Raw genomic sequence first — 144,179 nt, forward strand, 5'->3', positions numbered from 1 at the left:
TTTCCCCTGTTAGATTTTACTTTAAAAAAAAAGGCTTCAAAATATAATAGAAATCGGCTTACCTAGTCTTAGAGACTAGGTGCTATTACGACGCCTGTGGTGGGATTTTGGGTCGTGACATCCGACCTCAATTTGAGGTCTAAATATTAATTTTATAAAATCCCTAAATTCTACCCATTCACCCTAGGCAACGGCGCCAAATACTTTTTGCAGCCAAACGCACACGCAAGTATACGCGGTCGTCAAGTAATAAAGTGACTAAAAGTCGGATGTCCAACCTACGAGGACTTATTATCAACTATTAAATAAATTAGACTATCCTAATCATCTAAACAAGAATTAAACCTAGAAGTATTTAACTCTAAACTAATTAAAATAAAAAGAAAACAAATAGTGAACTCTGAACAAGGAAAAAGCAGATTTCTATGATATCAATGTAATGAAAACGATCTACGGTCATGGGCTATCTAACGATCCTATTGTATTCTTCAATTGAATTGACTAATTAATTTATCTGATTTATTGGTTGACGGCGTTAATATTGCTCGTAAGAATCTATCGAGTTCGTACTCACCTATTAAAGTTAACCTAAAACCTATATGTCTATAGAGTAGAATCAACAGGAATGCATTCGTAATTCCCGTATAATAACCAAGCAAGGCAATCAGGTATATGTCTATCCTAACCGTGAATCCGTTCCCTGATGTCCGGGTTCAAGAACATGCTCTACTCAATTCTATGTGCAATCTAGAATTCCCACTTTCTAGTTCAACTCTAGATTCGTAGATAGTATTTAATTGGTGATCAAGCAATCAAATAATTAAGCGCATGCTTGAATAAATAAACTAATATGATAAATCAAGAAACCAAAATCAATATTCGAATAACAATAGTCACGAAAGAACCACAACCCTAGAACGTATTGTTTAGCTCCACATAGACATGGTAGCCAAACAACAAATCATACAGAAAAACATAAAAAACTAAGTTTGGTGGAAGAAGATGAAATCCGGCCTCCACGGCAGCTCCTTGCTCTCCCTAGGTCGAATCCCCTTCAAAAAGTGTGTTCCATGACCTAAAAGAGGTGTTTTTGGCTTATATATTGCGTCCGAAAGTCGTGGGTCAAAGTTTTACTTTTCCTTTTCCTAATGAGCTTCAGGGATTGATGCTGAGTTGGATGCTTCACGTCCGCCTCAGCTTGATCTTTTCAGCATCGGATGCTGGGGTGGATGCTTCGCATCCACCCTATGTTCCCTCAACCTTGTTGCGCCCATGTGCAGATGCTAAGGTGGATGCCTTCTTTAAACTTCACTGCTAACGGTGCTCCAAATAGCCTTTTTTTCAAGGTTGGATGCGATGCATCCACCCTCTTCTCCTATAGTTGGAGTATCTTTTCTTCATATTTTTGCACTCCAAACATCCTAAATAATCACACACAACTTAATTAGTCATAAAATCAATAATTAACACATGTTGGGAATTTTTAACACCAAATAGCACCAAAAAACGGTTAAAATAAGGGTAAAGTAACATTAAAACATACAGAAATATGCCCAACATCACCACCCCATACTTAAACCTTTGTTCGTCCTCGAACAAACCATCACTATAGTAGACGAGATAAAATAAAGCTCCTATCATTCAATGCATACCACACCTATGACCATGATTGATTGCAACAATTAAACTCTAGCATATGCATTCAACACATACTTCCCTTTAACTTATTCCATATTTCAAAAATATTCAAAACAAAAGAACCATGCTCTTAACAATCCTAGCCTCAAAACCCGACTCAATGTCACAATGCACTCATGGCTTGAACACCCAACATCATAGAGAAGTCTAATAATGTAACATATCCCTCGTGAAACCATGTGCTCTCACAACAAAATCAAGGAGAGTGAGTTGAATCCACACATTCGAATCTCATGATCAAATATAATTTAAGGACCTCATATATATCAAAGAGATCTCTCACTCTGACAAAGAAGTCACATGTACGCAATTGGTACCATAGGCTTGCCCATAACATAAACCTCTACTAATGTAGGCTCGCTCGATCTAAAATCAATTAGGATTTTTTCATGGTTGTAATGTGGGCTAAGGGACGGGTAGGATATATTTAGGAATAGTGGTTCACCCTCCTAAGCACTTTGACACATCATAATCAGTTTTAGTGCATATTCTTCAATCCACTTCAATTTTACAAACAATATCACCCCAAAAATATTCTTTTTTTCTTTAAGCACTATCTTCATTTACACTCCACTAGCAAAAATAGGATATTTATTTATCTACATTTTTTTTCTTTTTTTTTTTAACTACTTGTTTTCTCTTTTGCTATTTCCACTAGTGGCGTATTCTTTTACAAAACCAAGTGCACCTTTATTTCTTTCATTGGTTTTACTCAAAAGCAATCACACACTTAGTCCCGTCTTACTTCTTTTAGCACTCATTTTACAATTAAAGTGCTTTAAGAGGTAAAAGGATCAAAATAATGTCAATTAAGAACAAAAAGGGTATAAGCTTGTAATGTGGGTGTCAAATAAAAATCTCTAGGCTCAAAAGGGTTAACTAAGGATAAATTTTATTTTTAATAAGCAATTAAGCTCAAAAATATCAAAGAAAGACTAAAATTAGTTTTTTAAAATCGAGCATCACCTAGAATTTTGCTTCAACTCACATACCGGACAAGTTCTAGACACAAGTACAATACATGGACTATACAAAAACCTCACCACACATGGCACATGACTCACTAAGGATTGTCCCATTCCGATTCTCAACTAATGCAAGTATTCACGGAGCCACAAGATATTATGCATTAAGCACAAAGTGAACAATAGTCAAGTAAAAGAGACATAGGCGTCACAAGACATGCTATCCAATATATAAAGGCATCATGCACAATTTCAAATACATAGGGAAGATATTACACATGCCAAAGCCTAAGTATGCTATTATCAAACAAGTCAAAGGCGCCTACGTTCATCATTCTTCCTCCATTTATTCTTTAAATATTAATCTACTCTAAAAATTAAAAAACAAATTGCTACCTGGTTCAAACTACATCCCATGGAAAAGAACCGAGGCACAAAGAAAAATCACGGGGGATTATTACTACCTAAAAAAAAATAAAAGACATATTTTTACATTTTTTCTATTTTTAAATTATTTTTGTTTTGACTTTAATCCCTCAAGAAAACTGTCTAAGAGATCCATCGTTGGGAAAAGTTTAATTTTTTTTTAATTTTTTTAATTTAAAATTAAGCTACTAAAATACTACACTACTACAAAATTAAAAATAAGAAGCTAAAATCAAAATAGGAATTTAATATTACACTTATAACATATTACTACTAATTATCTAAGGAAATTCCCCCACCCCACACTTAAAACAACGCAGTGTCCCCAATGAACAAATAAAGCAAAAATAACGAGGGTGGATAAGAAAATCCCAGAGTGGCTAAAGGCCGACGCAATAGCAGCTCACGGGGTACTCAGACTTCTCCCAAGGATGGTCCTTTGTATGGTACCTCACACTAGTTCCAATCATCTGGCTTGCTTTTGCGCATCTTTTGGCCTTGCTTCCTATACTCATAATCCTACAAAATAAAAATAAATACTACAAAAATAACATACTAATAATAAAATAAAATAAATAAATAAATAAACAAACAAAAGAAAAGCAGTAAAGCTGGGTTGCCTCCCAATAAGCGCCTAATTTAACATCGTGGCTCGACATGAATAACTTTGTGCCTCCATCTTGAACTTATGAATTGAGCCCCTAATTTGGCTTCAAGTTTTCTGTTATGCATTTTTGGTGGGGCTACAAAGACAACCAGGCCAAGTCACAAAATTTTCACTCTATACTTCTCGGCCTTCAGATGAGGAATGTAATTTTTGTTTTTTGGCACGACAAATTCAAGAATATAAACACTCTCATCCTCAATCTTTGACTTCCTCGTAGGCTCAGATGGCTCGATTACTATCTTACTATCTAAACACAATGTGGAAAAATAATTGAAATGAAGTCTAATGCGCCCTAACTCATGAATTGTACTACTATTTACATAACCATATACACACACACACACTCATGTCTCCCAAATTAATGTTCTACTCCCTCACATGACTCTAGAGCACTCTTCTCAATATTGGCATCCTCAAGAAAAATATGGTCTAATGATTGGTATTCTCATTTTAGCTCCTCAACTTGGTCTAGAAGATTTTTTTCAGCTTCACACAATTCATCATTAAATTGTTAGGCATTACACGCATCAACCTTTACACTCAAATCTGCATCCAAGTTATGCACAACCAAGTCAAAACTGTCAATTTCATGTGCAAGATCACCTCTCTCCTTAGACGAATCATTCACCAACGTTGTTAGAAGACAACGTTGTTCCGCATATTCCCTTAATCGAGAATATCCATCCCAATACCAACCCTTAATACCATATTCAAATTCAGATTTCCAAGAGTTCAAGTCATGACAAGCACAAAAAGACGGGCCATAAAAGTTTTCCGTCAACCAAGCGTCTTCATCAATAACCTTACCTCCATATATTTCATCCCCAGATGTCATGCTGAAAGAACTAGAAACACACTAAGAGAAAAATCAAATAGTTATAAAAATAAAAATATTTACAAAAACAAATTGTAAAAAAAAAGTAAAAGTCTAATCTAGAAAAACAGCTGCACGACCCCAAATTCCCTCCGTAGGAGGTCGTGATAGCACCTAGTCTCTAAGACTAGGTAAGCCTATCAATGCGGAATAATCATAAATATCTGAAATAAATAAACTACAATTCAAAATATTATAACTCCCAAAACCTGTTAGAAATAAGTCACAAGCTTCTAAAAATTTATTCTCAATGTTTCTATGTATCAAGGTCTAAAGAAAAATAAGGAAGCAACATAAAATGATAAAAGGGGACTCCGAAGTCTGCGGACGCTGACAGATATACCTCGAAATCTCCGTGCGTAGGTAACTCACTTACGTCTAGACTGGTAAGATGCACCTGAATCTGCACAAAAAGATGTGCATAAGTGTAGTATGAGTACACCACAGTGGTACCCAGTAAGTGCCAAGCCTAACCTCGGTAGAGTAGTGACGAGGTCAGGTCAGGCCCTACTGGAGAATAGATAATGACATGGAAAAATGTTTAAACAATTTAATAAGATAAAGTGACTATGGAAATGAATCAAATAGTATGTCACGTTTAATGACACCAAATAATTGCAAATAATATCTCGTGGAATCAAAACGAAATTCCTTTCAACTTTATGAAAATCACAATAATTAATCGAAGGCAACTATGGCCATAATTCAATATCAACAAGGGCACTACCGAGGTACCGTCTCATAGTCCCAAATCATAAATAGATTCACAATATCTCATTTTCTTATCTCACCGCGGGAGCCTTCACAATTTATTTTAAAGAAAACATTTTTTTCGAAATAGCATCCCGCGTTTTAGCCATCCTTATCACACCGCATGACTTCTAGTAGTTCCCCCTACTAGCCACGCGTATCAAGCCACCCTTATCTCAGCGCATGCGTTTCAATACCCAGACCTTATACCACCGTATGCGTATCAATATCACAATATATCACAATTTGCACCTCAAGTGCTCAAATAATGTAACTTGCCAAAGTAATTCAACAATAATATTTTTTCACAATAATGAGCTCACGGCTCATGCCAAAATAAATCGTCAATAATATTTTCCACAATAAAAAGCTCACGGCTCCATCACAATGAGTACAAAATATCTTACGAAATATTCAAGAATAAATAATTCATGAAAATAATATTTCAAATCTTTAATACGTTGTTTCAATACCAAATTTAAAATGTCAAATACTTCATATTAATAATATCTAATTTAAAGAAAATAAATTTCAAATAATGCACAGAATAAAAGAAACTGAGTTTCAACCAAACAGGTAAAATAATTAGCAGGAAAAGGTCAAGCACGTTTAAAGTATACAAATCAAATCATTGATGGAGAATATAACAAGATTTAATAAATTAATTAATATGCAACAGTGATCTTCACAATTTAAAAACATAATCTTTCACATTTAGTCTGTGTACACACTCGTCACCTCATGTACACGACTTTCATCACATTTCAATTAATACCAATCCTAGGGAAAATTTCCCCCACACAAGGTTAGACAAGTCACTTACCTCGACTTGCTCCAATTTAACCAAGTAGTATGCTTTTTCCTCGATTTTCTGATTCCGGTAGACTCGTATCTAGTCATAATTAATTCGATACAGTCAATAAAAATTATAGAATTAATTATGTAAGAAAATACTACATTTTTCAGTAAAAATCCGAAATTAACTCAAAAATGGCCCGTGGGGCCCACGTCTCGCAACTCGACAAAAGTTATAAAATCCGAAAGCCCATTCAACTACGAGTCTAACCATACCAAATTTTATCAAAATCCGACCCCAACTCGACCCTCAAAGCTTCAAATCTTATTTTCAAATCCCTAGGTTCCAACCCCCGATTTACACCTCAAAAACATATAATCTAGTCAGATTATTTGATGATAATTCAATATTATGGAGTAGAAATGATCACAAGGGACTTACCTCAAGTTTTCCCATGAAAACCTTGCTCAAAATTGCCCAACCCGAGCTTGAAATGCCCAAAAATGGCAAAAGCTCGTAACCCCTCTGTTTTTGTACTGTCCAGGGATTTTCGCATCTGCGGCAACTTAGCCACTTCTGCGTCAACCGCATGTGCGGAAAAAGTCCCGCATCTGCGCGCCTGTTTGTGCTCCTGCGCGCGTCCCTCTGCATCTGCACTCACGCATGTGCGGAATTTCCCTCGCACCTGTGACCATTGCCCCATAGTCTATTTGCGCATCTGCGCTTGCCAGGATCGCTTCTGCGAGCTCGCACCTACGATAGAATTTCCACATGTGCGAATGCAGCAGAGGGCAGAAACTTCAGTTATTTCTTCTAAGTGCGAATTTGATCCGTTAACCATACGAAACTCACCCGAGGCCCCCGGGACCTCAACCAAATATACCAACAAGTCCTAAAATATCATACGAACTTAGTCGAGCCTTCAAATTATATCCAACAACACTAAAACACGATTCACACATAGATTCAAGCCTAATGAACTTTGAAATTTCTAATTTCTACAAATGACTCCGAAACCTATCACATCACGTCTGATTTACCTCGAAATTTGCGCACAAGTCATAAATAACATAACGGAGGTACTCAAATTTTCAGAATCGGATTTCGACCCCGATATCAAAAAGTCAACTCCTCGGTCAAACTTCCCAAAAATTCAACTTTTGGTATTTCAAGCCTAATTCCACTACGAACTTCCAAATAAAATTCCGATCATGCTCCTAAGTCCAAAATCACCATCCGGAGCTGTTGGAATCATCAAAATTCTATTCCGGGGTCGTTTGCACATAATTCGACATCCAGTCACTATTTGAATTTAAAATTTTTATTTTTCATCAAAATTCTATATCTCGGGCTAGGGACCTCAGAATTTGATTCCGGGCATACGCCCAAGTCCTAATTCACGATATGGACCTACCGGAACTATCAAAACACTGATCCGAGTCTGTTTGCTCAAAATATTGACCAAAGTCAACTCAGTTGAGTTTTAAAGCTCTAATTCATACTTTAATCCATTTTTCACATAAAAACTTTTCAGAAAAATTTATGGACTATGCACGCAAGTTGAGGAATGATAAATAATGCTTTTCGAGGTCTTAGAACACATAATTAATTATTAAATTTGATGATGACATTTTGGGTCATCACATTCTCCACCTCTAAAACAAACGTTCGTCCTCAAACGGAGTTAGAAAAAAGTACCTGAGCTGGTGAATAAGTGTGGATAACGGCTGCGTATATCATGCTCGGTATCCTAAGTCTTCTCCTTGACTGGATGACCCCTCCACTGAACCTTCACGGAAGCAATGTTCTTTGACCTCAGCTTTCAAACCTGCCTATCTAAAATAGCCACTGGTTCCTCAACATAAGATAGATCCTTGTCCAACTGAACCGAACTGAAGTCCAACACATGAGATGGATCGCCGTGATATTTCCGAAGCATAGAAACATAGAATACCGGATGAAATGTAGAGAGACTAGGTGGTAGTGCAAGTCTGTAAGCCACCTCTCCATCACTTTCAAAAATCTCAGAAGGCCAAATATACCTAGGGCTCAACTTGCCCTTCTTCCCGAACCTCATCACACCCTTCATAGGCAAAACCCGGAGCAATACCCGCTCACCAACCATGAATGCAACATCACGAACCTTTCGATACGCATAACTCTTCTATCTAGATTGGGCTGTATGAAATCGATCTTGTATCAACTTAACCTTTTCCAAGGCATCCTGAACCAAGTCTGTACCCAATAGTCTAGCCTCGCCCAGTTCGAACCAACCCACTGGAGACCGGCACCGACTACCATACAAAGCCTCATACGGAGCCATCTGAATACTTGACTGGTAACTGTTGTTGTAAGAAAACTCCGCAAGTGGTAAGAACTGATCCCCAGCACCCCCAAAATCTATCACACACGCACGAAGCATATCCTCCAGTATCTGAATAGTGCGTTCAGACTGCCCGTCCGTCTGAGGGTGAAATGTTATACTCAACTCTATCCGAGTACCCAACTCACGCTGTACTGCCCTCAAAAACTGTGAGGTAAACTGTGTACCCCGGTCAGAGATGATAGATACCGGTACACCGTGAAGTCTGACAATCTCGCGAATATATAACTGAGCCAGCTGCTCTGAAGAGTAAGTAGTAATCACAGGAATGAAATGAGCTGATTTGGTTAGCCTATCCACAATCACCCAAACTGCATCAAATTTTCGCTGAGTCCGTAGGAGCCCAACATTGAAATCCACAGTGATCCGCTCCCATTTTCATTCTGGAATTTCTAACGTCTAAAGTAATCCACCGGTCACTGATGCTCATATTTCACCTGTTGTTAATTTAGACACAGAGATACGTACCCCACTATGTCTTTCTTTATCCGCCTCCAAAAATAGTGCTGTCTCAAGTCTTGATACATCTTTGCAGCACCCGGATGAATGGAGTACCGTAAACTGTGAGCCTCCTGGAGAATCAACTCACTCAAACCGTCCACATTAGGCACACATAGCCTGCCCTGCATCCGTAATACATCATCATCTCCAATAGTGACTTCCTTGGCATCACCGTAGTGTACTGTATCCTTAAGGACAAGCAGATGGGGGTCATTATACTGATGTTCCCTAATACGATCATAAAGAGAAGACTGATAAACCACGTAAGCCAAAACTTGACTCAGTTTTGAAACATCCAGTCTAACAAACTAGTTGGCCAAGGCCTGAACATCCAAAGCTAAAGGCCTCTCTGCTACCGGTAAATATGCTAAGCTGCCCAAACTCTCCGCCTTACGACTCAAGGCATCGGCCACCATATTGGCCTTGCCAAGATGATAGAGAATGGTGATATCATAATCCTTAAGCAACTCCAACCATCTCCGCTGCCGCAAATTAAGATCCTTCTATTTAAACAGATGTTGTAGACTCCGGTGATCGGTGTAGATCTCATAATGGACACCGTACAAATAATGCCGCCAAATTTTTAAGGCATGACCAATAGCTGCTAACTCCAGGTCATGTACACTATTCATTAAGTGCATAAAGTGCATAAATGTTGCTGGGGCATTGGTCAGCCCAAAAGACATCACAAGGAACTCGTAATGACTGTACCGAGTCCTGAAAGCAGTCTTCGGGATATATGGCTCCCGAATCTTCAATTGATGATAGCCTGGACATAAGTCGATCTTAGAGAATACTCTGGCACCCTGAAGCTGATCAAATAGGTCATCAATATGTGGCAATGGATACCTGTTCTTCATGGTAACCTTGTTCAGCTGGCGGTAATCAATACACATCCGCATAGAACCATCCTTCTTCTTTACAAATAAGACAGGAGCACCCCAAGGCGATACACTAGGTTGAATGAAACCGTTATCAAGCAACTCCTGTAACTGTTCTTTTAATTCTTTCAGCTCTGCTGGGGCCATACGGTATGGTGGAATAGAAATGGGCTGAGTGCCCGGTAATAAATCAATGCCAAAGTCAACATCCCTGTCGGGTGGCATACCCGGAAGATCCGCTGGAAATACATCAGGAAAATCGCTTACTACAAGAACTGACTCTACAGTAGGAGTATCAATACTAACATCTCTCACATATGCCAGATACGCATCACACCCCTTCTCAACCATTCGTTGAGCTTTCAGAAATGAAACAACCCTGCTAGGAACATGATCCGAGGTACCCCTCCACTCTAGCCGCGGTAGACCTCGCATAGCCAACGTCACCGTCTTGGCATAACAATCAAGAATAGCGTGATAGGGCGACAACCAATCCATGCCCAAAATAATATTGAAATCCACCATACTGAGCAATAATAAATCAACTCTGATCTCAAAACCACTGATAACAATTAAACACGACCGATACACACGGTCCACAATAATAAATTCACCCATGGGTGTAGATACATAAATAGAAGAACTCAAGGAATCACGTGATACGCCCAAATACGGGGCAAAATAAGATGACACATAAGAATAAGTGGATCATGGATCAAATGAGACTGACGCATCTCTATGACAAACCAGAATAATACCTGTGATAACAGAATCGGATGGAACAACATCTGTCCTAGCAGGAAGGGCAAAATATCTGGCCTGGCCTCCCCCTCTAGGGCGACCTCTACCTGCCCGACCTCCACCTCTAGCTGGATGTGCAGGTGGTGTGGCAACTGGTGTAGTAATCATGGCCTGAGAAGCCTGGGGACCTTATGGAATAGGTGGGGCCTGAGAAATCCGTGGAGGTGCACCCCTCCTAAGTATGGGGTAATCCCTCATGATATGACGAGTGTCACCACACTCAAAACAAGCCCTCGGAGGACGTGGCTGCTGGGATTGGCTCGGGCATGATCGACTAGACTGTCCGCTGAAAGCACCCCGTACAGGAGGTACAGAAGACACTGGTGGTGCATAATATGGAACCTGAGGTCTGGGAGTAGTCAGAATACCACTAGAAGCTGGAAGTGCTGAATGAATAGGACGGCTCATATAACCTCTACCATGACGGGCTGCAACTGGGGCACGGGAATTATTATATGTGCCGGAATCTTGGGGTCTCTTAGCTTCCCTCTCTTCCCTCTGCCGAGTCCGCATACCTTCCAATCCTTATTGGTATGTAATGTCCATCTCTATCTCTCGGGCCATACTATATCTGATACTAGGGTGAAGACCCTCAATAAATCTGCGAACCCGCTCTCGAACAGTAGCAACTAAGGCTGGTGCATGCCTAGCGAAATCACTGAATCGAACCGCATACTCTGACACGGTCATAGAACCCTGGCGCAACTGCTCAAACTCTGCGCGCCATGCATCCCTAAGACTCTGAGGAACATACTCCCTTAAGAACATATCCAAAAATTGTGTCCAAGTGAGTGAGGATGCCTCAGGACTATCCAACTCATATGCCCGCCACCACTGGTAGGCTGCTCCTCTAAACTGGAATGCCGTGAAAGAAATCCCACTGGAATCCACAATACCCATAGTACAAAGGGTACAGTGACATTCCTCCAGAAAACCCTGAGCATCCTCTGAAGCTAAACCGCTGAAAGTGGGAGGGTGGTACTTCTTATACCTCTCGAGCCTGAGCTGCTCCCCCTCTGAAATTGTTGTCCTAATCTTAAGCCGAACTGGGACAACTGGCTGCACTGGTATAACCTCTGGGGCATGGTCAACTTGGGACCGTGGTTCTGGAGTACGGGCGGCGGGAGTTTGTGCTCCTCCCCCGGCCTGAGATATGGTAGGGGTAAGTGGAATTAACCCTACCTGAGCTAGAGTGCCAAACTTGCTCAAAAACTGGGCAAGAGTCTCCTGAAGTGCAGGAGTAGTAATAGGCGTCTCAGGTGCCTGTTCTCCAACTGGAGCTACTGGTGGCTCTGGTGCAGCAGCTCGTGCAGGTACTCTAGCTGCACCACGTGGTCTTCCTTGGCCTCTAGCTCGGCCTCTACCCTGACCCCGGCCTCTTGCGGCTCCAACAGGAGGCGCGAGTGTCTGATCATCTGATCCAGTTGTGCGTGTCCTCACCATCTGTGAGAGAATAGAAAGACAATTGTTTAGAACTTTGAAATCAACAAAGGCGGACGATAAGGAATCAAAGAAGTGAATATTTCCTAACAGTTCCATAGCCTCTCGAAGATAAGTACAGACGTCTCCGTACCGATCCGCAAGACTCTACTAAACCTGCTTGTGACTCATAACACCTATGAACCTAGTGCTCTGATACCAACTTGTCACGACCCCAAATTCCCTCCGTAGGATGTCGTGATGGCACCTAGTCTCTAAGACTAGGTAAGCCTATTAATGCGAAATAATCATAAATATCTGAAATAAATAAACTACAATTCAAATAATTACAACTCCCAAAACCCGGTAGGAATAAGTCACAAGCTTCTAAAAAAATTTTCTCAATGTTTCTATGTATCAAGGTCTAAAGAAGCAATATAAAATGATAGAAGGGGACTCTAGAGTCTGCGGACGCTGGCAGATATACCTCGAAGTCTCCGTGCGTAGGTAACTCACTGACGTCTAGACTGGTAAGATATACCTGGATCTGCACAAAAAGATGTGCAGAAGTGTAGTATGAGTACATCACAGCGGTACCTAGTAAATGCCAAGCCTAACCTCGATAGAGTAGTGACGAGGTCAGGTCAGGCCGTACTGGAGAATAGATAATGACATGGAAAAATATTTAAATAATTTAATAAGATAAAGTGACTATGGAAATGAATCAAATAGTATGTCACGTTTAATGATACCAAATAATTGCAAATAATATCTCGTGGAATCAAAACGAAATTCCTTTCAACTTTATGAAAATCACAACAACTAATCGAAGGCAACTATGGCCATAAATCAATATCAACAAGGGCACTACCGAGGTACCGCCTCGTAGTCCCAAATCATAAATAAATTCACAACATCTCATTTCCTTATCTCATCGCGGAAAGCCTTCACAATTAAGTTTAAAGAAAATATTTTTCCCGAAATAGCATCCCGCATTTTAGCCATCCTTATCACACCGCATGATTTCTAGTAGTTCCCCCCTACTAGCCACGCGTATCAAGCCACCCTTATCTCACCGCATGTGTTTCAATACCCAGACCTTATACCACCGCATGCGTATCAATATCACAATATATCACAATTTGCACCTCAAGTGCTCAAATAATGTAACTTGCCAAAATAATTCAACAATAATATTTTTTCAAAATAAAGAGCTCACGGCTCATTCCAAAATAAATCGTCAATAATAGTTTTCCACAATAAAGAGCTCACGGCTCCATCACAATGAGTACAAAACATCTTACGAAATATTCAAGAATAAATAATTCAGGAAAATAATATTTCAAATCTTTAATACGTTGCTTCAATACCAAATTTAAAATGTCAAATACTTCATATTAATAATATTTAATTTAAAGAAAATCAATTTCAAATAATGCACAGAATAAAAGAAACCAAGTTTCAACCAAATAGGTAAAACAATTAGCAGGAAAAGGTCAAGCACATTTAAAGTATACAAATCAAATCAATGATGGAGAATATAACAAAATTTAATAAATTAATTAATATGCAATAGTGATCTTCACAATTTAAAAATATAATCCTTCACATTTAGTCCGTGTACACACTCATCACCTCGTGTACACGACTTTCATAACATTACAATTAATACCAATCCTAGGGAAAATTTCTCCCACAAAAGGTTAGACAAGTCACTTACCTCGACTTGCTCCAATTTAACCAAGTAGTATGCTTTTTCCTCGATTTTCCGATTCCGGTCAACTCGTATATAGTCATAATTAATTACAGTCAACAAAAATTATAGAATTAATTCTATAAGCAAATACTATATTTTTCAATAAAAATCCGAAATTAACGTCTCGGAACTCGACAAAAGTTACAAAATCCGAAATTCCATTCAACCACGAGACTAACCATACCAAATTTTATCGAAATCCGACCCCAACTCGACCCTCAAAGCTTCAAATCTTATATTTAAATCCCTAAGTTCCTACCCCCGATTTATACCTCAAAAACATGTAATCTAGTCGGATTATTTGATGATAATTCAATATTATGGAGTAGAAATGATCACAAGGGACTTACTTCAAGTTTTCCCGTGAAAACCTTGCTCAAAATCGCCCAACCCGAGTTTGAAATGCCCAAAAATGGAAAAAGCTCGGAACCCCTCTGTTTTTGTATTGTCTAGGGATTTTCGCTTCTGCGGCAACTTGGCCGCTTCTGCGCCAACCGCATGTGTGAAAAAAGTCCCGCATCTGCGCCTTTGCCCGCATCTGCGCGCCTATTTGCGCTCCTGCGCAGGCCGCTTCTGCATGCGTCCCTCCGCATTTGCGCTCACGTAGGTGCGGAATTTCCCTCGCACCTGTGACCATTGCCCCATAGTCCATTTGTGCATCTGCGCTTGCCAGGCTCGCTTCTGCGATCTCGCACCTGCGATATAATTTCCGCAGGTGCGAATGCAGTAGAGGGCAGAAACTTCAGCTATTTCTTCTAAGTCCGAATTTGATCTGTTAACCATCCGAAGCTCACCCGAGGCCCCCGGGACCTCAACCAAATATACCAACAAGTCCTAAAACATCATACGAACTTAGTCGAGCCTTCAAATCACATCCAACAACACTAAAACACGATTCACACATAGATTCAAGCCTAATGAACTTTGAAATTTCTAATTTCTACAAATGACTTCGGAACCTATCACATCACGTCCGATTTACCTCGAATTTTGCGCACAAGTTATAAATGACATAACGGAGGTACTCAAATTTTCAGAATCGGATTTCGACCCCGATATTAAAAAGTTAACTCCTCAGTCAAACTTCCCAAAAATTCAACTTTCGGCATTTCAAGCTTAATTCCACTACGAACTTCTAAATAAAATTTTGATCACGTTCCTAAGTCCAAAATTACCATACGGAGCTGTTGGAATCATCAAAATTCTATTCCGGGGTCGTTTGCACATAATTCGACATCCGGTCACTATTTGAACTTAAACTTTTAATTTTTCATAAAAATTCCATATCTCAGGCTAAGGACCTCAGAATTTGATTTCGGGCATACGCCCAAGTCCCAATTTACGATACGGACCTACCGGAACTGTCAAAACACTAATATGAGTCCGTTTGCTCAAAATGTTAACCAAATTCAACTAAGTTGAGTTTTAAAGCTCTAATTCATATTTTAATCCATTTTTCACATAAAAACTTTCCAGAAAATTTTACGGACTGTACACACAAGTCGAGGAATGATAAATAGTGCTTTTCGAGGTCTTAGAACATAGAATTAATTATTAAATTTAAAGATGACATTTTGGGTCATCACAACAACTAATTCTAAGTCCGTGGCAACGACGCCAAAAACTTATTGCGGCCAAACGCACATGCAAGTATACGCGGTCGTCAAGTATTAAAATGACTAAAAGTTGGATGTCGAACCCACGAAGACTTATTATCAACTAATAACTAAATTAGACTATCCTAATTATCTAAACAAGAATTATACCTAGAAGTATTTGACTCTAAACTAATTAAAATAAAAAGAAAACAAATAGTGAACTCTGAATAAGGGAAAAATAGATTTTTATGATATCAATGTAATGAAAACGATCTAGGGTCATGGGCTATCTAAAAATCCTATTGTATTCTTCAATTGAATCGACTAATTAATTTATCTGGTTTATTGGTTGGCGGAGTTAATATTGCTCATAAGAATCTATCGTGTTCTTACTCGCCTATTAAAGTTAACCTAACACCTATATGTCTATAGAGTAGAATCAACAGGAATGCATTCGTAATTCCCGTATAATAACCAAGCAAGGAAATCAGGTATATGTCTATCCTAACCGCGAATCTGTACCCCGATGTCCAAGTTCAAGAACATGCTCTACTCAATCCTATGTGTAATCTAGAATTCAATCTTTCGAGTTCAACTCTAGATTCGTAGATAGTATTTAATTGGTGATCAAGCAATCAAATAATTTAGCGCAGGATTGAATAAATAAACTAATATAATAAATCAAGAAACCAAAATCAATATTCGAATAATAATAGTCAAGAAAGAATCACAACCCTAGAACGTGAAGTTTAGCTCCACATAGATATGGTAGCCAAAAAACAAATCATACAAAGAAACATAAAAATTATTAAGTTTGGCGGAAGAAGATGAAATCCGACCTCCACAACAGCTCCTTGCTCTCCCTAGGTCGAATCCCCTTTAAAATGTGTGTTCCATGACCTAAAAGAGGTGTTTTTGGCTTATATATTGCGTCCAAAAGTCGTGGGACAAAGATTTCCTTTTCCTTTTCCTTTTCCGAATCAGCTTCAGGGATTGATGGTGAGTTGGATACTTCCCGTCCGCCTCAGCTTGATCTTTTCAGCATCGGATGCTGGGGTGGATGCTTGGCGTCTACCCTCTTTTCCCTCAACCTTGCTGCGCCCAGGTGCGGATGCTAAGGTGGATGCCTTCTTAAGACTTCACTGCTAAGGGTGCTCCAAATAGCCTTTTTTCCAAGGTTGGATGCGAGGCATCCACCCTCTTCTCCTATAGTTGGAGCATCGTTTCTTCATATTTCTGCACTTCAAACATGTCACGACCCAAAATTCATTAAAGGTCACGATGGCGCCGGACACCGCTGTTAGGCAAGCCAAAAATAAAAACTTAACTTGGTTCTCATTTTAATATTTCTGAAATCATATTTCCTTCAATTAAATAGTAAAAGATGAAATTTACAAAATAAATAATAATATTTTTTTTACAATTTCAATACAGGACAACCCATAACCACCCAAAACCCGGTGTCACAAGTACATGAGCCTCAACTAGGAATGTAAAATAAAATACAACATCTGTTCGAAATACAAATTCGGACAGGAGAAATATAAATACTTTGAAGGAGACTCTGCTGGCTGCGGACTCGTAACGTGGAATGCAGCTCACCTAAGTCCCCGCAATAACCGCGCCTCTGCGCCTACACGGCCACCAGACTTATATGCACCTGCACAAAAATGTGCAGCAAGTGTAGTATGAGTACGTAAATCAACGCGTTCCCAGTAAGTATCCCGCCTAACCTCGAAAAAGTAGTAACGAAGGGTCGACTTTGACACTTACTGTGGGCTATAAATAAAATATCAATGATGTAATTAAGCATGGATCACGTAGAACGCTTGTAAGCTCAATTATCATGAAATAAGTAAACAATCCTTTTGTTCATAAGAAATTTTCAAATTTATTTTCGTCATTTAACATTTTTGTATCTCGGGACAATGAAAGCAATATCAATTATTATCAATTCCAAAAATATAGCATGCGCAAATCATGCCGAGGTCGTATGGCCCGATCCAACATAAATATTTAAATTGTGCACTGCCGAGGGTCGAACGACGCGAACCATAGATGCAACTATTTAACCTACCGAGGCGTTCGGCCCGCTACACAAAAGAAAAGATACATATTAAACAACCAATTCAAGATTTATTAAGGGGCAAATATTCCAAAATTTCAAATTCTCATTTAACGGTCAAGTAAATGAAATTTAACCTTTTTAAAGTTCCTTTACCAAGTTTCGATATGATTTAAGCAATTTAAATTAACAAGTAGGATGCAAGCATCGCAATTATAACATGATCTGGGTCCTAGACTACCCGGACATAAACATATTAGTAGCTACGCACGGACTCTCGTCACCTCGTGCATACGTAGCCCCCACAAATAGAAGCACATATTGAATTATTTCACCTATGGGGCTATTTCCCTCTTGCAAGGTTAGAAAGGAGACTTACCTCGCTTCGAAATTCCATAACCGGCTCCAAAGCCTTTCCAACAACTCAAACCGATGCCCATCGCTCCAAAACTAGTCAATAAATGTGCAAATCCATAAATATATACTCTAATACTCATTATAATTCAATTTACAACAATTTCCAACCCTGCTCGAAAAGTCGATAAAAATCATCCTCAGGCCCATGTGCCCGGATTCGGAAAATTTTCAAAGATAAACATTACCCATAACCCCACGAACTCAAATATATAATTCATTCCGAATTCCATGTCCAATATTGTGGTCAAAATCCAAAAACATAAATTTTCTAGGCTTTCCTTCAAAATCCCAAATTTCTACGAATTTGCATGCTTGAATTCATATAAAAACCATGTATTTATCTTGAAATGGATGGGAATAACTTACCTTGGCATAGATGATGAAAACCCCCCACTTGAAGCTCTCCAAAAATCGCCCAACTAAGAGAGAATAGAAGAAAATGGGCCAAATCCCTGTTCTTAAAGAAATACACTGTCCAACGATCTCTCACACCTGCGGAACAGTAGCCGCACCTACGACGTCGCTTCTGCGACCACGCCTCCGCTTCTGTGGAACTCACCCCAAACACAAGGCCTCGCACCTGTGGAAATATTCCCGCTTCTGCGACATCGCACGTGCGAGCTTTCTTCCGCTCCTGCGCCTCACGCTTCGCTTCTGCGCTTGCGCAGATGCGGCCAAAACTCCGCACCAACAGTCCTTCCCCTAGCTGACTTGCTCCGCTTCTGCGGCCCCGCAACTACGACCAAAACCCCGCAGGTGCAGTTACACCAGGTGACAGTAGCTTCAGCATTTCATAAGGCCAAATTCGATCCGTTAACCATCCGGAATCCACCTGAGGCCCCCGGGACCTTAACCTATTATACCAACACGTCCCAAAATACATTACGAACTTAGTCAAGCCTTTAAATCACATCAAAAAATGCTAAAAATACGAATCACCCTCCAATTCAAACTTAATAAACTTTGAAACTTCAAACTTCTACAATCGATGCCGAAACCTATCAAATCACGTCCAATTGACCTCAAATTTTGCTCACAAGTCACATTCGACATTACGGACCTATTCCAACTTCTGGAATTGGAATCCGACCTCGATATCAAAAAGTCCACTTCCGGTCAACCTTTTTGAAAACCTTCAAATTTCTAACTTTCACCAAATGACCCAAAAATGACCTACGGACCTCCAAATTCGCATCCGAACGCGCTCCCATTACCAGAATCACCATACAGAGCTATTCCCAGACTCAAAAATTTCAAACGAACATCGATAACATTGAAATGCACTTCAACCCAAATTTATGAAATTCTTCCAAATTCCAACCTTCTGTAATAAGCGCCGAAATACTCCCGGATCATCCAAAACCCAATCCGGACATACGCCCAAGTCCAAAATAATCATACAAACCTGTTGGAACCTTCAAATCCCAATTCTGAGGTCGTTTACTCAAAAATCACCCTTTATTTAATTCCTCCAACTTAAAGCTTCATAAATTAGAATTTTCTTTCCAAATCAACTCTGAACTTCACGAAATTAAATTCCAACCATGCGTACATGTCATAATACCTGAAGTGAAGCTGCTCGGGGTCTCAAACCGCTGAATGACACGCTAGAGCTCAAAATGACCGGTCGGGTCGTTACATTCTCTCCCACTTAAACATACGTTCGTCTGCGAACGTGCTAAGAACTGCTCTGGAGTTGTCCAAAATCATTGTTTAATAATTCGTGCACCTACCAGTGCTACCACAACCCAGTTGAGCATATTAGCTCAATCAAACCTGAAAATCCTCCCTTGTATCTAGTCAAATAAGCCTTAGAGCCAAATTCCAACATCTGAAATCCTCTACCAGGTCTGTTTCCAATATACGAACACCGTATCCATCACTACACGATGCACCAATACATGATTGCATACTTTTACTGAATTCATATCATGCACCGTGTAACTCACATGACCATAATAATATCCTCTGACAACGATAGTCGAAATCCCACGAATCTAATGCCCACACGCACCTCACGAAGCATATAAGTCCTGTTTCAACTCTTGCAACACTGCCACAATGGAGGATATGTGTAGGAATTTATAACCAACTGCCGAGTCAACAAATCATTGAGTCTCTCCTACGGACAAGAACCATTACCTCATTATGAACCAAATAACGATATTTGCTCTTTAATATGCTTCATATAAATCCGATCGCACAGATCCCAGGTCCAATAATCTCGTCTCACCCAGTATAAGCTATTCCGGCAATAAGCCACCACAAACACTACCAAAGGTCTCATATGATGCCACCATGTGCCAACAATCCACAAACTCGAATGTGGTACATAAGGAAAACGAACTCTGGAAAGAACTTCTCAACCCATGTAACTAATTAAACAACCGAAAAGGTGTCATGAATCTTTCTCAGAAAAATGAGGGACAAAACACACAAGAATAGATATAGGGAACTGTGCTCAACATCACACTGTTGCGGCGTGCAACCCGATCCACACATGATACCATTACGGCGTGCAACCCTATCCAACCATGATACCCATTGCGGCGTTCAACCCGATCCTAACAACATCTCCGTGGCGGCGTGCCACCCGATCCGCACATAGTAATAAATGGGGAAATACCCATCAAGCCAGAAAGTTTTATACCTTACTAAATTCCCGAATATCAACCATAAGCATGCCAAGTGCATAATACAAATCTTGAGGAGACGGGTAGCGTCATACGCTATAAAACTCAAGCACAACTAAGGTGCGATATATGATCTGCATCTCGAGAGCCATCCCGCTCACATAACACCACCGCTACGCGGGACCTCAACACATTGTACAAATAATCAAGCAATATCATAATCCACACAACACAATAGAGTATTACATGAAGTAGCTGACGACAAAAATGACATCTAACGCCTGAATACTCCTCCATAAGGAATGCTATGCTGAATGAACACACCCAGGCCGTTGTAGAGTACACATCCACATTTGGACCCATCAACGGACCCCAAATCGATTCTAATCATACCATGCTTGGGAAAACACCCTCTTAAGGATCCACAATGACCTTTTTCCCATGACACATAAGAACAGCCGTCGAATCCGGAACAAACTTCCACAATTCACAACCAACTGAATAGAGCGCCTTTTAGGCCTAAACTCTCACATTAGCGATAGTACCAAATCTCCATACTTGGTTCCAATCTTTAATCAATCAAGTGACTACATGTCACAATTATACAATCTTCCCGTAGGATACGCTCCCATAACCTTCCGCACCAGGTAACAAGTCTGCACATCCATACCATCGGCCACACAAATGCTGTAAGGCAAATCAAGAAGCCGCAAATCAGTACACAAAGCCTCTTACACAGGACACCGATCTCAGGTGATGCTAAAGATATTACCAGCTAATTCTAACCATTTGAATTCTTCCCTGATAATCCGAGCTTGTGACATTCTTGTCAACACCGAACCGCAATTGTAAGGCCTCGTAAACTTTTTGTAAAAAGAAATATAATGGTTCGTGGTAACAGATTGGGCTTACGTATTTAAGGACTGTATAAATTCTTCGCGGCGAGCTTGCTCGCTGCAGCTCGGACTTTTTGGGTTGAACAATGCACTGAGGGATAAAGGAAATTTTTTGGTAGAAAAATGCATTTTTGCGGTCCATTATGTGACCGCAGAATCACTCTGCGGACCGCATAATGGCCTTAGAGTGAGGCAGGTGAGGGGCAACTTTGGATGCCATTCTGCGGTCGACTATGCGACCGTAGAACTGTTCTGATGTTCATTATGTGACCATAGAATAGGTCTGCGGGCCGCATAGTGACCGCAGACCCAGGCAGATTGTTGGTCAGCTTTGGACACCAATTATGCGGTCGATATGCGGTCCACATATCGATTATGCGATTACAAACCTTGTTCTGGAGCTTCATTTTTGGGTTTTTAAAACCGGACCCTACTTCGTTAAATACACGCTTTGGGCTAAAATCTGATATTTTAGAGTGGGAGAGAGTGCCCTAGAGTGAGAAGGTGTTCCTCAATAATTGTTCTTCAATTCTTGCTCAATTTTTGGAAGATTAAGAAGGGAAACTCACTAGGTCTTCATCCTAGAGGTAAGATTCTACACCCTAACCCTCAATTTCGAATTTTGTCTAGAAATGGGTAATTAGCAAGATAATATTTGGGCACGGGAGATGTTTATTTTACATGGATGTGTTATCAAAGGGTGTAGGAAGATTGTTGAGCTAAAAATGGTAAAGATTGGGTTATGGGAAGATGGAATCATCCATAAAAGGACCTTGAAACCTTAATGCACACCTAGTGTTTGATAAAATGCTCAAATGAGCTAAAACTATGATCATCCTCCTAATTTTGGTTCAATTTGTTATATTTCTAAAATAGATTGAAGTTGCTAAGAATTTCGGAACATTTTAGAGTTTGAGAAAGCTCCATTGAGGTATGATGGCTAAACTCTTCTTTAAGAATTGGAACCCCAATATCCTTGTAAGTTCCAAAATATTTATTACAAGTTGAGTATTCCGAATAAGTTTTATGACAAAGGTATATGTTCAATTCGTGTCTCAAATATTGTTATCATATTGTATTATAAATTGAGGACGTGTTCCAAACTATGGATTGTGTATCTACGTGTTATGATTCCAAGTCGTGATTTATGTGGGAAACTATTATACCAAATTGTGTACAGATTGTGATTGGGGTTACACCTCCATTCGCATATATTGGGGTGAGGCGGATGAGCCACTTTGTGTATGATTTTGGTATTGTTGTTGCACCACTACCCACATATGCATATTGGGGTGAGGCAGCATGGCCGCTTTGTGTAGGTATTGGTATCATTGTGTTTACACCTCCACCCGCATATATTGGGATGAGGCGGCAGGGCCACTTTGTGTGGAAATGGGTATTGTGTTTACACCTCCACCCACATATATTGGGGTGAGGCAGCGGGGCCGCTTTGTGTGGAAATGGGTATTGTGTTTACACCTCCACCCGCATATATTGGGGTGAGGCGGCGGGGCCGCTTTGTGTGGAAATGGGTATTATGTTTACACCTCCACCCGCATATATTGGGGTGAGGCGGCGGGGCCGCTTTGTGTGAAAATGGGTATGGTGCTTACACCTCCACCCGCATATATTGGGGTGAGGCGGCGAGGACGCTTTGTGTGAAAATGGTTACAAAGGTCCTCATCTTAAATTTTATAAATGTTAATGACAACTCTTGATATGCTTGCTTTGATTTAAACAACTATCTAAGCTATTCTATTGTCGCCCTGGTTCATCATATTTATATTGTATTTCCGAATTCTTTAATTGGTATTTGGTTTTCATACTAGTACTATTCGATATGTACTAATGTCCCTTTTGCTGGGGGTGCTGCATCTTTAATGGATACAGGTGATTCCACAACAGAGGATATCGACAAGTGATAGCGGTGCTCATTCTTCCCAGTTGACTTGGTGAGTCCCATCTCATTCCAGGGTTGTGCATCTTTTGTTTCGTATGTGTTATCGTATTATGAGGTATAGCCGGAGCCTTATTGCTGGCACTATCATTGTACTCTTTGGTATTTTAGAGGCTCCATAGACATAAGTGTGGGTTGTGTATTGGTTCTGGGAAAGTCAAACTATGTTGTATTACTTGTTCTATTTAAGACCTTAAAATGATGGAACTATTGGTAATGAATTGGTATTGTACACATGAACATCTTATTGTCTAATTAACGAAGATATGTATCCTATTTATTCATGGATGAGTTTGGGTAGAAGGAAATCTAATAGGCTTTCTTGGCCGGGTTCACTCGGTTGAGCGCCGGTCGCGCTCCTCGGTTTTGGGGCGTGACAGCAACCTTGTTCCTCAGCTTCCAATTCCCCATGCCGCTCACTGCACCTAACATGCCAATACGTGAGAGTACCAGAATTCCATAATAACCCCTGATCCACTAATAGGATAAACACTTCATCATATATAAACCTTTTACTTAGCTCATTTCAGAAGAACCAATGCAACACGTAACTAAATTCCCAAACCGCAGAAAATACAACCTCATGTCGTAATCTAACTGCCATAACTCTTCCGAAAATCCCTTTACACAACAAAGCCATACGAATCGAATACCTCCCAAATCAACCAAGTTGTAGTGGCGCTCAGCCCAAGTGTACAACCACAAACCACAAACCACATGTATAACTTCACGCTGGAGAAACTGGTCACTGCCATAACCGTGCCGATTCAACCATTACCAATCGAGCCACTTCTTCTAATTCACTCGGGACTTGCCCTAGAAATAATAATAGCTCCATATGAAACACCATGGACCCACATCCACACTCATCCTGAGTGACCTTATTTCCCGAGACCACGTTATCTCCAAAACCCATGAACCATCTCATACCCTCCTTATGCTCATATTCTCATCTTCAACTGGTACACTCATTCTGAAAACCCCTCTATGAATCCGAAGTTATTTTCTCCCAGTCCTCCAATGACACACCGCAGACAGAAGATAACGTAGAACACTCCAAGCCATTTTTCATAATCCACTGCAAAAGCTCAATACTTAACCATACTAACGGCTTAAAATCCTTAGGCACTGCACTTCGAACCCACTAGAACCATTTTTGAGAGTCACCTACTCTGACTTGTTGCCAATTATGATCAAACTCCAAGGCCCTGCTGACACATGAACACCCTCTCAAAGAAGCACCCGGCTGAATCACGTTCCTTGTAACTCACCTCTACACGAAGCATAAATCCTGAATCTTCCAAAGCCTGAACATGAATCGATAAGGCCAATTGTAGCATACATTCCTCAAATCCTTTGATCAAATTGCCACTGACCTATCAATATGCCGATAACCAGAAATCTCACAAGTAGACAACCATGCAATCCAATCGTAGGCGGTGGGGCTCTCCCACTTAAGCTTGAAGCTACCAGTACATGACCCTGGAACCTACCAAGATTCTTTCTCCCTTACCGATATGACCTCGCGCAATCGACCAGCCAAATTTCTCAAAATCCTTATGTTAACCATTTCATGAACGCTCTGAATCACTATCCACATTTACATATTCGACCCCTTACCGGATAGCCAGTAAAATTCTTCGTAGAAGCTTCTTCAACACCACGCAACAGTTAACCTGCTCGCCGAAAATAACCCACCTGTGGAAATTCCATGCCGACATCTTCCAACAACGCTGCACCGAGTACAATTACCATGAAACTGATAAACCATCCTGAGCCCATGCTCGTTCACCAGTTGTACAAGTCCGTTCACTCCTCATGGACATCAACTAAAGGTGCGACAATACATTCCAATCCAAAGTCATGTCGTATCCTTCTTCATATCATGCAACTCCTTTCCGTCGTATCCAACCCTTCTCCGTATAGCATCCAATATTCCAAATTAAGTTCGTAAACTTAGTCACTATCCACCATGAGTTCCAAATTACTCTAAATATTCCTCAACGCCCGTAGCTATCCTACCACAGAACCCATCTACTACTCTGCCACTCTCCCACTTTGGTCAAACCCTCTCCTCTAAGCAACTACCCGACTTCTATTTCTCACACTTGGCCTTCTATAAATTTAACCACCGCAAGACACCTCCCACATGTCCTTCCTCATCCTTCGCTGCCCAGTTGTAGCACTTGAACCAATCGATCGCTACCAACTTTAAACCTTTCCGAAGATCATCTCTCTCGAGCCATCAACACTAGAAACACTGATTCGATCCTAAACCACTGCACACCACGATTTCTGACAGTCTCTTCCTCGGCACTATTTCACACTACCCTGCCCCGAAGGCAAATTGATGAAGACTATAACACCGGCGAATTTAACACATTCAATCTAGGGCGACGACACCACATCACAGATGAAAATTCCACCATGCTCGAAATACCAAGTCTCGTTATTCCGTCAACCCAGACCTGAACATTCATAGTCCGATTGCCTTTCCTTCGCCGGAAATAAAATACTTGATCTCTGAATCATGCACTGAATAAACCTCCTTCCAAGTCATTCACTGCTTCGACGCATAGACAAGCATCCTACCATTACACAAACACGGTGTGATAGCAATGCATGAATCGTCATAACAATCAATGCCAAACCTCAAAACCTTAGGTAATACTGATACTGAGCTGAAACGACAGAACGACCTTCCGCAAGGCGACGACAATAGCCCAATCAAATACGCAGGGAGAAATATCCCGCATCACATCTACAATACCATTAAAATTCCTCGATTCCCAATTTATAACAAGCACTTCACGCTGCGTAAGGTTGAATAGGAAGGAAATGAAGGCATAAGCCTCAAAGGAATCAAATTGCACGATGAGGAATCAGGAAGGGAAGTGCTCCTAACAACCCTGTAGCCTCTCGAAGATAAGTACAGACGTCTCCGTACTGATCTGCAAGACTCTACTAGACTCGCTCATGACTCGTGAGACCTAAGTGAACCTAGTGCTCTGATACCATATTGTCACGACCCAAAATCCATTAAAGGTCGCGATGGCGCCGGACACCGCTGTCAGGCAAGCCAAAAATAAATACTTAACTTGGTTCTCATTTTAATATTTCTGAAGTCATATTTCCTTCAATTAAATAGTAAAAGTTGGAATTTACAAAATAAATAATAATATTTTTTTTTTACAATTTCAATACAGGAAAACCCATAACCACTCCAAAACCCGGTGTCACAAGTGTATGAGCCTCAACTAGGAATGTAAAATAAAATACAACATATGTCCGGAATACCAATTCGGACAGGAGAAATATAAATACTCTGAAGGAGACTCTGCTGGCTACAGACTCGTAACGTGGAATTTAGCTCACCTAAGTCCCCGCAATAACCGCACCTCTGCGCTTACACGGCCACTAGACATATATGCACCTGCACAAAAATCTGCAGCAAGTGTAGTATGAATACGTAACTCAACGCGCACCCAATAAGTATCTCGCCTAACCTCGAAGAAGTAATGACAATGGGCCGACTTCAACACTTAATATGGGCTATAAATAAAATATCAATGATATAATTAAGCATGGATCACGTAAAACAGCTGTAAGCTCAATTATCATGAAATAAGTAAACAATCCTTTTGTTCATAAGAAATTTCTAAATTTATTTTCGTCATTTAACATTTTTGTATCTAGGGCCAATGAAAGCAATATCAATTATTATCAATTCCAAAAATATATAATACGCAAATCATGTCGAGGTCGTACGGTCCGATCCAACATAAATATTTAAATTATGCACTGCCGAGGGTCGAACGACGCGAACCATAGATGCATCTATTTAACCTGCCGAGGCGTTCGGCCTGCTCCACAAAAGAGAAAATACATATTAAGCAACCAATTCATGATTTATTAAGGGGTAAATATTCCAAAATTTCAAATTCTCATTTAACGGTCAAGTAAATAAAATTTAACCTTTTTAAAGATCCTTTACCAAGTTTCGATATGATTTAAGCAATTTAAATTAACAAGTAGGATGTAAGCATCGCAATTATAACATGATCTGGGTCCTAGACTACCCGGACATAAACATATTAGTAGCTACGCACGGACTTTCATCACCTCATGCGTACGTAGCCCCCACAAATAGAAGCACATATTGAATTATTTCACCTATGGGGTTAATTCCCTCTTGCAAGGTTAGAAAGGAGACTTACCTCGCTCTGATGCCCATCTCTCCAAAACTAGTAAATAAATGTGCAAATCCATCAGTATGTACTCTAATACTCATTATAATTCAATTTACAACAATTTCCAACTCCGATCGAAAAGTCGATAAAAATCACCCTCGGGCCCACGTGCCCGGATTCGAAAACTTTTGAAGATAAACATTACCCATAACCCCACGAATGCAAATATATAATTCATTCCGAATTCCATGTCCAATATCATGGTCAAATCCAAAAACATAAATTTTTTATGTTTTCCTTCAAAATCCCAAATTTCTACGAATTTTCATGCTTGAATTCATATAAAAATCATGTATTTATCTTGAAATGGATGGGAATAACTTACCTTGGCATAGATGATGAAAATACCCTCACTTGAAGCTCTCCAAAAATCACCCAACCAAGAGAGAATAGAAGAAAATGGGCCAAATCCCCGTTCTTAAAGAAACACATTGCCCAACGATCTCTCGCACCTGCAGAACAGTAGTCGCACCTGCGGCGTCGCTTCTGCGACCACGCCTCCGCTTCTGCAAAACGCACCCCAAACACAAGGCCTCACACCTGCGGAATGATTCCTGCTTCTGCGACATCGCATATGCGAGCTTCCTTCCACTCATGCGCCTTCTTCCGCTTCTGTGCCCCACGCTTCGCTTCTGTGCTTGCACAGATGCGGCCAAAACTCCACACCTGCGGTCCTTCCCCTGGCTGAGTTGCTCCACTTCTGCGACCCCTGGGCCGCTTCTGCGGCCCCGCACCTACGGCCAAAACCCCGCAGGTGCGGTTACACCAGGTGACAGCAGCTTCAGCATTTCATAAGGCCAAATTCGATCTGTTAACCATCCGAAATCCACCCGAGCCCCCGGGACCTTAACCAATTATACCAACACATCCCAAAATACATTACGAACTTAGTCAAGCCTTTAAATCACATCAAACAATGCTAAAAATACGAATCACCCTCCAATTCAAACTTAATGAACTTTGAAACTTTAAAATTCTACAATCGATGCCGAAACCTATCAAATCACGTCCGATTGACCACAAATTTCGCACACAAGTCACATTCGACATTACAGACCTATTCCAACTTCTAGAATTGAAATCCGACCCCGATATCAAAAATTTCACTTCTGGTTAAACTTCTCGAAAATCCTTCAAATTTCTAACTTTCTCCAAATGACCTTAAAATGACCTACGGACCTCCAAATTCGCATCCGGACGCGCTCCCAATACCAGAATTACCATACGGAGCTATTCCTAGACTCGGAAATTTTAAACGAACATCGATAATATTGAAATGCACTTCAACCCAAATTTATAAAATTCTTCCAAATGTCAACCTTCCGTAAAAAGCACCGAACTACTCCCGGGTCATCCAAAACCTGATTCGTACATACGCCCAAGCCCAAAATTATCATATAAACCTGTTGGAATCTTCATATCCTAATTCCGAGGTCGTTTACTCAAAAATCACCCTTTAGTCAATTCATCCAACTTAAAGCTTCCGAAATTAGAATTTTCTTTCCAAATCAACTCCAAACTTCCCGAAATAAATTCCGACCATGCGTACAAGTCATAATACCTGAAGTGAAGCTGCTCGAGGTCTCAAACCGCTGAATGATGTGCTAAAGCTCAAAACGACTGGTCGGGTCGTTACAAAACATCCTAAATCATCAACTTAATTAGTCATAAAACCAATAATTATCACATGTTGGGAATTTGTAATACCAAATAGCACCAAAAAGCGGTTAAAACATTGGTAAAGTAACATTAAAACATACAGAAATATGCCCAACATCACATATACACTCATCGCCTCGCATATACATCGTCCCCACACATAGTTCATATATCAATTAGACCAAACCCTCAAGTCAAAGTTAAAAATGACACTTACCTCTTCCCGCAACCAAATCAAAAATCAATCACGACTTGCCTTTCGAATAAGCCTCCAAACCAACCGAATCTAGCCAATTATCCATCAAACAATCCAAAATAAGCTTAGAAACTACCCCCAGACTCACTTGGTCAAAATCCGAGATTCAGACCAAATTCGATTATCCATTCACTCCTGAACCCGGTTATGTGATTTGTTTCGAAATCCGACCTCAATTTGAGGTCTAAATCTCAATTTTACAAAATCCCTAAATTCTACCCAAAACCCCTAATTTCTACCATGAAGTTCATAGATTTGATGTTAAAATTCATGAAAAGTAGTTAAAATTGATTTAAAATTAGTTAAAGGTGCTTACCAATAAATTTGGGAAGAAAAAGCTATCAAGAAATCGCCTCTACGTAGTCTAGGGTTGAAAAATGGTATAAAATTTGCTAAGTCCCAACTTTTCCATCTTTTACCCAGATGGAAGTATCGCAATTGCGAACTCTTCCGCAATTGCGAAACACTAATCACAAAAGCGGCCAGTGCAACACTCATGCAAAACCTTCACATTTGAGAAGGACACCCCCCCTCGCAAATTGATCACGACAACTCTAGTCCTAAAAAGGATAAATGGTCGCTGCAAATATAAACTGGTCTAAAAGTCCGGAGTCGAATCCCACAGAAAACTAAGGTTTAGCTACAACTGTTTACTATCACTAGGAATACAAGCTCGATGAATTTCTAAGTTATAAATATTAAGATTCTTATGTCTAACTAATTAACTAACAAATTAAAGAAGTAAATTAAAAACTAGGGATACTAAGGGTTGGAAACAATATTAAGGAGATCTAGAGTTATGATTTTCCCAGTTGTCGGAATTTTTCCCGCTATGTCTTCTATAATTTTGCCGAATTATTCTCTACCGATCGTGAGTACTTCGGGTGTCGTAGTTCTCTCTCGAGCAACTACCACAATTTACTAGACATATTCTCTCGAGCTAAACTAGCTGGCACTCTCATTCACCATTCACTACGATCACATCAAAGTTTTGTTATTTCTAATCCCACTTTTAAACCTGCCGTATTGATCTCTCATATACCTTGGGAGTGACGTTGTTTGACAAAAACCTAAATATGCACTCTTTCTCAAGCAATACATAATAATTCGGCACAGTCAATTGATGGTCGTTCAATCAACAACAATATACACATAGTTGAACAAGTAGGGATATATAAAGGCAAAATTATATTAAAATGTAACAACAATTCATCGTCCAATAAGTTCCATCAAGCCCTAGATGAGAAAGTTTAGCTACTTATAACCATACTAACAATCATGATAATAATTGAAAGTATTAAAATACAGATTAAGGAAGAACGGAAGATAAAACTCTTGTGATTAGTTGCTTCCAAGTGTTCTCGTAGCCTTTTGCCTCTCTAATAATGTCTCTGTCACGATCCAAAATCCAACTAGTCATGATGGAACCTAACCCAACCCGCTAGGTAAGTCAGTTAATAATAAACCAGTTCAAATAAGATTTATTAAGAGAAGAAATGATAATACAACTGAACTATTATACAAAGAATTTCCAAGGACTGGTAGTACAAATCATGAGCTTCTAAGATTTAGATTTTTACAAAACTGAATTGAAATAATTACAATATCTATTGAAATGTAAATGAACAGCATCCGAATCTAATGCTACCAAGGATAAGTGATAGCCATAACTGGAACGCAGGTACATCTTCAAATCCAGCTCCCGCCGTACACAACAATATCAGCATCCAGCATCTGCACGCAAGGTGTAGAAGTGTAGTATGAGTACAACCGACCCCACGTACTCAATAAGTAACAAACCTAACCTTAGGTTGAAAGTAGTGACGAGCTGGGACAAAGGTCGGAGTCCAACACCAATTGCCAACAACAGTTCATAACAACATAATAAAAGTGCTAAAAGAAGTAACTCAGAGATATGGTGCTCAGCTCGTTCACAGTTCTGAAAAAATAGACATGTTTTTCAAGTATAATAGTAAAACCCAAATCTTTTATCGAAAACACCAAAATATGAGTAAGCTGTAAAACTGTGATTTTTCCCAAAACGTTTCAACAGGTAAATGTTTCATTATCAAATGACATGAGGAAAGTACATCTTTATGCCTACATGTCAATGTTTATGAGAAGTCATGAATGACATGATACCGTACATCATGAGGAAAATGCATCTCTATACATGTATGTCAAGTGTGCATGTCGAATGCAATACAACATAGTGAATAAACCATATGCATACTCTCAGAGTATCAATGCACTTAGTCCTCCCAGTCACTCAGCACTCGCTCTCGGCACTCACACTCGCTCAGTAGGTACCTGCACTCACCGTGGATGTGCAGACTTCGGAGGGGCAATTCCACCCAAGCGCTATAATAAGCCAATCATGGCATGAATCAATAAAGCCTGCTGCTGCGTTCAGCCCGATCCCATAAACATCCTCACAATCAGGCCCTCGGCCTCACTCAGTCATCAATCTCTCCAGTCTCTCGGGCTCACAATGTCATGAAAATCAGCCCAAAATGATGATATGATTTATCAATAAATAGCAACAGAGACTGAGATATAATGTACCAATGAATGAGTATGACTGAGTATGTAACTGTAATTTAAGCAAATAACTCAACAACAGATATGACCTCAGTATGTCCCAATAGAATAAGCATATAGCCGAAACATGGTTTATAACATAGATCACAACTCAATTACTCTAGCACGTAGAGATTTTATGGATACAAATAAAATTAGGTAACTACACAGTACCACAGAATATAACCAAGTCACAATTCACACGGTGCACGCCCACACGCCCGTCACCTAGCATGTGCGACACCTCATCACCAAACACATAACACGTATATTCAGGGGTTCATACCTTCAGCACCAAGTTTAGAAGTGTTACTTACCTCGAACAAGCTAAATCCAATACCGAGCAAGCCAAGCGATGCTCCAAAAATGCCATCCCGCGTGTATCGACCTCCGAACAACTCGAAACTGGCCAAAAGCAACTCAAGAACATCAAATCATGACTAAGGAAATAATTCCAAATGATAAAGGTCGGATCTTTAATCAAAATCCCAAAGTCAACCAAAAAGTCAAACCCGAGCCAGCATATCGGAACCCGATAAAACTCACAAAATCCGATAACCCATTAAATTACGAGTCCAACCATACTAGTTTCATCCAAATTTGACTCATAATCGATGTTCAAAACTCAAAAATTTACTCTATGAAACTTTGGACAAAACCAACTAATTTTCTCTTTAAAATTCACAATCCAATTATCAAAAACGAAGATAGATTCACGAAATATAACTAAAAACAAATAGAGAACACTTACCCCAATCCATATGGTGAAAATCGCCTAAACAATTGCCCAACTCCGAGCTCCCCAACTCAAAATATGACCAAATGAACAAACCCTCGATATTAAATATTTTTGCCTAGCTGTTCTGCCTCGTTTCATGTGTCAAACAATCTCGAAACTCTCTTTTGATAACTCCAATGGATTCTTTGTGAAATTTCAGTCAATTTAGGTTTTGAATCACTCCATTTGACCTTATAATGAAGGAGATATGTTGGTTTCAATATTTGGAAATATTGCAGAATTATAAATACGAATTCAGTGACAATTTCGTAATTAATCTGAAAAAATCTAGCAACCCAATTCTTAGTAAAATGACCATAAATTTCTCATACGATATCGAAACTTGATGATTTCAGTTGCTATGGTTCCAAAATTACGATACGGGTCTAATACTTTAATCAAAATAGAAATTGGAGCTCATTTGCTTAATGTGGTACCGTTTATGCTTGAAGAAACGACGTTGAAACATAAAAAAACGAGCGCAACACAACGCAAACCTATTCGAAACTCACCCAAGCCCCTCGGGACCCCGTTCGAACATACCAACAAGTACCATAACATAATACGGGCTTACTCGAGGCCTCAAATCATGCATAACAATATCAAAACCACGAATCGCACCTCAAATCGAACTTATGAACTTTGACTCTTTCAACTTTCAAAACTCGTGCCGAACCTTATCAAATTAACTCGGAATGAACTTAAATTTTACACACAAGTACCAAATGACATAACGAAGCTATTCCAATCCCCGAAACCACAATTCGAATTTGATCTCATCAAAGTCAACTCCCGGTCAAACTTATGAACATTCCAATCCTTCAAATTTTCAACTTTCGCCAAATAGTGCTGATACCTTCTAGAAATATTCAAATGCAAATCCGGGCATACGCCCAAGTCCAAAATCACCATCCAGACCTAACAGAACCATCAAAAATCTGATCCCAAGTCAAGTACTTAAAGGTCAAACTTGGTCAACTCTTCCAACTTAAAGCTTCCTAGTTGAGAATCATTCTTCCAAATCATTTCCGAATAACCTGAAAACCAAAACCGACAATTCACACAAGTTATAATACATCATACGATGCTACTCAAGACTTCAAATAGCTGAACGGAATGCAAATGCTCAAAACGACCGATTGGGTCATTATAGCCTCTCCCTTCAAAAACTAACTTTAAGAGGTAATTATAAGGTAGGGGCCGAAGTCTACATGTTCAAAACTAGTGAGGAATTAAAATTTACTCGGATAGCATCATTGGCACGAGGCACTGTTTGGGGCACCAATATTTCTGTGCGAGGTACTGTCTATGGCGCCAATGTTTCTGTGCGAGGCACTGTCTGGGGCACCAATGACAGTGCCCTGGACAATGCCTTGTACTGTCGATAACCATGACTTTTCATTTCCTTGCACGTCTTCTTTTATTACTCCATTTTGTAGCTTTGAGGTACCATTTCGTGCAACCTTTCTCCAATTCATGTCCAAGCATTCACACACGTGAAATAAGCTCTATTAAAATCAACAGAGAAGGGTCAAAAATGCTTGTGAACTATTGAAAAAGGTCTAAAAATACCCTTCATCCACCTATTAGGCTAAAAATACCCCTCAATCCACCTTTTTGGTTCACTTATGCCCTTTGATCGTTAGGTCAATTCTGAATTTAGAAAAATAATTATTTAAATTTCACGTGGCAACTTCTTATTGGTCAAAATTAAAACATCTAACCTATTAGAAAGACCCACCCATATCTATCTATTTTTCAGACTACCCCTCCCCAAACACTAACCTGACCCGGATAAAAAGTTCAAATAAAAAAAGACGCTCCACTTCCATCTAACTCATGGATTTGCATGTGTTCATTTTCTTGATTAATCTCATATATAGCATTATCCTCGAATAAAGGTTCATGAACAAATTAAACAAACAAGAAAATCCTAGCATGAATGAGCCAATGACTTTCTTGACAATAATGTGGGACGGAAAACTAGGGGTAGTCCAACGGTTTATGATATCTTCCAAACAATCATTTTGATATCGTTCCGTTATGTGAAAATGATTAAATTAAACTCATCTTGAATATAATGCAATTTGTATCTATCATGTAAATTAAACTGGATGCCATAACAAGGAAAAAAAACCACGTAGTAAATTTGCGTCTATATGTTCGCTGCAACTTCCATGGTGTATTTGTTCCATGGAGTTTGATAGAAGTGGGGCCTCATTTTTTAGTTGAACTTTTTGTTCGGGTCGGATTAATACAAAAAACTGGTAGATATGTTTTAATGTTGGCCAATAAGAAGTTGCCATGTGAAATTGAAATAATTATTATTTTTAATTCAACATTGATCTAACGGTCAAAGAGCATAAGTGAATCAAAAAGATGGATAGAGGGGTATTTTTAGCCCAATAGGTGGATGAAGGGTATTTTTAAACCTTTTCCAATAGTTTAGGGGTATTTTTAACCCTTTTCCGTAAGATTAATTATCGCACAAATTAGCATCCAAACAACAAGCAAGTAGGGTAAATAACGTCAAAATATATAGAATTATAACACGACATCAACACCTCACACTTAAATGTTGCTCGCCCTCGAGTCAGCCAACCAAACACTTCCTCTTCAAGGACCTCACAAGCCACGCATTCACAATACACTACACCTATGACCATGATTGATAGTAACAATTAAGCTCTAGCATATGCAGTCACAATACACTTCCCATACTTATGCCCAATTTCAAAACATCCAACACATGAACAACATGATTATAACAATCCTAGCCTTGAAACTAACTCAATGTCACGATGCACCCGAGGCTCGAATACTTAATCTAACAGAGAAGTCTAATAATGTTACATATCCTTTGTGAAACCATGTGCCCTCACAATAAAACAAAAGAGTAAGCAGTCTACACATCCAAATCGCATGATCAAATATAATTTGAGTACTCACACATATGAAGAAAAGGCACTCACACTCTTAAAGAAGTCATATGCACGCAAAGGTATCATAGGCTTGCCCATTATGTAAACCTCTACTAATGTAGGCTCGATCGATCCGAAATCAACTAGGACTTTATTATGGTTGTAATGTGGGCTAAGAGATGGATAGGATATATTTAGAGTATAGTGCCTAACTCTCCTAAGCGCTTTAACACAACACGTATTCAACTTTAAGCGCAAAATTCCTTCAGTCCACTTCAATCATCACAAGATAGCTCATTGTGATGACCCGATAGGTCATCCTAGGTTTCAGAACCTAATTCTATGTTTTGAGGCCTCAAATACCTCATTTAAGCCTTCCGCGATTTACGTGCGCAGTTCGGGTGTTCTTTTGGAGGCTTATATGTTAAAAACTGATAAAAATAAGAATTTTGCCTTAAAAACTCATTTGAGTTGACTTCGGTCAACATTTTGAGAAAACAGACCCGGATCTGTATTTTGACGGTCCTTGTGGGTCCGTATCATAATTTGAGACTTAGACATATGCCTCGAATCGAATTCGGAGGTCCCTAGCTCGAGTTATTGATTTTTGTTAAAAATTGGAAGTTTGAAAGTTTTATGATTTTTAAGAATCGACTGATGTTTAGTCTTGTTGATACCGGGTCTGTATTTTGGTTCCGGAGTCCTGTACAGGTCCACTATTATATTTATGACTTTTCTGTCAAATTTGGTGAGAAACGGAGTTGGTTTGGCGTGATTCGGACGTTCAGTTGTGAAAATAGAAGTTTTAAAGTTTTCTTGAAAATTTCATTTGATTTGGTGTCCAATTAGTAGTTCTAGGCGTTATTTTGGTATTTTGTTCGCGCGAGCGAGTTTGTTTGAGGTTTTTGGACTTGTGTGCATAATTGGTTTGGAGCACCGAGGGCTCGGGTGAGTTTCAGATAGGCTACGGGTGTTTTGAAACTTAGAAAATCTGGTTTTTTTGATCTTCAGTTGTTATCTAGTATCTTCTTCTTCGCGTTCGCGAAGGTACTCTCGCGAACGCGAAGAGTAAACTGGGGCAGGGTGATTTTCTTAATCGCGAACGCGGTAGGTGGGTCGCGAACGTGAAGCAACGAGGGTCGTACCCTTCGCGAACGCGACCAGCTTCTCGCGAACGCGAAGCTTTAGGGACCTAGTGGAGGGGTAGGTTATTCTTCTACGCGAACGCGACCATTGGCTCACGAACGCGACAAAAGACTTTCCCTAGTTTGGGACTCTTTGGACAGGACTAGTTGCTTCGATTCCACAGATGGCCTGGGCAGAGAAGCCTTCGCGAACGCGAAGAAGGACTCGCGAACGCGAAATCCACTCGGGCTGCTGCTTATCGCGAATGCGGCAGGCCCTTCGCGAACACGAAGAAGGCCTGGTGCCTATGACTTAAAACAGAACAGTAGCGGGATTTTCCCAAAATATCATAACCCTTCCATTAGAACTCGGCCTAGGAGCGATTTTAAAGAGAAAACTCAGCATCTATTCATAGGTTTGTACACTTTAACTCACTTTCTTCCATTTCTAACATCACCCATTAATTCCTAGCCCTAATCTTTGTTCTTTCATGGTAGAAAACTAGGGATTTAGGAAGAATTGGGGTTTTTTGCAAATTGGGGATTTAGACCTCAATTTGGGGTCGGATTCCGAAACTAGTTACATAATCGGACTCGGGGGTGAATGGGTAAATAGATTTTGGTCTGAACCTCGGGTTTTAACCAAGCGGGCCCGGGGTCAATTTTTGACTTTTTGGGGGAAAGTTTGGGAAATCTAAATTTATGCATTTTAATTGATTCCTTTAGTAATATTTGATATTATTAAGTCAATGGTGGTTAGATACGAGTGGGTTGGAGGCGGATTCTAGAGGAAAAGCTGTCATTGAGCATTGAGTGGCCTTTGGAGCGAGGTAAGTGTTGTGTCTAACCTTGACTTGAGGAAATTAGGAACCCTCGGATTATGTGTTATGTAAATTTCATGTGAGCGGTGTATATGCCAGGTGACGAGTGCTTATGCGCCGCCGAATTATCTGTTTCCCTATTTTTCCCGCTTTTCTTTAATTATCTCCTTCCCTGCCTTAATTGTCATATGCTCTAAATGTGTTTCCATGCCTAATTGCTACCTGTTAATCAATGTCTTTTCCAGTTTATGATATTAGATCTTTTCATAGTTTCATAATCTCCTGCTATTTGCTCAAGTTGGTTTATTTGCACTTCCTAGTTGCAAATGTCTGGACTGGTCTCGCTGTGTAGTATTACTTATGTAGATCCTCATGTTGTACCAAGTTTCCTATTTGGTTCAGGTTGGTATTTATGGATTGTAAAGGCTTTCCATGATTTGAATTGTAAATTTTACTGTGCACCTTGAGTACTTTGTATTGGTATGGTGGGATCGGGTTGTACGCCGCAATAAGTGTAATAAGGGTGGATTGATGTGGTGGAATAAGGGTAAATCTATATTATACGGTGGGATCGGGTTGCACGCCGCAACAAGTATAATAAGGGTGGATTCTTTTGGTGGAATAAGGGTGAATTATGATACCGATATTGTGATATGGTGGGATCGGGTTGCGCGCCGCAACACACACATATATATAATTATTGTTGTTAATGTTCTTAGGGAGGATTATGTGATGTACGGTGTGATCGGGTTGTGCGCTGCAACAACCTATGTATTTATATTTCCCTGAGCTGTGTTAGTTTTACGGTACTTTCTTTTGAACTTAAGGATGGGTAATTCTGAACGTCGTTGGCCAAATTTCCTGAAGTTGTAGCCATTATTTTCCATTTACTGATTTATTTCGCTCTGTATATCCCTTCGTATTTATTATATATATTGCGTACAGGTTGTAGTGTGAGTGACCCGCCTTAGTCTCGTCACTACTTCGTCGAGGTTAAGCTCGGCACTTACAGAGTACATGGAGTCGGATGTACTCATACTACACTCTGCACTTCTTGTGCAGATTTTGGCATTGGTCCTAGCTGATCGAGAGGCGTAGCAGCTCGGAAGGTTCATTGGAGACTCAAGGTAGATCTGTTGGCATTCGCAGACCTTGAAGTCCCCATCTATCTTCCCCTATTTTTACTGTTTCTTTCGTTCAACAGTTGTATTTCTTTCAGACTTTACTTGTAGTAAATCTTAGAAGTTCATGAATTGTGACTCCAGATTCGGGTTGTAGTAAATATTATAGCATTTATATTATTTCGCACTCATTTCATTACGTTTCAACTTATTTGACTGTATGTACTAAATTGAATGAAAATTGGCTTAATGATTCTCTAATGTTGGCTTGCCTAGCAAGTGAAATATTAGGTGCCATCACTGTCTCGAAGGTGGGAATTCCAGGTCATGACAAGTTGCTATCAAAGCACTAGGTTTCCTAGGTCTCACAATTCACGAGCAGGCTTAGTAGAGTCTGGAAGATCGGTACGGAGACGTCTGTGCTTATGTTCTAAAGGTTATGAAGTTTAGGAACCATTTCACTTCTATTCTTCTATGTCGTGCGATTTTATTCTATCATTGCTGATTGAACTCTTCTATTCTTGTCCTTCCGCAGATGGAAAGAACACGTGCTACGTCTTCAGCTGGACAACAGTCGGAGCCCCCAGTGGTAGCTCCTAAGAGGGGCAGAGGTCGAGGCCGCGCCAGAGGCCAAACAGGGGCAACGCTCAGCCCAGAGCTCGAGCAGCAGCACCAACAGTGGAGCCTCAGATGGAGTTTGAGGAGGAGGTTCCAGCCCAGACTGTGCCTGCTGGACCAGCTCAGGTTCCAGAGGGGTTCATCGCCACCCCAGTGCTCAGGATGCTTTGGTCCATTTGGTGGGCCTTATGGAGAGTGTGACCCAGGCTGGCACCTTTCATATGGCACCGGCCGTCTCTTAGGCAGGGGGAGGAGCACAGACTCCCGCTACTCACGCTACGGAGCAGATGGCTCCCCAGTATCAGACTCTAGTATCCCCGCCAGTTGGGATTGTTCAGCCAGTTGTTGCAGCACAGGCCGGTGATGGATCCGCCATGTCTTTTGAGGCTTTATGGAGATTATACAGGTTTACTAAGCTCTTTCCAGTTCACTTCAGTAGTGCATCTTCAGAGGATCCCCAGGAGTATCTTGACAGTTGTCATGAGGTGCTACGGAACATAGGTATAGTGGAGACCAACGGGGTCAATTTTGCTGCATTTCAGATGACAGGTTCCGCCAAGAAATGATGGAGAGATTATTTGTTGACCAGACCAGCTGGGTTGCCTGCTCTTACTTGGGACCAGTTCTCTCAGCTCTTCCCAGAGAAGTGTCACGACTAAATTTTCCCTCTGTTGGGTATCGTGATGGCACCTAGTCTAGGGACTAGGTAAGCCTAACATTTACTGAATAACAACAATAATTAAATAACATCTAACAATTTTTTAAATGGAAATCTCTATAAAATTTACAATTCCCAAAACCGGTAGTACAAGTCATAAGCTCTACAGAGTTTACTACAATTTACTAAATACAACAGTTTGAAATAAAGTAAACAGTGTGAGTACAAATCAGAAGGTAACTCTGAAGCCTGAGAACGCAACAACAGGTTTATCTTGAGTCTCCACAGCAACAGTCTGCACCACTAGCTAATGATCAACTGACTTCGAAATACCTGGATCTGCACAAAAATGTGCAGAAGTGTAGTATGAGTACACCACGGCGGTACCCAACAAGTATCAAGACAAAACTCAGTGGAGTAGTGATGCGGAACAGTCACGACACCTACTGGACTAAATAACCTGAACAAGTGTAGGTATAGGAGTAACAGAGTATGATATCTACATAAAGACTACGCGAAGCGGCAAATAATACGGTAATTGCAATAAGGAAGGAAAACAACAACTATCAGCGGAATACCATAATAATGACATAGAAGAATGAACAAAACACAGTCTAAGTCTGATAATCACAGATAAATAAAGGACAAGTAATAACTCAATAATACGACAGCTTTCACACCGGGTTTGTCAATAAATTCTATAAGGTACCAAACCTCATACTATTCACAACTCACGGATTCCAATACCTGAACCCTAACACTTGGCATCATGTGCCCTCGTTACACTTCATAACCGATAAGAGTGCTCAACTACGTGTATGCTTGTGCAAGTGTCCTAACATAGTTCATGCTAGCAAGTAAGTATAGGAAAAGAAATGGACAGCATGTAGAATGTTATCACACAACTTTCCACAAGATAAAGCTCACACAGGTAAGTGTACCACTACACAAACAATAATAATGAGAATGCCCCTAGGCCATCACAAATCAATCCTTGACACAACCCACCTTGTCTTGCCATATGTGCAATAGAAAAATAAATGGCCGCTTTGTCTCACCACACGTGCATAATAATGTTCCCACCTTATCTCACCACATGCGCAACCCACATATATATATATATATCCCACCTTGTCACACCGCATGTGCAAATATCAATAGTAACAATAGTATGGCAGAAACCTCGTGCAACCCCATAACAACAATCGCACGGCAGAAACCTCGTGCATCACAATAACAACTACCGCACGGCAGAAACCTTGTGCATCACCATAATAAGTACAACAGCAACAATGCCAATAATACAAGAGTACAACAAATAAGTCAACTCAGAAATTCCAAAATTCAAAGAAACGGAGGAACTAATCCACAAGGAGTAGCCACAATAGAGAATGCTAGTCATAATAAGAACAGCTCAATAAGAAAGGAAAACTTATGTAACAACGGTCCACGATGTACAGTCCGGCAACGAGGGAGCTAACACAAGGTGAATAATTCCAAATAAGGACAAGTCAACTAAAGTATATGATATCTAACTCCTTTTAAGGTTGGGCAATTTAAGAAAAAGATACGACGACTTATATTAAGGATAAGCAGTATAAGGATAATCATTGCCTCAATTAAGGATGAACAATTATAGAAGAGATAATTATAACTTCGAATAAAGATAAGCAGTTAGGGAAAGACAACATGGCAATAGAAGAGATTAAGAATTTCAGTTAAGGCACATATGAATCAAATAGACAACAAGAGTGGATCATAAAGAAATTAATTCCAATTAAAGCAGGTAAAAGTGAAACTGGAAATTGAGAACCTAATCATAACGAGGACAACTGCATATTCAATGAATACAAGGACCTAAGAATCCCTAAAAGGCCAATTTTCCACAAATAAGTCTGGGCACGTACTCATCACCTCCTGTACACGGACTACAATTAGCATAGAAGACTCAAATCCTAAAGGGTAGTTCCCCCAACATAAAGTTAGGCAAGATACTTACCTCAAAGAAGACAAACCGATACTCTAAAATGAACTTCTCGGGTGAAATGACCTCCGGGCGGCTCAAATCTATCCAAAATAACTTCAAAGCACAAATAAAACTCTTAAGAAACTATTCCGGATCATAAAGCCTCAATCTTTATCAAAATCTAAAAATCGACCCAAAAGTTGACCCCCGGACCCGCACCTCGGAACCTGACAACTTTCACAAAACCCGAACACCCATTCTGATACGAGTTCAACCATACTAAAATTATCAATTTCTGATGCCATTTCGTCCCTCAAATTAGGATTTTTCATTTTGGAATTTTTTTTCTTCAAAAACCTCAATTTTCCTCAACTCAAAACACAAATTAAATGATACAAACAAGGATAAAATCATGGAATATAATAAATTCTAGGCGAAGAACACTTACCCAATCGATTTGCTTGAAAAACCCAGAAGGAAGCTCCCAAAATCGAGCTCTCAAAGCCCCAAAGTGAAATGAGATCAAACCCTCGAAATTTTCCCTTTTCTACCATGTGGTCTCGCACCTGCGATGCCGCACCTATAGAAATTCCAGTGCAGGGGCAGAAATAACTTAAGTCCTCAAGTTTGCTTCTGCGAGCACAAGGCCGCACCTGAGAGTGCGCGCCTGCAGATTCTAGTTCGCATCTACGACCCTCGCCCAAGCCGCCCATACTTCTCCTGCGACGATCACTCCGTATCTGCGGATGCGCAGATGCCCTTCTCGCATCTGCGCTCACAGATCTTCTTGACCAAAAGCACACGTGCACCCTTCACTCTGCACGTGCGATCCCGCAGCTGCGGTCTCCCTACCGCAGGTGTGAAACGCCAGAAATCAGCAAAGCTTCAGCAATTGTATAAGTTCAATATTTCCTCCGCTAAGCACCCGAACACACCCGAGGCCCCGGGGACCTCAACCAAATATACCAATCAGTCCTAAAACACCATACAAACTTAGTCGAGCCCTCGAATCACACCAAATAACGCTAAAAACACAATTCACCCTCCTATTCAAACTTGATGAACTTGAAACTTCTAATTTCTACAACTAATACTGAAACCTACAAAACCATATCCGATTAACCCCAAATTTTGCACACAAGTCATATTCAATCTTACAGACCTACTCCAACTTTCGAAATCAGAATTCAACCCCGATATCAAAAAGTCCACTTCCGATCAAAATCTCCGAAAATTCGACTTTCGCCATTTCAAGCCTTAGTCAGCTACATACCTCAATTTCACCGTCCGGACACGCTCCTAAGTCTAAAAACACCTAACTAAGCTAAAGGAACCTCCGGAACTCCATTCCGGAGTCGTCTTCATACAGTTTCAACTACGGTCAAAATTATAAGACTTAAGCTTCCGTTTTAGGGACTAAGTGTCCCAAATCACTCCGAATCATCTGGTAATTGAATTCAATAATGCACACAAGTCAATACGCATAATATGAAGCTTCTCAAAGCCTTATGCCATCGAACGGGACTTAAATTCTCAAAATGACAGGCCGGGTCGTTACAAGAAGTTCCTCCCTATCACATTGAGAGAGAAGTATCATCATCAGTTTGAGCTTCTCCAGTAGGGCAGTATGACTGTTACTTGGTATGAGACCCGTTTTGTGAATTTGGCCCGCCATACTCTTCTTCTACTTCCTACCGAGAGAGAGAGAGAGGGTGAGGAGGTTTATTGAGGGACTTGCTCAGCCTATCAGGTTGCAGATGGCTAAGGAGTCTGGGAGTGATATTTCTTTTCAGGCGGCTACCATTGTTTCCAGGCGAGTCGAAATGGTTCTTGCACAGGGAGGTCAGGGGTCTGACAAGAGACCTCGTCAATCCAGTGGGTTCAGCGGTGCCTCATCAGGAGGCAGGGGTACTTTTGATAGAGGCCATCCTCCTAGACCATTTCATTCAGTACTTCAGGCATCCCACAATGCTTCAGGAAGTCGTGGTCCTTATGTGCCTCATTCTGGACAGCCAGCCTACAGTGCACCACCAGCTCCTATCAGTGCACCTCCTATTCAGAGTTGTTACCGTGGTTATCTGACCCGTTCGGGTCAGTCTCAGTTTTTGCAGCCATAGCACTAGGATGGATGTTTCGAGTGTGGTGGTTATGGGCATATCAGGAGGACCTGTCCGAGATTATTGGGCGTCACGCCACAACATCAGGGTTCTCATGCCATGCTCCCGACACCAGTTGCTGCACCGCCTGCTCAGCCAGCCAGAGGCATGGGTCATGCAGCCAGAGGTAGAGACCGTTAGAGGTAGAGGCCAGCCAGCTAGAGGTCGTCACAGGGACGTGATTCAGAGTGGTGGGGCTCAGCCCCGATGTTATGCTTTTCCAGCCAGACCTGAGGCTGAGTCATCTAACGCTGTTATCACATGTACTGTTTTAGTTTGCAGTAGAGATGCTTCAGTTCCGTTTGACCCGAGTTCTACTTATTCCTACATGTCATACTATTTTACTTCATATTTGGTTGTACCTCGTGATGCTTTGAGTGCTCCTGTTTATGTGTCCATACCTGTGGGAGATGCTATTGTTGTAGATCGTGTTTATCATTCATGTGTGGTCACTATTGGGAGTTTTGAGACTAGCGTAGATCTTCTACTTCTCGATATGGTTGATTTTGTTGTCATTTTGGGTATGGATTGGCTGTCACCTTATCATGCTATATTGGATTGTCACGCCAAGATGGTGACCTTAGCCTTGTTGAGGTTGCCTTGATTAGAGTGGAGAGGGACTTCTGGCCATTCTACTAGCAGGGTTATCTCTTATGTAAAGGCTCGGCATATGGTCGAGAAGGGGTGTCTAGCTTATTTGGCTTATGTTCGCGATTCTAGTGCGGAGGGTCCTTCCATGGATTTAGTACCAGTTGTTCATGAGTTTCCAGAGGTGTTTCCTGCAGACCTGCCGGGGAAGTCACCCGACAGGATATTGATTTTTGTATTGATTTGGCTTCGGGCACTCAGCCCATTTCTATTCCACCATACCGTATGGCCCCGTCAGATTTGAAAGAATTGAAGGAGCAATTGCAGGATTTTCCTGACAAGGGCTTCATTAGACCTAGTGTCTTGCCCTGGGGTGCAGCTGTGTTATTTGTGAAGAAGAGGGATGGATCGACGAGGATGTGCATAGATTATCGGCAGTTGAACAAAGTCACCATCAAGAACAAGTATCCATTGCTGAGGATTGATGACTTATTTGATCAGCTTCAGGGTGCCAAGGTGTTTTCAAAGATTGATTTGAGGTCTGGATACCATCAGTCGAGGATTAGGGCATCTGATGTCCCTAAGACAGATTTTCGGACTTGGTACGGGCATTATGAGTTTATGGTGATGTCCTTTAGGTTGATAAATGCCTCAGCAACATTTATAGATTCGATATTTGGACTTCTTTGTGATTGTGTTAATTGCTGATATCTTGATCTACTCCCACAGTCGAGAGGAGCACAAGCAGCATCTTCGGATTGTACTTCAGACCCTGAGGGACAGCCAGTTATATGCTAAATTTTCAAAGTGTGAGTTTTGGCTGGATTTAGTCGCTTTCTTGGGGCAAGTTGTATCAGCATAGGGCATTCAGGTAGATCCTAAGAAGATTGAGGCAGTTCAGAACTGGCCTAGACCCACTTCAGTCATGAAGATCAGGAGTTTCTTAGGTTTGGCGGGCTATTACCGTAGATCTGTGGAGGAGTTTTCATCTATAGCAGCCCCGTTGACCAGATTGACCCAGAAGGGTGCCCCGTTCAGATGGTCAGACGGGTGTGAGGCGGGCTTTCAGAAGCTCAAGACTGCTTTGACTACAACACCGATGTTGGTGTTGCCTACAGGTTCAGGATCTTATACTATATATTATGATGCATCCCGTGTTGGGCTCGGTACAGTATTAATGCAGGATGGCAGGGTGATTGAATATGCATCGCAATAGTTGAAGGTTCATGAGAAGAATTACCATGTCCAAGACTTAGAGTTGGCAGCCATTGTTCATGCGCTGAAGATTTGGAGGCACTATCTTTACGACATGTCGTGTGAGGTCTAGATGGATCATCGGAGCCTTCAGTATTTGTTCAAGCAAAAGGATATCAATTTGAGGCAGAGGAGGTGGTTGGGGTTATTGAAAGACTATGGCCAATGTGGTGGCCGACGCCTTGAGTAGAAAGGCAGCGAGTATGGGCAGACTTGCATTCATTCCAGACGATGAGAGACCGCTTGCATCAGATGTTCAAACTTGGCCAATCAGTTTGTGAGGTTGGATATTTTAGAGCCCGACCGTGTTCTAGCTTGTGCAGTTGCTCGATCTTCCTTGTTCGAGCACATCAGAGATCGACAGTGTGACGACCCTCATTTGTTGGTCCTTAGGGACACAGTGCGGCACGGTGGTGTCAAGAAGGTTACTGTTGGAGATGATGGAGTTTTGAGGATGTAGGGTCGTGTTTGTGTGCCTAATATGGATGGACTTCATGAATTGATTCTTGAGGAGGCCCACAGTTTCCAGTATTCTATTCATCCGGGCGCCGCCAAGATGTATCAGGACTTGCGGAAGCATTATTGGTGGAGGAGGATGAAGAAGGATATAGTTGTTTATGTAGCTCGGTGTCTAAATTGTCAGCAAGTAAAGTATGAGCATCAGAGACCTGGTGGTTTGCTTCAGAAGATATAGATTCCTAAGTAGAAATGGGAGCGTATCACTATGGATTTCGTTGTTGGACTCCCACAGACTTAGAGGAAGTTCGATGCAGTTTGGATCATTGTGGACAGGCTGACCAAGTTAGCTCATTTCATTCTTGTGGCAGTTACCTATTCTTCAGAGCGATTAGCTGAGATCTACATCCGCGAAATCATCTGTCTTTATGGTGTGCCCGTGTCTATCATTTTTGATCGAGGTACGCAGTTCACCTCGCACTTCGAGAGGGAAGTAGAACGTGAGTTGGACATGCGGGTTGAGTTGAGCACGTCATTTCATCCTTAGACGGACGGACAGTCTGAGCGCACTATTCAGATATTGGAGGATATACTCCATGTATGTGTTATAGACTTTGGAGGATCGTAGGATCAGTAATTGCCCCTTGCAGAGTTCGCCTACAACAACAGCTACCAGTCGAGCATTCAGATGGATTCCTTTGAGGCATTATACAGTAGGTGATTCCAGTCGCCAGTTGGGTGGTTCGAGCCGGGAGAGGCTCAGTTGTTAGGTACATATTTGGTACATGATGCCTTGGATAAGGTTAGGATTATTCAGGATCGAATTCGCACAGCTCAGTCCAGGCAAAAGAGTTATGCCGACCGTAGAGTTCGTGATGTTACATTCATGGTCGGAGAGAGAGTGTTACTCCGGGTATCACCCATGAAGGGTGTGATGAGGTTCGGAAAGAAATGCAAGGTGAGCCCTAGGTACATCGGACCCTTCGAGATTCTGGAGAGAGTGGGCGAGTTAGCTTACAGGCTCGCATTGCCACCTAGTTTAGCATCTTTTCATCTGGTATTCCATGTGTCCATGCTCCGGAGGTATCATGGTGATCCGTTCCATGTGTTAGATTTCAGCTTTGTCCAGTTGGACAAAGATCTGACTTACAAGGAGGAGTCGATGGCTATTCTAGACCCACAGGTTCGACAGTTGAGGTCTAAGAGTTATCCTTCAGTTCAAGTGCAATGGAGAGGTCAGCCCGTCGAGGCACCTACTTGGGAGTCTAAGTCAGACATGCAGAGTAGATATCTACACCTTTTCACCATCCCAGGTACTTTTCTATATCCGTTCGAGGACGAATGGTTATTTTAGAAGTGGAGAATGTGATGACCTGATAGGTCGTCTTAGGTTTCAGAACCTAATTATGTGTTTTGAGGCCTCAAATACCTCATTTTAGCCTTCCTCGATTTGCGTGCGTAGTTTGGGTGTTCTTCCGGAAGGCTTATATGTTAAAAACTGATAAAAATAAGTAGTTTGCCTTAAAAACTCATTTGAGTTGATTTGGGTCAACATTTTGAGCAAACGGAGCCGAATCCATATTTTGACAATCCCGATGGGTATGCATCGTAATTTGGGACCTAGGCGTATGCCCCGAATCGAATTCAGAGGTCCCTAGCTCGAGTTATTGATTTTGTTGAAAATTGAAAGTTTGAAAGTTTTATAATTTTTAAGAATCGACTGATGTTTGGTCTTGTTGATAGCGGGTCTGTATTTGGTTCCGGACCCCGGTACAGATCGACTATTATATTTATGACTTGTCTCTCAAATTTGGTGAGAAACGGAGTTGGTTTGGCGTGATTCGGACGTTCAGTTGTGAAAATAGAAGTTTTAAAGTTTTCTTGAAAATTTCATTTGATTTGGTTTCCGATTCATAATTCTAGGCATTATTGTGGTGTTTTATTCGTGCGAGCGAGTTCGTATGAGGTTTTTGGACTTGTGTGCACAATTGGTTTGGAGCACCGAGGGCTCGGGTGAGTTTCTGATAGGCTACAGGTGTTTTTTGTGCTTCAGCTGTTATCTGGTGTCTACTTCTTCGTATTCGCGAAGGTACTCTTGCGAACGCGAAGAGTAAACTGGGGCACGGTGATTTTCTTAATCGTGAACGCGAAGCAACGGGGGCCTTACCCTTCGCGAACGCGACCAGCTTCTCGCGAATACGAAGCTTTAGGGACTTGGGGGAGGGGTCAGTTATTCTTCTACGCGAACGCGAAGGTCGGGGGGAGGAGCCTTCGCGAACGCGAAGGAGGATTCGCGAACGCAAAAGCCACTCGGGTTGCAGCTCATCGCGAATGCGGCAGGCCCATTGCGAACGCGAAGAAGGCTTGACGCCTGTGACTTAAAACATAACAGCAGTGGGATTTTCCCAAAATTTCATAACCCTTCCATTAGAACTCGGCCTAGGAGCGATTTTGAAGAGAAAACTCAACATCAATTCATAAGTTTGTACTCTTTAACTCGTTTTCTTCCATTTCTAAAATCACTCATTAATTCCTAGCCCTAATTTTTGTTCTTTCATGGTAGAAAACTAGGGATTTAGGAAGAATTGGGGTTCTTGCAAATTGGGGATTTAGACCTCAATTTGGGGTCGGATTCTGAAACTAGTTACATAATCAGGCTGGGGGTGAATGGGTAAATGGATTTTGGTCCGGGCCTCGGGTTTTGACCAAGCGGTCCCGAGGTTGATTTTTGACTTTTTGGGGGAAAGTTTGGGAAATCTAAATTTATGCATTTTAATTGATTCCTTTAGAAATATTTAATATTATTGAGTCAATTGTGGTTAGATACGAGTGGGTTGGAGACGGATTCTAGAGGAAAAGTTGTGATTGAGCATTGAGTGGACTTTGAGGCGAGGTAAGTGTTGTGTCTAACCTTGACTTTAGGGAATTAGGAACCCTTAGATTATGTGTTATGTGAATTTTATGTGAGCGGTGTATATGCGAGGTGACGAGTGCTTATGCGCTGCCAAATTATCTGTTTCCCTGTTTTTCCCATTTTTCTTTAATTATCTCCTTTCGTGCCTTAATTGTTATATGATCTAAATGTGTTTCCATACCTAATTTCTACATGTTAATCAATGTCTTCTCATGTTTATGATATTAGATCTTTCCATAGTTTCATAATCTCCTGCTATTTGCTCAAGTTGGTTTATTTGCACTTCCTAGTTGCAAATTTGTGGACTGGTCTCGATGTGTAGTATTACTTATGTAGATCCTCATGTTGTACCAGGTTTCCTATTTGGTTCATTTTGGTATTTATGGATTGTAAAGGCTTTTCGTGATTTGAATGGTAAAATTTACTGTGCACCTTGAGCACTTGGTATTGATATGGTGGGATCGGGTTGCACACCGTAACAGGTGTAATAAGGATGGATTGATGTGGTGGAATAAGGGTGAATCTATACTGTACGGTGGGATCGGGTTGCACACCGCAATAGGTGTAATAAAGGTGGATTGTTTTGGTGGAATAAGGGTGAATTATGATACCGATATTGTGATATGGTGGGATCGGGTTGCGCGTCGCAACACACATATATATACTCATTGTTATTAATGTTATTACAAGGAAATAAGAGAGGATTATGTGATATACGGTGGGATCGGGTTGCGCGCCGCAACAACCTATGTATTTATATTTCCCTGAGTTGTGTTAGTTTTACGGTACTTTCTTTTGAACTTAAGGATGGGTAATTCTGAACGTCGCTGGCTTATTTCCTGAAGTTGTAGCCAGTATTTTCAATTTACTGCTTTATTTCGCTTTGTATATCCCTTTTTCTGTCTTTATTATATATATTGCATACAGGTTGTAGTGTGAGTGACCCGCCTTAGCCTCGTCATTACTTCGTTGAGGTTAGGCTCGGGACTTATAGAGTACATAGGGTCGGTTGTACTCATACTACACTCTGCACTTCTTGTACAGATTTTGGCATTGGTCCCAGCTAATCGAGAGGCGTAGCAGCTCGGACTGGTTCATTAGAGACTCAAGGTAGATCTGTTGGCGTTCGCAGACCTTGAAGTCCCCATCTATATTCCCCTATTTTTACTGTTTCTTTCGTTCAAACAGTTGTATTTCTTTAAAACTTTACTTGTAGTAAATCTTAGAAGTTCATAAATTGTTACTCCAGATCTGGGTTGTAGTAAATATTATAGCATTTACATTATTCCGCACTCGTTTCATTACGTTTCAACTTATTTGACTTTATGTACTGAATTGAATGAAAATTGGCTTAATGATTCTCTAACGTTGGCTTGCCTAGCAAGTGAAATGTTAGGCGTCATCACGGTCCCAAAAGTGAGAATTCCGAAGCGTGACACTCACCCCAGAATTTCTTTTCCTTCTTCTTTACACACTGCTTCAGATCACATCCACTAGCAAAAATAAGAAACCTTTATTTATTCATTTTATTCTTTTTTTTCTTTTATTTTTGTATTTTTGCCTTACAGCTAGTGGAGTTTTAATAAAATACAAGTGCACATTCCTTCATTCTATTGGTTCCACTCAAAAGCTACCCCAAGTTTCCTCATTACTTCTTTCTAGCAGTCTCTTTACAATTCAAGTGCTTTAAGAAATAAGGATCAAAATTATTCAATTAAGAAAGGGGATAAGCTTGTAATGCGGGTGCCAAAAAGAAAGGCTTATAGGCTCAAAAGGATAAACTAGGGATGATTTTATTTGTGATAAGCAACAAAACCCGCAAAGATTAAAGAAAGCCTAACATCACTTTTCAAACCGAACAACACCTAGGATTTTGCTTCAGTTCACATTCCGGACAAGTTCTAGACTCAAATGCAATAACATGGACTATACAAGGAACTCACTTCACACATGGCACATAACTCACTAAGGACGGTCCCATTCTGAATCTCAATCAAACAAGTATTCACAAAGCCAAGAGATATATTAAGCATAAAGCATAAAGTGAACACAAATCAAGCAACTGAGACATAGGAATTATAGCACATGCTATTCATTTTTACCAAGGCATCATCATATATTTAAAGCTAAGATAAGGTGAAACACATGCCAGAACCTAAGTATGCAACCATCAAACAAGTCAAAAGGTGCAAATCACATCAGTGCTTCTCTTTTATTTCCTACATACTACTCTAAAAGTAAAAAAATAAAAAAATTAAATCTACTACCCGGTTCAAGTTACATCCCAAGAAAAAGAACCGAGGCATGAAGAAGAACCACGGGGGATTATTACTACCTAAGGGAAATAAAAATACATATTTTTCTATTTTTCTATTTTCTAATTTTTTTTTGTACTTTGTTTAAACTTAAATCCCTCAAGAAAACTGTCTAGGAGATCCATCATCGGGAAAAGTCCAATTATTTTTCTACAAAAAATCATCAATTAAACAAACACAACTAAAATAGCATAGAAAGTTACCCAGACAATCTCCTCACCCCACAATTAAAATTTTGCATTGTCCCCAATGCACAACATAAATAATAAGAGGGTAAAAGAAACTCTCTGGTAGGCCAAAGGCCGAAGCACTAACAGCTCATGGGGTACTCATACTTCTCTCGGTATTTTTCTTTGTACGGGAACCCCACACTTAGTTCTAACCATCTGCTTGCTTTTGCCTCCTTCCAATGGATTTGCATTCCATGCTCCTATAAAATAAAAATGACACTACAGATATAGTACAGTAAAAATAATAAGTAAAAAATTAAAAATAAAAGAAAGAAGTAAAGTTGGGTTGCCTCCCAACAAGCGCCTGATTTAACGTCACGGCACGACGTGAACCACTTTCTGCCTCCACCTCGAGCTTATGAATTGAACCCCAAATTTTGATTCAAGCTTATGATTATGCTCCTGGGGCGTTATAAATTATTATCAGCCAAAAATTAAGTAAACTCTCATGCACCTTTTGGCTCTAGACCGAGGGGTGTCACCTTGCCTAGACGGTCTTAAAAATTTCAAAATATAAGGCTCGTCTACCTCTTCCCTTGACTCCTTTTTATGCTCATAAGGATCAATTCTCACTTCACCATCCGAATATAATGTAGAGAAGTGTTTAGAATGAGGTCTGACATGCTCAAATACCTGAACTTCAAGATTTTCAGCCTCCCCGACACAAATTATACTAGAGTCAACTAAATTTGTATCCTCGATGTCCTTGCCTGACTCTAGTATTATTTTTTCAACATTGACATCATTAAATTCTAGCTGGTTAGAGTGTTGGTATTCTACTCTGGACCCCTCCATTGGCACCTCAATTTCTGTCTCTAATGGACACTGCCCCTGGCTACTATCCATACTATTAACTTGTTGAGCATTAAAAGCTTCAACTATTTGATTCACTTGAGCCTCCAAGTTGCGAATAGTTGTCTCTTGCCTTTGTATCTGCAGTTGTGTCTCATTATTATTTCCCACAAGGTACCTTAGCATATCCTTGATCTCCTTCAGGTCATCATCCCCAGGTCCTTTGTTCCTATTCACTTCCCAAGAAAAAATAGAACCATCATAATAACGGGTTGGGAGAGGATAAGAAATATAAGCACAACCATGAAAGTGACCATTTTGACAACCACACACATCACACACATTCCACAAATAAGATTGAGTTGGTGCATATAACTCGCTTTCGGGAACGTTTTGAAAATTTTGCCACGGTGTCATGTTTCTCAAATCAACAAGTAAAATAAAATAAAATTAAAAAAAATAAAACAAAATAAAATAAAAGTTCAAACTTGAACCTAGCAATATATACAGCTATAACTACACTATTAGTTCCTCGGCAACGGCGTCAAAATTTGATCACGCTCAAATCTAGTCCTAAAAAGGATAAGCGGTCGCTATAATATAACCCGGTCTAAAAGTCCGGAGTCGAATCCCATAGAGAACTAAGGTTTAGCTACAACTGTTTACTATCACTAGGAAGACAAGTTCGAACAATTCCTAAGTTATAAATATTAAGATTATTATGTCTAACTAATTAACTAACAAATTAAAGAAGTAAATTAAAAACAAGGGATACTAAGGGTTGGAGACAAGATTAAGGAGATCTAGAGTTATGATTTTCCAATTGTCGGAATCTGTCCCGTCATGTCTTCTATAATTTCGCCGAATTATTCTCTACCGATCGTGAGTACTCCGGGTGTTGTAGTTCTCTCTCGAGAAACTACCATAATTTACTAGACATATTCTCTCGAGCTACACTAACTGGCACTAATTCACCGCTCACTACGATCACATCAAAACTTCGTTATTTCTAATCCCGCTTTTAAACCTGCCGTATTAATCGCTCATATACCTTGGGAGTGACGTTGTTTGACAAAAACATAAATATGCACTCTTTCTCAAGCAATACATAATAATTAGGCACAGTCAATTGATGGACATTCAATCAACAACAATATACACGTAGTTGAACAAATAGGGATATTCAAAGGCAAAATTATATTAAAACATAACAAAAATTTATCGTCCAATAGGTTCCATCAAACCCTAGATGAGAAAGTTTATCTACTCATAAGCATACTAATAATCATGATAATAATTGAAAGCATTAAAATACAGATTAAGGAAGAACGGAAGAGAAATCTCTTGTGATTCATTGCTTTCAAGTGTTCTCATAGCCTTTGCCTCTCCAATAATGTTTCTCCCTTCAAAAATTAACTTTAAGAGGCATTTATATGATAGGGGCCGAAGTCTACATGTTCAAAACTAGTGAGGAATTAAAATTTGCTCGTATAACATTGTCGGCGCGAGGCGCTGTCTGGGGCACCAATATTTTTGCGTGAGGCACTGTCTATGGCGCCAATGTTTCTGAGCGAGGCACTGTCTGGGGCACCAATGATAGTGCCCTCGACAATGCCTTGCACTGTCTATAGCCATGACTTTTCATTACCTTGCACGTCTTCTTTTATTGCTCCATTTTGTAGCTCTAATGTAGCATTTCGTGCAACCTTTCTCCAATTCATGTCCAAGCATTCCTACACATGAAATAAACTCTATTAAGCTCAATTATCGCACAAATTAGCATCCAAACAACAAGCAAGTAGGGTAAATAACGTCAAAATATATGGAATTATAACACGACATCACAAATGCAATCCAAGTGTGAAGCTTCTCTACGTAGCACAGTATCGCAAATGCGACTCCAGGATCGCAAAAGCGATCCCAGACCAGGTCGCAAAAGCGAACATTTGCTCGCAAATACGAACCCCAGCCCCTAGTTCCCACTTCACATTTGTGAGTCTGACATCGCAAATGCGAGGCTCGCAATTGTGATCAGGTTCTCACAAATATGAGACCTGCAACTTGACACCAGTAACAACTGTGCATCAGTTGTTCCAAATCAATCTACAATGCATCTGAAACTCACCCGAGCCCATTGGGCTCCAAACCAAACATGCACACAAGTGTAATAACATCATTGAAACTCGCTCACTACCTCAAATCACCAAAATAACATTAAATAACAAGAATCGATCATCAAAACTCAAGATTTCAACTTAAAAACTCATATTTCACAATCTTTCACATAATGCGTCGAAACGGGCTTAGGTCACCCAGGACTCCAACCAAACATGCGTACAAGTCCAAAACAAATATACGAACGTGTCAGGATCGTCAAAATACTCATCCAAGGTCGTTTACCAAAAACGTTGTCTGTGGTTAATTCGAGCCTTATTTTATGTCAAAAATCACTTTTGCCTCAAAATTTTACGTAAAAACGTTCCGCAAAACGATATGGACCACGCACGCAAATCAATCTGTATTTGAACTCGAACCTCTTTTATTATTCTCACTTAATGTTTATTACTCGCATTGGGAGTTCACTAATCTGTATTTGAACTCGAACCTCTTTTATTATTCTCTTCTCCTTTTCGATGCTCGAACCTCTTTATATTTCAATATATTAATAAATAATTAAGCATGCATGATACCCATACCCCAGGAATACTAATTTATACTTATAATATATTTATACTTAGTGCAAAAATCAAAATTCGGTTTAAAAGGTGGATTCCATTCTCCCTCGTTATTAACGGCATTACCTGGGACTGTAACGCCCGTCACTCTAAAGCATATATACCAGAAATTATATTCATAGAGAAGAAGGATAAGGGAGTTGTAATGGCAACACGAAATGCTTCATCCAAATATGACTTTGTTAAGGTCGTCGATCAGTTGCTCTGCTTGCTACTTATTCTGCAAAGTTAATTAATTTTGAAGTTTCTTTTTCTCTATTGACCTTTTTTCAGGTGAAGGTCTGGCTAGGTGATAATGACGATCATTACTATGTTCTTTCCAGATTTTTGCTCAGTCGAATGTTAATGGTCACTAAGGTCTACTGTAGTCCTTTTATTTTAATTTTTTTTTCATTTTAGTTATCTTTTGCGTTCTGCATTTCTGACTTTTCTACGTTGATATATCGTTAGTTTATTGTATCATGTTTTGCAATATTCTTTCTAAGGAAAGTAATCATCCGGAGAGTACGTTTTTCCGAGATGATATCTTGAACTTTTACCCTTCAGCGGGGAATGATACCCAATATCTGGGATAATTTTCCTGGAGACAGGCGTGTTTCTACGGGTGTTAGTGTAATTGGTTTGTCTGGAAATATACATGCACTCCTATATTTTTCCACCACGTCGTGTCATTACTTGTCGACCCGCTTCTATATTTCCTTTCTCCGAGCTATGGTTATGAAAGAAATAAGAGAGAAGAGGGTATCAACAACAACTTGTTATGTTACGGAAAAACTCACGATGTTTATATCTATCTATTATGTGCCTTATCTAGCATTAGGTTGCTCTCAACAATAAATGTCCTAACTCTACCATATATTTTGTTTAAGTTCTTTGGAACAATCACAATCACTTTAACTTTCTTTGCTTATCTATCCACCTCCAGAATCAATGCGTATCATTTTTCAATTATTCATATCATTTCATTTTATCAAGTTAATGTTAGCCAGATTAGTCAACATTTATCTCTTTCCTTGAAACAACAATATCTTATTTGTAACAAGTGGCCCGTAAACTACCAATTTGTTGTGTATTATCAACAATCTCTACATAACACGTCAAGATGATATCTCGAATACTTATATATCCCCTGACTCAGATAGACGCGTCAAGATTCTATATATGTTACGTCTCAATACAATTTCTTTCAAATTAAATAAAATTTCACGTACTGATTCTTGGATGTTCCTTATGGTAGAATAATAACATGGGACGACTTTCTCATATTTTGCATGTGTGATACATGGTCTTTCTATTTCTTAAAGTAAAGCTCCTCTAATAGTAATGCCTATTATGTGGCTTGGCCTTTCATAAGTGGAGATAGAATAAGGCATTTAATCCTTGTTTAGCTCCATTAGTTTTCAGATCTTATCTTTGGCGCATGGTAGAACAGAACAGTAGCTCTCAAGGCTCGTAGCCTAGAGGTGACGAGTTCACATCCTATCTTCGTCTTGTTTTGCCAAACTATCTTGGGGTTGACTTTTTTAACTAGTAGTAATAGTTATTAATTCCTAATTTATATTTATATTTATATATTTGTGTAGTAATATGTAGATAAATGAAGACAAATTTTGCCTCTCGACATTCACAAGGTAGGGGTAAGGTTGCGTATATACTACCCTCCATAGACTCCACTTGTGGGATTACATTTGGGTTTTTTTTGTTGTTATGAAAAAAATTTAAAAAATATTTATATATTTAAATATTTTCTTTGGTAAGTTAGTATAGTGGGATTTCTTTTTTCTTGTTGCTTGAATAAGTATTCAATAAAAATTGAAATAAAACAACTACAACATGCAATTTGGTTTTCAAATAAGATATCTCACTATGTCGAATTCAAAATTGAACAAAAGAGGTATAGAAGGCCTATAACGAAGATAATGAAATTATGTGATTGAGTCTTCCTAAAGCAAATGAATGATCCTTTTTTAGTAATCTGATTGAATGACAAGCAACAAAGGATGAAAAACATGAACGAACGCCTTACTTTTCACGTGAAAATTAAAATAATCAATAGTTTGTTATTTGGCAAATCAATTCTTGAAACATATATAATGATGTAAATAATGAGTATTCTTATATGTACACATATTGTTCTCCTGTTTACATAAGTTTTCCTAGTACCTGCTCCAAGTTGATTATCTACTTTGTTGGCCAACAAGCATGATCATAGCAATATTCTTATTTCACAGAAAATAAGATGATTACTTTAGCATGCTGCACTTATAATTAGATCATTGTGGACAGTTAAGTACCCCGTCCCTTGTTAGTCTCCATTGTCGCTTGAATTCCTGAAATGAATGGCCTTACTACATAATCCTTTTTTCCTATAACTTCATATTATGAAATCTGGAGTTGATATGCACTTGTGTATGTTTACAGATACCAAATCACGTGGCAGTTAAAATTGCCCTTGATCTGAAAAAGCTTCTTGTTGACAACAGCCTTCTTGATGTGTATGACGCTCTAACTTATATCTTCTTCTCAATTCAATGTTTTATGTACTTCATCTGTAAAACTAATTGCTTTCCGGTTCTTGAGCAGCTCTCAGGCAGATTTAGAGGCAAACTTGTTTAAGGTATCACAATTTTATGTTTCCCTTTGTTCTCCTTCAACTCATTTTTGATGTTCAAATAACATTTGTATGATTGCTTCTCTCATTCCATTTTTTTTGCTTGAGATGTGACTTTTTCCTTGGTGATTTCGGTAGCAAATACAATTTGGGCATGCCTCTCATTTTTCTAGAATGTTAGATGTGGTATTTTCGCTCTTAGTGTTGGTTATCCTCAGGAGAGTCTCTTTCATCTACCTGATAATTTGACTTTGCTGTTCGTAATGATGAACAACAAGATATAAAACTCCTGTCCTTCCCTTTAAGCTTGACTCTCTCTCTCTCTCTCTCTCTTCATGCCGGCTTATGAACAAATGTTCTAAAAACGTTTATATGATTTCATTACCCAGCCTGAAAACTTGCCAGCCAAACCATCTTCTTCACTCCTGCGAACTTTAGCTAATAATGACTCAAAGATTGAGCAGTATTGCTTCATGATTACCTCCAATGCTAGGCATTTTAGGAATTTGTTGTTAAAATTTATTTTGTTGGCATCTTTAACTTGGAAATGCAGCTAAAACCTTTAAATCACAGGAGATCTTCTGATGAGGATCAAGTTTAAGCTGAGATTGCTCAATGCCTTTAGGCATTTAATGGTCCTTTCAAGTAGTGTTGAATAATCACGTTTGACAAAAACAACCTCCATGTCTCTAATTTAAAAGCTTTTAAAGTGTCAAAAATGAGCATGATCTTGCAATCCGACAAAGGAAACATGTTATTCTGTCAGGGAACTACCTTTTAGCAAGCATCAACAAACGGCTAAGATGTCGTTTTATTGCTTCTTCCATGACAACCGTTGCGCCATGAGAAATCATTACGAAACCAATTGCCTAAAACAAAAATATTTAACAAGGACATATTATTTGCAAGAGATTTAGATTAAATTTTCACCTGTTTCTTACTCATAAGTCATAACTGTATAAACATCTCATTCTGGTTCATGCAAATTTAACAAGGACAGATCAAATGCAGAAAATATTTAGATACAATTTCTGCGTTTTCCTGCTCCTTACTACATAAATTTCTCATTCTAGTTCATGTTCAAACTTCCTTGACTTTCCTTCTGGTTTGAAGTTTTTCAAAGTTTGAGTGGTAGATCTACACTGAATTTCATTTAACCCTGTGCAGCTTATGGAGCGGAGAGGTTTTGGAGAAGAGTATATAAAGCGTTATAAAATGATGACAAGGTGAGTGATATTTGCTTTCCCACCCATTCTTTTCCTTTTATGATATCTTGTTTATGCATTTTCTTAAAGAACGGAGGGATGAGGAATGGGATGATTGAGATTGCCACATTAAATTTCGAATCACTTACACTTTTTTATGTTGCTTTTACATTCTGAGGTTTCAGCACCAGAGAGTACCTTTGCTAATTCTTGTTTATGGTACTACCTATTTGAAAAGTTTTTTAATCATATCCACCCCATTTAAATCTTCATAGATTTTACCACCAGAGAATTCCTCTTGTTATTCTTGTTTGTGGTACTGCCTGTGTTGGGAAGTCTACTATTGCTACACAACTAGCACAAAGGCTGAACTTGCCAAATGTCTTGCAGGTATCTTCCTTATAGATTTTATTCACAATTTTTTTATTTGTACGTAGAAGCATGTACCCTCTTGCTTGCTTAACTATTAATGTATTTCTTTTTCCTGACAGACAGAAATGGTGTATGAATTGCTTCGCACATCAACAGAGTATGTACTACCTCTGCAGATTTCATTTTTCAGTTTTGATACATTTCACCTGCAGTTATTTCATTGTCATGTCTGTTGAATAGTTACTCAAAGTTTTCTGAGCTTTCTGTGCCAACCGAATACTTATGCACCTTGTAAATTTATGTCAGTGCACCTTTGATGTCTCCTCCAGTATGGGCACGAGATTTCGGCTCATCTGAAGAGCTAATAACTGAATTTTGCAGAGAATGCAGAATAATATGGAAAGGTATAATTTCCGACCTTTCAGTATAAATAGTTGCTTCAAAGCATATCAAGTAATTTGATCTATATCTCACCATTTATGTAGGTTTGGCTGGCGATTTGAAAAAGGCAATGAAAGATGGTAAACCGATTATAATTGAGGTATCATAATGTGTCTTCTCTGATTGCTTATTTGTAATGCTTAGTCGTTTCTAGAAGTGCCCTTTCTGTTTCAAGATCTTTTTGAACTCTTTGATTGGGAAAGATGGATTGCAAGTAGCAAACAGTGAGTCCTTGGTATTAAAAAGTCCAAGTTCTAAGAGTTTACTTACTAAAGAAGCTCCTACAGTGCGCTGCACATCCTTAATTCCTATACCTTCAGTGCCACCGCCGCTGGAACTAAGCAGGAAGTTACTAGCTATATAAAGCTCCAGAAAAATGTGTTCGATGACCCTGGCTCTTTAAACAATGCAAGCTCTTCAAGCTGCATAGACATGAAAGTTTGAAACTAAGATCATTGGAGGCAAAGCCTTTTTAGTTATTATTCTCTCTCCTTGGCAGAATGACAGTGGATAAAGCCATAATAAGTCTCACATGTTGTAGAAAAGGCATCACAATGAGAGTTATTGATGGCAGCTTTATATAACATCAACTTATTTCAACAATATGAAGTTTACTTTTGTTTCTACCTTCAATTTTCAAACAAATTCAACATTTGATTATTATTAATAAAGTTTCCTTTTGCCGCTACCTTCAATTTTCCAGAGATGATACAACATTCAGTGATCCCTTTAACAATGGCAGGGAATACATTTAGATCCTAGAATATACCTGATGGAAGAAGAGCATAAATTACTATCACTGCCTCCTGTAGACCATGAAGACCTAAACTTTTCAAAGGTAAAAGACCATAAAGAAATACAAAGGGAAAGCAATTCCAGTATTGAACTTGGCAGTCAGAGTGACGCTAAAGATCACTATCTTGAGAATGTTAGTTCAAGAGCAGGAGCATCTTCTGAGTTAAATAAGCTGACAGATTCCCTGAAATCCATGGATATTGTCAATATAACTTCTGAAGACACAGGTACCTCTTGCTACAACTTTTCCACTTTCATTTTCAAAAAAATTTCCTCTACTCAAGTTCTTCTTGTCCTTTAAATTCTCGGCAGAATCGAAGCTTCCTCACAGACTTTCTGATGATGCTGGTGAAGCAGTTAAAGATTCAGGAGTGGATAGAACTCAAACTTCCGGTGGTCAACCAATATTTGTTCCTATAGTTCTAAGGATGGCTGACTTTGACCATAAGGTGGTCCAGATTCTTTTAGTGTTGTTAATCTTCAAGATATACAATTATGACCAAGTGAACTAGGGTATTTTACTACTAAGTTTGTGTCTGTTTCCTAATCTTTTCATACTTACTTGAAGTCAAGGAGATCGTAGTTGTTGTCTTACATTTCAAAGTATCCTCAATTCTTACAAGTACCATATTCTCTTTCTCGTTACTAATTTAATATGCAAGTAATTAAGCTCTTTATATTATCTTATATTGACATGTGTGACACAAAGGAATAGGACTGCTCCTCAATATTCTATATATTTCGCTACTTAACTTATTGAAGAAGCTTTTTTTTACCTTTAACCAATAACCAGGCATTTCTGGAGGAGTGGGTAGCTACTCGTACTTTCAGGGAGAAGCATCCTGCCCAGGTTTTTTCAAATGCTTTTAAGCTTTCATATATATCATTGCCTGCTGGTGGTACATATGCATCTGCATATTTTTTTCCCTTGTGTTTCTTGTTCTTTAGTTGTTAATTCTTTTCAGGATAAAGACAAAGTAATAACTAACTTGATGACTATTCAGGACTACTTGTGTTCCTTTACATCACAGGTATATGATGCTTGTTTTCTTTGCTTCCATTAGATAGTTTATTTGATAAAAAAGATTGAATTTTTATTCACACTTTTCAAGATGAGGAGCTGTACTATTCTTCCTCAACAGGGTTCGACTGTTGTTGACGTATCAGCTGCAACATTTCCGCAGACACTGGATTGGCTGCATAATTATCTTCTTGAGGTAATTCCCTGTTGTATTATTCTTTTCCAATGGATTATTATGTTGGATACTTCAATGGGTTACCGTTGATATCATCTGGAGAGGTTTGTATTGATTTGTCTGAAGTTTAAGAAGGTAAAAACAGATGGATATACAATGTTAGTCAAAATCATTGCGTATTTTACTCTTACACGGGCTAGCTGGTAGGAAAATATATGTTTAACAAAAAAAAGGTTTTTTCCTCCTGCTTCCAGTGTCTTGAGCAAGGTTTCTAGGGGAATCACGAGCAAACCAACCATATTCTTAATGGATAAGGTACTTATCTAACTATTATGTCTAATCTTTTTTATTTTTTCCCCTTATAACAACGGCAAGATTCTTTACGTTACATTTAGCTACCTTAATCGGAAGCTATCTCTACTATGTTATCTTCTCTATAGTGCATTCACCAAATGCAATATAACATTGTCTGTTAGTAAAATGTAAGGTATGTTAGGAGTCTAATTAGGTGCTATAGTCTAAAGTGTTTATAGCAACATCATCTTGCATATTTCTATAAGCCAGATATGGAGCCTACTTATTTATGTGTAGCAACTGGATTAAAGAAAGGCATATATATAATTTTACTCCAGACAAACCACTGAAGTATTAGAAGGACAATCATGGTCCTGCTAAGAGATTAAAGATTCAACTGATCTATGGAGTTCTACGTGTTTTTAGAGTGGCTTCATTATTTGGCATCACAGAAATCATCCTTGCTGGTCTTAGAAATGGAAAGCTCTCCTCTAAGAGTACCTGGTTACATAAAACCATGCAGCTACTGTTAGTAACCTGTATTTGCAAAATAATTCTGGAGAAGGAAAAACAATATAAAACCAGAAATGTAGAAGAAACATAAATGAATCCAAGCCCACTGAATTCAGTGTTTCCTTAAGGAACTTAATCCCCTCCTAGTAGCCGAGATTGTAGATTATTTTCTCCCAGGATAGAACGGATTACACACTGGTGTAGCGGTACTTCAATCCCCAGTGTTTCAACGAACACAAATGACGGCAGCAAATCACACATACTGTTGCTTTGTTGTAGTTAAAACAATGCAGAAGAAAGAAGGAGATTTCAGAATTTTTGTAAGGAAAATCTAAGGGAATGGCATGCTATTTATAGCCAACGGATTGGGTTTAAACGAAGAGGTGAAACTCTTCAAGATGACCATTCACGAAAAACGGCTATTACATAAATGGCTATTTATGCAAAATAAAACGGGAAAATAAAATCGGAGGGAAACTTTAAATTACCGTTACAAAAACGGCCAATTTGGATTAAATATTAATATTCAACAAATAAGTTTGGTCCAAAAAACTAATCAATCAATCAGAGCATCTGAAGCCGAAACCGAAACCGAAACCGAAGCCGAAGCGAGCGACGACGACGACGGTGCGATGCTTGCCTTCTTCTCAACTATTTAAGAGCTAGAAGAAGAGCAATTGTATATATACCCATCAAAACTCTTTTCCTCCTCCAATATGGGACGATGTCCCTTAGTCAAAGAGGGAAATTCAAATATTTTATTTTTTCCTCCATTTCCCATTCACTATATTTTAAGATTTAGCAAGCTTAAACCCAACAATCCCCCACATGAATGGGGAATGGCTATATCACGAAAATATGCATGAAAAACTGTGTGATTCACAAGCAAGGATTAATCGCATCTGGATAAGTAGGTTTCCCTTTGAACTTTCCATAGTGAACTTATGTCGGATATACTCGGTCAATCGGTAGATTTGATATCTTTGAACCGTTGAACTTTGGTGTATACCTAGACAACCATAAGTCACACAATCAACCCTTAACCGTCTTTGGTTCTCATTGTTGTGTTCGTTTCAGCCATGAACACTGCCTGATTTCATAAGTGCGTAGAGAATTGGTCTTACAGAATTCTCCTTGAAGCGGCTAACACTTCACACTTACATAGGTGATTCCTAAATGTGTCATCCTGTAGATACACTACTTGATATACCCCGTATCAAATTTAGAAACCATTAAAAAGCCTTAATGTTTTATCCTTGGTACTGAACATTGTCTCATCACGAGAATGGACCAAAAACTTTAGTTGACAATGTTGAACCGTCATTAATGACTTTGTTTGATCTCCTTGAACCTAGATCTTGGGATCTCTAGTCTTCTAGGTAGAGTTACCGCCACAAGGACTTGTCCTAGGCCATAGTCCTATTCCCCTCAATGATTTCTCAACTACCTCTCTAGTTAGGCCTTTCGTAAGTGGATCTGACACATTATCGCTTGACGTTACGTAGTCAATCGTAATAATTCCTCTAGAGAGTAATTTCCTAACGGTTTTATGTCTCCATCATATATGACGAGATTTACCGTTATACATAATGCTCCCGGCCCTTCCAATTATCGCTTGACTATCGCAATGTATACATATTGGGGCCAACGGTTTGGGCCAAAATGGAATATCTTCCAAGAAATTTCGGAGCCATTCAGCTTCTTCACCGGCTTTATCTAAGGCTATGAACTCAGCCTCCATTGTAGAGCGGGCAATACAGGTTTGTTTGGAAGACTTCCAAGATACCGCTCCTCCACCAATAGTGAATACATATCCACTTGTGGACTTAGAATCAGTTGAACCGGTGATCCAATTTGCATCACAGTATCCCTCAATCACCGCAGGATATTTACTGCAGTGCAAAGAAAAGTCCTGGGTATGTTTTAAATATCCAAAACTTGTTTCATTGCCATCCAATGAGATTGACCTGGATTACTCATGTATCAACTCAATTTACTTATAGCACAAGCTATATATGGTCGTGTACAATTCATGATATACATTAAATATTCCCAACACACGAGCATAATCCAATGTGATATGCTTTGTCCTTTGTTCTTTGCTAGTGCAATATTTACGTCCATTGGAGTCTTTGCAACTTTAAAATCTAACTGCTTGAATTTTTCAAGTACTATTTTAATGTAATGAGATTGTGACAATACCAGACCTTGATGAGTCTTACAGATCTTAATACCCAGAATAAAATCGGCAACTCCCAAGTCTTTCATATCAAACTTGCTAGTTAACATATGTTTAGTCGCATTTATCTTGGCAATGTCATTACTCATTATCAGCATATCATCCACATATAAGCAACCAATGACTATGTGATTTGGAACATTTTTAATGTATACACACTTATCACATTCATTTATCATAAAACTATTTGACAACATTGTTTGGTCAGATTTCGCATGCAATTGTTTAGGTACTTGTTTTAGTCCGTAAAGTGACTTAACAAGTCTACATACCTTCTTTTCTTTACCTGGAATCACAAACCCTTCAGGTTGTTCCATGTAGATTTCTTCCTCTAAATCTCCATTTAAGAAGGCCGTGTTAACGTCCGTTTGATGAATTTCATGACCATATACCGCAGATAATGCTACTAATGTTCATATGGACGTAATTCTTATAACTTGAGAGTATGTATCAAAATAGTCAAGACCTTCTCGTTGTCTATACCCTTCGACCACAAGTCTTGCCTTATATTTATCAATAGTGCCATCATCTTTCATTTTCCTCTTAAAAATCCATTTAGAACCCAACAGTTTATTTTCAGGAGGAAGATCAACAAATTCCCATGTATGGTTGTTCAATATGGATTCTATTTCACTATTGATTGCCTCTTTCCAAAATAAATATTTTGAAGAAGACATTGCTTCTTTAAATGTTCGAGGCTCAATTTTCAATAAGAAAGTCACAAAATATAGTCCAAATGAAGTAGACGTTCTTTGACGTTTACTACGTCTTGGATCCTCCTGATTAGATGTACTTTCTTTTGTTTCTTCCCGAGTTCGTTTAGATCCTTCACCAATCGACTCACATTCCTTTTTATACGGATATATATATTTTCGAAGAATTTAGCATTATCTGATTCTATAACCATATTATTATGAATGTCGGGATTTTCTAATTTATGAACCGGAAATCGATATGCTTTACTATTGGTTGCATATCCTATGAAACACAATCAACGGTTTTCGGTCATATCTTTACTCTTTTGGGTTTAGGAACTTGCACTTTTTCCAAACATCCCCACACTTTAAAATAATTCAAGTTGGGCTTCCTTCTTTTCCATTTTTCTTATAGAATGGATTGCGTTTTGCTATGGGGTACTCGGTTTAGTATCCGGTTAGCCGTAAGAATGCCCCCCCCCCCTCCAAGTTCTGTGGCAAACCAGAACTTATCAACAAAGCATTCATCATCTCATTTAATGATCGCTTCTTTCTTTTCGCAATCCCATTAGATTGTGGCGTGTAAGGGGCCGTTGTTTGATGAATAATTCCATATTCTAAATATATTTTTTCAAAAGGATATTCGTATTCACCACCTCTATCACTTCTTATTATTTTAATTTTCCTGTTAAGTTGCGTTTCAATTTTATTTTTGTATTTCTTGAATGCATCTATTGCTTCATATTTACTTGTAAGTAAGTAAACATAGCAATAACGTGTACAATCATTAATAAAAGTTATGAAATACTTCTTTCCATTACGATATAGTATTGACTTCATGTCTCAAATGTTTGCTCAACAATGTTTGCTCCTATTATTGTTGAGTTTCCACGACCTTTCTGTTCAGCAGCTTTGTTGTCCTCTTCGATTCTCTACTGAACAATGAGATCTTCGAGCGACGTCTCCTTGCGTTTGTGTTTCAAGTAATTTTTGAAGTCCTTCCACAAATGAGGCAATTTCTCAATCATTGCTGCAACTTAGAATGTTTCATTGATGACAAAACCTTCAATGAAAATTATATTAGTAATAATAATATAATTAATAGTTTTAACAAAAGTATTAATTCGACTTATACCTTCAGCAAGGAGATCGTGAATTATCACTTGCAATTCCTGGACTTGGGTAATAACAGACTTGCTATCTACCATTTTGTAGTCCAAAATTTTTGCGGCAACAAATTTCTTCAACCCGGCATCCTCAGTTTTGTATTTCTTTTCAAGCGCAATTCACAGTTCCTTTGACGTCTCCATATTACTATAGACGTTATACATATCGTCCTCCAGTCCGCTAAGAATATAATTCTTGCACAAAAATCAGAATGCTTCCACTCCTCAGTCACAGGGAAGCGTTCATTTTCTGGAGTTCCGTCAGGCAGAACAGGAACATCTTCCTTAATGAGCTTCTGTAGACTTAAAGTCGTCAAGTAGAAGAACATTCTGCTTCCACCGCTTGAAATCAATCCCGAAAATTTTTTCAAACTTTTCTGTCGGTGCTGGTGCCAATGCTAGTGTTGTTCGGCCTGTTGATGCATTGGCAGTCACTATAGTAACAGGCTGATTTTCGTTCTCATTCGTCATTTCTGTAAAAAGAATGACACAAACAAATGTTTAATATATGGCGAAGTTTTTATATCTTCAAACCGAATAAAACTGGAGTAGATAATCACGTAGATTTTAATCTCCAATGGAGTAGAAAATCGCTATGATTTTAATCTCCAAATAACGGATAATAAAACAGAATATACGTTAAAGTAAACAATTGGAGTAGAAAACCACACAGGTTTCCAGAACAGTATATACAACACAAATACATAATATAAATTTAAATTCCTTAAACTTGTTAGTAATCTGTATTTGCAAAATAATTCTGGAGAAGGAAAAATAATATAAACCAGAAATGTAGAAGAAACATAAATGAATCGAACCCACTAAATTTACAGTGTTTCCTTAAGGAACTTAATCCCCTCCTAATACCCGAGATTGTGGATTATTTCCTCCCAGGATAGAATGGATTACACACTGGTGTAGCGGTACTTCAAACCAAAGTGTTTCACGAACACAAATGGCAGCAGCAAATCACACTTACTGTTGCTTTGTTGTAGTTAAAACAATGCAGAAGAAAGAAGGAGATTTCAGAATTTTCATAAGAAAAATATGAGGGAATGACATGCTATTTATAGCCAACAGATTAGGTTTAAACGAAGAGGTGCAACTATTCAAGATGATCGTTCACGAAAAATGGCTATTTACGCAAAATAAAGCGGGAAAATAAGCCGAAGCAGAAGCCGAGCGACGGCTGTGCGAGACTTGCCTTCTTCTCAACTCTTTAAAAGTTAGAAGAAGAGCAATTATATATATATATATATATATATATATATATATATATAAACTCTTTTCCTCCTCCAATATAGAACAATGTCCCTTTGTCAAAGAGAAAAATTTAAATATTTCATTTTTCCCTCCATTTCTCATTCACTGTATTTTAAGCTTTAACAAGTTTAAACCTAACAGCTACCATATCTAGTGGCCTAGCTCAATGACCCTTTAATTAATGAACAATTTAAATTCGAAAAGACCTTTCCTTGAAGGGATTGATTTTATTCTAAGCCTAATCGCTATACACGACTTCTTTTTTTCTTGGTGATTTTTATATGTATAGTGCCTGACTTGACTTTTTCTAGCTTTATAGCTCATTTTTCCATCAGCAAAACTCGGGTAAGATGCATGTACGAAACAATTTATAGTAATGATATGGTTGCTAAAAATATTGGTTAGAGTGTCATGAGCTTTAGAAAACTTCTATAGTAGCTCCTATTTTATGTTTACCTTTAAATATTGATAATTTAGTATTGGAACCAACGAGCCTTAAGATATGATGGATACAAAGGATTCATATATAGTTTGATTTAAGATATGTATATGGACATATAAATGTTTCACGATTATGTTTGAGGCGATACATACGTCCTTATAATGTATTAGCTAGTCCTAAATGATCATAGGGACCAATTATTTCGTACCAAATTGGTGAACTCCTTCCTTTCCTCTTACGATTTTACAGGTTAACTCTGAGGACGACATAGAATGCCCGGACTGAGCTAACTACTTTCCCACCAAGGTAGTGAGCTCCACAGGTCATCTCGTGGTGGCTAGCTTTTATATTTTGTGTATTTATATCGTTGTAAAGTCTAAAACGGTTGTACAACTTTAGAGTTGGCTCCATGTAGCTTATGGGCAGTTGTACAATGTATAGTCTCCAGGAGACTTTGTATGTATATGTTGACACTTGGGGTTAATTATATTGTTGTTAATGTTTTTATGTATAACTGCTGTATGATGGTACGAGACTGCCATTTGAATGTATTGATGACAGAGAGTCACCTAAAACTCCATTATGTGTTTTAGCTTCTTTTTCTTGTCGAGTTGGGGTTAAGGCTTTGCGTGATGATTGTTGGGTGTCACAGCCCTCCAGTTTTGGATGGTGACAACCACTCCCGAAACTGAAACTGCACCATATAAATAGCATTTATATTATCACAAATATCATTTACATTGTCGTACAAAATTTCGGCACTTCCAACCCAGTACACACCATCCAGGGATTGCAGAACAAATTAGTAAGCAGGGTTTCATTGATCCCTCGGTAAATGGCTCCAACGCCACCAGGCTAGCTAAATGTATATCATCTGGCATATAACTTTCCCAATAATTCCTTTTTAACTTTTCATCAATTCAAACTTATCTCACTTACAAAAGTAATTTACTGCTCCTTCCCTCCTTAATTTATGTGACATCTTTTTGACTTGACACGAAATTTTAAAATTTATATTTTAAAAAAACCTTAGACTTTTGTATGACTAGAACTATTTTTAAGTATAGAAAGATGTTATTCTTTCTAGACACGCTAAAAAATAAAAAGTTACAAGAAGTAATTAATTACATGTAATAATTACTACACATTAATTAGCCGCATTTGTCAGTTGCCTAGCTATACATATAAGTTCCCGTTACTTAATTTGCCTTTCTCCGTTATATCTTTTCTGTTCTCTGTCATAACTATCGTCTTCTTTTTCCATTACGGTGAGTACACGCAATAGTCATTATTCCAACATTAATAAATAGACATCAAATGAAGATTGTCAAATCCAACTTTTTCCATTACAACTATTTTATTGAAACCTTAAAATCTTTTGACGTAAGGTAAGTACAAGAAATTTGCATTTATGGTAGAAAGGAAAAAGTTTGGAACTATAAAGAACCCGAGAACTAGGAATATATGCCGAGTTAGTACTGTTAGGGTTTTGCTTGGTGTGCATAAACATAGATCACAGACTGTTCCAAGGATGTAACATAAGAGTCGATGTTCTAGGGTTTATGAGATCCAAATATTTTCAAACGACATGTGAAAAATCACTAATATTTTAAAATATATTGAATTCTGAACTCACAGTTACATAATTATAACCTTAAAGGAGGATAGAAAGAAAAAGAAAAGAAAGAAAGAAATAGAGAGGAGACATGCTGTTTTTAAGCTTCTAGCTAATTAATTAATTAATCCGTACGTAGTAGCAGCTTCAAAAATTGAAAACACTGCACAAATCCAATCCGTAAGCCACCGCTGCTGGTTCTTGTATTTTTCCGAAACCCTTCCATGTCTTCTCTGCAAAGCACAAGGTCTTCCTTACACTGACAGTCATAATTATAGTATGAATTAATCCACTCTACACATGGACTTGCTGGAAAAGACACGTCCAATATCTCCGAATCTACACTACTCATGTTGTACGTTGTTCTACCAAAAAACACTTTTATTGTTTGCGCTAGTAATTAACTCCGTTCCGAGAGAAATTAAAGGCAAAGGCACCGGCGTATATTTATAGTAGATGAATTTAATCACTTCAATTCCCAAGTCTATTTGATTTAGAAACGACATGTTTATTATTATGACGGTTTGTCACCTACTCCTAATACAAGTACGCTTTTTGAAAGTACATCATTCTAATTTTCTAGGGAGAAAAAGGAGTCGATCACCAATCCATTACACATGATTAATATTGTTCCAAAACTATATATGAATGTTAATTAAACTAGCTAAAAAGTCCTAGCATAAGCCCCTAGAGATAGGGGCAACTTTCTTGTGGTAGTAATTGCGAATGAGCAAGTTGGGGGTGGCAACTAAAGAGGTGATCATATCGTGAATGATCTATATTATAACGAATTTTTATTCACGTAGATGATATAAATTCACATTCAAATTTGGTTCTCCAATAAGATGCTCTAGAAGTTATATACTCTTTTTATTTATGAAATAGTAGAATTATATTTGGATTTGGTACTTTTTAGTTTTAGAAGGATATATATCGATTGAAGAAAAATCACTACTAGAAATCGGGTGATTTCCGTCCAAGGCTTTCCGACCGAAATCGGTCTGAAAAAAATTCGATCGAAATCGGTCGAAAATAAGAGTATTTGGTCGCAAAAGTCAACAAAAATTCTCTGACAACAAAAAAATAAAAACTTGGTCAAATATTTGATCATACTTATATATAATGTACAAAAATTATTATTTATTATATTTTTTAAAATTTTTTGACCGAATTCAGTCAAAAATTGGTCAAATATTTAGTCATACTTGTATATAATGTACAAAAATAATTATTTATTAAATTTTTTCCAAATTTCCTACCGATTTCGGTCGAAAATTGGTCATATGTGTATATAATGTACAAAAATAATTATGTATTAAAATGTTTCCAAATTTCCAACCGAAATCAGTTAGACAGTTTGAAAAATTAATTCCCGCCCAAGACAAAAATTATATATATTTAATTAACCAACCGAAATAAGTTATAATTAAATATTTCCGACCGATTTCGGTCGGAAAAATAATTTTAAAATAATTAAAATATAAATTTATTAATATTTTTGTGTGTGTGAATAATAAATAGCTTTTAAATAAATAATATTTAATACTTATATATATATATATATATATATATATATATATATATATATATATATATATATATATATATATATATACACACACACACACACACACACACACACTATACTATACTATATATATATATATATACATACATCTTAATATAGCTAATGTTATATAGTATATATATATTATACTATACACTTAGTATATATATATTATACTATACTATATATACATCTTATATATATATCGAATATAACTTATATATTATACACTTAGTATATATATAGGGGCGGTTCAATGGTTAAGCCACTCAAGCAACTGCTTGAGGCTCCACATTTGGGGGGGCCCAAAATTTCCTGATACTGTATTAAATAGCTATATCTGTATTTGATGAATTTTAAAAAAAATATTTAGTATATAAAAAAAAGTATATCTTTCATAAATAAGGAAACTATGAGACCAATAGAGATAATTTGGGAATACGAATAGTAACTTACTTGTGAATATATGTCTTGACTCCTTTATATATTATCATTATTATCACAGGGCAACGCTACTTTTATTACTTTGATTTTTACTTAATCTTTTATATTTCTTTTAGCCTTTCTAAACTTATAAGTCCACTTTCGTCTCATAAAATATTCTGTCAAATATGATAGTAGAAAGCAATTGCGAACTCTATTTTTAAAATTATAGAAAAAAATCCATAAAAAATGGTCACATTTTAATTTTGCTAATTAGATTTAAGTTAGGTTTTAATTTAGGATTTAAATGCCTTTAAGGCCTGAACAACAAACGACATAGTATGGTTGCAAAACTACGTCGATTTACCTTTCCCATTCCCTTAAACGTCCATAATTCCCCCAATCTAAGAAGAGGGAACCCACCCCTTCTAGAAAAAACCCTAAGACACCCTAAATTCTCTCTGGCTGAAGAAGAATGGCGACCCCCTCCCTTTTACAACCAGAAAAACGCCGCCTCTTTCCTCTTCTTCTTCTTCTTTTCTCTCAAGCGGCCACCTGATTCCACCTTCCTCCTCAAATTAGCTTCACAAACAAAGAAAAAGATTTGAAAAACCAGGGGTTTTGAGAAATATCTCGTTATCTGCCGATTTGTTGGACGAATCCAGTTGGTTTTCAATGTCAAATCGAGTTCTTAAGGGGCTATTTGTTGTTGCTGTTGCCGATTGTTGAGTAGCTGAGCTCCATTCCTCATTCTAGACCTTTATTTGGTCGTCCACTACTGTTCTGCTATCATTAGAAATCAAAAGGGGTTATTTGGGCTTCAGATGTAAACTTTTGTCAGGTAAATTCTTTATAAGAATCAACGATTTTCCTCATTTCTTCTGTAATTTTCTGTCCAAAGAAACTTAATGATTATCCAGTTGTTAGAGATTTCTATTCCAATAGAAAAAATAGATAACTTGTAGTGATAGAGAACCTAAATTTTAAAATATTGGATTGAGATGAGTTTAATGGAGCTATATGGATAGCAAGGATATGTGTGGCTGGCTACTACTAGCTTGGAATTGAGAAAATTGTTATCGTTGTTGTTTGAGTGTCTGTCACCTGCACGGACACTGGTTCTATATCCATGATGATTAAAGTCGACCCCCTTGTACAGTTTTGGATGTCTGGAAATTACTATCCACCAAGTTATGAGTGTATAGTTGCAGTTCCCCTCCCTTAGGTTCACAGCCAACGAAAAGTTTTTGTTTGTAGGTAATTGAAGTTATGAGTGTATATCTAAATTTTGGATGTGCTAGTGTATACAAGAGCTAATTGAAGTTCTCCCGTAGTCCCGCTTCCGATGTTCTTTCAATTCTATTTTAAGATCATAGTTGATTGGCTTTACAAAGATTTAAGCTTTTAATTAGTTTCATAAATTGATTATAATATTATTCTAAAACCGGCACAGGTAAAAATATCAAATTAGTTTGGAATATTAGAAGAAAAGCAAAATGCCAGTTGATCAATAATTACTGAGAATGTAATCTTTGATATGATTTGTTTCCTCAGCTTGAAAGAATAAAAGAACAATTAATGTTTCAAGAACATACATGCACACACATAGTAACGCCATATATAGGAAGACATTGTCAATACAAGGATGCTATATATATACATAAGGTAATATTTTGTGTCATAGATTTACCATTTAGCTGCTGATTTTCCTTCCTTAAGTGACTTCTATTTGTTTGAAAACTCAAATTTTTATTGCAAATATAGAAATTTGGTAAAATATGACTATGAGAAGTTCTAACTTCCTTTTTATGCAAAGGAAAATGTTATTCTAAATTGACATTAGCATAAAAGGGGACTTTTATAGGGTGCATAATTCCTATTAAGTCCTTCATATAGTATTCTAGTACAAACAGTATGTCTCTCTATGTGTGTTAGCTGAAATATCCGTTTTTCCTTCATATGTGATAGTTTTTGCAACCTTTTTGCTTGTTTTTTTGTCGGTAATTTTTACTTTTGTTCTGTCCATGACTATGTGGAAAAATCAGGAAATGTAAGATATATGGTGATTATGGTAGTTTCTGGAGTGAAAACATATTAACACCATTTAAAATTTTAATCTATTTAGAGCACTTTTTTGTGGATGAAATGCAATCCCACATAACTGAGTAAATATGCGATCTTTGTTCTGTCCATGACTGCATTCTGCATGAAATGGTGCTTTTTATGAATGTTACATTGTCCCTAAAATACCCCACTCCTCAATAGCCCATCTTTTTTTATGTGTACCCCGGCCTGTTCTATTGTATTAAATGGAATCACTTTGTGCAGCCTAGTAAATGGTATTCTGAAGGTGATGTTTAATTTTATTTCAGTGATGGACTCTTAAGTATGTAAGTGGAGGCAGTACCATCCTAGAACATATGCACCAGTAAGTGAAAATATTAACGGACCGAGAAGCTTCATGTTGCGACCAAACATACTCACGCAAGTATACGCGGTCGTCGAGTAATAAAGTGACTAAAAGTCGGATGTCGAACCCACGAGGACTTATGATTAACTATTAACTAAATTAGACTATCCTAATTATCTAAACAAGAATTAAATCTAAAAATATTTTATTCCAACTAATTAAATAAGAAAAATATAAATAATAAACTTTGAACAGAGAAAGAGCAGATTTTAATGATATCAATGTAATGAAAACGACCTAGGGTTATGGTCTATCTAACAATCCTATTGTATTCTTCAATTGAATCGACCGACTAATTTATCTAGCTTATTGGTTGACAGGGTTAATATTGCTCATAAGAATCTGTCGAGTTCTTACTCGCCTATTCCAGCTAACTTAACGCCTATATGTCTATGGAGTGAGAATCAACAAGAACGCATTTATAATTCCTGTAATTCAACCAAGCAAGGCAATTAGGTATATGTCTATCCTAACCACGAATCCGTTCCCCGATGCCCGAGTTCAAGAACTTGCCCTACTCAATCCTATATGCAATATAGAATTCTCACTTTCGAGTTCAATTCTAGATTCGTAGATAATATTCAATTGGTGATCAAGCAATTAAATAATTAAGTGCAAGATTGAATAAATAAACTAATATGATAAATCAAGAAGTCAAAATCAATATCCGAATAACAATAGTCATGAAAGAACCACAACCCTAGAACGTGAAGTTTAGCTCCACATAGACATGGTAGCCAAACAACAAATCATATAAAGAAACATAAAAATTACTAAGTTTGGTGGGAGAAAGATGAAACTTGATGAATTCCGGCCTCCACAGCTTTTTCGTGGCTTTTTCTCCCTTCCCAATATGTTAGATAACCTAAAAGAGGCGTTTTTAGCTTATATATTGCGTACAAAAGTCGTGGGCCAAAGCTCTCCTATTCCTAGTCTAATTCGGCTTCAGGGATTGATGCTAAGGTGGATGCGACGCATCCACCTTGTCCTCCATTTCAATTTTTGCCTGCGAAGGTGGATGCGACGCATCCACCTTGTCCTCTATTTCTCAGCTTTGCATGCGAGGGTGGACGCGACGCATCCAGCCTTCTCTTCTACTTCCCAGTTTCGCACGCGATGGCGAACGCTATGGCCCAACTTCACTGCTAAGGTTGCATGCAGGATGATGTTTTCCTAGGTTGGATGCGACGCATCCAACCCTTCTTCCTCTGGCTAAACCACCTTTTCTTCATATTTTGCACTCCGAACACCTTAAATCGTCACACATAACTTAATTAGTCATCAAACCAATAATTACACCATGTTGGGCGTTTTAAAGATTAAATAACATCAAGAAGTGGTTAAAACATGGGCAAAGTAACATCAACACATATCGAAATATGCCAAACATCACTACCCCACACTTAAACCTTTGTTCGTCCTCGAACAAACCATCACTATAGTAAACAAAATAAAATTAAGCTCTTATCATTCAAAGCACACTACATCTATGACCATGGTTATTTGCTACAATTAGGCTCTAGACTATGCATCAACACACTTCCCTTTTCTTATGCCCTTCTTTAAACATATTCGAACAAAGACAACATGCTCACAACAATCCTAACCTCAAAAACCGACTCAATGTCACAATGCACTCATGGCTTGAACAACCAACATCATAGAGAAGTCTAATAACGTTACCTATCCCTAGTGAAATCATGTGCCCTCACAACAAAAGCAGAGAGAGTAGAATCAATCCACACATTCGAATCTCATGCTCACAAAGAAAATCGCTCACTCTCACAAAAGAAGTCACATGCATGTAGTTGGTACCATAGGCTTGCCCTTAATGTAAATCTCTACTAATGTAAGCTCGCTCGATCTAAAATCAATTAGGACTTTTTCATGGTTGTAATGTGGGCTAAGGGACGGGTAGGATATATTTAAGGAATAGTGATTCACCCTCCTAAGCACTTTAACACATCATCAAATAACTTAAGCGCGAATTCTTCAACACCCTTTCAATTTCACCAATAATATCACTTCAAACAATATTTCCTCTTTCTTTAAGCACTACTTTAATTCATACCCACTAGCAAGAACAAGACAACAATTTATTCATTTATATTTTTCTTTGCCCTTTTTTTTTTTTTTCACTTTCCGCTAGTGGTGTATTATTTTACAAAATAAGTGCACCCTTCTTTCTTTCATTGGTTCCACTCAAAAGTCACCCCACACTTAGTCCCTTCTTACTTCTTTTAGCGCTCATCTAACAATTAAAGTGCTTTAAGAGGTAAAAGGATCAAAACAATGTCAATTAAGAATAAAAAGGGTATAGGCTTGTAATGTGGGTACCAAATAAAAGGTCTACAGGCTCAAAAGGTTTAACTAGGGATAGATTTTATTTGTGATAAGCAATAAGCTCAAAAAGATCAAAGAAAGCCTAAAATCATTTTTCAAACCGAGCATCACCTAAAATTTCGCTTCAACTCACATACCGGGCAAGTTCTAGACACAAGTACACTACATGGACTACACAAAAACCTTACCACACATGGCACATGACTCATTAAGGACGGTCACATTCCGACTCTCAAACAATGCAAGTATTCACGGAGCAACGAGATATTAAGCATTAAGCGCAAAGTGAACACAAGTCAAGAAAATGAGAAATAGGCGCCACAAAACATGCTATCCATTTTAACAAGGCATCATCAATAATTTCAGAGTGAGAAGGGAAGATATTACATATGTAAAAGCCTAAATATGCCATTATCAACCAAGTCAAGGTCACCTAGGTTCATCATTCTTCCTCCTTTTATTCCCTACATTCCTACTCTACTCTAAAAAGAAAACAAAATTACCCGGTTCAAACTACATCCCATGGAAAAGAACCGAGGCACAAAGAAAAACCACAGGGGATTATTACTATCTACAAAGATACTATATATATATATATATATATATATATATATTTATTTTATTTTATTTTTTTATTTTTTTATTTTTTTATAATAATGATAAACTGATAGATAAACTGATAGTTACTCCATATAGATGAATTTACTGCTATTTTATGCCATTAATCCAGTGAATATTTTAGTACATTCATCCATACATCAAAACATGAATCACCCCCACCCCACACTTAGGACTGTGCGTTGTCCCCAACGCACACAAACAAGGTAAAGTAGGGTGAGAAGAACTCCCTCAAGTCAAGGTGGAGGGCTCATCCGCAGTCTGTGGAGGAGCGTCTGCATCCATAGCATTCCTATCATCAACAACTGGTGCGGATTCTGTATCAGGTGTTACAGCGACCTCAGTAGGCCTGTTGAGTGGAGCCTCAGTGACTATGGGAGGAACAGGAGTGGATGGTCCGGCAGTGGATGATGCAATCAGCTGGGAGATGTCTGTACCTGCACATTGAACCAGAGCTCTGAGGAGTAATGATATCTCCTTCATCATCGTGGCCTGCTCGGTCTGAACTCGGCTTAGATCCGCACGAGTCTGTCTCAACTCATCCCTGGTGGCACTCAACTCGACACGAGTCGCTATCAGCTCAGCCCTGTTCTCTTGCATATCTGCTTGCATATGCTCAAATAATTGTTGAATGGTGAGCTTAGAAGACCTTCCCTTGTTCGGCTCTAGAACATGAGTGACATCATATGGTCCTGGAGCTTTAGCCTCAATGTCGTCATTCTCCTTGTCCCATAGTACTCCCATCTCTGTTAAAAAAGCCGTTAGGGTATTAGCAAAGAACAGCCTCCACTTGTAATTCATCCTGGTTCGCTGCATTTGATCATGCATGATGGCTCCGAAGTTGAGTGGTATCCCCTCTAATAAAGCATATAATACGAGTGCGCGGTAACGAGGGACATCAGTTTTATGTTGGCATGGCAGCAGGCGGTTACAAATGAAATTTAGAGCCACACGTGCTAACGCACTCATGAATTCCTTGGCTATAGAGTGGTACTCCATACTCCCATGCTTCCATTCTGCATCCTTCCTGGTAGGGCATAGGACAGACTTAATGTGTGCATAATCTGGTGTTTTGCATATGGCGTCAAACCTGTCTGTAAGTGTGTGTGGCACCCTTAAGAAGTTATTCAGAGCTTCAGCTGACACATTAATATCTACCCCTCTTACTCGCACAATGTTTCCCCTTGCGTGACGCCAATTGGCGTAGAGCTCTCTAACAATGGTGAGGTTGGCTTTGCCGTGACCTTTCAGAATGGCTCCCCATTTTTGCACCTCTCGAATTGACTTTAGAAACTCTGAGTACTTTGTCTTAAGTGGTCCGATGTTTATCGGCTTTTCCGGAATATACTTCTTTGAAACCAGTATCTTCTTATAGGCTCGGAATGCCTTCTCATTAACAAAGTATTTCTCCCAATCAACTCGGTCTATGGGTTCACCCTCGTCTTCATCACTCATGTTGACATGTAGGTGGTCATTGTCCGAATCGGAATCGGATTCAGATTCTGTAGTAATCTTCTCCTTCCCTTTATCAGTCGGATCACTCATTTTCGAAGCTTTTCTTTGGTATGTCACAGGCTCTCTTATCTCTATTCCTTTGCTTGGTGTAATACCCTTCTTCACTGTCCTCCTGACTAATGTTTCCTCCTCCTCTTGCTCTGAATCATCACTTAACTGCCTAGGCAGCAGTTCCATTTCCTTCTCCGTCCGCTTCCTTTTTTTCTGTGGATTTGGACCGCCCGCTGCCCTTCCGGTAGGCTTTTTGGGCGGTTGCTTGTTACCATCTTTGTCTTGTTGCTTGGATGGTTTACTCACTGCTGTCATTTTACGAATCTAAGTACCTGCAATGCAAAGAATTCAACAATTAGCAGATGAAAACAGCGAAGTTCAGCTTGAAAGCAATTGCAACAGCTTGCAGACTTCAATTTATTCGTAAAGTCATGCCATTCACTACTTCATGGAATTGTAGCTCATGACTTTCAGCAAGTATGTGATAACTCTCTTCAAAAATTCAATTTCACATAGCCCCTTACTCGACCCCACACTTATTCTCAAGCATACACCAATGTTGCTCGGTTACTCAGACTTCACCGACGCCTAAATTTTCCTCAGGGACAATTCGTCGAACATGTGGTATGCAACAAGTGTGCCTAGTTCATTCTATCAGTTGAGCAATGCAACTACCCTCCCAAAGTTGGACGAGATGAAGGGAATTATAGTTTATCATCTCGCAACCATTACAACTACCAAGAACGACAGCCCTAAAAAATTTTGAAATTGCAAAACCTACTTGTTGCTACCATTGAAGGAGGGAGGAGAGACGAATTAGGAGAGAAGCCAACGGAAGAACCAAGAGGATGATGCGTACCTGTCACGTTTGAGCTTATTGCGTTTGTATGCGTTACAATTTCGATGAGAGAATTCTGTTCTGCGTTCGTAGGCGTCGCCAAAAAGAGACGAGTGGATGCGTCGCAAGAAACGTTTTTTTCGAATACGTTATCTTAAGATGTGTTAAAATATATATTACTTACCTGTGCGTGCGAGCTTTGACGCGACGCATCCCCTTGTCTTCCTTCAAAAATTTTCGGACGCGACACGGGCGCGATAGGCAGACTTCACTGCCTTGAGCAATTGGCCCGTCAAAAAAATTTTTTTTTTTTTTGCTGAGGGGGACGCGACGCATCCGCCTCGTTTTCTCATATCTGGGGAACTTTTTAGTTTTATTTTTTATTTTTTTGAATAAGATCTATGTCCTACAAAAAGAAAAAAAATTTAAAAATAAAAATAAAAATAAACTAACTAACTTGGGTGGCCTCCCAAGAAGCGCCTGATTTAACGTCGCGGCACGACGCAACATGTTCTTCATGCCTCCACTAAATCCATTGTGGTCTTATGACGTGCAATGTCACCACCCCAATAGTGTTTTACTCTTTGGCCATTTACCAAGAATGTCGTATTGGACCCCTTATCACACAATTCTATCGCACCATGAGGTTTCACACTAACCACTTCAAACGGACCCGACCATCGAGATTTAAGCTTTCCTGGAAAAAGCTTTAGCCTTGAATTAAACAGTAGAATTTCTTGACCTGGTTCAAACTCACGATGTTGGATATGCTTATCATGCCATCTTTTGGTCTTCTCTTTATACAATTTGGCATTTTCATACGCATGCAATCGAAACTCATCAAGCTCGTTGAGTTGTAGCAATCTCTTCTCACCGGCCAAGTCCATCTCCATATTTAGCTTTTTAATCGCCCAATATGCTTTGTGTTCAAGCTCGACGGGCAGATGGCAGGCCTTCCCATAAACCAACCTGTACGGAGAAGTGCCTATTGGGGTCTTGTACGCAGTGCGATATGCCCATAATGCGTCATCCAGCTTCCCGGCCCAGTCCTTTCTATTCATACTTACTGTCTTTTCCAAAATCTGCTTGACCTCTCTGTTGGAAACTTCTACTTGACCACTCGTTTGGGGATGATAGGCAGTGGAAACTTTGTGCTTGACTCCGTATTTTGCAAGAATATTATTCAGCAGTTTGTTACAAAAGTGAGTTCCCCCGTCGCTTATCAACACTCTTGGGGTCCCAAAACGTGTGAAGATGTGCTTCTTTACAAAGCCTACCACAACCTTTGCGTCGTTAGTAGGAAGAGCTATGGCCTCTACCCACTTAGAAACATAGTCGACCGCCACCAAGATGTATCTGTGTCCGTTAGAATATGGGAATGGTCCCATAAAATCAATCCCCCAAACATCAAAAAGTTCTACCGCCAGTATATTTTGCAAGGGCATCTCGTGCTTCCTCGTGATAGTTCCAGTTCTTTGGCATCTATCACAATTTTTAACGAAGGCATGTGCATCCTTAAACAATTTTGGCCAATAAAAACCTGATTGTAGCACTTTTTGGGCGGTTCTATCCCCGCCGTGATGACCTCCATATGGTGACGCATGGCAGTCATGTAGTATAGCCTTCATCTCTTCCTCAGGAACACACCTTCTCACCAACTGATCTGCACACTGCCTATATAGGAATGGCTCATCCCACACGTAGAACCTTACATCATGTAGGAATCTTCTTCTATTGTCAGCTGTCCATTCTAGTGGCGTCACCCCACTTGCGATAAAATTCACATAATCTGCATACCATGGGGCTTCACCTGAGGTGATTGCTAATATTTGCTCATCCGGAAATGTTTCTTTAATTGACCCTCCTTCAGCTACATGGTCCCGACTTTCTAATCTGGACAAATGATCGGCCACTTGATTTTCTGTCCCTTTTCGATCTCGGATCTCTAAGTCAAATTCTTGCAAGAGGAGGACCCAACGAATCAGCCTCGGCTTGGCGTCTTTCTTTTCAAATAGGTATCTGATAGCTGAATGATCTGTGTAGACGATGACTTTGGTTCCCACTAGATAGGATCTGAACTTGTCAAACGCCCACACCACTGCAAGCAACTCCTTTTCAGTCACTGTATAATTCATCTGAGCTGGATTCATAGTTTTGCTTGCATAATAAATGGAGTGAAAGATTTTATCCCTCCTTTGCCCCAACACCGCTCCAATTGCTATGTCACTTGCATCGCACATCAACTCAAATGGTTGTGCCCAATCGGGGCCAATGATAATTGGTGCAGTCACCAATCTTCCCTTCAGCTCCTCAAATGCTTTCAGACATGCATTATCAAACTTGAAGGTAACATCTTTCTCTAGAAGCCTGCACAAAGGGGAAGAAATTTTCGAAAAATCTTTAATGAAACGACGATAAAAACCTGCATGACCCAAGAAACTGCGAATGCCTTTGATGGATGTCGGCGGGGGCAATTTTTCGATCGTCTCCACCTTTGCTTTATCCACCTGTAGACCATCTTTTGAAACCTTGTGCCCCAAAACTATACCTTCACGTACCATGAAATGGCACTTTTCCCAGTTTAGCACCAAGTTCGTCTCTTCACACCTAGCTAGCACTTTATCAAGGTTCATCAAACAACTATCAAAAGAACATCCAAACACAGAAAAATCGTCCATGAATACTTCTACATATCTTTCAACCATGTCAGTGAAAATAGCCATCATATACCTTTGAAAAGTCGCAGGTGCATTACAAAGACCGAAGGGCATTCTCTTGAACGCATACGTGCCATAAGGACATGTAAATGTAGTTTTCTCTTGGTCTTCTGGGGCTATAGCAATCTGATTATACCCCGAATAACCGTCCAGGAAACAGTAGTATTCCTGGCCAGCTAATCTATCAAGCATTTGGTCAATAAAAGGAAGGGGAAAGTGGTCTTTCCGGGTGGCATTGTTCAGTTTTCTGTAATCTATGCAAATTCTCCATCCAGTTACAGTTCTTGTAGGAATTAAGTCATTATTTTCATTAACTACTACGGTTATCCCCCTTTCTTCGGCACACATTGAACGGGGCTTACCCATTTACTATCAGAGATTGGAAATACAATACCTGCATCAAGCCACTTAATCACTTCTTTTCTTACCACTTCTTTCATGATTGGATTTAGTCGGCGTTGGTGTTCTACACTTGGCTTGTGTCCGTCCTCCATGAGGATTTTGTGCATGCAGAAAGCTGGACTAATGCCTTTAATGTCAGACATTGTCCACCCAATTGCTCGCTTGTGCTCACGTAGCACCCTTAATAGCTTTTCTTCCTGTAATTTAGACAAGTGAGCAGAAATAATAACAGGTAAAGTGTCAGAACTTCCCAAATAAGCATATTGAAGGTGAGGGGGTAGGGGTTTAAGTTCCAAATTTGGAGCTTTTTCAATTGACGGCTTTGGTGGGGGGCCACTTGGCCTATTCAGGGGCTCAAACGGGATTATTCCTTGCATGTAACCACATGATGTATCTAGGATATGCATCATCTCCTCAACCTCATCATCCATCTCCAAGCTATCAAACATCATGATTGCTTTTTCTAAACAGTCGCCTAGATATACACTCGTGTCAAGAAGTTTCTCATCCACCTCCACCACAGATATCATAGAGAGCTCCTCATAGTGGCGGGGGAGTTGGATTGCTTTGTAGACATTGAAGACTGCTTCCTCGTTGTCCACTCTCATAATCATTTTCCCTTCTCTCACTTTAATTATTGCATCGCCAGTAGCCAAGAGAGGTCGTCCCAATATGATTGGAACTTGTTCATCAGCCTCGAAGTCTAGAATAATGAAGTCAGCTGGGAAGATGAATTTTCCAATTTGCAGCAGCACATCTTCAATCACTCCTTCGGGGTAGGCTATGGACCTATCAGCTAATTGCAACATCACGGTGGTTGGTCTCGGAGCTCCCAGACCTAATTGCTTAAACAAGGATAAAGGCATCAGATTTATGCTTGCACCCAAATCACACAGAGCACGTCCCACGTTAATATTACCGATTTGTACTGGAATGGTGAAGCTGCCAGGGTCCTTAAGCTTTTGGGAAGCTTGTTTTGGACCCTTGATGTGCACTCCTCAGTAAGTGCAACCGTCTCGAACTCAGTCAATTTCCTCTTATGAGCCACTATGTCTTTTATGTACTTAGCGTACTTTGGAATTTCACGAAGTACATCCACTAATGGAATATTTAATTGAACCTGACTCAACATGGAGAGAAATTTGTTGAACATGCGATCGTCATTCCTTTTCTGCAATCTTTGGGGGAAAGGTGGTGGTGGCCTTGTAACCTCCATTCGCTCTGAACTTGCATCATCTTCCTTTGACTCTTGTGTTGCCTTAGGTGTCAACTCCCCCCCAGGTATAGGTTTTTCTTTTATCTTCCTTGGCACTTCCTCTAGTTCCCTCCCGTTTCTAAGTGTAACTGCATTAATTTGAGGGTTCTTCTCTGTATCACTGGGGAGTGAGCCTGTAGGTCTAGTATTTTGGTTTGCTGCTAACTGCCCCATTTGCCTCTCAAGATTTCTGAAATCGGTCCTGAGCTATTGATTGTCTAGTAACAACTTTTTCAGCAAGTCATTCGTACTTTCTTCCATTTGTTGGGGTGGCTTCTGAGGTTGAGTAAAATTCCCTTGAGGCCTATACTGATTCTGTTGACTTCCGCCCCATGAGAAGTTAGGATAATTCCTCCAGTTTGGGTTGTAAGTGTTCCCATATTGCGCATGTTGATTCATAGGACCTCTGTTTTGTTGCCCCACATAGTATATAGATTCAGGATTCGTGGGGCACATGTCAATCATATGACTGTCTCCGCATAGTTCGCAACAAATAGACATCTGCTGTACATGTTGCATTTGTTGTGTTGTCATTCTATTCATCTGATTTGCCAATTTTGCTATATCGGCTCTCATGGCGGAAAAGTCATCAAGCTCAATCAAACCGGCGGCCTTCTGTTTAATTCCCCTTCGTGAATCCCCCTCTCCTTGCCAATTATGGTCATTAGCAGTGAAATTATTTAGCAAGAGTTGTATTTCACTATACGGTCTTGCCATGCAACTACCCCCACAAGCTGAGTCAAGATTCATCTTTGATGCTTCATCTAACCCATCAACAAAAGTGTGACCCAATACCTCATCAGTTTGACAATGATGCGGGCAGTCTCTGAGTAGCTTCTTGTATCTTTCCCAAGCTTGACGAAGTGTCTCGCCATCCCGTTGTTGGAACCCAAGAATTTGGCTCCTCAGCGACTTTGTCTTCTTAGTTGGGAAAAACTTGATCAGGAATTTCCTTGCTAGATCATCCCAAGTGTGGATAGAGTTCGCGGGCTCCTTTTGCAACCATTCTTTAGCTTCCCCCAACAGTGAAAAAGGGAATAGTGTCAGCCTGACATAGTCCTTGGAGACGTTCGGATAATTGTAAGTGTCCGTGATTTCCAAGAAGTTCTGAATATGCCTCTGCGGGTCCTCATGAGATAGACCCACATATTGTCCTGTGGACTGAATCAGCTGTACCATGTACTGTTTGAGTTCAAAATGCCCAGTGATATCAGGCTTCACAATAGCCTGAGTCATATTCGCAAGATTGGGCCTTGCGGCTTCAATTACCGGACGCTCTTCATTGCCTGCCATATCTATTGGCTGTGGTTGGACTGCGATGTCCAACTCTCTTTCTATTCTCGTTCTAGCTTCGTGTTCCCTTCTCACTCTATGTAGTGTTCGTTCGATTTCTGGATCAAGAGGAATGAGGTTGTTTGCACTTCTACTCCTCTGCATTCGAGAGAAGACCCTGCGTTGACACAAACCAGGCAAACTGAAAATTAAAACTTGAAAACAAATATCTAATAAAAGCTTAACTTAGTCACGTAGCTAATTTCTAAGTCCCCGGCAACGGCGCCAAAAACTTGTTGCGACCAAACACACTCACGCAAGTATACGCGGTCGTCAAGTAATAAAGTGACTAAAAGTCGGATGTCGAACCCACGAGGACTTATGATTAACTATTAACTAAATTAGACTATCCTAATTATTTAAACAAGAATTAAATCTAAAAATATTTTATTCCAACTAATTAAATAAGAAAAATATAAATAATAAACTTTGAACAGAGAAAGAGCAGATTTTAATGATATCAATGTAATGAAAACGACCTAGGGTTATGGTCTATCTAACAATCCTATTGTATTCTTCAATTGAATCGACCGACTAATTTATCTAGCTTATTGGTTGACAGGGTTAATATTGCTCATAAGAATCTGTCGAGTTCTTACTCGCCTATTCCAGCTAACTTAACGCCTATATGTCTATGGAGTGAGAATCAACAAGAACGCATTTATAATTCCTGTAATTCAACCAAGCAAGGCAATTAGGTATATGTCTATCCTAACCACGAATCCGTTCCCCGATGCCCGAGTTCAAGAACTTGCCCTACTCAATCCTATATGCAATATAGAATTCCCACCTTCGAGTTCAATTCTAGATTCGTAGATAATATTCAATTGGTGATCAAGCAATTAAATAATTAAGTGCAAGATTGAATAAATAAACTAATATGATAAATCAAGAAGTCAAAATCAATATCCGAATAACAATAGTCATAAAAGAACCACAACCCTAGAACGTGAAGTTTAGCTCCACATAGCCATGGTAGCCAAACAACAAATCATATAAAGAAACATAAAAATTACTAAGTTTGGTGGGAGAAAGATGAAACTTGATGAATTCCGGCCTCCACAGCTTTGTCGTGGCTTTTTCCCCCTTCCCAATATGTTAGATAACCTAAAAGAGGCGTTTTTAGCTTATATATTGCGTACAAAAGTCGTGGGCCAAAGCTCTCCTATTCCTAGTCCAATTCGGCTTCAGGGATTGATGCTAAGGTGGATGCGACGCATCCACCTTGTCCTCCATTTCAATTTTTGCCTGCGAAGGTGGATGCGACGCATCCACCTTGTCCTCTATTTCTCAGCTTTGCATGCGAGGGTGGACGCGACGCATCCAGCCTTCTCTTCTACTTCCCAGTTTCGCACGCGATGGCGGACGCTATGGCCCAACTTCACTGCTAAGGTTGCATGCAGGATGATGTTTTCCTAGGTTGGATGCGACGCATCCAACCCTTCTTCCTCTGGCTAAACCACCTTTTCTTCATATTTTGCACTCCGAACACCTTAAATCGTCACACATAACTTAATTAGTCATCAAACCAATAATTACACCATGTTGGGCGTTTTAAAGATTAAATAACATCAAGAAGTGGTTAAAACATGGGCAAAGTAACATCAACACATATCGAAATATGCCAAACATCACTTCAGTAGATTCTCCTCCATTCCGCTATCTTGATCATGTTCGCACCTGTCCTACCTTCTCTTTTGGAGCGTCTGTAGGCTCACGTGTAGCGACTGTAGCATTCCTAAGGCACTAGGGGAGGTCATTGGTCGGTTTGGTACGATTTTGAAAGATTGTATTTTCGGTTTTGGTTTTAAAAATGTTTACTAATATCATATCAAAATAAATTTGGTATGGTTCGGTTTATTAATTTTCAGTTTTGGTTTGTGTTGTTTGATAACCGACTGGAAATCTCTTTTTTTTTTTTTCAGAAATTCAAAATTTTCGGTCGAAAATTTCAAATAAAATCTTCAATTTTTTGAAATTTCCGACCGAATTCGGTCAGAAATTATGAATTTATATTTATTTTTTTATATAAATTAATAATTTATTACAATTTACAACTAATTAATTAATTAAATAAAATTATTATTTTTAAAAATTTCTGACCGAATTCGGTCAGAAATTGAAAATTAAAAAAAAAATTAATAGAAATCGGTCGGAAATTTAAAAATTAAAAAAAATATATTTAGTAGTTTCCGACCGATTTCGGTCTGAAATTAAAGTTTGACAGTCAGTCAAATTCAGTCGGTACACGTTTGCGATCATCATTTTTCCGACCAATTAAAATCAGTCGAAAATTATCAATTTTCGACCGATTTCGGTCGGAAATAGCGGACGGAATTACACTGTTTTTTAGTATTGAATATATGTTCAGAAACGTTATTGGTAAATGAATACGTATATGAATTAGATTATTTATATCAAAAACTTGAAAAAATGAAAATAATTTGATTTCGGAAAACGGAATTTGATTTGATTTCTTTTGCAAAACAGAACAATTGGCAAAATGGTTTGTTTTCCACCAAACGTCTCACTTATAGATTCCGGCAACGTGCTCCAAACTACATACTGCTGCAACTAGCAAGGAAAAATGATTATCACCCTTATTCTATACAACTTTAGATTAGATTTTTAGTTTATTCAATTTGACTGTAAATTAAAAACTGCACTCCCAGTCGAATTCCCTTTTTAATCATTTTATTTTATTTCTTACGCTATTATTAATATAACAGATAAGTAAAACTAATCTCTATTAATAAAAATTCAATCATTTAACTAATAATTTCTTTCACTGTATTAATAATGAATATAAATTTTATGAACAAACGGAAAGATTGATACTACATCATTACTTGAAAAAGAAAATCCAAGATTTGTGACGTCCAACGGAGGCTTTCTCACTAATTGATCTAGGGGAAGACTACTACATCAAATTTAATAAGGAAAATATGGAGAAGGCCCTTCATCAGGGACAATGGTTTATTAATGGTCACTACCTCTCAATTACGAAATGGAAGCCAAACTTTGTAGTTGTAGCCACCAAAGAAAAATTAATTGTAGCCACCAAACAACCACGGTCGGAGGTCGTTATGCTAGGCTTTGTGTAGAACTACCATTGGAGTTTCCCGTCCAACCTTTTATCTACATTGGTCGCCATAAACAATACATTCACTATGAAGGCGAAAATTTTCTTTGCAAAAATTGTGGAAGACTGGGACATACATTAGGCCAGTGCACTTATGTACAGAAGGAAAATAAGGAAAAATCATCTCCAAACAAGGATCAATCAACCGCAATAATAGAAGATACAGAGGGGGAGTGGAAAACAGTGTCTTTCAACAAAGGTAAGAAGCAATCTCCAAAGAACAATTCAACTATTCAAGAAGCTTCAACAATTTAATGGAGAATCACAACAGCCCGGGTATCACTGTTAAATAGTTCAATGCCAATACAGGTAAAGTATATGGATACTCAAATCTTGCAATACTATTAAAAAACATGAAAATACTAGTAGAAAAGCTTCTGATAACTTGGTCTATGGAAAATACCACCATTCCGGTCCAAAACAACTTCTCACTCTTAGGAAATGAGCAAATGGTTTTGAGTGAAACCACTGAAAATGAAAATCAAAATAAAAATACCTTTTCCTCTACATATGAACACATGGATACCCATACGGACAATATGGACACGTTGGAACTAACGTGGCAATATTCAATACTACTACAAAGAATGCCATGCACATAACCCCCTAATAATATAATTAGCTCCTATACTAATTATGACCCTGCCTTCTCTACTAACCAATTAAACCAAAACTCAGTAGCTAATTACCCTATAAACCAAATTACCAAAGACAAGGTACCCTATCTAGGCCTAAAAGAAAAAACCCCTAAGCATGCCGACCAAGCGTCCACTAGAAACTCATTTGATAAACAAATGGCATCACCCCTTGAACACGAAATGAAAAACATATCCACTGAAGATCTTGTTATAAAACAAATGCTTGCCTACTCAAATGACATGCAAATTGAAAATTCAATCATTACCCTAGCTACTAATTCTCCTTGTACCACTGGTGATTCCATTATCACGCCTGCCAGTGGCACCCATAAAAACCACCAACCAATACAAAATGCCAAGGATCCCCTCCACCCTAAGGAGAAGACACAGACTCATTCAAGTTCTGAGACAACACAGAACTCAGAATATGAAAAATCTACCGCCTTTTCCCCAACAAATGGAGAACCCACCAATTATCTACGTCCAACCACCACCTGCTCAGGATTATCAACCTCTTTCATGGATGGAGATGGGGCTACTGGGACATGCAGTCTCGTTCAACCTCCAAATCAATTGTCAAGAAACGATAGCCATCCTTCAAAACACGCACTACTTAGCACAGTTAATAACCGAGGGGATGAGGCTCGCGATGAACAATTACTTAAACCAAGTATGGCTAAACAACATCTTACACCCACTAGCACCATCCCTGAACCTATACTTGGTGCATGCAATGAGGAACCAGTGGAACATGACATCGCACTTTAACTCTATACAACCCCAGAATCTACTCCCGGACATGTCCTTCTTCCCACCAGAAATGCTCTCGCAATTGAACCCTATCTTCATGCCATGGGAGAACACACAACAAGCCCAGGAGCAACCAACACCACCAATGAATCAAAAACCACCACCACCTCAACCACATGTGGTACAGGAACCAAAACAAGAAGAGGCAGCCATGGAGGAAATAGGAGAACCCCTCAACCTAGGCTTGGAACAGATTATGGAGTTCTCAAACCTAGACGGGGTAAAAGTCTATCTCTTCACGGAGATGCAAGAGAAGAGGCATGTGCTCAACTGCCCACTGGCACTGTACAAGTGCTCAATGGATATCAGGCCACCCCAAGATCCAACGGTGGGCAATCGAGCCATGATTCTAGTCCCCTCGATAAGGAGGAGCCATGTCTTTCTGGAGGGAATGAGGGAGAATGGGGACCCAGAAAACATGAATTTAAACCTAACCATGAATCATCCAACTAACTTTAGTATCTGGAACATAAGGGGAGGAAACAACGATGATTTTAGGAGGAATTTTAGGGAGATGGTTGACACTCATAGGCCATACATGGTAACACTACTAGAGACAAGGATGGTAAACCATGCTCAAATGCTAAGTGATTTTGGTTTCTCGGAGATGATAGAAGTACCTGCAGAAGGACAATCAGGAGGTATGGAGGTAATGTGGAAACATGAAGTGGTTATTGTTCATAACTTCGTCCGTAGGAACCAAGAAATTCATGCAACAATTGAGGTACTTCCTATACATAAAATTTGGTTATTTTCTTCCATATATGCTAGTACTAACATTTATAATAGGAATATTATGTGGGAAAACTTAGAAAATACTTATAGACACTATAAAGGCCGGTGGATGGTAGGAGGTGATTTTAACGATATTATAGGATCAACTGAAAAATTCGGTGGAGGTAATTTCTTTGGTAAAAAATTAGTCGATTGGAACCTAATCGATATTGGCTATAAGGGCTGCAAATATACGTGGTCAAACCATAGGAAGAGGAGAAAAGGGCTCATCATGAAACGACTAGACAAAATTTTAGGAAATGACGAATAACTTGAATTATTTTCAAATTTCTCAGTAATTCATCTTCCTAAAACGTACTCTGACCATAATCTTATTTTAGTAGAATTAATCCCTAGAAATAGACAAGACCACAAACAACCTTTCCGAATGGAAACTTTTTGGTGTAGACACCGTGACTTCCAAAATCTTGTTAGGAAAAATTGGAATGGAATAGACTACTATAGTGCCAGTAAAAACTTCATGGATAGCATTAAACCCTGGAAAGATAAGAATTTTGAAGATATTTTTGGGAAGAAAAAGAAAATTCTAGCAAGGCTCCAAGGGATTCAAAACTCTAGAAATTACCCAAACAATGACTTTCTTCATACACTAGAGGATAGTCTAAAAAAAAGATTACAATGACATCCTTAAAATTGAGGAGGATTACTAGAAAATGAGGTCCAGGACAATGTGGCTTAATGAGGAAGATGCCAATACAAGATTCTTCCACATATCAGCATCAAATAGGAGAAGGAGAAACAAAATCACCTATTTTATGAACGATGTTGGAAATGGATTAATGATCAACACTTGATCATGTTACACCTTTGTAACTATTTTAATAGTATATTTACCACCTCTCACTCATCTACTAATTGGAATAGCATAGAAACAAGCCCTCCTAGTCACTATAGATTAGATCAAACTAAGTTAGACAATCCGCAACTAGATAGTGAAATTACGAGGGCAGTCTTTTCTTTTAAACCTTTTAAAGCACCGGGCTGGATGGCCTTCACCCTTTTTTCTTCCAAAAGTATTGGAATATTATAGGGCAATCTGTCAAGAACCTTTGTCATAATATTTTTAACAATCAAGAAATCCCAAAAGACATGAACAAAACCTATCTTTGCCTAATTCCAAAAACTTCCAATGCTAATAATATCAAGAACTTTAGGCCCATTGGCTTTTGCAATACAATCTGCAAAACGGTTACTAAAATCCTTGCAAACTGTCTCAAACCCTTCCTAGAACAAATTATTAGTCCATTCCAAACTAGTTTCATGAAGCATAGAAGAGCCTCAGATAATGCAATCATTATCCAGGAGTTAGTTTCCAATTTAAAGAGATTGAAGGAAAGCAAGGTCATATGATCTTAAAAATTGATCTCGAAAAGGCTTTTGATTGTTTGGAATGGTCTTTCATCTATCGCACTCTTAGATACTTTAATTTCCCCCCTAAATTCTCCAAACTCTTACTGAATTGTATCACAACCAGCTCTATAACGGTCCTAGTGAATGGTACAATCATAAATTTCTTTGAACAAGCCGAGGAATTAGGCAAGGTGACCCTATATCGCCATATATCTTTATCCTTTGTATGGAGATGTTGTCTAGATATATTAATCACCAAGCAGATATTCACAATTGGGACCCTATTGCTACAGGAAGGAAAAGCCCTCATTTTTCACACCTGTTTTTCGCAGATGACCTTACATTAATGGCAAAAGCAAACAACAAATCGTGTCAAACCATTAAAACGTGTCTAGACTATTTTTATAGCCTATAAGGATAATGTATAAACGTTACAAAATTAAAAAATATTTTCTCAAACAACTGCTCCCCAAACACGATTAAGGATATTACCAACAGCTTAGGAGTTAAGAAGATTGAATCATTTGGTACCTATTTAGGATTCCCAATCCTAAACAAAAACCCAAGACCCGCTGACTACCACTTCATAATTGATAAAATGAGGGCAAAACTGGCATCCTGAAAAATTAGGTTCATTAACATTGCGGGAAGAATCACACTAGCCCAATCTTGCCTGAATTCAATCCCAAACCACTATATGCAATATACTCTTCTTAAAAAAAAACCTTGAAAGGCATTGATAAAGTCCAAAGGGACTTTATATGGGGCACTACTACAGAAAAGAAAAAACTTCATCTAATCAAATGGTCTACCGTTTGCCAACAAAAGTCCAATGAGGGCCTAGGCATTCGTAATGCTAGTGCAAAAAATATTAGCCTCTTCACTGGCCTAGCATGGAGACTTCTCACTAATGCAACAACCCCCTGGGCAAAGCTTATTATCACCTCATATAGCACTAGTACAACCAAGAATACACTTTCTTTTATTTGAAAAAGTATTCTAAAGGGATGGGAGATTTTCTCAAAAGGTATTACTTGGTCACCTCACTATCAAACCAACATGAATATTTGGCAAACCAATTGGATACCCAATACAAAAAGCCTTAGAAGCTCTATTGAGGGCCCTCTCTCAGTTACCGATTACTTTATAAAAATTAGGGATATGTATAGCAACCACAATTGGGATTTCACAAAATTCTCTATAAATCTCCCCAATGATATCAAAGAAAATATTTCTAAAGTCAGAATACGTACTAAGGGATCAATTTGTGACACTCCTATATGGTCCCTCAGCACAAAGGGCATTTTTACCACAAAATTTTGCTACAATCTTATTGAACCACCGTTAACACATCAATTGGAGTTCGAATGGCTTTGGGAATTAAATTGCCCTAACAAAATTAAATTCTTTTTATGGCATTGCCTACACAACAGACTACCATGTAGAGCGTACTTAGCCCATATAGGTATTAACATAGATCCCATTTGCCCCATTTGTAAAAGGGAGGAAGAGTCCACCACCCACATTTTCTTCAATTGCAAAACTACTAATTTTTTTTGGAATAGCTTGGGATGGTCAGATTTCTATAAACCAACGGGCAGTCAGTGACTTTTACAAGTGAAAGATTTTGACTACACACTAAAAGATGGCAATATTAACTGGAAATCGTTTTACCCTTTTATCCTTTGGAATATTTGGTTGAATAGAAATAACAATAACCAAAACAATACTGACTTCCCTATCAACATCGATCATACGGAGCAAAGATCAATAGAATTTAAGCTTCTAACCGAAAGTAGTCACAACCCTATGAAGAAAATGACTATCAATATAAAATGCCACAAACCGCCGAAAGGCTGGTATAAATTAAATATAGATGCGAGCTACAAGAATAGCAATCAAAAGAGTGGCCTGGGTGGTGTATTCAGAAACACAAAAGGAAACTGGGTGGTAGGTTTTGCAAAATCTACTCATACAAATGGTTCACTAGAAGCAGAACTCGAGGCCCTCCTTGAGAGACTTCAATCAATACAAGAATGGAGAATGTTTTCACTGGAGATTGAAACAGATTCTACTGAGGTAATCCATTCTATACAACAAGGTAATAGACTATATGACGATATTGTTAATGCGTGCAGGTTATTAATGCACCATGAGAAGGAAGTGGTCCTCCGACACGTCTTCCGAAGAGGGAATAAAGTGGCCCACGAACTAACAAAGGAGGCTGATGCACAAACAAGGATGAAGAAGTAATATGCACAACCTCCATTTTCTGTTGAATCTTTTGTAATGAAGGACCAAAAAGAACAAAGTTTTTTTTTTTTTTAAAAAGTATTTAGCAAATGATGCTTGTAATGTACTAGCAAGCCTAGGTAACCAATGTGTCCTAAGTGACATTGGGGTATGACCGTAATGTCTTAAAAACTACATAGTATTAATATAAATATTCCCGTTTTTTCAAAAAAAAAGAAGAAGAAGGAAAGTCTAAGTGTAAAGTTAAATTACCAAATTATCCAATCAAAAACTAATAATATTTTTACCCCTCATCTAAACACTACTCTTATGATTTTTTTAATTAACAAATAGTAAATTCGCCTCCCAATTGATATAAAAGAATCTATTCATTGCGTTTAATTGTCAGTTTTTTACTTTTAGCAAGAAGTGTTTGTATGAGTTTTTTTAATACCAAAAGTTTATATGTATTTGTGATGTTAAAACAAATTTTAAAGTGCATATATATATATATATATATATATATATAAAATCTTTAGAATTAATTTACTTTTGGTCTACATCATCATTAATGCGGAAACATTATATCTCTACAAACGAAGCAGATTTTTTTTTTTTTTTATTTATAAAAAAGCAGAAAATTTTGACCAATGGTTAATTTTTTTTTCTTAAACTTATATCTAGCATGCAATATTTGGACTCAGAAAGATAAATTACTAAGGGCTTATCATATGGGACAGGTTGCCTTATTAATTCTTTTATTTGTTCCATTTTTTTTTTATTAATCTTCCTCTATGAGTTAGTTAAATAACAAATATTTAATTTTAGAACTTGAATTTTAATAACTAAATACATTCTTTCTACTCCCTTTGTACTAATTTATATGGTATTGTTCTTTTTAGTCGGTCCCGCAGAGAATGAATATTTTTATATTTAAAAATAATTCAATTTTAAAATTTTTATTTAATCCTTAATGGGATAATTTATGGATACACAAGTATCTACGAATTGTGTTATACCATAAGTTTCAAAAGTTTTCTTTCTTTCTTAAACTTCGTGCCTAGCCAAGTTAAAACAACAGTAAATGAGACAAAAGGGTTAATATTTATGTACTTCTTTTGGTCCACAATAAGTGACCATTTTACCTTTTTTATTTTGGTCCAAAATAAATGTCCATTTACATAATCAAGAAGGAATTAATTTTATTTTTTCAAAATTTGCCCTTATTTACATATTCCAATGTGTCAAGGCAACAATTAATTAAGGTTAATTTAGTGAATACACATTTTTTTCTCTAGGAGTTCGTATTTCCTTAATGGGTGTGCCAAAAATAAAATGATCACTTATTGTGAAACTGAAGGAGTAATTCTTTAAAAAAATTATTCTCATTGATAGGAGTACGCACGCAACGCGCATAACCAAAAAATAATATAAACATTAAGTGGTAACCTTCTATATACAGTCAGACATCTCTGTAACAACATCCATATATAATAGTCATTCACTATAAAAGTCAAGTTTTCTTTGGAACCGACCTTTTAAGTTACGTTTTACCTTTCTATAACAATTTTTTTTTTACCTATAACAACAATCATATCTATAGCAGAACGCTCTTTGTAAAATTACCCCTCTATATTAGCCATATAGAATCTTTAAGATTACAAATAATAATTCTAAAAATCTGCATACATTTTTTTTTCATTGAACAAAGTTTTCATCTTGCATACATAAGATTTGAAGATTTGCACATAATATCTTTTTCATTGGACAAATGTCAAAAAATATTTGGATAGAATATTCAACTATTAAGCTCTTACATTGCGTTCAAGAGAAAGCTATCAGATACCCTTTTGTTGAAAGTTTGGACATAAATTTTCGCCGATTCAAGCATCATATCGCTATTAAGAGAATGGAACCTTCGAAACAAGCTACAATTACAAAGTTCTTCCATCAATCTTGAAAGAATTTACTTTTTAGTAATTTTAAAATGTACGCCTTAGAGTTTAAATCTTTGTACGTTTAGTTATGAATTTATTAATAATATATTAATTTTTTAATATTTAATTAATGAAATATGCACGTTTTTTGAGATTTTAAATTTGAATAATTTTTATATTTTATATGTAATATTAAAAAAATAATTAATTTGTGGATAATTTTATCTATAAAAAATATTTGAACGTCAATTGATGTTATAGATGTATAACAACCATTCACTATAAAAGTAAAAAAATATCGGAACAAATAATGTTATTAATATAGAAAGGTTTGACTGTTGATAAAAACACATTAATAGGTAAAAAAATCTTTACGCTATCTCAGTGTATAAAAGGTAAATAATCAGCAATAAGAATATAACATAAATCCTTTCACTAGTAACTATTAATCCAGCTTGTTAATCAGGTTTCTGTATTATTAAACAGGTAGAGAATAAATAATTTCCTCGAATAATTATGGGGATAAATTGGAAAAAATCTCTTATATCTTTTGGAAGTTAGAGCCAGTTTGGATTAGCTGATTTGAAGTAGCTGATAAGCATTAAGTGCTGAAAAGCACTTTTAAGTGTTGAAACTGATTTAATAAATAAGCAGTTACGCGTTTGGATACAAGTGCTGAAATTGATAATAAGCTGCTACAGTATTTGATAAAAAAGTGCTGATAAGTTTTTTTCTGTTAAAATGACTTAAATAACCTTATAAGTGTTTACACCTATAAGGGCGTAATATCTTCAAAATTTTAGATTCCAAATCGATCCAAATACAAAATATTTTATTTGTCATTTTATTTTAAATACAACTGTGCTTAGATAAGATAAATTTTATGATAAATATAATTTATTTTATGATAAGCATATAATCATAAGTTATAATAATTAATAAATTGATAAAAGTTTCTCAGTAAAAAATAAACCTAAATAGGACAAAATATTTGAAGAGAAACAAACACTGTCTTTATCAGCACAACACTTAGAAAGCAGCATAACAAAATATTTGACATGTCCTCATTTATTATATATAGTTCAAAGATTAATACACAATCACATAGATATAAATATGCAAAGGAATAGAGAATTTGCTTATCTTAAATAGTCAATGAGCATTGCAGACTTGAAGAGGCGGAGGGAGGGGGTTAGGTTGAAATAGTACTTGAGGCAGTGAGTATTGATGCAAGAGTTTTGTTCTAAAAAAGAATATTTAAGAATAAAATAATAAAAATTTTGGTCAAACTTAAAGTGCTTATAAGCTAAAAATTTATAAGATGGGGGTGACCAGCTTATGGCTTTTGACTTATTTTTAATTTATAAGTACTTGACTTATATGCACTTTTAACTTTATCAAACGCGTAGATAAGCCGAAAAGTAATTATAAGCTACTTTGACTAGCTTATAAGCTTAGCCAAACACCCTCTTAGTCTTTGAAATTCACGAGAAGACCCTACCCTCTGATTCCGTCAATATAAGATTCCAATGGAGTAGTATTTATATTTTCCAATTCAGCAAACCAAACTTCGAAACTCGCGTTCAAATTCAGCTCTCTTTGCCTGTCATCATAATTTCAGAATTTTGATTTTATCAGCTCCATATTTCGTTATTTTTTCGCCATGACAAGTGAAGAACTTCTAATTATCGATCCTTTAGACCTCCAATTTCCATGTGAGTTTCTTCCTTTATTTACCTTTTAATTTTAATACTCGTATGATTCAATTTTTTTTCTGGAAAAAACGGAATCAGTTTTAAATTATGTTCTCCTAGGGTTTTGATTATTCTCTTTTCTTTTGTTGTTGTTTTTGTTATTTGGAAGTCGAACTCAAGAAGTCAATTTCGAGCTCTTTTGAACTGATCAATAAGACTGATAATCACGTTGCTTTCAAGGTATATATATTCTTACTTAACCTCTATTATACTGACGTTCACGTGCGGAGTTGTGCCCCTTTCTGTTTTAATTTCTGGTGTTTTCGTTATTTTTGAAGAGAGAGATTTTGGTAGGTTGATTGTGAGCGTCAGGAGCGGATTTAGGGGGTGGAAGGGGGTTCCGACCCCCTTCATTACGCCGTACAAATATGGCAAAATTCGTTTTGTGACTCAATATATTATATTTTGAATTCCTTTAAAGGGGGTTTCAAAACCTTTGTGAGGTTGCTGGTTCAATTTCTGGTGGCCATAGTTCCTTCTAATTTTTTAACTTTTTCTTTTTTGAACCCCTTAGCGAAAATCCTGCCTCCGCCACTGGTCAGCATAATTTATAGTCCAACTATAATTAATTTTAAGGGAATACTGACTAGAGCGGGATGGAATAGAGAATTGTATAGTCGAGGACTGAGTGCTGAGAAATCATATAGCCGAGTCCTACTAGTTTGGGCCGGAGATAGAAAAAGTTTACCTGCTCCGGTGTTTGGACCAAACTATTGAATACACGATAGTTTTTTTAAAAAATAAATTTCCAAACCCAAAGAGGCTTTTAGAAGGTTAAAAGGTCCGTTGAGTGCCTCAAGGCAATGTCATAATAGATTCGAACACTTGCTCTGGATCGACTTCCAGATCATATTTGCTCTAGTAAATAACTAAAGAAAATAGATAGATGAGTGATATAAAAATAGAAGAGAAAGTAGGGTTGATTATATAAATATGTATCTCACTTTAATAGTTACTTCTAAAGGTTTTACTTGGTTTCGTGCAAACATTAGGTGCGGGTAAGTTTTACCTATTTTGTTTTTAAAGAGGAGAAAAGGCTGAAGTCCTTATCTTCACTCAATTCTGAAATATTTTATTATGATTTATGAGGAAGATCTTCCTTGATAAAGGAAATGGTCATTTAAATGTTAGTGTTATAAATTTGTAATATTCTGGCTAAGGGGAATTTAATACTGTTTTGAAAAGGCTAAATTATGTACTCTTTACAAACTTTTATTAGGTAAAGACAACCAATCCTAGGAAGTATACTGTCAGGCCGAACAGTGGAATTGTTCTCCCACTATCAAGGTCCAATGTTACAGGTGCTTTTCAGTTCTCTGTGATGGGTCTTTTAGATTTGATGGATGTCATTTGATGTTATTTTTGGTTTACTTTTGTTGATAATTGGATTTAGTTACGATGCAACCGCAAATGGAGTTGCCTCCGGATATGCAATGCAAAGACAAGTTTCTTGTACAGAGTGTGATTACGAACCCTGGGTCTACCCCTAAAGATATTAACCCAGATATGGTATTTTAGCTTATAGATTCTTTTTGTTTTAGCCTTTTGTAAAGTTTATGTTTTGTAGTTGACTTTGTACATTCCAATCTTATTCTTTTCTTTTTCTGAAGTTCAACAAGTCCGGAGGAAATCATGTTGAGGAATGCAAACTAAAAGTTGTTTATGTTTCACCACCAAGAAAACCATCACCAGTCCCTGAAGATTCTGAGGAAGGGACTTCACCAGGAGCTTCTGAAACTGTAAAATGACAATCTAAATTAGTTTTCCACTCTCTTTTTCTGCATCTTTTTTAATCAATTAGAATATACCATTTACTTCTAATTCATCTGTTCATCATGGTAGGGACATACATTAGTTGCGAATGATTTATTTGTTGCTTATTACAGGATTTACAAGAACATGGTGAGTCTCAGGATAACTCCACTAAGGTATGTTATGATGGTCATTTAAAGCATTGACGTTCGGAAACTGTTAAGTCATTAGACATAGAAGTTTTCTGGGAGAAATATACTTCATCTGAGCTGTAAATGTAGAGTACCTTCTGGACTCAACGGGTTTAATTGATGGTCTCAACCAGTGAAGATGAGATTGGGGACACCTTAAGGGAACTCTTTGAATCACTAGAAAGCTTAATGAACCTTATTAACCTATTAATCTTGGTGACAAGGAGAAGAATCAATTCTTTCATATCAGATTATGCTTTTTCTGTTCGAAAAATTTGATTAGCTCCTTTGAGATTATTCTAGATTTGGTTTCCCTAGTGTTTCCATCTTCTCAGGTAGTTCTTACCTTCAAGAGGCTCATATATGTTGATGCTTTGTAACTTACACTGTTAGGAAGTTGATTTGGATCCTCTAACTCCATCACTCTTCTTGTTGTCAAGTTAATCTGTTTGTTAGATGTGAGGTCACTATATTAACCCGTGGAATGCAAAAACAGTTTTTAGGAAACAAAACAGAAAACCTGGAAAGACTTTTTCTCGAGAAACCCAGTATCATTACGCAATAATTCACCTTCATAATGTGACAAGTTGAATTGTATTTTCCTTCTATTTCAACCTCTTAATCCAACCTTCAGTTTCCAACAATTAATGCTAACAACATTTCATTTGAAATCGATGGTCTGCTGCTTCTGTTGGTAGTCAGCAACTCCACACTCTTCTTGTCGCGTCCTCTTTCTTTTGACAAATGGTGCAACCTACCAGTTTGGATTCTCTTGTTTGTTGAATAAAAGGTGACACCCGAACCTGAACAAAAAGAAATTTGTTTGTTCTTTTTACCTACTTCCCCAACTTGCTCAGATTGAGGCGTAGTAGTTTTTGTTGTTCTTTTCATCAACGTATTTTTGATCCCAGAAATTGTTTAGTTAGGTAAGGAATTAGCTCAAGTTTGCATAAACAGATACAGGTGAAAAACAAGTTGAAGAAACCAACACTAGTTTGTGATTGTGGAATGTTTCTTTAGTATTTCAGGATCATCTCTCCTGAGAAGGATATAAATTTGATATTATTACATTCGCAAACACATAATTAAAGGAGAGAACTTAAACAGAAGAATGGTTGAAGAATAAATTATATATGCCTATGCTTGTTTTTCTTCCAGAAACAAGTAATGCCTCATCATTTATCTTTGGATTTGGGAAGTGATAGTCAAAGAATTTTGTTCTTTCAGCATATTTTACCTTATCGAAAAAAGAATTTTGTTTTTCCAGCATGCTAGTATCAAACTTATTGTCCTCTCACATTTCCAGTTTTTCTTGAAACGCCAGTAGATGTGTCATATTCTCTTTTTGATAAGTAATTCATATCTTGGAATCACTGCAGGCCAGAGAACTAATTTTGAGGTTGATGCAAGAGAGAGATTCCATTATTCAACAAAATGCCAAGCTCAACCGAGAACTGGTATATGATTTTTCTGCGTGCCTGGTCAATGGTTCTTGAGTAAATTGATGTTTCCTTTTGCTGTCTGCTAGTTTATGCTTGTTTTATCCCTTTAAGGATGGCTCTTTAGAAAATTTATGTGCATGGTAGATCAAAAGTCATTAATCCCCAGATATAGCACTAATAAAGTCCGTCAGCGCACTAGCACTAACCAAATAATTTAAGTCTTGAAAGGCGTGTTTAGAGAAAATGTGGTAGTTATTGGAGATGAGGAATCTTATCTTCACGATGTAGAACGAGTTGGTTTTAAGAAATTTTTTTGTTCAATCAGAAGCAGATAGTTCGTGGACTATTAAGTTTTGGTGTGATAACCACGCTGGTGATTTGGCGTAAGCTGGGAACTTCATAGCAAACTTGGGCCTTTATCTGGATTTGCTATAACACTTGTTTGAATTTAGTTTGTATGCGCAAAGAAAAATTTCCATCTGCAGTATTGACATTTTGTCTAGGATGATTTTATCATTTGGGTGCTATTTGAAACCATTGTCCAGGAGCTTCTGAGGCATGGACGTCAAGAACATCGTACTGGAGTTCCACATTGGTACATCTTGGTGGTTGGCTTGCTTGGTATCCTTTTGGGGTACATTGTCAGAAACTTTTGATGACCTCAGGTCTGAGAATAAAGTTTCTCTTTCTGGTTGTGGCTGGCAGGTGTGGGGTGATTTTGAATACTTACTTTCTAGGCAAAATTTTGTACATTATTTGAATCCGAATAGCTCGGTAATTCTGAATATTGTGCCAAAGGATTGGTTGAATATTTTCATAGTTGTAGGATGATAAAACGATAGTCGTGTTCCCAACTTTGCATTTATGAGGGAAATCAGAAGGAAAAGAAGAAAAAGAAAACCACATTGAAGTGGAACCCCTGGTCTTAGCTCACTGGCCTCGCTGCATTGAACTATCATGTAGATGTTTTTAGTTTCGAAGCGTGTATGGTTTTGGTTAAATAGCTAACTCTGAAAATATTCAGACTGCTAAAGACAGGTATCCGTTTATGTGGATCTGAAGACCATGATACTCAAAGTTGATCCACGAGATACTCCATCAGAATAGACACTGTTAGTATTTCAAGAAAATAAATGGATTGATGAAGAAAACTGAATCCAAAAATGTTCATTGTGGATTGACTAGTTGTGGTTGATTCAAGTTTGGTTTCCCACAGTGATGGGTTTATTTCATTAGTTCAACTGGAATTCAGGTCGATTGGAGTCGATCAGTCTCCATGAATATAGCTCCATATGTACAGAACCATTTAATTACTGGGATGGAACTTCTTTTTTTTTTCACGAAGTTAACAGGGGACGAAAGGAACTCAGCTTGGAACCTCACTCTGAAGTTCGAATGATGGCTTATGGACCGAGGCGCTATGTCTGGGGAAGCTATTCGTAACTGAAAGATGAAAGTATTTGGCATCCCCCTAACTAAATAAAACTCAAGACATATTCCACAGAGAAACTTTTACAGCCAATTTGCTTCTCCGATCTCTCAGAGAAACTCTTTGATACACTTCTGAAGCCATAAAGCTATGTATGTGTATTACAAATCTAGCTTAACTAGTAATACCAATACTCCAAATTGGATGTGGTTAACTATTCATTTTTTTCTTTCTTTTCCTGAATGGAGAAAATAATAAAACACCAGGAACAAGAACATGATTGTCAACATGTAATAGGCTGATTGTCAAGCTATATGTACTTAATGAATGTAATGTCAAAGGACTTTTACGAAGATACAAAATCCAAGTGGACCAAATAAAATCATAAAGCTTGCACAGTATTTAGGAGAAAGCGTTGTTAATTGCAACTGGGGCAACGTTAATGCTGGTTAGAGTTCGATAACCTTAGGAAAACTTGTATAATTTTATGAACAGAGTTACACCATTGATCAAGTAATAGACGCAAAAGACAGAGAATCTCCCTTAATCATTTTTTAGGATAGCTAGAATAGACCTGGCAAACAATGAATTAAATTATGCACAAGGTTAGAGTCAAAAAATATATTATTACAGCAAATTAATAAGAATACGCAGGCAAAGCACTAATGACATGAGCAATTTCTACATCACAAATGCAAGCATCACAATGAAAATCGGCATCTTCGTCGTCACTGTCAATGGGAGGCCAGCTACTCCACCCATTGGTGCGACTGCGTTGATGTTGGAGAGTACAACGAGTGGGTCTTTGTCCCAAGACATGAGGATTTTTCACCCAAATATTTTCCAAGATTTCTATTAAACTCTTCCGGCAATCCCTTGCTATTGTTCTTAGTGGCTCTCTTTTTTTCATCCCGCCGATCAACATTACTCCTTTTTCCTTAACGTCACCACCCATAAATATCATTATTATACCAATCACATACAACGCTCCCAGATGCCCTCCATTTGCTGCTTTCTTCAGAAGTTCCTTAGCAACTTCTGTCCTTTCGTTTTTAAACAAGTCCATCTGATCACAATAACAAGCAAATTTTAATAATCACACCTCATTTTCAAATATAATCTTCCGCAACAAGGAGATCAATAAGACCTTTACTGTGAATAGAATTCTTTTTCCCGTTTCAAATAATTAAATAGGCATGCTAACTAGCTAAGGATAACTCTTTTTCTAGCACATATTTTCCTGTCTTTAATTTTTCCTTTAATCACTGTGTTTATTATATAACAAACAATAGCCTATTGGTAGTTTTTGCATTAATTACTTTCCAAATGAGTCGCATAATTCCATAGATGCATGCAAAAGAATACTACTACTATATTTTTATGGCAGGAGAAGGTTCCGTTCTTAAAAGACTTCTTCTAAAATTCCTGTTATGGTCTCTATTTCAGGACTTATTATTTTCTATATTGATCCGTTGTGTTTGGTATATGTCATATGTGATGATCAGTGTTCCAGAGCTGAGGAGTTGCAAAAACTTGTAGTAATTATTTACGGTTAGTCTAATTAATTGAGCATATGATGAGCAGTAGAAAACGTTAGAACAGGAAAAGAATATTGATTCAATCATTAGGGATTGAAGATTGGTAACTTAAAATAAAGTGTAAATTACGTACCACGCCTTTCCTATATAAAGCTTCTGTATTTCCGCTTTCTCTGCACAGCTCCATGAAAGAAGTAAGTTTGTTTATCTTCTCTTGCTTGTTCCTCTCCCATGAAGGTTCAATAGGAAAGTCTGCCATTGTTGCATTCTGATATACGTAACGTTCCTTTGCTATTTCATGAAAAACCTTGCAACTAAAATATCAATCGGTTAGGAAATTGCTCCTTGTAAAAAAGATTGTTATTCATAAGAGATATATAGATATATATACCTTAGCTTGATATTGATGTAACTTTTAAATGAACAAGAAGCAACCCTTGCAACAACTTCAGTAAGTAGCTCATTAGGAAGAGATTCAATGTTGGAAGAAGAAAACTTCTCTTTTGTGTCTTTGTTATTTCTTCTTCCTCTTCTCTTCATTATTTTCCTTGAACGATTCGTCACCATTTTCTTGAAGGAAGAACGAAGACAAGAATTATGTCTAATAGTATATGTTGTTACGTGTTATTTAGGCAGATTTCTGTTTATAGTTTCTGTTTCTTTCAGATTTCTTTGTTTGAATGGGATTTGGTATTAAAATAAAGAACTAAAACCGAAAAGGAAATTGTTTAGCCCCTTTAATATTTTCTTATATCAGGTGAAAAAAGGAAAAAGTGTGCGGTACCACTACCACCCATTCCTTCTCCTATTTGTACTTGGATTAGTGCTTTTTTGCCACTTATACTAAAATTAAGCTCCTTTTTTGCCGCTTATTTAAAAAAGAACTAGAATGCTGAAGGATCAGTACTGTTTTAGAAACTTCTATAGGAGCTTTATTTTTAAACATCTATAAAGTTTATTATACGGCAAAGGGCTAAATATACCCCGATACTTTCGAAAATGGTCTGAGAATACTCCTCGTTATACTATTGGGTTATCTATACCCCTGCAGTCATACTTTGAGTTCAAATATACCCCTCATTTAAACGGAGGGACACGTGTCATCGTCTTGTTGGTCAATTCTGAATATCTCTTAATTAATTAAAAAGACCCATTACTCATACCCGGAAAATAATTTATTTTTTTTGTAAAAACTGAAAAAAACTAAATTATCTTTTACAAAAAACTAAAAAAAAACAAAAATATTTTTTTTCCAGTTTTTACAATAAACAATGCTTTAAAAAAACTGAAAAATATTTTCTAAAACAATATTTTTGTTAAAACTGGAAAAAAAGCTGAAAATTAATTTTCTAAAGCAATTAAAAACTGAAAAAAAACTGAAATATTTTTAACTAAAAACTAAAAAAAAAAATTGTTTTTTCAGTTTTTACAAAAACATTGCTTTAGAAAATTGCTTTTTAATTTTTTTTCCAGTTTTTACAAAAATATTATTTTAAAAAATATTTTTCAGCTTTTTTTAAAGCAGTTTTTTTTTTTATAAAAACTGGAAAAAAACATATTTTCATTTTTTCATTTTTTAGTAAAAAACAAAATCAGTTTTTTCCAATTTTTATAAAAAATATTGCTTTAGAAAATTGATTTTCAGCTTTGTTTTTTTAGTTTTTACAAAAATATTATTTTAGAAAATATTTTTCAGTTTTTTAAAGTAGTTTCTTTTTGTAAAAACTGGGAAAAAAATATTTTCGTTTTTTTTCAGTTTTTAGTAAAAGTTTTTTAGTTTTTTCCAGTTTTTACAAAAAAAAAAAAAAAATATTTTTCGGGTATGGGTAATGGGTCTTTTTAATTAATTATGAGATATTTAAAATTGACCAACTAGACGATGACACGTGTCCCTCCGTTTAAATGCGGGGTATATTTGAACCCAAAGTATGACTGCAGGGGTATAGATAACCCAATAGTATAACGATGTGTTTCTATTTGTGGGGGCTACGTACGCACGAGGTGATGAGAGTCCGTGCGCAGCTACTATTATGCTTATAACCGGGTAGTCTAGGACCCATATCATGTTGTACTTGCGATGTTTGCACCCTACTTGTTAATTTAATTATTTAAGACATTTAGAAACACGATAAAGGAATTGTAAAAAGGTTAAACTTCATTTACTTGACCGTTAAATGAGAAGTTAAAATTTTGGAATATTTGCCCCTTAATAAATCTTGAATTGGTTATTTAATGTGTTTTCTCTTTTGTGGAGCGGGCCGAACGCCTCAGTAGCAGATAGATGGATCTATGGTTCGTGTCGTTCGACCCTCAACAGTGCACAACTTAAATATTATATTGAATCGGGCCGTACGATATCGGCATGATTTGAGCATGATATATTTTTGGAATTGATAATAATTGATATTGCTTTCATTGGCCCGAGATGCAAAAAATTTTAAATGACGAAAATAAATTTGGAAATTTCTTATGAACAAAAGAATTGTTTATTTATTTCATGATATTGAGCTTACAGCCGTTCTACGTAATCCATGCTTAATTAAATCATTGATATTTTATTTATAGACCATAGTAAGTGTCGAAGTCGACCCCTCGTCACTACTTCTTCGATGTTAGGCGAGATACTTACTCGGTACGCATTGATTTACGTATTTATACTACACTTGCTGCCCATTTTTGTGCATGTGCATATATTTCTAGTGGCTTTGTGGGTACAAAGGCGCGGTTATTGCGGGGACTTAGGTGAGTTGCATTCCACGTTACGAGTCTACAGCCAGCAGAGTCTCCTTCAGAGTATTTATATTTCTCCTGTCCGAATTTATATTCCGAATAGATGTTGTATTTTATTTTACATTCCTAGTTGAGGCCCATGCACTTGCGACGGGTTTTGGGGTGATTTGGATTGTCCTGTATTGAAATTGTTAAAAATATTATTATTTATTCTGTAAATTCCATCTTTTACTATTTACTTGAAGGAAATATGATTTCAAAAATATTAAAATGAGAACAAAATTAAGTATTTATTTTTGGCTTGCCTGACAGCGGTGTCCGGCACCATCACGACCTTTAATGAATTTTGGGTCGTGACAATGTGCATGTGGGATGCGAGTTAATTGTTGTGTTGTGATGAGATGCGTAGGCAGCGGTATAAGGGTGTTGTTATTGATGCGCATATAGCGAGATAAAGGGGTTTTATGCGCGTGTTGCTAGTACGGAGATTTACTTCATTCTTAGCACACCCGGTGAGATAAGGGGGCTTATGCGCGAGAAGCTGTTTCGGGAAAATATATTCAAAATGTGAGGCTCACGCGACGTCATAAGGAAGATTTGTGATTTTTTACTTGTGACTTATGATTATGAGGTGTGGTACCTCAGGGTGATTCTTGTTGTAATCTTATATTGGAACGACTTGATTATTTAGACTGTCATTTGTTTCCTTAATTGTTTTCACTTGTATTTTAACTGCATTTTGATTATTTTGTAATTTTTATCACATGTTTACTCTTGTTGCTATTATTAATTTTGCTTCCCATCATTAGCTTTATACTTATATTCTGCACAGGTTTTTATGTCAGGTGAGTGCCTTGACTTGAACTTCGTCAGTAATCCACCGAGTTTAGTCTTGATACTTACTGGGTACCGATTGTGGTGTACTCATATTACGCTTATGTATATTTTTGTGCAGATCCAGGTACCTCTGAGCGTGCTGGTCGGTAGAGAGTTATTCTGAGATTGATGTGCAGACTTCAAAGTATACCTGCTATTTGCGCTCGCAGGCCTCGGAGTCACCTTCTATTATCTTTCATTAATATTGTCATTGGAATTCCAGAACAGTGTTGTATTTAGAGAATTCTAGTGTATTTCAGTAGAGCTTATGACTCCATACTTTCAGTTTTGAGAATATACGACTATTGATTAGTTTCAACTTTATTATGCATTTATTAGTTTAATTTAATAACTAAGTTGTTTATTTCTGTTAAATCTCAGCATGTGTTAGACTTACCTAGTCCTAGGAACTTGGTGTCATCACGATTCTTGAGGTGGGATTTTGGGGTCGTGACAAGTTGGTATCAGCGCTCTAGGCTCATAGGTTCTACGAGTCATAAGCAAATTTAGTAGAGTCTTACGGATTGGTACGAATACGTCTATACTTATCTTTGGGAGGCTACGGAACTAGTAGAAAATTCCACTTCTTTCACTCTTTATCGTGCGGATTTGTTGATTTCGTAATCTGAGCCTTTGTCTTTCTATTGGCTCCCAGATGGTGAGGACACGCACTACTAGATTAGCTTACCAAATACCCATGCCCCCTGCTAGAGACGTGAGAGCTAGGGTCGAGGTAGATGCCAAGGAAGGGGACCTGCTACAGCTAGAGCACCTGTCAGAGCAGCGACTCAGGTAATATTAATAAATTTCTAGCAAACAATAAAAAGTTAAATAAAAAGGTACGGGAAAGTGTTCTTAAAATTAACAAGTCTCCAATGTAGTTGAGTTAGATAGTAATGAAATCCAAGAAAAAGAAGAACTCTGCATATTAAAAAATTTAAGAATTAAATTCTTGAATAAATAAGTACATATTTTGCTTTAGGTCTCTTAATATAGTTTGCTTTAGGCCAAAAATATAATTGAGCTGTCCTGGTATTCTGCATATAACGCTGGCTTACTGAATTTAAGACGGAGGGAGACTATCTATAGTTTAAACTTTGGAGGAGAGTTTTACTTGTTATGCAAATAGAAGGGGAAAGATGATTTTCACTCTTTTTTGTTTTGGGTAGTTAATATCTACTGCGTTTGCTATTATTTGACCTCCAAGGCTATTAATAATCAAATGAATTGGACTAAAGTTATTAGTAAGCATTAACTGATCTCAATTATAAAGTGAGAACTACGTTTGTAACTTCATACACCTTAAATCCTACCGCACTAACGTAGGCATTAACTTTTATTAGCACTAGGACAAAAGTTTACATGGAAGAAATACACATAATCATAATTGTCCGATACTAAGCTCCTTGATATATTAAGAAAATGGTTTTCCAACTTCTTCTCTTTCCGTAAAATTGGGTTCTCATGATCTTTTTACTAACAATATCACCATATATGATATATGTAGTACCAATACATGCAAGGAACCATCCTCTCTATTATTTGCTCTTGTTTTTCGTTCTCATTTGGTCTCTTTGGAACCAAATTAGCACCTCTGACTTCTGACATCATATTAGACCTCTCCAGCTGAATGACATAGTATTCGTATTAATGGATATTGTCACCCTCCCAGTTTTTCTCCGTAGGATGTCGTGATGGCATCTAGTTTAAGACTAGGTAAGCCTAACACCTATCGAAATGATAACAGATTCTACTAAACATCTATTAAACATGAACTAGAAATTTTGATATAAGCCAATAATCTCAACATGATACAGTATCCCAAAACCGATAGTACAAGTCATAAGCTTTCCTAAGAGTCGCTAGAAATAACAATACATCACTTTCCCAGAATAATAGAAAACATTGAAAATAAAATACAACATAAGGTGACTTCGGAGCCTGCGAACGTGCAACAGGTGTACCTTGAAGTATCTGGCCGCACAGACATAAGTCTCAGAACCAACTCGATCTGAAGTACATGATTTTGCACAAAAATATTTAGAAGCGTAGCATGAGTACACCACAGTGGTACCCAGTAAGTATCAAGCCTAACCTCGGTAGAGTAGTGACGAGGCAAGGTCAAGACACCTACCGGACATGTAAACATGTGCATGCTATGATATAAAGCTAACAAGGAAGGAATATCAATGTAAGGCCAATAGCAGAAAGAACTCAAATTACAAGCAACAGTGAAGATAAGGGGATCACGAATGGCAACGAGAAATAACCAAGTAATTAAGCAACAACATAGTCAGGGTACGCATGAAGTATGAATGTGTTCAAGTAGGGAAAACGATGACAACTCAACCAATCAAATCATTCCTAATACACGAATTTCAACAATCCCACTTCTCGTAATCACATCATAAATCACAACTTTCAAACCTTCAACACACATGGCACCTTGGACCCACATTTTTCATATCATTTCTCATGGCAAAATTCACGTGCTACCAGGTACATAGTATCCGTGTCAAATGATATAAATAATATTCTAGGGATATATTCATATATAATAAAGTAAAATTGCAGTTTGTGAACGAAACAGGAAATCAATGAGAAATGAGTTTATTTTGGAAAATATTTGGGTGAAGAGAATAATATTTTCAAATAAAATAAGTCATCAGATAAGCTATTGATTTGAATACAGAATTTAATAAATTAAAACATAATAGCAATTCATTTTTAAGTAAAGTAGAAACATCAGATAGGGTAAGGATATTAAGTTGAGAAATCGATTAAAGTAAAATATGACGACTATTAAAAATAGTAAGGTGCCAAATAAAACGATGAGTTTTAACTTAAGAGTCACATAAGGTAAGCATGTTATTAATTATTTTATTTAAAACCGTTGTGTTACTAACAATTCAACATGGTATGAGATAATGACTCAACGTAAAAAATTCATCTTGAAGCTCAATTCACCAAAATAATAATAATAGGAAAGGAAAACAGGAAATGACGGCAAAGCAGTAAACTAATGAAAACAACTCAATCGTCGAAAACTAGTAAAAACTAGAAATACCAATCCTCAAAGTCTCGTACGAAAGAACCGAAGCCAACACAACACAACAAGGAATACATTATTCTCCCTTATTCCACCATGTAAATATCAATAATAATAAATAAATATATGTTGCAGCGCGCAACCCGATCCCACCGTATAATCATATTCAATATCATAATCCTCTCGTATTTTACCATATTAATCCACCCTTATTTTACATGTTGCAGCACGCAACCCGATCCCACTGTATCAGTATAAATCCTCCCTTATTCCTCCTGTTACGGCATGCAACTCGATCCATAAATAAATCAATAACATCAACAATCTAATACTCAATTTACAAGAATTTCTGCAATCATTGGGTATGAGTACAGGTCAATGAAGGAATCACGTAAAAATCAAGGAACACAACAATTAAGAGGTCACTAGATAATAAGAAAGGCAACAACCTCAACTAAAGCATATAAGTGCATAATATCAAGTAATAAGTACAATGAGTGCTGACAACGTCAAATAAAGTATATAAGAGTAGATTAACGATGAGAGACATAACACGTCATGACAATTCACATAAAGGCATGAAAAGAGTCTAGATAACCTAAACCGATCAAATACCACATATAGCCCGTGTGCCAACTCGTCACCTTGCGTACACGGCTTTCACATAATAAAATTAGCACAATCAACTCGAATCCTAAGGGGTAATTTCCCCCACACAAAGTTAGGCAAGACACTTACCTAAATTCGGCCAAATCAATACTCAAATTAGATTTTCACATAACAAATTCACCTCCGCTCGGCTCAATCTAGCCAAAGACGACTTAAATACATCAAACAATGCAAGAGAAAATAATTTCAATTAACAACGTTATGATCTTTATACAATTTCTAAAAAGTCAACAAAAAATCAACCCCTGGTCCGCCCAGTCAAAACCTGGGTCCAAGGGTAAGTCTTGACCAGTGTTTTAAAAGGCGTGGGCGTAAGGCGAGGCGTTTTACATATGCCTCAGCGGGGCATAAGCCCCGAGGCGTGGGGCGTAAGCCCCATAGGTATTTAGTTTTTAATATTTTATAAAATAATATAATGACAGTAAATATTTATAAACAGGTAAAATTGCATAAATATTGAAGAAAACTATATATATGTATACTCCATCCCCATAAAATATTAATTAAAATAATCTATTATACGTTACTTACAAGCACAAGTAATTTGAGTCAAAGAATAAAGTTTTCTAAATGGAGGAACAAAAAGGATGATTAACCTGCAATTTGAATTTTGAACTTGCTGCTATGAAGAAGAATGTAGTTCTCTTTGTATTTGTAAAATAAATTAAATATTCGTTGCTTTTGGGAGATATTAGCAGACTAGCGGACAAGATAAAAAATTGAAAAAACCATGAATTAGGGCTTAAATTAATAAAAAAGGTCTTTACTTTTAAATTTAATACTTTTGAGTTTCTTTTTAAACCTTTTGAGTAATTACCAAACTGACTTTTGAGAATTTGGGTATTATATGAAGGACTAATTCAACAAATTTTGTTTTAATTTAAAAAAGTCTTTGGGGCTTACTCCTTACTAAAACAACGCGCCCCGAATGCCCGGGCATACGCCTCTTGAGACTTTCGCCCCACACCATCGCCCCGGGACGTTTTTCGTACGCCTCGCCCCAGAAACGCCTTTTAAAACAGAGGTCTTGACTACCCATAGCCCCAAGAGTCCATATACGTATTTTGTTTCCAAATTCGAGTCCAATTCGACTCTCAAATCCTAAATTTTTATTTTTTAAAACTTTAAAAAAAATCCCCAAATATTTTCCATAGATTCTCATGAATTTGATGTTAAATCTAATATATAATCATAAAATATAATTGAAAATGGATTAGAGGCACTTACCCAATGGTTTGGTATGAAAAACCTTCCACAACATTGCCTCCCATCGAGGTTAGGGTTCAAAATATGATAAAATGAAGCCAAGTTTCGGAATACTCAGCTATAAGCAAGCTACAGATATCGCATTCGCGACATTGCGTTCCCAAATGCGAACTCGCAAAATCGAAGAATCCTTCGTAAAAGCGAATCTTGAACAGTTCTGACGTCTTCGCAAATACGATAGAAAATGTCGCAAATGCGGACACTCGTCTTCGCAAAAGCGACCACTTTGTCGCGAAAGCGACCTTACCAAGTCCAGATCTTCATCGCAAAATGAGATATAGAGTTCGCAAATGCGAACTCTACAGGCTTCGCAAAAGCGATCATTTCTTCGCAAATGCTATCCCTTCCCCAGCAGCCCAGGTTCGCAAATACGGTAGTCCTATTTGCGACAAAATATCGCAAATGCGATGGAACCAGTACCAGCACTCAATAATTTAACAAAATCAATCTGAAACTACTCTAAAACTCACCCCGAGCCCCCGAGGATCCAAACCAAACACCCACACCAGTCCAAAAATATAACACGAACTCGCTCGCGCGATCGAAACACCAAAATAATCTCTAGAAGCACGAATCGGACACCAAAACGCATGAGAATCGAAATGAACTTCAAGAACTTCTAGAATCGCAACCAAACGTCTGAACCATATCAAATCAACTCCAAATGACACCGAATTTTTTAGGCAAGTTTCATATGACGAAATGGACCTATTCCAAGTCCCGAAATCAAAATCCGAACCCGATAGCTTTAAAGTCAAACCATGGTCAAACTTAGAAAAATTCTAAACCTTTAAATTTTCAACTTCCGCCAAATGATGTTGAAACCTTTTAGAAATATCCAAATGCAAATTCGGGCATGCGCCCAAGTCCAAAATCACCATCTGGACCTACCGGAACCATCGAAACTCCGATCCAAGGTCAAATACCCAAAAGTCAAACTTTAGTAAATTCTTTCAATTTCGAGCTTCTCAAATGAGAGTGACTCCTTAAAATCATTTCCGAACCATTCAAAAATGATGCACGCAAGTCATAATACACTATGTAAAGTTACTCATGACCTCAAATTGCCGAATCAGACGCAATTGCTCGAAACGACCCGCCGAATCATTACAGATACTAGATTGAACACTCTAAACTACTACAGGTACACGACGCCACAAGGAAATTAAGCAGTGGTTTGTAACTTAAAAGCCTCAAATATTCTTAATTTTTCTTTGTCTTTATCTTTAACTTCTGCTTGCGTCTGCCTTATGACATTTTGCACGTAGGGAATGGGAGCAAATTATCAGAGGGAGATGATTAAAATCATTTGACTGCCCACTATTTTAACACTGATTTGATATGCTGCTTATACATATTATTACAGTCATAATATTGAAGGAGACTTGTAACCAAAATGCAATCATATTAAACTCCTGTTGTATAATAATGTGTGTTATTAGGTGAGGACTTCATTTTCTCAATGAAAAGTGAGCACAAAAAGTGAATAAGATCACAGTAATAATTAATATTAAGACAGTGTCCCCTAAGAACTTTTCTTACCCCAACGTGTGCTTGTGAAAAGAGATTAATTATACACTTGTTTGACAAGCCTTCGTGGGATAATGGTATTATCATGAACAATAAATTTATTACATCTTTACGCTTTCTAGAACTCATTGGAGATTGTATTTTAAGCCATGATATTTGATTCAATGTTCATGAAAACATTCTAAAGAGTTTCTTCCTAAATTCATTTCCTTTCTTGTGCTTATAGCATCTATATCTATATACATACTATATTAAAAGCAGAAACACCCTTAACGAAATATCGTTTGTCTTTTTTAACTTTTAAAAATAGCTTTTACAATGGACAAAATTATAATTAATTTAGTTTACTAATATTTAGGACTTTGAAATCAATTAAATTTTTACATATTAAATATTTTCTTGTCCTAATATTCAGGAATTTAAAATCAATAAATATTTTATCTCATATAAATCATACCAATTGAAAATTTGAAAATACATTCTTTGTACAGTGGTATGCGCGATAATACAATTGATTTGTAGTTAAGAAATTGAAATATGAGGACATAACATGTTAAATTAAAAATTTTAATATAATAACATCTAAATTAAAATTATTTCAACATGGAATAATTAAATAATCATTTTAAAAATTTTTGCTTTACAAAATAATTAATCTATGTTCAATTAAACACCCAAAATAATTATTTGATACCATATTTAATCATACTAAATCGTACAAGCCTAAATTTATATTATAAAAGCACAAGTCTCTAAACAAAATGTTGATTGACTTTTTATCTTTTGAAAATAGTTTTTATAGTGAATAAAAATATAGTGAAAATATTTTACTATTATTTAAGATATAAAATTAATTTAAATTTTTGCTTATTAAATTTTTTTTATTTGAATTATGTAGAAAGTCCAAATATTTAAGTTTTTAAAATAAATTATATGTGTAAAAATGTCTACTTTTAATATGTATAGTTGTATGCATACACTTAGTGAATTCAATAACATTTTATACTAATTTCTTCGTCCTATTAAATTTTTATGTTTTAGTAATATTTTCTTTCCTCACGCACATTTTGATTTTTGACAAAGTTATGTAAATCATAATTTTATTTTTATTTCAACAATTAAAAGCTCACTACATGGGTAACATTGAAACCTTTCAAGGGACTAGGGAGATAAAGTGAGAAGATATATGATTCAATTTTTTTAATTTATGTTATTTGATAGATCTTTAAAGAATCGTAATAAAAGACTATGTGTTTCAGAAAAATCTTAAATCCTAAATCTTCAAGGGTTATGTGTTTTTATTGAAACTAAAAAGGAAGCACGAGAATTTGTGATTTAACTGATAAAATTATAAAATAATTTAAGGTGAATATATTGAATAATTATTAAGGACTTTTATGAACAATTTTTTTTTCTTTTATTGAGTTAGCTATTATTTATCAATTTTAGAATTTTACACTTTATTTTATAACTCAAATATAATTTAATAGTTTTTTGACAAAAATTACTATTGAAATGGGGAACACGCGTAATGCATACACTAAGGGGTTATTTAGTAGGGTGTATAAGAATCGTACAGAATAAGATGTATTAGTAATGCATGGGTTAGTAATGCAAGCAATAATAATGCAGAGATTATTTCATATCCACCATTTGGTGTGGTGTATTAAAAATTAAAATGCCTTGCATAATTTGTAAGAAAATTAGTTGTTCACAAAATGCCCTTCATATTCTTTAATTTTAAAAGATTTTAAGAATAATTTTATTTTAAATCATGCTAATGCATGCATTCAGGGGCGGATCTATGTACAAGCTTGATGGCGCCACTCCACCCGGGCGACTTGGTTGAAACTCTCTGTATATAATTTGCCACCTGAAGTAATAAGCTGACGCAAGCTCCCAATGGTAAAGGGTCAGCCTTTTCTCCCAAGGTGCGCAAGTTCGAGTCCCATTCGATACACACTTGTTAAATAGTTTTTCGTATGCTGCGTGTTCAGTTGATCCTTCTCCAAATTATCATTTTCAGCAGATCATCCGTTATTCTCCTCCTCTTCTCTTCTTTTAGGAAAAATAAAAAGAGCCTCGACTAAAAGAAATATTATGGGATTGCTACCAATAAAGTTCAATATTTTGTTTTTGATAAAATAAATAAATTAATAAAGCAGGAGTAATTGATATATATTCACCAAATCCTTATGCCAGATGAAAAGGACGATAGCCATTTGTGGATTTGCTTCAGTTTCTACTACTGAATATGGTTTAAGGCAGAAGCGGATCCAAGATTTAAATTCTATAGGTTCAACCATTAAGCTTTTTAGCATTACATCATTATATTTTTAAAGCTATGAGTTCATATTTACTATTTATTATAATTTTAATAAATTTTTACACATAAATTTATACTCCACAATAAAAGCACTGGGTTCAGTTGAATCCGATGCTAGAGGGCTGGATCCGCCCCTGGTTTAAGGGCATTGAAATACTGAGGGCATGAGTGATAAATTTAAAAAAAAAGGTGATAAATAAATCCACAATGTTTCAAATTTCTCATCCCAAGTGAATTAGGATTTAGAATTTCTCCCATAATCTTGCTATGAGATTGTAGAACTTCATGATGGGGAATACCATGGCGAGGGAGAGCACTTCTGCACAATGTGAATTTCCTCGCTGACTTGCGCTATGTTCGTTGGCATATCAATGCACATTAGAATTCGGGCAGCCAATATGCTGAGAAGTGTTATTAGTATTTGTTGTGGTGTTGAGGACAATCCATGCTCTCTGAGAAGTGTTACTAGATATATTAATCCTCTTTGTGGAGTCGGAAATTAGCAGCGTCTAATACTCTTATTTGAAACTACTAACAACTTCTATTTAAACTAAAAAGAGGAATAACTCGAACTAAAATCTAAAGGTGATCAAACCTGTAATTATAGCCAATATCTTGGCTAATGGAGTCAATCTCATATAAGCATAAACATCTTTACAAAGTGTAGACTTTATTGGCAATATTCTTTGGGACCCAAAAATATTGCATTATGTGGTGGACATCATTTGCACAAGTTGTATCTCTTCTTTTATACCTAAGAGGCCAAGACTTTTTTGCCTATAAAAGGGAAGGCAATTAGTTCATTTTAGACACATCAACAAGACTTGAGTCTTCATTTCTTATTTTTTCCTTTCCTCCATTTATTAAGAGTGTTTTGTATGAGAGTTAAGTGTTGGGAAGCACTTGTGAACCCTTTCTTTAGAGTGATCTTGTGAGGTTAGTCTCTTGGGGTAGTTGAGAATTAGAGTATTTACTCTAATTTTGTACTCTCTTTTGTACTCTTATTGGTATAGTGAAATTGCTCCTCTCCGCTTGTGCACGTAGGTCACTTTGATCGAACCACGTTAAATTTGTGTCTTCTTTATATGCTTTAATTGCCGTTGTTATCAACTTCCATTGTCTTTGTTATTGTCATTATACCATTGTTTGGCTAAATTCTGCACTACCCGGGTTCCCGATCCTAACAAAACCATTAAATGTTTGTGACGATAGAATAAATTTGGCCAAATAATATAACGATAGGGATAAATTTGATCGAATAGTATAATAAAAGTTAAATGTATTCAATATTCAAAAGTAAAGGGTATATTTGGCCATTTTCCCTTTAATTAACGAAGGTAGAAGAGTCTTTACTAAACAGGCCCAACACATTCAGAGATAGATTTTTTCAATAATTTTCTCTGTTTTTAGGAATCGAAAACCTCGGTTTCTCGGGATCTGAGAACACGTGATCTAATATAATCTCAAAGACTATTATTTCTTAAAATAACATTTGGTTAGAAACTTTGGGATGTGCATGCAACTCTAAAGTTCATCAAAATATGCCTAAATTTGGATAGAAATGTTGTCGTGATTCTGAGACTAAATCGATCCAAAAAATACATACATGACTATTCTTTATCAGTTCTTATCATCGTCTCATTCTTACCAAAAGCTTTAAGGAGGCAAGGTATTACCTCCCCTAATTACTAGTAAACTCACATTTTAAATATCAGTGTTCTGATAAGAATATGCTAAACTTTTCCACTGAAGAGATTTAAAATCTGCTTGTTTTATTAATTAAAAAAATATGGACGAGGAATTTCAACAAAATAGTATAGCTATCCTTATCGGCAATTTTTCAAAATCTTTGTAAGAAAACCTCCTTAGGTTTAGCAGATTTATAGTCATTTAGTGTCTTAAGATTATATCAACCGGTGGCACTTTTATTTTAGAGTTTGCGAAAATTGAGCTCGTAAATTTAGCTTAGTTGGGTGTTTGCAAATAGGTTTGTAAATTAAAATGAAATCTACTTTATTTTTTGTTGCAAAATAGCTCAAACATATATTTTTCTCTTTACAAAAATTAAAAATTAAGTTTGCAAACTCAGTTTTTGTAAACTCTGTAATACACTTGTGATAGAAAAAGTGCATTTTTAACCAAAATTACCAAAGTACAAAATTCTCACATCGTTTTTCTTAACTTCTTGTTTTTGTGTTTTCCGAAAAGTTTCAAGTATTAATCTACATGGCATACACTACTACTGAAGAAACAATGTACTCTACGCTTTCCTACAAACTACTTTATTCATGCACTTTGCTTAACTTGAGTAGTAAGCATTTATATATTGCTGATATAACACACTTGTCCGATGTTTCTAGAGCTCCTCACTACATTTCCACTTCATGTCCTTAGCTGACACTTTGTAACTTTTTCTTGGAAAAATAATAATGAATACTAATTCTTTTCACCCTTTATTCATAAATCTTCCATAATGTTTCGTAATTGGTTTTTCCAGTATCCATATAACAGTAGTGTGCTGGAGCTTTTAACCTTTGAACCTTCACTTCCGCCGCCAATATTAAGAGATTTCGTTCCTTTCTACTTTGCTTTGTAGCCAAACGATAAAAGTATATAACTTCTTTTTCTAATTATCCCTCTGTCTATCCAGACACAAATTAAGAGTTCGAGTTCATTGAGATATAAAGATATACGATATAATACATGTATAACATATATTGCTATGAAATATGTAGTTCTAGTCAAAAGTAGTACACACATCTATTATTTACTGTATTGTACATGGTTCGTCCTTGATAAACTTTTACCTTCACTCTTTGCTTAATCAAAATATTTAAAATATACGATATATTTCCTTTATAACATCTCAATTTATCACTTTATTTAGTTAATTAATATAATTTAGTATGAAATACTTCAGATAAATAAGTTTTTTGTCCATCGTTATTCTCTTCCGCTTAGCTAAGAGAGAGAAAATATGGAGGAGAAACAGACGAGGAAAGAGCTTAGTCTTAATTTTTTATTTTTATTTTTTTAATTTCATCCCTTTGTTTTCCCCGCGTAGCGTATGTAGGGAAATAGGGCGTAATTATGTGAACTTGAAGTGGGACCCAAATATGTACATACCTACCGCAACACCATTGGTTGCCTTTCATTTCAGCCATCTACAACGGGTTCATGTCATCAATAACGGAGTTCTCACCAAACTAAAACGGGATTAATGATTTCACTGGACGTCATCTGGCCCACCTCCCTTTGATCTCAGCCCCACATCTACCCCTTTTGCATGCCGCTGACGTACATATTCATATCTCATAAAGTATAATGCAAATGAATTTCAATTTGTTTTTTTACTGAACCTTTCAAGGCTAAACATAAGAATTTTTTTACTGAACCTTTCAAAGCTAAACATAAGTACTACTGTTTGGCTAGACAAGTTGTCTAGTCCAGTTCAAGTCAGATCTAAGTTTATTACTCCCTCCGTCTCGTATTATCAGTCCCGATTATTAAAAATAATTGTCTTAAATTATTTGACACTTTAGAAGTTCAAGACAAAATTGATTATTTTTTTCTTTTTTAACCTTAGTAATAATTATCCTTGAATACTACAAACACCTCAATTATGGATAACTTTGTTCAAATATCAATAAAGAAAGAGTAAATATTAAGACATGAATAAGGATAAAATAGTCAAAATACTATCCTAATTAATTTTTTTTAAGGGGCGTATATAAGAGAATTATGTCAAATAATATGAGACGGAGGGAATATTACCTAAAGGAATGTGGCGAGATTGTTGGTATCTTCCTATCATTAATAAGAAATCTCAGTTTAGAATCTCACAGATATAGAGAATTATTTCAATATGAAACATTTTGCCTTTTTTTTAATGAGTCTTTTTTACCCGTAAAATGATACAATTAAATTTATACGTGGTTTATAGACAAATGAATCGATTTAATCCCAAATGATAAATAAATTAAGAATGTAAAACTTAACGTTGAAATCGAGATAAGACGACAGAAATCTTGATTCGGGGAGTGGAGCTTCTGGAGGCAGTAGTAACAATATTAATAAGCAAGAAGACAAAATATTATTGAGCTCTTGAACAAAGTATAGTATCAGCTTGTCAGAAAATTTATCTCCTTACAATGGTTGTTGAGCTGTCTATTTATAATGGTGCCTAGAGAACAAGGTCCTAGGATCAAACCCCTATTAAATGAAAATTATGGGGGACATTGAAGAATATATAACAGTTGGCAGTTAATGTCATATTCTCTGTAACGGACTACGTACTTAATGCTATAGATTATTCTCCATTAAATGTCACCGGGTGGCAGGCATTTATCTCGCCTTTATGAACATCATTCCCTTCGGGGATAAACAAGATTGTCGCCTTCGGACCTGGTTACCTTCTTCATTTGGCTCCACGTGTCGCTATACTATGCGAGCATTTAATATGAACATATTTTACCCTATACATATAGTCCCCCTGCTTTCCGGTGGCACATCTTTGTATTACCGAAAAGTTGGTAAAGATACCTTTCTTGGCGAAAAATTCTCTGACCCCCTCTGAAAAGTCTCAGACGGTTGATTAGACGTTTGTCTCTCCTCATTTAATGCCCCAAACACGCATTATCCCATGATTCAGTAACACTTTCATTTGTTCTCGAGGTAATCATGGCCACGATTTTAGCCGCCTATTCCTTTATTTATACGCATCACTCTTCCCCTTTTTCACTTCATGCTTCTCTAAATTCTCTTGAACTCTCTTTAATCAACTCACACTTGCTTTCAACTCTCTCTAATCTTCTTCTTCAGAGAAAAACCCCTTTCTCTTTTCTGATAACAATGGCTCCTCTTCCAGATATTCCAGTGCTTCGAAGAACAAAAAAAGTATTGATGATATTGCTCCTCCCACGGTAAGCACCATAATTCCCAGAAAGCTTACTATCACTAAGGACTTCGAGAGAAGTACCCTTCTGCTAACCCTTACACATGGTCCATTGGCGTGTGTCCTTCTTCCATCCGTCCTTCCAGCATCCATGCTGTGAAGGAAGACTATCATTGCCCGGATTTGAACATCATCGCTTATGACCTGGCGGAGCAGGTAACCTTACCCAAGAAGGGTTTTACGTATGTATACACGTATCCCTTCACTTTGGGCCCGTTATCCTTGGACACCACCAAGGGTTGAAGGCCTGGACTAGTTGGTCTAGAAGACTTTGGATGTTACTATGCCTGAGACCCGCAAGTGGAAAGAAATGGCCCTCAAATACAGGTGGAAGGCCAAAAAATCATGGTAGGTTGAACTTACCTTGCTTTTTCTTTTCGTATAGGAAAATTAACTAACTCTCCTTTCCTGTTGAATTCAGGTCTTCCACAGGGCTTAGTTGTCATCCCCGAGGAGAATGTTTTGGTTGATCTTGTTGATGCAGCGAGGTTACTGCAAGAGGCGTTTGCCCGAATAGGTGTCGTCGGGCCTGCTTCCGAGGCAAGTTCTTCTACTCGGACTCCCCCGCCGGAGAACAAGCAACAAAAAAGGCGATGTTCCTCCGCAGCTGAGGGCAAAAATAAAAAGGCAAAGAGCACCGTACTTAAGCCAACCGTGGGCACTATGGTGACGAGCGTCTCGCCCGAGCCAGGTGTAGACACCATGGTGATCGATGATGATGGAGGAGCCAGTGATGAGGGGGCTTCTCTACATAGAAGACAATGACCTTCACTAGTTCAACAGAGTGCTCAAACTGTTGAGCTAGTTACGCCAACCGAGGACAACATCCCGGTGCTCTGGGGCAGATTTTGATATAGTGGAAGCTGCTAACTCTCGCTTCCGAGTCCCAGTCGCCATTCCCGGTACCATGAGGCTGGGTACCGGATCTGTTTTTCCTTCGGTTGGTGAGCAACCAACAACCAACACTGCTTTTGCCGCAGCTGCTTCACAACCTACAATGCCATTGGCTTCATTACCTTCTTCACCAATACTGCCTTCGCCACCAGCAACTGCTACATCATCTCCACCGGCCTCTGTCGTCCGAGAGGAGGATGTCCCCCTTCCCAGTCCCCAGTTCATGGGAATTTGGGACATAACTATTCTGCCCCCTCCGATGATCCCCAAAGGAGGAGGAGTGTTACCCTCTCGGTTTCTACTGGATGTCATCTATTGTCCCGTTCGGTGGAACTTGCTAATTATCTTAAGCCTCTGGCTTCGGAAAGGGACATGAATATAATACAGTCTCTCTTGGGAGAGTGTTTGATGAACAATGCCATGCATAACGCGGCGGCGGTACAATCTTTGTTCCTTCTATTGTTCCTTCTATCTTTGTTGTGGCATGGTTTTTAATTTACACTTCTATTTTGCAGGCTAACTTCCTTGATTCCCAGGGCCTTCAAAGATTGATCCTAGATAAAGAAAAACTTACCTCCGCACGGGAACAATTGTTGGCTGAGCGGGATCTGATTGCTGGCCGCCTCTCGAAACTTGAAGCACGAGCTACTGAGGCCCCTGAATTGGAGGCTCGGTTGCAGCAAAGCGAGCAAGAGGTAGTGACCCTTAGCCAAGAGGTCGCCCTGTTAAGGGTAGAATTTGAAGAAGCTAGGGCAAAGTGGGTTGAGGTCCATAATATCGTTCTTGCTGCAACCTATTGTGAGGCTGCCTCTACTGAAAGATTAAATAATTTGGAGGCGGCCTTGAACTCCAAAGATGAAGAAGTTGTTGTTGCCGAGTAGAAGTATGCCTGGTTGGAAGAGAGGCATAAAAGAGTTATACAACATAATAAAGTTTCTAACTCTATTGTTCGTGACCTTGATGTCAGCCTCCGGGTCGTTAGATTCGAGCGGGATAACATTTCAACCAAGGTCGACCATCTTAATGAAGAACTTCAGCACCGAGCGGCTTCCCTCACTATTGAAAAAATATATTTTATGTATAGCATGAAGAAAAAAATCTTGGAAGAGGCCAAAGCGGGCGTCATTGATTTTGATGCCGAAATCGTCAAGGCCCGTTAGCTGGAGTCAACTACCCGGAGGGGTCTTACGGTCCGACCTAATGCCTCTGACTCTTCTGGTTCTAGTTCTGAGTTCTCAGGAACTGAAGAAGAACGCGAAAGGGATGATGGAGAAGGCCAAGAAGGTGAAGGCCAAGATGATGAAGGCCAAGATGGTGAAGGCCAAGCTCTTGAGCCGGCGGTAGATCCGCCTACCTCTCTTAGGGGTGCAGATACTTCTCTTCCTCCGAATTTCGGGGATGCGGTAGCTTAGCTTTTTATTTCTTTTCACCTTTCTTTTCTATTTCATACTTTTGCACATTAGTTGTATATAGAAGTATTTCTTTGTTTACGTATTGTGCAAGTATCATTTTTTGTGTCGACTTATGCGAGGCTTCAGGTATATTTTCCCCGATAGCATTTGGATTCCATGCATAAGTTCTTTTGGAATCAACTCTTTACCGTGAGGGTTTCATAAGAGAGGACCCTTTTATGTTTACGGTGTTCTTAAATAGGACGTCTCTTGTTCATTACGGCATTAGCATTTCAAGTACTTGTTTAAATTTCAAATGATAAAATTAATTCATCGTTCAGATAAGAAACAAGACAAAAATAAAATTACTTTACTTTATTCCTTCCATTTTCAAAAGTACATAAGCATTCATTGTACTAAAAAGAAATTGCCATTACTTGTGGCTAACTTGTACAACTTATTTCTACGGGACTGGCCGCGCAGTCCCCGGTCCTGATGATAAAACTTTTTTCCCATATTTTGTAGTCTCAGTCGATATGGTAGTTATTTCCGTATTCTCATATCATTCCCCCTAGTGTTCGAATGCAAAGAATACGAATTTGAATACTGGAAGTCTTGATCCTTTGGAGATTCCACTAGTGGATGGTTAGATAATCTTTAGTTCGATAGCAAGCTTCACTTCCCCTTAGGAACTTTGTTATCAAGCCAAAGACTATCTTACAACCCCCAGTGACTTGCACTTATGAATGGCCGGGTAACCCTTGGCCCCATAGAAAATTTTACTTCCCGGTAGGAATTGTGCTACCAAGCAAAAGATTATCTAACCGCTCTGTAGTGATAGGCTGTTTGCGTGCCTTATCATTTTAAGGTCTTATTTCTACTGACGAAGCTTCCTTCGTAGTATGCTTTCCGTTGCTGCCTCGTTAAAAACCTTGCTAGAATAACCCAATTAGGACAAAAACTGGACGAAGAAAAAAAGAGTGCAGCACATACTTTCAGTATAGGCTATGCTCGTCAACAATAGTACCTTTTGAGGTGTGCCACGTTCCAGTTGCTCGGCAACTTTACTCCATCTTGATTTTCCAATTCGTATGACCCTTTCCCGGTGACAATTGAAACCCGGTAGGGGCCTTCCCACGTCGGACCTAACTTTCTTGCATTGCGCTCCTGTGTGTTCTAAGTTACTTTCCTTAAAAACAAGTTACCTACTTTGAAATAATAGAGGTTGGCTCTTTGATTATAATATGTTTCCATTCTCTGTTTTTGGGCTGCCATCCTTATATGCGCCAAGTCCCTGCGTTCGTCGAGCTGCTCCAATTTGACCAACATTGCTTTATTGTTTGTTTCTTTGTCCGCCCGAAAATATCTCAAGGTAGGTTCCCCTACTTCCATTGGGATCAAGGATTCTGCTCTGTATACAAGAGAGAAAGGAGTTTCCCCCGTGCTTGATTTGTCCTTTTTTCGATATGCCCATAGCACTCCTGGTAGCTCTTCGGGCCATTTGCCTTTGGTTGCTTCCAATCTCATTTTTAGATTTTGGATAATCACTTTGTTTGTTAATTCTGCTTGACAGTTTATGATCGGGTGATAAGGTGACGATGTGATCCTTTTGACTTTCAAATCTTCAAGGAATTTAGTTACCTTTGCACAGATAAATTGTGGCCCGTTATCACATGCTATCTCTTTTGGTATCCCAAATCTGCAAATTATATTTTCCCACAAGAAATCTACCACTTCGCACTCGTCGATATTTTGGTAAGGACCTGCTTCAACCCACATAGAAAAATAGTCAGTCAAAATCAAAAGAAATCTTACCTTACCGGGGGCTGGCGGCAGCGGACCGACTATATCCATTCCTCACTTCATGAATGGCCAAGGAGACAAAACCGAGTACAATATCTCTGCCGGTTGATATACTAATGGTGTGTGATGTTGACATTTATTGCATTTTTGCACATAAGCCTTAGGGTCTTGTTCCATCTGGGGCCAGTAGTATCCCGCTCGGATTAGCTTTAATAAGGAATCTTTGCCCGAGTGATTCCTCCAGATCCCTTCGTGGACTTCTCTCATGACATAGTTAGCTTCGAAAGCCCCCAAACATCGGGCCAACGGGCCTTGTAAATATCTTCTATACAATTGACCTCCGTTGAAGCTATATCGAGCTGCTTTAGTGTGCAGCACCTGAGATGCCTTGGGATCTTCAAGAAAATTTCCATGCTCGAGATAGTCAATGATATGTGTCTGCTTCTGCATTCTCTTCCCTTGGTATGTGTGTAATTGACCATTCCCTGAACCGTGCGAGCAGAGCCTGGACTTTCACCACATATTGTCGCATGCTTTCCTCTATGGCTTAGAAGATCCCGTAGACCTGATTTACTACCAATTAGGAGTCGCATTTTATTTCTATGACCTCGAAGTCCAGTCCTCTGGCAAGCTCGAGTCCTGCAATCAAAGCTTCATACTCTGCTTCATTGTTAGTTAGAGGAACGGTTCTTATGGCCTGCCTTAGGGTTTCTCTTGAGAGCGTGGTTAGCACTATGCCGATCCCGGACCCCTTCGCATTGGAAGCTCTATCCGTGAACAAGGTCCAAACTCCTGATATCGATTCTGACACAATCACTGCTTCTTTGGTAGCCAAAGGTAATAGTTCCGGATTGAAATTTTTCACGAAGTCTGCCAGAACTTATGTCTTAATCGCAGTCCTAGGTGTATACTCTATGTCAAATTCACTCATTTCGACTGCCCACTTGGCCAGCCTACCTGAAAGTTCAGGTTTATGAAGAACATTCTGCATGGGAAAAGTGGTCACCACGGCTATTGGATGACATTGGAAATAGGGCCTAAGATTCCGAGCAGCAACTACGAGAGACAGGGACAATTTTTCCATACGTGGGTAGCGAGTTTTTGCTCCCGTTAAAATTTTACTAACATAATATATAGGAGACCGCATACCTTCGTCCTCATGGACTAAAACGGCACTTACCGCGACCTCCAAGAATGCTAAGTTGATCAGCAGCTATTCGCCTTCCTCCGGTTATGACAGTAGTAGAGGAATCGACAAATACCTTTTCAAATCCTTCAAGGCCAGCTGACATTCTGGAGTCCATTCTAAGTTGTTCTTCATTTTTAGGAGCGAAAAGAAGTGATGACATTTTTTCGGAGACCGGGAAATGAATCTACTTAAAGCGGATATTCTTCTTGTCAACCGTTGAACCTCCTTCACGCTTGATAGCTGGTCAGGGATGTCTTCGATGGCTTAATTTTATCGGGGTTGACTTCGATCCCCCGTTGCGACACCAGGAATACCAAGAACTTACCAAATCTGACTTTGAATGCACACTTCTCGGGGTTAAGCTTCATGTTATGGTTGTTTAGGATGTCAAAGGTTTCTTGCAAGTGTCTAAGATGATCACCTTCGTTCAAAGACTTAACCAGCATATCATCTATATAAACTTCCATGGTTTTTCCTATTTGTTTCTCAAACATTTTGTTTACGATTCGCTGATAAGTGGCTCCGGCATTCTTTAGCCCGAAGGGCATCACATTATAATAATATGTGCCGAAGTTTGTTATGAACGAATGTTTTTCCTGATCCTCCGGGTTCATCTTAATTTGGTTGTACCCGGAGTAAGCATCGAGAAAACTCATTAACTCGAGCCCGGCCGTCGCATCAAACATTTGATCAATGTTTGGCAATGGGAACGACTCTTTTGGGAACACCTTATTTATATCCTTATAGTCTACGCACATGCAAAATTTATTATTTTTCTTTCGAACTACTATTACGTTAGCTAGCCAGTCAGGGTACTTTACCTCTCATATTGAATCGACATCGAGCAAACGAGTTACCTCTTCTTTGACGAATTTATTTCTGGTCTTGGCAATAGGACATTTTTTCCGCCTTACCGGATGGATGTTAGGATCTAAGCTCAGTTTTTGCACAGCCACTTCCGACGGGATACCTGTCATATCCGCATGTGACCACGCAAAATAGTTAACGTTAAATTTAAGAAATTTTATAAATCCAAACCTGAGCACGGGGTTTAGCCCTGTCCCCAAGTGGAACTTCCTCTCGAAGAACTTTTCGAACAATGTGACTTGCTCAAGTTCTTCCGCTGTGGATTTTGTTGCGTCCGCTGAGGATCTTCTCCTGCTTTTGAAGGTTCTGCGTTATCACGATTGCGGCCGTAATTATATTTAGCCCGATCACTCAAGAATTCTCTAAGATGGCCATTTTAATGTCGCCACATCCTTGCGCATATGCCGGCAGTTCCTTTTCCGGTGGTCGTCAGTCCCATGGTATTCGCACCATAAATTAGGATCCCTTTGACTGGGATCAGATCTCATTGGATTTGGGAACTGTGCTTCCTTGATGTTCCTCATAGCTGATATTAGATCCACTACGCTGACGTTGAAGTTGTATTCAAAAAGCCTGGGGTAGGAGGAGTCGCGGGAACCCGACATCTCCTTCTCCTGCAGTGATCTGTTATTCTGGCCGCGATCAGCTCTCCTGTCATTTGTGAATCTATCCGCCAACCGGAAACCTCTACCGTGCCCTTTGGTCCTTTCATAGGGCAAACACCGACCTCTTGAAGACCGTCAATCTGTTGCAAAATCATCCTTTGACTTCTACTCATTCTTCTCCCGACCCTGACCCTTGGTTGATGCCGGGAAACCGAGCTAATCATCCCCAATTCTTTTCTTTAACTCGTACCGGTTTTATTTTATTGCTTGGAACTCGAGCAGACTTTCTTTTAATTTTTGGGAAGCGTCGAAACTTCTCGGATTCAGACCTTTAGTGAATGCTTCAACTGCCCATTCGTCTGGTACGGCCGGTAGCAGCATCCTTTCCTTCTGGAATCTGGTCACAAACTCCCGCAGCAATTTGGACTCTCCTTGTGAAATCCTAAATATATCGACCTTCCGGGCATGTACCTTTCAGGACCCGGTATTGGCCTTGATATTAGAATCAGCGAGCATCTCGAAGGAATCTATTGAGTGCTCGGGCAAAAGTGAGTACAATGTCAGGGGCCCCTTTGTGAGGGTCTCCCCGAATTTCTTCAGTAAGACTGACTCACTCTAGTGGGAAGCTAAATCGTTCCCCTTCACCGCTGTTGTATAGGTGGTGATGTGCTCTTGAGGATCCAAAATCCCATCATACTTCAGCACGTATGGCATTTTGAACCGCTTCGAGATCAATTCTGATGTTACGCTTGGTTTAAATATCAATTGGGTATATTTCTTTGAGTCTGGTCCTTTCAACACTGGTGATGCTCCCGAAATTTGATCCATTCGGGCATTTATTTCCCTCATAAACCGCATGAGTTCGATTTTAAAGGGATCGTTCTCATTGTTGTTATCGGATCTGCTACCATCCCCCCTCCCCCTCCCCCGCCCTGTCGAAGCTGACTTCGTCCCTCGGGGTGTTGTTGTCGACACTCTGTGTTATTTGATTTGCGGGAGCACCGGGAAGAACTGGACCTCGTCCATTCGCGTTGTTGGAAGCACCCGACAATGCCTACTTCAACTCCGTCATGACTTGATCCAGCCGTGAGAGGTGGCCCATAATGGCTTTTTGTTGCTCCCTCGGGATTCTTACTGTTTTAACGACGTGCTCATATTCAGCATCATCAGGAGTTACCTCTCGAATATGTCGCGAATATTGCCCGTCGTGGACCGGCGTGGCCTCATCCCCTCATTATCTGCCATTTTCTATGATTTTTGCTAAGAACAAAGAACCAAACGAGTTAATAATAAATGCAAGGATCAACTCAATTACACAATGGTCTATGCCCCACGTGGGCACAAAATTGTTTACCCGTAAAATGATACAGTTAAATTTATACATGGTTTATAGACAAGTGAATCGATTTAATCCCAAAATAATAAATAAATTAAACAAGAATGTAAGACTTAGCGTTAAAATCGAGATAAGACAGCAGAAATCCTGATTCCGGGAGCCGAGCTTCCAGAGGCATTAGTAACAATATTAATAAGCAAGAAGATAAAATATTGTTGAGCTTTTGAAAAAAGTATAGTATCGGCTTGTTAGAAAATTCATGAGCTCTCTATTTATAATGGTGCCTAGGGAACAAGGTCCTAGGATCAAGCCTCTATTAAATGACAACTATGGGGACCATTGTGGAATGTGTAACGGTAGGCAGTAAATGTCATATTCTCTGTAGCAGACTACGTACTTAATGCTATAGAATATTCTCCATTAAATGTCATCGGGTGGCAAACATTTATCTCGCCTTTATGAACATTATTCCCTTCGGGGATAAATGAGATTGTCGCCTTCGGACCTGGTTACCTTCTGCCTTCGGCTCCACGTGTCGCTATACTATGCGAGCATTCAATATGAACATATTTTACCCTATACAAGTCTACCTGGCACTAATTCAAATAGTTGGACAATTGCATTTTAGATATATACGGGATTGCTAAACTTAAACAAGATCTAAACTTATTTATGAGTGTGTTTGATTGGAAGAGACAATTTCAGAAAGAAATTTGATGGTAAAAAGAAAAAGATTATTTTCTTGAAAACATGACTATTTTAGAATAGAATACAGTTGTTATGTTTTCTGAGCTAATACTTTAACATAAAAAGCTGGATTATTCAAGTATTAATCTTCAATTTGTATTTTGTCAACTGGTCCCCAAAATGTTATCTAGGTGAAATACACTCGATCTATGTCATTACTATTTATTTCGTTCCTAATAGGATAACTTTCTGCTTGTTAATAAATTTTAAATATATTAATTTGAGAATTGTAATTTCTCTAACAGTAGCAACAGGTATATTCATCATTCAGCTGAAACAGAAGAACAAGATATCTAAAAAGACAAATGCTTTTGCTTTAGAAGCTCCACAAGAACTTACTGGTGCCATATATAAGGATCGCAATGTTAATGGTTAGAGCAAAAATTTATCCATACTCGATGTTTATCAATCAAATACAAAACATGTGTTTATATATATTGTTATCACTAATCATGATCAACTAAATATAATTCGGTATAAACATGGGATATTTGATAAGTAAATATATTCAGTAACTTTTAGAAAGAAATTCAAATTTTGACACAGTTAAAAAGGGAACGTGGGAGACCATTGGTCCATTTTACACCCTCAATTTAATTCATCTTTTCGTCCTGCTATTATGCCCCTTTCCAAACCTTGCAAATTCTTTGTAGGAAAGTAATACAGTTCCACTTGTGATTCCCAAAACTAATAGGCTCTTTCCAAATAGGTGTTGATGTGTGTGTGTCTACACATTGTGCTCTTTTTTTCCTTTTCGTTTTTTTTAAAAAAGAAAATAAAACCAGAAAGAGCATGTGAAAAGAAATGCCTACGGAAACTTGTCTCTTTGCTTGTGGTATCTCAACGCGAGAAAGGGGAGAGCATAGTTGATAGTACTGTGGTACTATAGTGCCAAAATTTGCCCTATTGCTGTTTGCAAAATTTCCTTTTCAGGCTTTAGTCTATTTTCTTTTTGTTTTTCAAAAATTCACTTTGCTATATCTCGAAATAATTTATAAACTTTTAATTATTTCTCATTTTATGCTTAATGACATGTTTTTATAACTACAAAATTCGTTGCTCCCTCTGGTCCACTTTAATTGATTTTTTTGCCTTTTTTTGGTGGTCCACAATATTTGATTTTTTTAAATATAAAAAGAATTAATTTTTTTTTCAAAAGTTGCCCTTGGAATAAAATACCTAGGAGTATTTGTTGTATTTTTAATGAATAAATTAAGGTTAATATGGTCAATTTTATTATTAATTAATACGAAAAAGTAAATTCCTTATTATATGTGAAAACAGTCAAAAAATCAATTAAAGTAGATCGGAGAGAATACAAGTTTAACATCATAAAATTCAAAAATCTTTATTTTGTTCTTAAACTCAATTTCTAATCATGGCATACAAAACAAAACAAAGGGAATATATACTTTAGGTTTTTTGGAGTGATCTGAGGCAGAACAAATGGTATTGCATGTAGTCGGAGTGGCAAGTGCAATAAGAAAAGGGTGAGAAATACCAAAAAAGGGCAATTACATTGAGTAGGGATTTGAATCTACCTGTTCAACAAGTTGAAAATCATAAAATTTACCCTCTTATCCTAGTAAGATTCGTTTAATTTTGTACCTCTAAACTTTCATGGCTATCATCTATATTCACTTCTTTTTGGCTGAAAAAATTTTAAAAGATTAAGGGTGTGTTTGGTATGATAGCATATTTGACAGGGAATAGGTCTTTTTTTAATGTTTGGTTGTCAGAAAATATTTTTTCGCGAAAATATTTTTCACAAAATGAAGAAAATGACTTCCAACACTTTTGAAAATGGAAATCATTTTCGTAACGACCCGATCGGTCGTTTTGCTTTCTAGATCCACATTTAACGAGCTCGAAACACACACTTAAATTATGCTCGCTAATCAAATATAGTATAGTATAATATCATTTTCACAGGGATTGAATTTAAACAGTATTCTCGTAGTTTCTAGCTTGGTTGCTATCCAAGATAATCAACAATTGAGATTTATATGATTTCTAACTAAAATTAATTAAGAATCTAAAGCTATTGACTAATGACAATCGAAACAAAGATAAGCAAGGAAGTTATCAGTGGAAAATAATAGGGGTTGATAGGATAGGTGCAAGATAATTGTTTGGGATCTAACTCTAGATAATTCGCTTCTAATGTTCAAGTGAGTCTCTCGAATTCACTCAATTATTAGTTCAAACGTTCAGCAAAAACTCCTCTCTCGATTAAGTCTTAACCTCAGAAGATGAACCAATTTAAGCACATGAAGATATGTAAGAATGCGTAGTGGATTGGTCTTTAGGAAAACCTCTTTCAATTATTCTCCTAACTAGGTTTAATCAACGATTCAACTAGCCTCTTTCGATTACTAAGAATAATCTATGAACTCAACCTACAATATAATACAAAGATATTACAAGTTATGCCTCTCTCGATTACATGAACAAGTGAATATAGATACAATAATTAAATCATCCAAAAATGCTTCAATACATAAAACTAGAGTTATAATCCACAAACAATCATCAATACACCAAATCCATCAAACCCTAAAGAGAACTACTCTATAGATATGGATCAATTCATCATAAATAAAATTAAAGTAGAGGAAAACATAAATTCAATCCAAACTCAAGTCTTGAGTGAGGAAGGAATGATGAAATCCTTATGCTTTTTTTTCCTCCAACTCCTCCTTGGCTTCCTTAGGTCTAAAGTATATCAAAAGTCCCAAAAACAACGTTTTATCATGTATTTATATTAAGTAGGGTCGGGCCAAACTAAACCACCTTCTCCTAGCCGAAATCAAAAAATTACTCTGTAAAAAAAATTGCACAGGCGCGCCACATGGAGCGATGCGCCATGCGGGGCATTAGTGGGAAAATCCAGAGAGTTATTTATGACAGGCTGCAGGAAATTGTACACGCGCAACGCCCCATGTGCCGCGGCGGTAGGGCTTTCTCAGAGTACGGAATTTTTCTTGCTTTTTGATATCCAGATGTGGTTCTCGACCCCCGAACACGATCCCGGCTTAATTCCTTGGGCTTTTACTCAGACTTCTAATCTCCAACTCACTCAAATTCATTCCATAACATTTACATAGCTCGGAATCACTCCTACAAGGCATAAAATACATAATAAGTTCAAAACACTATCAATTAAAGCTCAAAACGAATAAAATGCAATAAGCGACTAAAACACAAGATTATAGCCTACCACCAACACCCCACACTTAAACCATTGCCCGTCCTCGAACAATCAAACTACACTTCACATAGATACGGCCTTTTTAAACAACTCTCATAACTCATCACTCCAAGAATATTTAAAACAGATTAAGCACAATACCGTAATATCATAATCTCAAGATTTGACTCAAAAGCACCACGCATTATTTATAACCCTCTCACTTACTTTAACACAGAGGTCAATGACATTACCTTTCCTTCATGAATCAAGTGCCCTCACACAATAATAGAGAGTAGTTCCACACACAATACAATATAAAAATAATTAGGATCTCAAGATAGAAATAATTCGCTCACTCTTAGAAACAATATCCATATGCCACAAAAGACGTACCATAAGCTTGCCTATAATGTACTACTCTACTAATTGAGATCATTCAGTCAAGGATCAAGTAGGACTTTAATTGGTTGTAATTTAGGTTGCGGGATGGGTAGGATACATTTAGATATAAGAGTGACTATACCTCCCTAATCACTTTAATACATACATTTTATTATTCAAAACCCCACACTTATGTCAAACCAAAACTCCACCTTCACATCAATATACATTAACTCCCTACTTCTTTAAGCACAATTACATCAAGAGTCACCACTATCAAAAAGTATTTTGTACAACAATACAACTATTTTCTTTTCAATTCAAGTGGCTCTTAGTTTTTCAAAACATTTCACCTTCTTCCTTATTTAAATAGTTCCACTCAAAAGCCAAACCAACCACCCCACACTTCAACTTTTACAAAGTTCATACCAAAATTCAACTGCTCACGAGAGGTACAAGGTTCAAATAGATGGTCAATTCGAATAAATGGGTAAGGCTTATAATGTGGTTGCCAAAGAAATAGGATTATAAGCTCAAAGGGGTTAACTAAGATACATAACAATTAGGTGGGTAAAAGCATATCAGTGGCTCAACAAAGAAATGCCTAAATCACTTCCAAGACTGAATACAACTACTATTTCGCTTTGCAAACATACGGGGCAAGTTCTAGACATCAAATGCAATACACAGAATACACTAAACCTCACACACACATGGCACGTAACTTACCTAGGATTGGACTATCAAGACACTCTATTAAAAACAGTTAAGCAAAGTTAAGATTTAACAATTTAAGGTACTTATACAAGAGTCAAAAACTAAGTCTAAGCGTCACAACTAAAGCACTCACTATTCTCAAGGTATAATAAATTTAAGAGATATTGCCTTCATTTCAAATCACAACACAAGGTTTTCTACTACTCTACAAAACAAAAACTAATTACACTCGGTTCAAACAAAACCCTTAAAAAAGAACTGCGGACCAAAGAAAAACCAAGAGAGAAATAATAAACTACCTAACAAACAAAAATCTTTTTGTCGTTTTCCTTCGACTTTAATCCCTCAAGAAACATGTCGATGATATCTATCGTCGGGAAAAATCAAAAAAATTTCAAATTTTTATGGTTTTGTTTTTCAATGTTTTTCTATCTCTAACTACTACAACTAACAAAAAGAAAACTAAAATACATACATACATACATACATACAAATATCCCCCACCCACACTTTAAGTTGTGGCATGTCCCCATAACACAAATAAAAAGCATAAGGTAAAGGAGACTTCCCTGTATTATTTTGTTTTCCGAGAACTTATGAACTCCACCCCTAATTTTGAATTCATTCCTCGTTTTCGATCCTTGAGATTTTTTGTGGAGCTCATTAAGCCCAATTCTTCTGAGGATACCTGCAAGACCCACTTTTTTATTTCTTTCTTATCCTCATCTTGAGCAGTGAATTGCTCGTTCATGATGATTCTTAACTTATTTCTGCATTCTTTCACATGATCTATCCATGCATATTCATGTAAATCCTCAAAAATAAAATCCACATGATCAATGTTAGAATAATAATACAAAGAAGAAAAGTCATGTGAATATTCATGTGGTATGTCCAAGACCATTTATTTCTCATTCTCTTCTACTAACGGTCGTAAATGTGGAAAGGTGGATAGGGGTTTGAACTCTTCCTTCATTGCTTCATAGTCAACCAAAACCTTATTTTCAATCATCTCAGTTGAATCATAGTCCTCTTGCAGAGTGGAAAGCTCTCTTTATAGATGCTCATTCTCTTGGATAAACTCATTCTCACAGGACATCTCCTCCATACATTCACTATCACAATGCAAGGAGCTTTCTGAAAGTATTATTTACTATTTGACTTACTTGCTGTCACAACCCAAAATTCCACTACAGGCGTCATGATGGAACTTAATCTCTAAGACTAGGAAAGCCAATTATAATAACAATTCAAGCCATTTTTGTTTTTGAAATACATAATCGAAACCAAAAGCGTAAATCAAATATAACCACCTCCCAAGACTAGTAATACTGAGTCGCGAACTCTAACTGAATACATGGAATGATCTCGAGGACCGAATGTACAATACTGTTCAAATAAGAAATTAACAGTACAATAAAAAAAATGGAAAGACCCTAAGGAACTGCGACGACCAAGCAGTCCTACCTTAAATCCTTGCGATCAGACTCTAATTTCTGTCCGAATCTGATATCTCCAATACCTGACTTTGCACAAAAATATGCAGAAGTGTAGTATGAGTACACCACAGTCGGTACCCAGTAAGTATCAAGACTAACCCCGGTAGAGTAGTGACGAGGTATAGTCAAGACACTCACTAGTCAAATAACCTGTGCAATATAGCATACAAAAATAATAAAAAACAAATAGCAGTGATAGCAACACCAATCAACTAGTGATTTAAACAGTAAGGCAGCAAGAACACCATAAATATTGATCAAACGAATAATAAACACAAGTACAACCAATTAATCAAGTCCTTCAAAATATACATCTTTTATCTATAAGTTTTTCAAATAAAAATCTTTAGAATGTAATCCATACAATTAAATATATCCCGAATATATTTTTTTTCAAATAAATATCTTACGAATATAATTCTTTCAAATATAATTCTTTCAAGTAAATATTTTTCAAATATAATTCTTTCAAGTAAATATCTTTCGAATATAATTCTTTCAAATAAAAGTCACCATGTGACACCTCATTTAACTTTCCTGGTGTGAGAAATATGTTCAACATATCACATCAAATGGCACGGCAATACCTTCGTGCACTTGTCTCATTCTCAGCCAATATGTGTGTGTGTGTGTGTGTGTGTGTGTGTGTGTGTGTGTGTGTGTGTGTATATATATATATATATATATATATATATATATATATATCAATTGGCACGGCAACACCCTTCGTGCATTTATCTCTTTCTCACCGTGCATACATATAACAGTACCAACTAGGTGGGAGAAATGCCAATAACAATAAAAGAAATAAAGTGGGAGGCACACATGAAGCAACTACGACTACAAGTCACATAAAAAATATAGGTGCACAATAACATCTCAAGATAAATGCATGAATGTATACACAACGAAAAGATATCAAATTATAATGTATGTCTCTTGTCCTCGCATGCACGGAAATACCCTTCGTGCCATGAGCATATGATAATATAAAAATAATGGCACGACATCACCCTTCGTGCTTTTACTCTCATCCTCACGTGATAATATAATTGAAATGGCACGGCATCACCCTTCGTGCTTTACACTCTCAAATGGAACGGCATCACATTTCGTACTTTACACTCTCAGATGGCACGACATCACCCTTCGTGCTTTACATTCGCAAATGGCACAGCATCATCCTTCATGCTTTACACTCTCAAATTACACGGCATCACCTTTCGTGCTTTACACCGTTCCTTACCAAGAACATGTATATCATTAACAAGCAAGGGAGGAAGAATAAGTAACATCAAGGAGAGTATTTAAACGACAACACAATACAATAATTCATATCACAATTTGCCCAATGACTACAAATTTCAAAGATATAGCAAAATCAATAAATTTCTCAACAAATAGCCCAATGCTCCGCACAACGTATATAAAATCTCAAAACAACAACAGAGATGGAAAAGTAACTCAGCATAGGACTACACCTTCTTTGATCCAAAATTTTGATAAATATATTAACGCCTCTTTTTAAGCTTATTTAATAATTATTTGCATATAAGAATTTCATAATGAATTTAATTCCAAGAAAATTATCAAATCAACAACACACAGAACTCACATAAAAATACAAGTGATATTAACACCAAATTATCATATAAAATACAAATTCAACAAACAAGGAACGAGGAATGACAAATAAAGGATTTACTATGTTCCAATAATTTTTTAATTTAATATATAAGGGCGTCTACGAATTTCAACCGATAATATTTGCACATATAAACCATGTACATACTCGTCACCTCGCGTACACGGCTTTCACATTACACAAATGGCACATACAACCCTAAGGGGTAATTCTCCCACTCAAGGTTAGGCAACATACTTACCTTTTTGAATTTATGCCGATATTTCAAAATCGCCTTCTTGCTTGAATTGACCTCCGGACAGCTCAAATATATCCAAATTGATTGTATAACTTCATTAAAATTTATCGAAAACAAATTCCAGATAATATAACGTCGATTTAAAATTTTATTCTAAAAAGTCAATTAAATTCAATGCGGGGCCCGCCTCTCGGAACCCGACATAATTTTTATGAAATACAAATACCCATTCCGATACGAGTTCAACCATAACAATTAAATCGAATTCCAATAACAAATCGTCCTCCAAATCTTGAATTTCCGTTTTTGAAAAGGTTTTACAAAATTCCCAATTTCCTCCATTAAACTCGAATTAAATGAAGAATATAACCATAGATTCATGAAATATAATCATTCTTGGATGTAAAACACTTACCCCAGTCGAAGTTGTAAAGAAATCCTCATAATCGCCCAAGAACCGAGCTCCAAAAATCCCAATCGAAATGAAGAAATGGCTAATTTTCGACCCCCTTATGTTTTTGTTCATTTTCGCTTCTGCGGACCAATATGCTGCATCTGCGGTCTCGCTTTTGCGAGACAAAAATCGCATTTTTGATCCTCACTGCCCCGCCCAAGATCGCACCTGCGAAGCCATTTTCGTGTCTGCGATGGCCAGGCGCATCTGTGCTTGCGCTTCTGCGCAGAGATTGCCGCTTCTTTGGCCTTCTTCATCAGCTTCTGCCCAGGTCGCTTCTGCGTTGCATATCCTTGCTTCTGCGAGGTCGCTTCTGTGAGGTCGCTTCTGCGACCAAATTCTCACAGAAGCGGTCGCATCAGTTGCTGTCCAGAACAGCAGAATTCCAGCAGCTTTCTTCAAGTCCGAGTTGATCCGTTAACCTTCCAAACTCCACCCGAGGCCCACGGGACTTTAACCAAATATACCAACATGTCTCAAAACACAATACGAACTTAGTCGAGGCTTTAAACCACGTCAAACAATGCCGAAATTATGAATCGCGCATCGAATCAAATTATGAGTTTTTAAATCTTCCAACTTCTATAATTTACGCCAAAACGTATCAAATCAATCCGAAATGACTTCAAATTTTGCACACAAGTCATAAATGATATAACGAAGCTATTCCAATTTATAAAATCGAATTCCGACCTCGTTATCAATATTTCAACCTTCGGTCGACTTTTCAAAAATCTTCTATTTCCAACTTTCGCCAAAATGCGTCGAATTGTTCTACGGACTTTCAAATCCAAATACAGATATACGCCTCAGTACGAAATCACCATACGAAGCTATTGACATCATCAAAATCCTATTCCGGAGTTGTTTGCTCAAAAGTCAAACTCCGGTCAACTCTTTTCATTTCAGCTTCAAAAATAAGGATTGTTCTCCTAATTTGATCCCAAATCGTCGGAAAACCAAACTCAATCACACACGCAAGTCATAATACATATTACGAGTTTGCTTGAGATCTTAAGCCACTGAACGAGACGCTAATTCTCAAAACGACAAGTCGGGTCGTTACATCCTCCACCTCTTAAATAAACGTTCGTCCTCGAATGTGCTAAGAATTATTCTGAGGTTATCAAATTGCTAATTTTACTCTTACACATAAACTTGCGGGTTATACCACGTCACCGCGACCAACATAGGTTAGACAACACCATCTTAATTGAGATTAATTTTCCTATCCGCACTTATAAACCTTAAAATCAATTTTCTTACACTCCAATTATTTTCAAAAGGGTCCGATTTTTATATCAACACACGGTATTAGTCTCAGTCGACTTTAACAACACGTGCCTACGCTCGCACGGAACAACCACATAACGTATCGCAACATGCATACGCCCATAATCACATCTCTGGTCATAATAGTTGTTCATAACCAATTATAGTTTCGTCAATTAACTTCGTGTTAACAAAAATCTCGTTTCAAACCTTACTGACAATGAGACCCAAGGCATGAAGGCCTCATAATTATTTACCTTAATTAACTGGTCACATTTAACGTCACCTGGGCACCCACCTCGTAGGCTAAAACTCAATAACTACAACACGAATATGGCAAATTATCCACAGAGAAACACATATAAGAATCATCAAATAAGCCTAACAGGCATGACTCACTTTCAGTACTATAGTACAAATTAAATTTCACAAGGGGAAAATTTAAAATACATGAATTTAACCACAAGGATCTCATCCTAATATAACTTCCACCGCGGCACGTAGCCCGGTTAAACATATCAAATCACATCATATAAAATTGTGAGGATCTCGCCCTCAATTCTGAATCACAAGTACTTTACACATTGTGCCAATTGAAATTTTCTATTTCTTTTCTTTCTTCTTTTTAATAAATCCCGCAAAATAATTTCACAACACATAATGAACCCCCATACCGGTAGGGCATATAATTCACAAAATTGTAATCAATTATCCCGAAATCACATCAAAACCCACTATAGTGAGTGATAAGAAGTCACCTTTTGGACTCATAGCCCACAATAATGTACAAAACAAAAATGATAGACACGGCTAACACCATCAAGTCTCCCAACAGGGAAAAATACGGAAGTGGAGTACAAATTCACAAATTTACCATATAAGGAGCATGAAAGGAGTTCTCACCTCGATAATCGAATCAAAATAATAATAGTGCTCCTTTTATTATAAACTAATTCATACCTATAACGACACCATCTGGTATATCGGCCTCAGCCAATTCATATCAATTATATCAACGGCTCAGGCCTCCCCCTCTTGGGCGCCCTCTACCCGCCTGTCCTCCACCCCTAACTGGTTGTGCACGTGGAGTATTAACTGGAATAAAGCATGTAGCCTGAGTGTTTTGATGAAATTTTCCTCTCCCAAGTCAGGGATAATCTCTCGTGATGTGCCTAGTATCACCACACTCATAACAACCCCTCTGAGGTCACGGCTGCTCGTACTAAGTTTGTGCTGGATAACTGGAATAATCACTGTAAGAACCTCGTGTCAGTGGTGCACTAAAAGTACTAACTTGAGCACTATGAGTATTCTGAATTGTGGACTGGACTGACCGACTGCCCGAGCTTCCGCCATTATGAGTCATAGCTGCAGAGTAGAACCCATTGAATCCTCTAATATTTCAAGACCTCTTGGCCTCCTTAGACTCATTTTCTTCATTTAGAACACGTTCTAACATCCTGGCAATCTCTACTACTTACTGAAATGGAGTATCAAACTGCAATTCTCGAGCCATGCATATTTTAAGATCATAATCGAGCCCTTCGATAAATTTGCGGACTCGCTCTCTAACTGTAGGAACCAAAATAGGTGCGTGACGGGCTAACTCACTGAGCCTGATACCATATTCTGACACCGTCATGGTGCCCTGACGCAACCTTTTAAACTCTATGCGCCACGTATCCCGGAGAGTCTGGGGAACAAACTCTTTCAAAAATATCTCTAAAAATTGAGCCCAAGTTGGTGGTGTGGCATCGACCGGTCTATCCTCTTCATAAACTTGCCACCATTGATACGCTGCTCCTGACAGCTGAAATGTAGTAAAGGAAACTCCATGCACTTCTACAATACCCACGGTACGGAGAATATGGTGACACTTTTCTAGAAATCCCTGGGCATTCTCGGTAGTTGTGCCACCAAAAGTAGGTGGACTATACCTCTTTAATATCGCAAGTCTCTTTTGTTGTTCTTCTGACGTCTCTGGGCTGACCTCAGGCTGAACCAGAATAACAGGTTGTACCGGTACTATACCCGGAACCTAACCAATGTGAACCTGCTGCTCTGGAGTACGGGTGGTAGGAGTCTGAACTCCTGCCCTAATTTGTGAAATATTTGGTGCAACGGAGATCAATCCTACCTGAATTAATATACCAAACATGTTCAGGAACTGTGCTAAAATCCCCTGAAGTTCGGGGGTAACAACAAGTGCTTCCGGTATCTATCCCCCAACAGGAGCTACTGGCGCCTCCTCAATTGTTACTCTAGCAGGTGCTCTAGATGCGATGCGTGCCCTTCCTCGGCCTCTACCTCGGCTTCTACCACGGCCCCAGCCTCTTGCGTCTCTAGCAGTATGTGCGGGTGTTTGCTCAGCTGACCTAGTAGCACGTGTCCTCACCATTTATGAGAGAATAGATATACAAAGGCTCAAATTCCAAAATCAACAAATTCTGCACGACAGGAATGAAAGAAGTGGAAATTTCCTAATAGTTTTGTAGCCTCTCGAAGATAAGTACAGACGTCTACATACCGATCTGCAAGACTCTACTAGACTCGTTCGTGACTCGTAGAACCTATGAACCTAGAGATCTGATATCAACTTGTCACGACCCAAAATCTCACCACAGGCATCGTAATGACACTTAGTCTCTAAGACTACGTAAGCCGATTATAATAACAATTCAAGCCCCTTTGTTTTTAAATAGATAATCAAAACCAAAAGTGAAAAACAAATATAACCACCTCCCGAGACTGGTAATACTGAGTCACGAACTCTAACTGAATACATGAAATAATCTCGAGGACCAAATGTACAATATTGTTCGAATAAGAAATTAACAGTACAATAAAAAAAAATAGAAAGACCCCAGGGAATTGCGACGCCAAGTAGTCCTACCTTGAATCCTTGCGATCGGAATCTAATCTCTGTCTGAATTCGATATCTCCAATACCTGGCTCTGCACAAAAATGTGCAAAAGTGTAGTATGAGTATACCACAGTCGGTACCTTGTAAGTATCAAGACTAACCTCGATAGAGTAGTGACGAGGTACAGTCAAAACACTCACTAATCAAATAACTTGTGCAATATAGCATACAAAAATAATAGAAAACAAATAGCAGTGATAGCAACACCAATCAACTAGTGATTTAAATAGCAAGGCAGCAAGAACACCATAAAATCGCCTTCTTGCTTAAATTGACCTCCGGACAGCTCAAATCTATCCAAATTAATTGTATAACTTCATTAAAATTCATCGAAAATAAATTTCGGATAATATAACATCGATTTTAAATTTTATTCTAAAAAGTTAATTAAATTCAATGCGAGGCCCGCCTCTCGGAACCCGACATAGTTTTTACGAAATACAAACACCCATTTCGATACGAGTTCAACCATACCAATTTTATCGAATTCCAATAACAAATCGTCCTCCAAATCTTGAATTTCCGTTTTTAAAAAGGTTTTACAAAATTCCCAATTTCCTCCATTAAACTCGAATTAAACGAAAAATATAACCATAGATTCATGAAATATAATCATTCTTGG

The 144,179-nt window shown here is 37.8% G+C and overlaps 3 protein-coding genes and 2 long non-coding RNA genes across 6 annotated transcripts; 4 read left to right on the forward strand and 1 right to left on the reverse strand.

Moving 5' to 3' along the window:
- The first annotated feature begins 57,919 nt into the window (after positions 1–57,919).
- LOC138891810 (uncharacterized) lies at positions 57,920–59,679 on the forward strand. The gene is made up of 3 exons (XR_011408139.1): positions 57,920–58,170; positions 58,259–58,292; positions 59,454–59,679. It is a non-coding gene; the product is annotated as an uncharacterized lncRNA (long non-coding RNA).
- Positions 59,680–59,770: 91 nt separating this feature from the next.
- LOC104097947 (uncharacterized) lies at positions 59,771–62,612 on the forward strand (the record flags this gene model as incomplete). The annotated part of the gene is made up of 12 exons (XM_070176407.1): positions 59,771–59,881; positions 59,983–60,020; positions 60,170–60,267; positions 60,349–60,404; positions 60,449–60,528; positions 60,625–60,742; positions 61,038–61,326; positions 61,412–61,548; positions 61,893–61,949; positions 62,065–62,130; positions 62,242–62,316; positions 62,550–62,612. Coding segments are annotated over 12 exons (1,146 nt in total), but the record flags the coding sequence as incomplete, so codon positions are not given.
- Positions 62,613–72,928: 10,316 nt separating this feature from the next.
- Positions 72,929–87,887, forward strand: LOC138891554 (uncharacterized). The gene is made up of 3 exons (XR_011407876.1): positions 72,929–73,353; positions 74,885–74,975; positions 87,634–87,887. It is a non-coding gene; the product is annotated as an uncharacterized lncRNA (long non-coding RNA).
- Positions 87,888–98,425: 10,538 nt separating this feature from the next.
- LOC104097935 (vesicle-associated protein 1-1-like) lies at positions 98,426–102,952 on the forward strand. Of its 2 annotated transcripts, XM_009604559.4 has the most exons (8): positions 98,427–98,612; positions 98,761–98,831; positions 99,871–99,952; positions 100,045–100,160; positions 100,262–100,390; positions 100,538–100,579; positions 101,974–102,051; positions 102,582–102,952. In XM_009604559.4, the coding sequence occupies exons 1-8, from the start codon at positions 98,561–98,563 to the stop codon at positions 102,690–102,692; spliced, it is 681 nt and encodes a 226-aa protein (XP_009602854.1). In that variant the 5' UTR covers positions 98,427–98,560; the 3' UTR covers positions 102,693–102,952. The 2 variants fall into 2 exon arrangements, with proteins under 2 accessions (XP_070031128.1, XP_009602854.1); XM_070175027.1 differs by lacking the exon at positions 100,538–100,579 and having other exon boundaries at positions 98,426–98,612.
- Positions 102,953–104,102: 1,150 nt separating this feature from the next.
- On the reverse strand, positions 104,103–105,543 carry LOC104097942 (F-box protein At2g35280-like). The gene is made up of 3 exons (XM_033656617.2): positions 105,395–105,543; positions 105,137–105,317; positions 104,103–104,531 (listed from the first exon to the last, which is right to left on the reverse strand). Exons 1-3 carry the CDS (start codon positions 105,541–105,543, stop codon positions 104,103–104,105), a joined length of 759 nt encoding a protein of 252 aa, XP_033512508.2.
- Between the last annotated feature and the right edge of the window lie 38,636 nt (positions 105,544–144,179).

Source organism: Nicotiana tomentosiformis, chromosome 5 (genome assembly GCF_000390325.3).
Source record: "Nicotiana tomentosiformis chromosome 5, ASM39032v3, whole genome shotgun sequence".
NCBI lineage: Eukaryota > Viridiplantae > Streptophyta > Magnoliopsida > Solanales > Solanaceae > Nicotiana > Nicotiana tomentosiformis.

Coding starts and splice junctions, on each gene's coding strand:
- LOC104097935 (XM_009604559.4), top strand. CDS start 98,561: ATGACAAGTGAAGAACTTCTAATTATCGATCCTTTAGACCTCCAATTT. Junction 98,613..98,760: donor TTTAGACCTCCAATTTCCAT/GTGAGTTTCTTC, acceptor GTTATTTGGAAG/TCGAACTCAAGAAGTCAATT. Junction 99,953..100,044: donor ATCAAGGTCCAATGTTACAG/GTGCTTTTCAGT, acceptor AATTGGATTTAG/TTACGATGCAACCGCAAATG.
- LOC104097942 (XM_033656617.2), bottom strand. CDS start 105,543: ATGAAGAGAAGAGGAAGAAGAAATAACAAAGACACAAAAGAGAAGTTT. Junction 105,318..105,394: donor TACATCAATATCAAGCTAAG/GTATATATATCT, acceptor TTGATATTTTAG/TTGCAAGGTTTTTCATGAAA. Junction 104,532..105,136: donor CTTTATATAGGAAAGGCGTG/GTACGTAATTTA, acceptor TATTGTGATCAG/ATGGACTTGTTTAAAAACGA.